Source organism: Heteronotia binoei, chromosome 6 (assembly GCF_032191835.1).
Source record: "Heteronotia binoei isolate CCM8104 ecotype False Entrance Well chromosome 6, APGP_CSIRO_Hbin_v1, whole genome shotgun sequence".
Lineage (NCBI taxonomy): Eukaryota > Metazoa > Chordata > Lepidosauria > Squamata > Gekkonidae > Heteronotia > Heteronotia binoei.
In genome coordinates, this window is record NC_083228.1 from 137,509,976 (window position 1) to 137,654,154 (window position 144,179).

The 144,179-nt window shown below is 47.3% G+C and overlaps 2 protein-coding genes across 2 annotated transcripts in view; both read right to left on the bottom strand.

Annotated features, from left to right (window-relative positions):
* Positions 1-19,665: 19,665 nt before the first annotated feature.
* LOC132574457 (cytochrome P450 2J2-like) lies at positions 19,666-69,138 on the bottom strand. Its single transcript, XM_060242812.1, has 9 exons — positions 68,956-69,138; positions 43,189-43,351; positions 37,602-37,751; positions 37,071-37,231; positions 35,665-35,841; positions 33,379-33,520; positions 26,777-26,964; positions 23,704-23,845; positions 19,666-19,856 (listed from the first exon to the last, which is right to left on the bottom strand). Exons 1-9 carry the CDS (start codon positions 69,136-69,138, stop codon positions 19,666-19,668), a joined length of 1,497 nt encoding a protein of 498 aa, XP_060098795.1.
* Positions 69,139-132,375: 63,237 nt separating this feature from the next.
* LOC132573420 (cytochrome P450 2J4-like) overlaps positions 132,376-144,179 on the bottom strand; it is a 58,443-nt gene continuing 46,639 nt past the window's right edge. Inside the window, exons 7-9 of the mRNA XM_060240921.1 lie at positions 140,791-140,978; positions 136,631-136,772; positions 132,376-132,574 (exon numbers count right to left, since the gene is read on the bottom strand). Coding sequence (XP_060096904.1) covers positions 132,396-132,574; positions 136,631-136,772; positions 140,791-140,978 — 509 coding nt within the window. The 3' untranslated portion in view covers positions 132,376-132,395. The remainder of the gene's footprint in view (positions 132,575-136,630; positions 136,773-140,790; positions 140,979-144,179) is intronic.

Consider the following 144,179-nt stretch of genomic DNA (forward strand, 5'->3'; position numbering starts at 1 on the left):
AACGTTGTGAAAGAGTCAGAAACAACTGGTGCTTGCACAGGGGACCTTTCCTTTTCCTTTCATGATTGATACACAGCGCCAGAGAAGTATGAAAGCTATTGTTTTAACTTTGTAGAGTTTTCTACTTTGCCTCTGAATGTTCTCAGATGTCCGGAGAAAAATATATGCGATCTCTTTTATATTCACCCCCAACTCCTGAAAACATGGAATTATTGGATTCCCCCCACCACCACCATGAAAAAACAATGCGTATTATAACCATGGTCCAGCACATGTTACATTTTTCAGTGCATAAGTGCATGTGTGATGTTTCTTGTCACTCCACAATATCCATTGAACTTGCTGCATCTCTTTAATGGCTGGGCATATATACCACTTGAGATGGAAAGAAAAACTAGTTGGAAAAGAGTTTGACAGTGATGGATGGTACGTTGCCGGTTTCTAAAGCCTGCCTGCTTGGGGCGGATAATGTAGTTGGAAGCCTCCCAGTCCTCCAACTGAGAGCCAGTTTGGTGTAGTGGTTAAGTGTCCGGACTCTTATCTGGGAGAACTGGGTTTGATTCCCCACTCCTCCACTTGCACCTGCTGGCATGCCCTTGGGTCAGCCATAGCTCTGGCAGAGGTTGTCCTTGAAAGGACAGCTGCCGTGAGAGCCCTCTCCAGCCCCACCCACCTCACAGGGTGTCTGTTGTGGGGGAGGAAGATAAAGGAGATTGTGAGATTGGTCTCCCAGAATGCCTGGCTTTCTCCTGGATCCTGAGGAATACCATTTTCAAAAGCATGTAATCAGGGCTTTTTTTTGGGGGGGGGGTAGCAGGAACTCCTTTGCATAGTAGACCACACACCCCGGATGTAGCCAATCCTCCTGGAACTTACAGTAGGTCCTGTACTAAGAGCCCTGTGAGCTCTTGGGGGATTGGCTACATCAGGGAAGTGTGGCTCAATATGCAAAACCTGCTACAAAAAAGCCCTGCATGTAATACTTTTTAAGAACATAAGAACATAAGAGAAGCCATGTTGGATCAGGCCAGTGGCCCATCCAGTCCAACACTCTGTGTCACATAAGAAAAACCATGTTGGGTCAGGCCAGTGACCCATCCAGTCCAACACTCTGGGTGTTTTCGCACTTACCTTTTACTGGCGCGAGTACCCTCCTGACGCCGGCGAATCTGCATGGATTTCGCACCAGAAGCGCCGGTGCACCCAGAAGCGCCGGCAACTTCCGTCGCTAAGCCAGTGCAAACGTTTTCCTGCATCTTTGCGATTTCCGTTTGCGCTGGCTTAGCGACGGAAGTTGCCGGCGCTTCTGGGTGCGCCGGCGCTTCTGGTGCGAAATCCATGCAGATTCGCCGGCGTCAGGAGGGTACTCGCACCAGTAAAAGGTAAGTGCGAAAACACCCTCTGAGTCACATAAGAACATAAGAGAAGCCATGTTGGGTCAGGCCAGTGACCCATCCAGTCCAACACTCTGAGTCACATAAGAACATAAGAGAAGCCATGTTGGATCAGGCCAGTGGCCCATCCAGTACAACACTCTGTGTCACACAGTGGCAAAAATTTATTTATATATATATATATATACACATATACATATACACACACACACACACTGTGGATAATAGCCACTGATGGACCTCTGCTCCATATTTTTATCTAAACCCCTCTTGAAGGTCGCTATGCTTGTGGCCGCCACCACCTCCTGTGGCAGTGAATTCCACATGTTAATCACCCTTTGGGTGAAGAAGTACTTCCTTTTATCCATTTTAACCTGTCTTTTGAATCACCATTGCACACAGTATTCTCAATTTCCACATTTTGTGGATCCGGTCATTGAATTTTGGAACCTGAAGGAGGGAGGGGATATTTTGACTAAGGAGCTGCATTGTTTTCACAATTCATAGGCATCTCTCTGGTTCCAGGTGCACAATCTGAATATCCCTTTCTCTGGTGATGCACGCAATTCCTTCTCTCTGGCGTGGATCGAACTCTTCCTGCTATCTCACTTCAAAAACAGGCTCTAGGGAAGGATCCTTCTGCTTGAAATCCAACCGGTTTATTTATTTTATTGAGCAGATTTATATTCTGCCCTACCGCACAAACGGGCTCAGGGTGGATGACAACAAAATCGAACAGTTGAAATCAGTAAAACATAACATTAAACCGGTTAAACCTATCGTTACTGTCAATTTATTGCTAATTGTAAATTAGAATGGTTTTAAGACTAATGTTGATTTTAAAAAGTTTTGTATAATTACTGTATGGATATGTTGTTAGCCGCCCTGAGCCTGCCTCGGCGGGGAGGGCGGGATATAAATAAAATGTTTATTATTATTGATCGCAGAGCAGGAGACAAGATTGATTGACATCCATCAGTTTTGGGGGAAAATGCATCCAAGGGAAAAAAACCCAAAAGGTTCATTAGCTGCCCTATCAAAACCATGATCTCTGGGAGTCAACCTGAGCTGTCCTCCACAGTATAAGCATTTCAGTCATGCTTTTATTAAGGCCAGCTGATAATCGTTTGTTGCTTTTATCACACTGCAGGAAGAGGCTTATCACACACCCTTCCAAAGCAGCTGTGATGAAACCATTAGTAAAGATGTCAATGGGAAATCCATTTGACCTTGCAAATTGCAATGTGAAATCCATTTGACCTTGCAAACTATATGTAAAGGAGTAATGTCTTCTTCAAAGCTTCTTCTTCTTCCAGTCCACTGCAGTCATCCTTGGAGGCCCTGCTTCAGAAAGATGGCAACCCAAGAAAGAGCCTTCTCAGACATGCTGCCAAAACTTTGAAACTCCCTCCCCACACCTTATGTCCCTCTATTGTTGCCTTCTTCTAGCAGGTAAAGACGTCCTTGTTTTGTTTGGCATAGCCCCCAGTTAGGGATGCCAGACCCCTTGGTGGGGGTGGGGATGTCCTGCTTTAATAATATACCGAGTCTGGTACAAGGTGCTGGTCATTACCTTTAAAGCCCTATATGGTCTGGGACCTGCCTACCTGAGGGACCGTCTCTCCCCACACGTTCCCCAGAGAGTACTGAGGTCTGGGACTCAAAATCTTCTCACCATCCCCCGGCCCAAGGAAGTGCGTCTCAAAACAACTAGAGACAGGGCCTTTTCCACAATGGCCCCTATGTGGTGGAACCAGCTACCGGAAGAGGTGAGGGCCCTGCGGGATCTTACTCAGTTCCGCAGGGCCTGTAAGACGACCCTCTTCCGGTTAGCCTACGCCTGACTGGACAAATGTAGCTTTCTAGATTTTTGTGATTATACTGTATAGCTTCAATGTAAAAATTTTAAGGTTTTTAGGTTTTTAAATGCTTGATTTTAAATGTAATAACTTTGTTCCGATTTTATTGTTTTATTGTTTGTTGTAAGCCGCCCTGAGCCACTTGTGGGAAGGGCGGGATATAAGTTACGGAATAAATAAATAAATAAATTAAGTCCCATCTCTCTGCTAGTGTGGGGAAATTACTCCCCAAAAGGAAGGAATTCCAGATATTAATACAATGTGCTTATGTGACCCAGAAGTGATGTAGGCACATTGGGGAGGGGGGGGGAGGTGATGCTCTGTTTCTTTTTTTTTGGGGGGGGGGGAGGCACAGCTAAGAACATGAGAGAACCTATGTTGGATCAGGCCAATGACCCATCCAGTCCAACACAATGTGTCACATAGTGCTGTGGGTCAGCCAGGGCTCAGTGAGGGCGCCTCAGGAGAAGAGCACTCCTCAGGGAAGAGGAGCCATGTGTAGCCAGCTCTGAGTCAGCAGAAGCCATCAAGCAGGAAGACGAGCAGCAGGCTGGTCAGGATTTACACCTGACCCAACAGCTGATGCAGAGTCACCAACAGTCTCCAGCCCTGAAACTAAATTGAAACTAAATTGATCATTCCCAGCCCTCCAGTATCAACCCTTTGAGTGCCCCAGACAAAGGCTACGACTAGAATTACAAGAGTGACAATAGAGTGCTCGCCTCCTGGCCCAGTGCCAGCTGCTTGAGAACTTGCAGAAGTATTCCAGAGCAGCTGTCTGCAAATTTGACCTAGGCACATGCGTATAAAAACCAGCCAAGGGAGGCTGTTAGGTGTGGAAGCAACTAGTCATTCTACCACTGACTTTGTGGCCACAACCTTGGAATATGCATTGCTCATGTGACCTTCTGGCTCTGCTTGACTCCTGCTCATGTGTAACACTTGGATTGTTAGACTATGCCTCTCATACAACCTCTTGGCAATGGCTGTCTTGGTTCTGAACTCTTGGACTTCCAGGAACCCACACTCAGCTCTGCCTGATCTGTGACACACAGTGGCCTAAACCCAGGTGCCATCAGGAGGTGTTACCAGGGGGGAGCCCTATCACCATTGCCCACCAAGCACCAAGAATACAGAGCATCACTGCCTCATATGTAGTATTCCATCTATATCTTGGGGCTAACAGCCACTGATGAACCTCTGCTACGTATGCTTATCCAAATCCCTTCTTGAAGCTATGTTTGTAGCTGCCATCAACTTCCTGCAGCATTATAAGAACATAAGAGAAGCCATGTTGGATCAGGCCAACAGCCCATCCAGTCCAACACTCTGTGTCACACAGTGGCAAAAAATTTTATATATACACACACACTGTGGCTAATAGCCACTGATGGACCTGTGCTCCATATTTTTATCTAAACCCCTCTTGAAGGTGGCTATACTTGTGGCCGCCACCACCTCCTGTGGCAGTGAATTCCACATGTTAATCACCCTTTGGGTGAAGAAGTACTTCCTTTTATCCGTTTTAACCTGTCTGCTCAGCAATTTCATCGAATGCCCACGAGTTCTTGTATTGTGAGAAAGGGAGAAAAGTACTTCTTTCTCTACTTTCTCCATCCCATGCATTATCTTGTCAACCTCTTATCATGTCACCCCGCAGTCGACGTTTCTCCAAGCTAAAGAGTCCCAAGCGTTTCAACCTTGAATTGAATTCCATGTGTCAATTATTTTTTGGATGAAGAAATACTTCCTTCTCTCTGTTCTAAACCTACTGCTCATTACATTTTATGAAGTGCCCATGAGTTCTTGTATTGTGAGAAAAGTAGAAAAGTACTTCTTTGCCTTCTCCACCCCATGCGTAATGTTGTACACCTCTATCATGTCAGCCCTCAGTCATAGTTTCTCCAAGCTGAAGAGCTCTAATCTCTCTAACCTTTCTTCATGGATAAAGTGTGCCATCCCCTGAATCATTTTAGTGGCCCTTCTCTGCACTTTCTCAATGCTATATCTTTTTTTGATGTGCGGTGACCAGAACGGTACACAGCATTCCAAATTTATTTATTTTATTATTTAGACTTTTAGGCTGCCCTTCCCTGCCTGCAGGACTCAGGGCAGCTTACAACAAGATGCAACGCTCAAAACAGGAAACAGTCTAAACTGGTTATATCAAAGAACAACTAAAATACAGTTGAAATACGAATTCTAATTTCAAATAACTTTTCAGATGGTGAAAAGTTAGGTGTCGCCGCTCCCCAACTTCTGAGGTAGGTAAGGGTGCTGGGGTACCTGACAACAAATTATTTATTGTCCCGACACTGTCCTCAACCGAATGAGGCCACACCATCAATTTATATAGGGGGCATAATTCTACCATAGAGTTTTGCTCATAGAGTGGAAGCTAATTCCACCATAGAATTTTGCTCATAGAGTGGAAGCTAAATCTGCCACAGAGTTTTTCCCAAAAACCAGAGCATTGCCCACAATGTGCCTACATCTCTTCCGAGTCACATAGGCATTTTGCGTTAATTTCCAGTGTTCCTCCCTACTCCCAGTAAGTGTGCCCCCACCCTTGCTGGCTGCTCCATAATACAAGCAGAAAAAACAACAACCTGGGATCACAGTTCATATTTCAGGAAATAGGAAAAAAAACACAAACACTGTGATACACTGGCTAACAACATTTAATAAAACATTTTGAAAAGTCATATAAATCTTGTGTACACATTATAAAGAAGTATAGTTTTACAATGTTACAAAGAAAAGTCCATCCAACGAGCACCCGAATGCAGGCTCATTTTGCCAGAAGTCTTCTGCAGGAATATTCCTGTTTTCTTCAAAATTATCAGCCTCTTGCAAGCTCAGAGTCCAAAGCCATAGTCAAGATTTAGTCCAGAAGGTCAGTTCCCAGAAAGCAGAGTGCAATTCAGAATGTGGTCCAGAAACCATGATCTAGTAGTCCAAAGTTATTCATAATGGCAGAGAAAAAGATAGTCCAAAGTCAGTCAGGAGCCAATCCAAAGGTCACAGGAGGAGAGTAGAATCCAGAGCTGTGGTCACTGAATCAGAAAGGTGGTGACTTGTTGCTTCCATACTGAGCAGTCTCCCTTGACAAGCTTTTATAGGCATCTTCTAGAAGATGAGATGAGATGAAGAAGAAGATTGGATTTATTTCCTTCACTTGAATTCTCAGAAGAATTGGCAGCGAACTCCACCAGGTTGGGGCCAGGGCAGAAAGCACCCTGCCAGCCAGATGTCTCTCAGGCTGGTGGGGACCACTGGTAGGTTCTGATCTGTCAAGCATAATACTCTATAGCAGAAGAGGTAGTCCTAAAGATACATGGGTCCCAGACTGTTAAGGGCCTTAAAAGTTAATACCGGAACCTGACTGCGATCGAAGAGTTATGCCAATTGAGATCAGAGAGTTAACTCAGTATTAAAGGCAATTAAAAGATCTTATTGATCAATAGGTACTTGACTTGATTAAAGGTCATTTGAGTATCTCTGGGATCCCGAAAGTATGTCCTACTTTGGCCTTGGCTAAATCTGTATTTCAAATTTTAATCTTGTTTATGTTTGCCATTCCTGGGGGCCTATGATTTGCTCTACTTAGCTAAATTACAGACTTCCCACATTAAGACACTAGCTTTGCCCTTATCAAGATTACCTTATATTGAAATTATGGCCCTCTGTTCCATGCAAAACTTTAACACCTGGTAAGTAAGTACTTGTGTTCCTCCTGCTGCCAACTACTTCCAGTGTGAATTCATCCTTGTGAATGACACAACGTACCTCTGCAGCTTCATATTACAAGCCCCTTTTCAAAGTCAATTATACCTTTTAACTGTCCAGTTCCTTCTCCCTTTTTAGCATTCAGACAAAAGGCTTCATATCCATCCATCTCAAGTTATCAGTCCAAATTTCCTGGAGGAATAAAATATCATAGTGATGGCGGAAGAATGTAGGAGCTTGGGTAATATTTCAATTCCAACCAGCCAAGTTCCAGGAAACAATTTCCAGATCTTTTGGGGGAGCACTTGTATAGTGGTATGCTGGTCATCATTTTGTTGACATGTCCTGCCAATTCCTGCCTACAATGCCATCAGGGGCCATGGATGATATGTCATCTTGTATTAAATTAAATACTGGATCCTCTGAAGAGATAACAAGATTTGATTTCACATTATCTTTCTTTATAACTTGTTGGAAAAGTCCATTAGATCAGGGGTGGCCAACGATAGCTCTCCAGATGTTTCTTGCCTACAACTCCCATCAGACCCAGCCATCAGCCATGGCTGATGGATGCGTCTGATGGGAGCTGTAGGCAAAAAAACGTCTGAAGAGCTACCGTTGCCCACCTCTGCATTAGATCATCCACTGGTGTATGGGTGCACGAGGAACTCACAGAATGTTGCTGCATGTTTTTAAGAGTACAAACCCTTTGTTCTAATCTAAATATTGCTGAATTCTGCTCTTGATCTGGGAGTTTTACAAAGGAGTCAAGGAGCTTATTCTCAGCCTCTTCGCTGGACCGTTCATCGACCAGTGTCCCTGTGCCCCTCAACTGTTGTTCTAGGGATTGCTTGGAGATGAGTCTTGTCTCCTTGGTCTGAAGAACTACCCATTCTATGGGTCTTGCCTTTTAAAGGTAGCTGGGTTAATTCTTGCACCACTGTATTCTTAAAATGCCTTTGCAACCTAATGCCATATCTGGTAAGAGATGCAACAGAAGAAAATAATACTGACGGGATTCTTTTAGAGTAGAAAAAGAGGAGGAATCATTCGCTACGGATTGGACTGGGCAGTGGGAGAGCCAGAAAGTGCCAATGTGCTTGGGTTTTTATATATTTACAGGATTCTTTTCCCTCTGCGTGGATTTGTTTCTTCGCCTTCATTTTGCCTTGGTGAAGTGCCTGCATCCCTTCTGCCAGGCATCTGGGTGCCTTCAGATGCGGAGGTGCCTCGGAAGCCAGATGGCTCTTTCTTCCTCCCAACAGTTAAGCGTTCGAGCACTCCCAACAGTTTTAAAGGGCGGGGGAGGGGGGAGGTAGAAGCAGCTTGGCGCTTTCACACAGTCAAGTTGGCTTGCATCTACCCTGCCGCTTCCAGATGCTGACGGGGTGACTGACTGTCGGCTCGGAAATTTGCTACCACTTTGCCGGGGGCCAGAGGGCAGAAGAAGAAGAAGATATTGGATTTATATCCTGCCCTGCACTCTGAATCTCAGAGCGATCACAATCTCCTTTACCTCCCTCCCCCACAACAGACACCCTGTGAGGTAGATGAAGATATTGGATTTATATCCCGCCCTCCACTCCGAAGAGTCTCAGAGCGGCTCACAATCTCCTTTACCTTCCTCCCCCACAACAGACACCCTGTGAGGTAGATGAAGATATTGGATTTATATCCTGCCCTCCACTCCGAAGAGTCTCAGAGCGGGTCACAATCTCCTTTAACTTCCTCCCCCACAACAGACACCCTGTGAGGTAGATGAAGATATTGGATTTATATCCCGCCCTCCACTCCAAAGAGTCTCAGAGCGGCTCACAATCTCCTTTACCTTCCTCCCCCACAACAGACACCCTGTGAGGTGGGTGGGGCTGAGATAGCACTCTCAGAAGCTGCCCTTTCAAGGACAACTCCTGCCAGAGCTATGGCTGACCCAAGGCCATTCCAGCAGCTGCAAGTGGAGGAGTGGGGAACCAAACCCGGTTCTCCCAGATAAGAGTCCGCACACTTAACCACTACTCCAAACTGGCTGAGTGAGTGTGGGATGGGGACGGGTGGCAGATGTTTGTGTGTGAAAGGATTTTTTGGGTTGATTTCAGAGCCATCTCTGAGTTAGCCAAAGTACTGGTCTGTAAACACCCCTAGATTCCCGTCCAGATACTAACAGGATTTTTAGGGTATTAGCTTTCAGGTGTCAAAGCTCCCTTCGTCAGAAGCCTGAACACTCACAACCAAGCCTTTGCCTCAAGGGAGGGTTGACCTAATTCAGAACAAATATAGGAGAACACATTTTTACTCAGGAAGAAGGAAAAACTAACCTGTTTCTCTGAAGAAAAAGCGATGTCTCCAAAGACAGGCCCAAACAAGTTTAAGCAGCAGTCCAGAGGACTTGCTAGGTAGGAGAAAAGGTGCCAAAAGGAACAGTAAAACAACCGCTTCAAGAATACCAGGGGATAGCAACTCCAATTACCTCAGGTAATCTGATATGCACCAAAGACTTTATTCTTTATTTTTTTTAAAAAAAATAGTTGTCTTTATTAAGCAAGACATTTTTAAAAATACAGGCATGTGAAAAAGAAAATGAACCCTACAATTGCTTTTTAAAAGTGCTAAAGTTATCAAAGTTTCTAACATTACACAATCACATTATAGTGAATAATATTTTTTAAGCAAATAGGTTTCAGGTTTTCTCTCGCTGCTTTTAGGGATTGTTAATGAATTCAAGTCACTCATACCCAGGAATCTTATTTTTAATTTTTTAAATTTATTTTAATTAACTTATATTCCGCCCTTTCCTGCAAGAGGGCTCAGAGCAGAGAATCTTACGTAATCTTCTTCCAAGGCTTCCATCCAAAGCAATCTGATTTGCTTATCGCACTAGTGCATTTTTCTAGAAAAAATATCAGCCTCATCTTCCTCTAAATCTCTTCTCTTTTAATTATGTGATTACTGAGTAGATAAGTGATTGGTTCCTAATTAAATACGACTGATAGCAATATAAATATAGCCAGTATAAATATAAATGTAATATAAAAATAGCTGGTATATAGAGAACACTTTTTTTTTTTTAATATTCTGCTAGCACTGCTTTCAGCTGGGCAATCTGTTCTGCAGTTCAAGCTGAGGAAATACAGATTTCACATAACTCAGCATCCTTATGGAAGTCTCCTTCTCCAGCCAGTGACCATTCCTCCTCGTTTTCTCTACACAAGATCATTTTCTCTACACGCTTCCACCTTAGACTCATACCAGTCCGGCTTCCGCCCGGGCCACGGGACAGAGACAGTGTTGGTCGCCCTCATGGATGACCTCCGGTGACATCTGAATCGAGGCGGCTTGGCGGTATTGCTGTTTTTAGACCTATCGGCTGTGTTTGATATGGTCAACCATCAGCTGCTGACCCGCCGCCTTGCCGACGCAGGAATTCGGGGCTAGCCTTACAGTGGCTTTCCTCCTTCCTTTAGGGTCTGGGACAAAGGGTGGCGATTGGAGGAGAGCTGTCCCAGAGACACCTACTTAATTGTGGGGTGCCTCAGGGGGCAGTTCTCTCCCCGATGTTGTTTAACATCTACATGCGCCCCCTTGCCCAGATTGCCTGGAGGCACAGGCTGGGTTGCCATCAGTACGCTGATGACACCCAGCTCTATCTATCGATGGGCAGCCGGACTGACAATGTCCCTATAAACCTGGACCGGGCGTTGCAAGCCATGACAGGTTGGCTTAAGCTGAGTGGGCTGAAGCTGAATCTAGCGAAGACAGAGGTCCTTTGCGTAGGTTGCAGCGGGCTGGGAGAGGAGATCTCCCTACCAGCCTTTGACGGTGCGTCACTGATACCAGTGCGCAGGGTCAAGAGCCTGGGAGTGCTACTGGAGCCTTCCTTGACAATGGAGGCACAGATAGCAGCCACTGCTAAATCCGCCTTTTTCCATCTTAGGAGGGCGAGGCAGTTGGCCCCCTTCCTGGAACGTAACGACCTGGCAACAGTGATCCATGCAACAGTCACCTCAAGGTTGGACTACTGTAATGCCCTCTACATGGGGCTGCCCCTGTACCGAACTCGGAAACTGCAGCTAGTGCAAAATGCGGCAGCCAGGCTGTTAGTGGGACTACCTCGGTGGAAACATGTACGGACTAGGTTGCGGGAGCTGCACTGGCTGCCAATTGTGTACCGAGTTCGTTACAAGGTGCTGGTTATTACCTTTAAAGCCCTATATGGCCGAGGACCTGCCTACCTTAGGGACCGCCTCTCTCCATATGTTCCCCAGAGAACACTGAGATCTAGTTCTCAACATCTTCTGAAAATCCCTGGGCCAAGGGAGGCCAAGCTAAAAACAACAAGGGAGCAGGCCTTCTCGATAATGGCTCCCCAGTGGTGGAACCAGCTGCCAGAGGAGGTGCGAGCCCTGCGGGACTTCAATCAGTTCCGCAGGGCTTGTAAAACTGTCCTCTTTGAACTGGCTTTTAAGGTGGAATCCTGAAAATGACATCTAGCCATCTTGATATATATGTATCGTACTGTAGCACCTTCAATTTATATTGGTTTTAATTTATTTATCTAACTGCATTTTATTGTATTAATTGTATTTTATTGTAATCATGGTATGCACCATGTCCTGTGAGCCGCCCGGAGCCTGCCCTGGCGGGGAGGGCGGGATATAAATAAAAGTTGTTTATTATTATTATTATTATTATTATTAGACACTCCACACCATAATATTCCTCACTGCTATGTGTGGGTGTGAGACTTGGAAAACAAAGAAAGGTGACAGGAGGAAAGTAGATTTCTTTGAAGTGTGGTGTTGGAGGAGAGTTTTAAAGATACCCTGGACCAGGGGTGTTGAACTCATTTTTTATGAGGACCGGGTCTGACATAAATGAGACCTTGTCGGGCTGGGCCATGGGAATCGTACAATGGAATCCCAGGTAGCAGAGGTATAAAGTTTAAAAAAGACACAAACACAAATACATATATTATAGAATCACAGAATGATAGAGTTGGAAGGGGCCTCCAGGGTCATCTAGTCCAACTCCATGCACAATGCAGGAAATTCACAAATACCTCCCCCCACACCCATGACTCCTGCTCTTCTATTTTAAACACAAACTTGCTTTAAACATTTAACATTCGTGCAGTATTTTGTTGCTGATGCCCTCATGCTGACTACACTGGGGAATCTACATAACTGAACTGGAGTGTTTGTCTACAAAACCAGAGTCTTCCTCAGAAAAATAACTAGGACCCCTATGAGGCAGTGCATGAATAGAGAGACAACAATGTATAGTGGTCAGACTATTATTTGGGAGGCTTAGATTCAAAATACCCAGTGTATAAAAGGAAATGTGCTGGGTGAACTTGGTTTGGACAGACACTCTCAGCCTAACCCACATCTATGACTTGTTTCACAGAGAGAGAGAGAGTGAGAGAGAGACTCAGTAGCAAGGCTAGGGGGAGGAGGAGGCACTCAGAATTGCAGCATAACAAGCCCAAGAAAGACACAGAGAGGAACAAAACACAGCCCATACCTTAAAAGAAATGTTTTTAGGTGCCAGTGGACTCAAAACTTAGGTGCCAGTGTAATGGACTGAAACACACACAGAGATGCCTGGGAAGGGAAGAGGCAGGCAGAGGTGCGGGGGAGAGGGGAGTAGGAACCAGAGCCAGCTCATACCTGCAAGTAAGCATCTTCTTTAGTGCTGGTGGACTCAAAACTTCCTCTCTCTCTGTATGGGAGCACATACAGTCAGGGCTGTGTGAACTGCACTGGCTGCCAGTTATATACCGGGTTCATTACAAAGTGCTGGTTATTACCTTTAAAGCCCTATATGGCCGAGGACCTGCCTACCTTAGGGACCGTCTTTCCCCATACGAACCCCAGAGAGCGCTGAGGTCAGCTGGGAAGAACTTGCTGACTATCTCCGGGCTGAGAGAGGTAAAGCTTCAGAGTACCCGTGATCGGGCTTTCTCTGTTATGACTCCATGCCTATGGAACCAGCTTCCGGAGGATCTGCGGGCCCTGCGGGAATTTGAACAGTTCCGCAGGGCCTGCAAGACAACCCTGTTCTGATTGGCCTTCACCGATTAAGGGAAACTGCTAGTGAAACCTATACAATAGCACCAGTATATTAATTTTAATGATTTTATTGATTTTAGAGTTTTAGTAGAATTTTAATTAATGTGTTAATTAGTTATGTTCAAATACCTTGTAAAACTAATGTATTGATTATGTTGTTAGCCGCCCTGAGCCTGCTTCGGCGGGGAGGGCGGGATACAAATAAAAATTGATTGATTGATTGATTGATTGATTGATTTCGCACATATACACACACAAACACAAGCCCGGGAGGGAGAGGGGGCAAGGCACAAGAGGAGGAAGCAGAGCCGGCTCATATCTGCAAACAAGCGTCTGCTTTAATGCCGGTGGACTCAAAATTTAGCTTCCCCCTCTCTTTCTTTCACACATACACACACACACAAACACAACCCTGGGAGGGGAAGAGGGCTGGGAACAGGAGGAAGTGGAGCCAGCTCATATTTGTAAGCATCTGCTTTAGTGCCGGTGGACTAAAAAAAAATTAGCTCCTCTCTCTCTTTCTCTCAGACACACACAGAGACGCTGGGGAGGGAAAGAGGTGGGGGAGGAGGGGAGAGGGGAGGAAGTAGCAGAGCCCGTTCATATCTGCAAGTAAACGTCTTCTTTAATGCCGGACTCAAACAGAGAGGTACAGGGCAGGGAAGAGGCAGGCGGGGCGGGAAGGGGGCAAGGAGAGGAAGCAGGGCAAAAAGTTGTTCTCACGGCTGCCCAGAGAGTAAGACAAAACCGTGTCTAGGCAGTTGTTTTCTGGGCCTTGGGCCCCTCCAGTCTTCACTGTCCAGCAGAGCAGCATTAGGCTCTGTGCCCCAGTCCCTCCCTGGAGGGGGGAGTGGGGCGATGGTCTCTCCGCGGGCCGGATTGAGGGCCTCCACGGGCCACTTTTGACCTGCAGGCCGGACGTTTGACACCCCGCAGACAAAGAAGTGGGCTCTAGATCATATTCAAGCCTGAACTCTCCCTAGAAGCTAAAATGACTAAGGCAATCCTACTTTGATCACATAATGAAAAAGCAGGAGTGGCTGGGGAAAATAATAATGCTAGGCAAAGTTGGAAACACCAGACGAAGAAGAAGACTCAACATGAGAAAAGGGTTCTTTTCTCACGTTCAAAGTAAGAGAAAGATTAGAGCGACACTGCTCAGAGCCAAATCGGCTGTCTGAGTAGTATCAATAAAGTAAAAGTGAAGTAAAGAACGAAAAAGAGCAAGGACATTGTGTCAAGCGTCGATATTTCTCAATAAGCAGTCTTTTGTTTTAAATAAAAGCTGTTTTATTGTTAGAAACTCAGAAGCTGTATCAAGGACACAAGCCTTGGGAGTAATGATGTACACAGGGTTACACAGTTGCTATTTAAGATATCTTCAAAGTTTACCATACAGATGCATACGTGAGTCATGGGTTCAAAGGTTACTAAACACTATCTTTTTTATTACTAAGGAATTTAGGCTATTAAAAACATCTCCCATTCTCACACTTCTCTAGCAGAAGATAAGAGTTGTCTGTGTGAACCTGTGGGAGAGGCGACTTGGAAGTGGTACCAGCCAGGCTGTAGCATAAACATCCTTGGGCCAGATGGATTTATTACTTGCCCAATGGTTGTAAATATGGGGGGAGCAGTAGAGAGCTGGTGACCTGCTCTTTTTCTAAGAAACAGTTATGTAACAGAAATAAGAGTGCTTGACACATTGTAGGCCCCTAGCAGGGAAAGTAAAGTAAAATTGTAACAGGTGATGAATAGAGGGCAGAACTGCTTAATTCCTACTTTTTCTCAGTCTTCTCTTGCAAGGGAAATGGTTCTCAACATGGCAAAAGCAGAACAGATGATTAGAGAAGGGAGTTGCAACCAAGGATAGTACATAAACGCTTAATTTCTTTAAATGAAACTAAGTCCTTGGAGCCAGATGAACTGTATCCAAGGGCACTAAAAGAACTTTTGGATGTAATTACAGAGCCGATGTTCAATATTTTTGAGAATTCTTGGAGAACAGGTGAGGTGCTGGAAGATTGAAGGAGGGCAAATAATGCCCCCATCCTCAAAAGGGGGGAAGGAGGAGCCAGGTAACTACTGACCTGTCAGCTTGACGTTTTTACCTGGAAAAGTTTTAGAACAAATCATCAGTCAGTCAGTCAGTCCTGGAGCATTTAGAAAGGTTGGCTGTGATTACTAAGAGCCAGCATGTGTTTCTCAAGAACAAGTCATGTCAGACGAACCTTATCTCCTTTTCTGAAAAAAGTTACTAACTTGCTGTTTTAGGGGAATGCTGTAGACATAGCTTGTCTTGATTTCTTTAAGGCTTTTGACAAGGTTCCATATACTATTCTTTTTGGCAAATTGGTAAAATGTGGCTTGGATCCTATTATTGTTAGGTGGATCTCTAACAGGTTGACAGATCACATTCAAAGAGTGCTTATGAATGGTTCCTCATCCTCTTGGACAGGAGTGACAAGTGGAGTGTCTCAAGGATCTGTCCTGGGGCCTGTTCTGTTCATCATCTTAATAGGTGATTTGGATGAAGGAATAGGGGGAATTCTTATTAAATTTGCAGATGATACTAAATTGGGAAGGGTTGCAAATACAGTAAACAGGGGTAGCCAACATGACTGATGGCTGGGGCTGATGGGAGTTGTATGCAAAAAACATCTGGAGAGCTATTGCTGGCCACTCCTGCAGTAGAAGACAGAGTCAGGATACAGGATGATCTTGACATGCTACAAAACTGGGCAAACACTAATAAAATGAATTTTAATGGGGATAAATATAAAGTTCTGCATTTTGGTAGGAAAAATCCAATGCATCATTATAGGATCGGGGAGACTTGTCTTGGCAGTAGTATGTGCCAAAAGTATCTGAGGGTCTTAGTAGGCCATACATTGAACAAGAGTCAACAGTGTGATGCGGTAGCTAAAAAGGCAAATGCAACTTTGTGCCGTATCAACAGAAGGATAGTGTCCAGATCACGTGAAGTGATGGTATCACTTTACTCTACTCTGGTTAGACCTCACCTACAGTATTGTTTTCAGTTTTGGGCACCACAATTTAAGATGGATATAGACAAGCTGGAACATGTCCAGAAGATGGCAACAAAGATGGTGAGGGATCTGAAGACCTAGTCCTAAGAGGAAAGGTTGAAGGAGCTTGATATGTTTAGCCTGGGGAGGAAATGACTGAGAGGAGAAACGATAATCATCTTCAGGTTCTTGAAGGGCTGTCATACAGAGGATGGTGTGGAGTTGTTTTCTATTACCCTAGAAGATCAGACCTGAACCACTGGGTTTTTGGCTAAACATTAGGAAGAACATCCTGACAGAGCAGTTCCTCAGTGAAACAGGCTTCTTCAGGAGGTGATGGGCTCTGCTACTTTGGAGGTTTTTAAAACAGAGGTTAAATGCTGATTCTGTGAACTTAAAGGTAAACAAAACAAAACCTGTCTGAAACCTTGTACAATATAACTTAATACATCTAAAATTATTGCGTGCTAAATAACTTTTATACAGGGCCTTCTCCATAACAGCCCCATGCTGGTGGAACCAGTTACCGGAAGAGGTCAGGGCCCTGCGGGATATTGGACAATTCCGCAGGGCCTGTAAGACAGTCCTCTTCCGTTTGGCCTATAACTGACCAGCACCAAAACCATCAAAATACTGAAGGAAGTTATAGATAGCACACTGCTGGACTGATGTACTGATTTTATTGTTTTTTAATGTTTTAATTATGTAAATTCCTATTGTATTTAAACTTAGAATTTCATTGTTAGAACCTCTGTGTTGTGAGCCGCCCTGAGCCCGCTTCGGTGGGGTAGGGCGGGATATAAATCAAATAAAATAAATAAATAAATTCATATGCTATTAGACAAGTTACAAAGATGACATAGAAACAATATTGTGGACAAAGGGAAACATCTTTACAGAATTAGTCCAGATAAATTAATCCAAAAGCATTTAAACCACAATCAAATTCAGAAAGTTAATCCATGTATTCCACCGGAATCACAAAAAAGGACAGTCCTAATTTCTTTAGTCCAAATGTCTTCAGTCCATACTGAAGTCAGAATATCATAATAAAATATCAGAATATCATAATAAAAATGACCCAGTGGTTATGATGACAACTGGCACTAGCCTCTTAAGGGTGCGCTAGCTAATAATACCTGTGTTTTGCCAAACTTCTATCAAAGCAAATGACCAAACCATTCTGTGAATAAACAGAGCATTCTAATAACAACACTTTCTAAGATATGAATTGAGACAACACCTGGAGAACTAAACATACCTGGATAACAGATAAGGCAAATATTTTAAATCGCTGTTGCTGCAATTATTTTCACATCTGCAAATGCTATCAATGCTGCCAGGGCAACTCCCAAAGGAATAGCTAAATAATAAGGCTCCATTAGCCAGGTGTTCCCAATGCATAACTCCAAATTCCCTTAACGCAATATATACACTCTATACAATATATAAGCAATATATATATTGCGTATATATAACGCAATTGCGTATATATACGCAATATATATACAATATATATGGTACCTATGTACCATAGAGTTTCCCCTCCCAAATCGCTAGAGCATCCGGAAAAAACATAGTTTTTCCGGAAATGCCTAGAGCGGCTGGCAAGCAATGTCGCCGGCATGATGACATCACTTCCAGGTGTTGTCAAAATGCCGGCAACATTGGGAGAGGTTCCTCCTGCCAGCCCAATGTGGGCTGGCGGGTTGGGAACCTCCAGGGCAGGAGAATCCTTTCCTGGCCTGAGGGCTTGGCAGCCCTAGCAGTGAGGGAGAGGCAGCCATGTTGGCAGCTGTTCCAGCAGTCCACTGTAAAACAAGCCCTTCAGCTTTGCACTCTGGAGAGTTCAGTCTTGACCAGGGCCACCACAGAATGATGTGTGGTGGGCATGACTCGCCAGCTCATGGTCCTCTGTGGCTCATGGTCCTCTGCAGGCTCTGTTCTAACCTGCTCTCAGGGTTTTCTCAATACCTAGAGAGGCCTCTCTCTCTCTTTCTCTCTCTCTCTCTCTCTCTCTCCCTCCCTCTCTCATGTAACAATTGTCACCACCTGACCTTTGTAGGGATTGCTCACTGGAAGGGTCAGGTCTCCCAGCTTCTCTTCCAAGTTCTGAGGTCTTCCCTCCGTGTCTCCCACTGCTAACATCTGGTCACCACTGGGACAATTTACTGCCTTGTGCACCCCTGGAGGAACAGCCACTTGCCAACCGACTGCCTTCCCCCTGGTGTCCCTTTTGCAACGGTGTGTCCAAGATTTACACCGCCGGCACTGTCCCCTGGCATGATGGCTTTTCTTCTGGGTCCCTCTGAAGTGATATCATCGCACCAGGAGGTTGATGCTCTGGCAGCTGCCCAGAACTCTATGGTTTATGGTTGTGCTGGAAGTGACATCATTGTGCCAGGCTGAAGAGTCTTTCGTGAAGTAAAATCTTTACTTAGCTTTCAGACACACAGAACAGGTAACTACATAAGTACAGTGCAGTCTTCACTCTTGGTCTGCAGCAGATACAGCAAGCAAAAAGAAACAATAGAATCATAGAGTTGGAAGGGACCTCCAGGGTCATCGAATCCAACCCCCCTACACAATGCAGAAACTTCATAACTACCTTCCCCCACACACATACATCCCCAGTGACTCCTGCTTCGTGCCCAGAAGTAACAAAGCGGAAACTAGAAGAAATTTCTAGGTCCCAATTAATTACTAAGCAGCACTGGCCACCTCTGGGTATTGCATTGCTTTACAAGTATGTCTGCGTCACGATATTCTTACGTGACCTCGCAACCCACCCTCAGCCAGCTTGCAGGGAGGGCAGGATATAAATTGAAGAAAATATATAAATAAATAAACACTTTCCCACTTCTGTAGTGCATTTTCCATTGCTATTGTTATCAATGTTCCCTCTAAGCTGAGTTAGGGTGAGCTAGCTCACAGGGTTTTTTTTGCCTCTGGCTCGCACATTTTTAACTTCGCTCAGGAAAAAATGGCCCTAGAGCAAACTTAAATTTATGCGGTCGCTCACAACTTTAATGCCAGTAGCTCATGAGGCAGAATTTTTGGCTCACAGAGGGGGTATCGAAGAAGAAGGCTGCAGATTTACACCCCGCCCTTCTCTCTGAATCAGAGTCTCAGAACGGTCACAATCTCCTTTACCTTCCTCCCCCACAACAGACACCCCCTGAGGTGGGTGGGGCTGAGAGAGCTCTCCCGGCAGCTGCCCTTTCAAGGACAACTCTGCGAGAGGTATGGCTGACCCAGGGCCATTCCAGCAGCTACAAGGGGAGGAGTGGGGAATCAAACCCGGTTCTCCAGATAAGAGTCCGCACACTTAACCACTACACCAAACTGGCTCTCCTAATGATTGCTATCCTAATGAATAGTAGAGCCAAGGCCTTCTTTTAATAAAAAAAGGTCCTTTAAAGAGATCACTAGTTTACTAGGACAGCAAAATCTACAGATCCAAACTGTGACATTTCCCAGGCCAGAGGCGGCCTCCTTAGCCACAGCACAGAATCTGTTCAAGAGAAAAAAAGAACGAAGAGAAAAGCAACAAAAAGGAATCGACCAGCCGTATTATTTCATTGACTCATGAAGCACCAGCACGGGGAACGGCACAGAGTTTCTGACGAAGGGGATGAACCGTGAACCCTACAACCGGCTCTAGGCTGAGGTCTTTCACTCCTTCTGGAGCCTTGAAAGTGAATGCTCTCATCAGGCTGGTGAAAAAGACGAAGAGTTCTATCCTGGCCAGCTGCTCCCCCAGACACACCCGAGTCCCTGCAAGTGAGGTAAGTGGAAGAAAAGCAAAGGAACCATTATCTATTGGGCAGTATAAGGCTCTTGATCCTGAACAGGGCAGACCCATGCTGTGGAGGCACCAGGTGATCTTGTCCCCACCCCCACCCCCCACCACTGCCCCAGCATCTTTTCGAGTACCGAAACAGCCATGGGAGGGGGCTGTTTCAGCACTAGAAGGAGTAGAAGTGTCATGATTTGAATTTACATATGTGTGTTCCTTTAATTGTTGGTAAGTTGCAGTAGAGAAAGGGAGGTGAAAGAGGGAGATGCGTGAGCGAGGTGGCTGGTGACGGAGAGAGTGTGGGCAGAGTGAAGAAGTGTGTATGGAGAGAGAGAGAAGTCAGTCAGCAATGATCTCTCAGCAGAGAGTCAGCAGTTAACTGTCAGTCATGGTCAGTCAGCAGTCTGCAGAGTCTGGGAAGCAGTCTTCTGATTAGAACCCCACACAGTGCTGAAGAAGAAGATATTGGATTTATATCCCGCCCTCCACTCCAAAGAGTCTCAGAGCGGCTCACAATCTCCTTTACCTTCCTCCCCCACAACAGACACCCTGTGAGGTGGGTGGGGCTGGAGAGGGCTCTCACAGCAGCTGCCCTTTCAAGGACAACCTTTGCCAGAGCTATGGCTGACCCAAGGCCATGCTAGCAGGTGCAAGTGGAGGAGTGGGGAATCAATCCCGGTTCTCCCAGATAAGAGTCCGCACACTTAACCACTACACCAAACTGGCTCTCCTCTCTCCGCACACTTAACCACTACACCAAACTGGCTCTCCTCTCCCCTCTCTCTGCTGTGAAAGGCATTAAGTTCCACAGAAGTAAAAGCAGAAATACTTAGAGGCCATATTAGGGGCTAGACAGAGAGCCCAAACCTAATCTTGTCAGAATATTATAGGACTGTGAGACACAGAAGCGGACAGATATTTGAGTTAGGTAGAGAAAGGAAGAGTGTATGTGAAGAGAAAGACTGACATCTTCGTCAGAAATTATTATTCACTGAAGAATTAAGCTATAAATGGCTTGAAACCAATACGCTTATTGTACAAATAAAGTTTTGTTTTGTTTTATGTTAACCTGGAGTCCTATGATATTAAATTGTGAGTCTCGCCCTCAGGGCCACATAGTCCAACAATGAACATTAGAACATAAGAGAAGCCATGTTGGATCAGGCCAATGGCCCATTCAGTCCAACACTTTGTTTCACACAGTGGCAAAAAAAACCCCAGGTGCCATCAGGAGGTCTACCAGTGGGCCCAGAAGTTTTAGAGCTTTGGGCACAAATTCAGATGGGAATATTAAATAAAGTGTTTCGAATTAAATTCCTGGTGGCAGCAATACACACAAATTATAAGAGGAGTTGTGATAGGAAAGGAGAGGGAAACAAGGTCGCCTGCTCCTGCTACGTCAAGCGCCCAGCCCTGGTGGCAATTCTTTTAATGGCTAAATTTCCCTCTGAAATGGCATTGGCAATTATGGGTTGGACTAGGCTTCCCAATCCCCAGGTCCCAGAGGGGGATCCCCCGGTTTTACAGGCTTCTCCCCTCCCCCAGCCAGCTGGCCAGTGGGGGAAGCCCCGCCCCCAAAGCCATCATGCACCTCCATGAACGATTCCCATAGAGAATGATGGGGAATTGATCTGCGGGTATCAGGGGCTCTGGGGGGGCTGTTTTTTGAGATAGAGGCACCAAATTTTCAGTATAGCATCTAGTGCCTCTCCCCAAAATACCTCCCAAGTTTCAAAAAGATTGGACCAGGGGATCCAATTCTATGAGTCCCAAAAGAAGGTGCCCCTATCCTTCATTATTTTCTATGGAAGGAAGGCATTTAAAAAGATGTGCAGTCCCTTTAAATGTGATGGCCAGAACTCCCTTGGAGTTCAATTATGCATGTCACACCCTTGCTCTTGGCTCCACCCCAATGTCTCCTGGCTCCACCCCCAAAGTCTCCTGGCTCCACCCCCAAAGTCCCCAGATATTTCTTGAATGGGACTTGGCAACCCTAGGTTGGACTCATGTCTACTCTGCTATGACACATAGTTTGTCTGTCGGCTTTGGGAGCCATGCAAATGGAAAAGCTGGCACAGTAGAAAAATAAGCCACGGTGCTCCCTATGACGACAACCCTCGCAAGTTCAGGTGAAAGCACCTGTGTGGTAATTTAACATTGAGGAGTTTTTAATGTCATGTTGGTTAGAAAGGAGGGAGTGAGACAGAGCTATAAGAATACAGCAAGAGAACACGCATGCGCAAACTGTCTGCAATGTTATTTAGAACCAGGCCTCGTTTTGGGTAGGAGCTCACAGGAGCAGAATTCCGGAAGCTCTAAATTTTATTGTGCTCTTTCATTCTTACCCCCACTCCAATACTTGCATCTGGGCTCCATTGGTCAACGCCCCCCCCCACCCCCAATTTTGCTGAACTCTAAGATTTGACAAACTTTCTAATATTTGTCCCCACAAAAAATGGGAAAATAACTAAAACATGTAAAGCGGACAGATGGAAATCTTCCTCGTGCCACTGTGGCCACATAGGAGAATAAATGGAAAAACTATGATGAGAGTAAGGTTTTCTGATGACAATTCATAGAATCATAGAGTTGGAAGGGACCTCCAGGGTCATCTAGTCCAACCCCCTGCACAATGCAGGAAACTCACAAACACCTCCCCCTAAATTCACAGGGTCTTCATTGCTGTCAGATGGCCATTTAGCCTAGGGTTGCCAAGTCCAATTTAAGAAACATCTGGGGACTTTGGGGGTGGAGCCAGGAGACTTTGGGGGAGGAGCCAGGCGACATTGGGGTGGAGCCAAGATCAAGGCTGTGACAAGCATAACTGAACTCCAAAGGGAGTTCTGGCCATCACATTTAAAGGGACGGCACACCTTTTCAATGCCTTCCTTCTATAGGAAATAATGAAGGATAGGGGCACCTTCTTTTGGGGCTCATAGAATTGGACCCCCTGGTCCAATCATTTTGAAACTTGGGGGATATTTTGGAGAGAGGCACTAGATGCTGTACTGAAAATTTGGTGCCTCTACCTCAAAAAACAGGCCCTCCCCAGAGCCCCAGATACCCACGGATCAATTCTCCATGATTTTCTATGGGAATAAATCTCCATAGGGAATAATAGAGTTCCCAGCAGACATTTCCCTCCCCTCCCCCCGCTTTCTGACTACCCAAACCAGGGGATCCCCTGCTCCCACCTGGGGATTGGCAACCCTAATCTAGCCTCTGTTGAAAAACCTCCAAGGAAGGAGAGCCCACCACCTCCCGAGGAAGCCTGTTCCACTGAGGAATCCCTCTAACGGTCAGGAAGTTCTTCCTAATGTCGAGCTGGAAACTCTTTTGATTTAGTTTCAACCCATTGGTTCTGGTCCTACCTTCTGGGGCCACAGAAAAGAATTCCACCCCATCCTCTAGATGACAGCCCTTCAGGTATTTGAAGATGGTGATCCTATCACCTCTCAGCTGCCTCCTCTCCAGGCTAAACTGTAATTTAAACTCCAGGCTAAATAATAATTCAAGAAGCATTTTAAGGTAGATGCTGAGCTGATGTAATTTAGTACACCTTCCAGTGATGTCAGGGGTGTGTGGCAATGGCAAATGAGTTGTTCTAATGAGCTCCGGCACTTTTTTTTCTACAAAATGACCCCTGTTTAGGACGATTCCCGAGCAATGAAAAAAGGCAAACCTCTTCTCAACTGTTCAAGGGTGCTGCTCACACAACCTGTTGTTCAAACTAAGGAGTTCAGAGCAAATCCCTGGAGTAATTATACCTTGGCCCCTTCTGACATGACTACTGACCATCAGCAAGTCTGGGGCGGCGATGTTTACCTGCACCAAATGGAAGGAATCCTTCTTTCGCCGCAAAATTGCCGTCCTTGTCTAAAAAATGGCTTGGGTTGAACTCATGAGGTTTCTCCCATTGTTTTACATCAAGAAGAACAGCGCGTAGATCAGCAATAATGAACGTCCCCTGCAAAGGGGGAAAAAAACCCTGAATTGAGGCACAGTGCTTGCAGAGCAACACATCACGTTTTATTTATTGACTTTATATTACCAAACCCAACAACTTTTGGTAATACCCGGCCCCAGAGACGTCCATCTGGCCTCAACGAGGGCCAGGGCCTTTTCAGCCCTGGCCCCTGCCTGGTGGAATGAGCTCCCCCTGGAGATCCGGGCCCTGCGGGATCTGCTTCAATTCCGCAGGGCCTGTAAAAACAGAGCTCTTTCGCCAGGCTTTCAGCTGAGGCAGTGGGCGTCACTTGTTATTGGCCTTCCCCTCCTCATTCCATCCCAGCGCTACAAGATCTGCTGGACCTGGTCAATAGGTCACATCTGCGAGGCAGAATCTGCCATCTTAGTCTAATTTTAGATTTTATATATTTTAAACTGGGTTTTTACTGTTTTTACTGTTGACTGTTTTTACGATGTAACCTGTCCCAAGCCTGTTCTACGGGAAGGGCGAACTAAAAATCGAATTCAATAAATAAATCGTTCCTTTCTGTCCAAAGAGAATCCAAAGTGACTTATATCATTCTCTTCTCATCTGTTTTTATCCTCAGAATAACCCTCTGAGGTAGGTGAGGCTGAGAGTGTGTGACTGGCCCAGGCTCCATATATATAATCTGTATTTCCCATGCATGCTAATTGTTCAGGGTATATCGAGGGGCTTATATACAGAACAATGAAAATCCAGAGCATATACATATACACACACTGGATTTGCATTGTTCTGTGCATAAGCCTACACACACACATACAGGGCTTTTTTTGTAGCAGGAACTCCTCTGCATATTAGGCCACACATCCCTGATGTAGCCAATACTCCAAGAGCTTACAGGGCTCTTATGACAGGGCCTACTGTAAACTCCAGGAGGATTGGCTACATCAGGGAGGGCATCGGCTAATATGCAAGGAGTTCCTCAGCCCCACCTACCTCACAGGCTGTCTGTTTTGGAGGGAGGAAGGTAAAGGAGATTGTGAGCTGCTCTGAGACTCTCAGATTCAGAGTATAGGGCAGGATATAAATCCAATATCTTTAGATAGATAGATAGATAGATAGATAGATAGATAGATAGATAGATAGATAGATAGATAGATAGATAGATAGACAAAATGGTGCAATATTGAATCAACCACTAGAGGGAGCAATATATATATTGCTCCCTCTAGTGGTTGATTCAATATTACACCATTTTGTCTAGTCTCCCTGAAGATTTAAACTGTAGGTTTTTATGCTACATCTGTGTATAAGCCTACACACATGCACATACAGAGCTTTTTTTGTATACATACACACACACATACATATACATGTATACACACACACACATACGCATAAATCTCTGTGTGTGTGTGTATTTGGGGTGGGGGAGTGCATTCATGTCTTTTATAAATGAATGCCAAACTGATATAGTCTAAGTAGGAAACCACCAATACACCCTGATAAACCTGATGCAGTTTGCTACAATTTTTCAAAACTCTGCATTCATGGGAAAAGGGCAAATTTCAGGGGAGAAAAGCAAATTTCATTCCTATGAAATGGCAATGGCAATAGAACTTTTCTGGGTTCTTGTTTTCATCACTTGTAAGTTCCTGTTGCTTGGGGTGGGTGTCTGCTCAGCATGTGTTTTGCTCCCTCTAATGGTCAATTTGATATCACACCCCGTTTATGTCTAACATAAAAACCTACAGTTTAAATCTTCAGGGAGACTAGACAAAATGGTGTAATATTGAGTCAACTACTAGAGGCAGCAAAACACATGAGAAACAGAACCCTCCCCCCATGCAACAGGAACTCACATGTGACAATACGTAAATGCAGAAAAACCCAATAAATTATTCTTGGCCACATTCAGCTCCATAGCTATTTTATTGTAAAAGCGACGGTGTGGGGTGGGGTGGGGAAAGTATTTTAGAACACATTACACAAAGTCTTATTTAATTCTGAGCCCGGCATACAATTTTGGGCCATTTTGTGATGCCATAAAGCACTGCCCTTAGTATAAGGGGTTCTTTGTGAAATATAGGCACATCTACTCAGAAGTCTCATTTCATTCAGGAAAGTATTCTTAGCCATCATTCCAACTGTAGTAACAATAATGGAAGGAAAATATAAAATACTTTAATACTTTGGGTTTTCAGATATTACCAGAAGCCACACAATACAAAGGTAAAGAGGTCAGCATATATGGCGCAAACCACCTATGAGGGATATTGGAAGAAGATATTGAATTTATAGCCCAACCTATACTCTGAATCTCAGAGCGGTCACAGTCTCCTTTACCTTCCCCATCTCCCCACAACAGGTGGGGCTGAGAGAGCTCTCCCAGAAGCTGCCCTTTCAAGGACAACTCCTACGAAAGCTATGGCTGACCCAAGGCCATTCCAGCAGCTGCAAGTGGAGGAGTGGGAAATCAAACCCCATTTTCCCAGATAAGAGTCCGCACACTTAACCACTACACCAAAATAGGAAGGAGGGAAGGAAGGAGATATTGGATTTATATCCCGCCCTCCACTCCGAATCTCAGAGTCTCAGAGCAGTCACAATCTCCTTTGCCTCCCTCCCCCACAACAGACACCCTGTGAGGTGGGTGGGACTGAGAGAGCTCTCACAGCAGCTGCCCTTCAAAGGACAACCTCTGCAGAGCTATGGCTAACCCAAGGCCATTCCAGCAGCTGCAAGTGGAGGAGTGGGGAATCAAACCCGGTTCTCCCAGATAAGAGTCTGTACACTTAACTTCTACACCAAACTTGATAACAGACTGGATAACAGACCGGATAACAGACTAACCCCTGTGCAATATGGTACCTTTACGGAAACTGGAACAGGAATTTTACAGGCTTTCACTCCTAAAGGTCCATTATCTGGCGCTCACTTTTGTTAGGTTACAGTCTTCTGTACCTTGGGAACATGAAATCCAAACAGTTCCACATCCTTGTCATTTTGTCTGGGGACCCCAAATAAAAAGACATATTTGAAACGCTGAATCTCATGGATCACGGCATTGGTATAGGGCAGCTTCTTCCGCTCTTGATAGCTGATAGACTGTGAGGAACCAAAAACGTCTTCTAACTCCTTCTGGACTTTTTCTAAGGAAAAGAGTAAAAAAAAAAAATCAATATTTTTTTTTTAAAAAATGCTACATCAGGTGAACAATGCGAGACACTGAATGCCAACCGGATTATTTACATTACAGGGGTGTCAAACATGCAGTTCAGGGCCCAAATCAGGCTCCCGACGAGATCCTATCAGGCCCCTAAGCAGCTGGCTGTCATCTGCTTCCTTCTCCCTGGGGAAGGAAGGAAAGAGCCAGAGCTTCCTTTGCCCAGTTCCCTGGATCCCATGGGAGAAATACAAAGAAAGCATCTTTAAGACCGACGAGTGCTAACATTTTAAGCATGTTATATGTTTTTTGCACCATAAGACTCACTTTTCCCCCCCAAAAAAGTGGAGGGAAAAGTGTGTGCGTCTTAAGGAGTGAATACTGCAAAAAATTCACACAAATGCCTCTAAATTCACACAAACGGCTCTAAAAACTAGGTGCGTCTTATGCTCGGGTGCGTCTTATGGAGCGAAAAATACGGTATATATATATATATTTGTGTTTGTCTGTGTTCTTTATAAAATGTATATCTCTGCTACCTAATCTTAAATAGGTACACACATGACCCAGCCCAACATGGCTCAGCCCAACAAGATCTCATTTATCCAGTTTGGTGTAGTGGTTAAGTGTGTGGACTCTTATCTGGGAGAACCGGGTTTGATTCCCCACTCCTCCACTTGCACCTGCTGGAATGGCCTAGGGTCAGCCATAGCTCTGGCAGAGGTTGTCCTTGAAAGGGCAGCTGCTGGGAGAGCCCTCTCCAGCCCCACCCACCTCACAGGGTGTCTGTTGTGGGGGAGGAAGGGAAAGGAGATTGTGAGCCGCTCTGAGACTCTTCGGCGTGGAGGGTGGGATATAAATCCAATATCTTCATCTACCTCACAGGGTGTCTGTTGTGGGGGAGGAAGGGAAAGGAGATTGTGAGCCGCTCTGAGACTCTTCGGAGTGGAGAGCGGGATAGAAATCCAATATCTTCATCTACCTCACAGGGTGTCTGTTGTGGGGGAGGAAGGGAAAGGAGATTGTGAGCCGCTTTGAGACGCTTCGGAGTGGAGGGCGGGATATAAATCCAATACCTTCATCTACCTCACAGGGTGTCTGTTGTGGGGGAGGGAGGGAAAGGAGATTGTGAGCCGCTCTGAGACTCTTCGGAGTGGAGGGCGGGATATAAATCCAATATCTTCATCTACCTCACAGGGTGTCTGTTGTGGGGGAGGAAGGTAAAGGAGATTGTGAGCTGCTCTGAGACTCTTCGGAGTGGAGGGCGGGATATAAATCCAATATCTTCATCTACCTCACAGGGTGTCTGTTGTGGGGGAGGAAGGGAAAGGAGATTGTGAGCCGCTCTGAGACTCTTCAGAGTGGAGGGCGGGATATAAATCCAATATCTTCATCTACCTCACAGGGTGTCTGTTGTGGGGGAGGAAGGTAAAGGAGATTGTGAGCCGCTCTGAGACTCTTTGGAGTGGAGGGCGGGATATAAATCCAATATCTTCATCTACCTCACAGGGTGTCTGTTGTGGGGGAGGAAGGGAAAGGAGATTGTGAGCCGCTCTGAGACTCTTCAGAGTGGAGGGCGGGATATAAATCCAATATCTTCATCTACCTCACAGGGTGTCTGTTGTGGGGGAGGAAGGGAAAGGAGATTGTGAGCCGCTCTGAGACTCTTCGGAGCGGAGGGGCGGGATAGAAATCCAATATCTTCATCTACCTCACAGGGTGTCTGTTGTGGGGGAGGAAGGGAAAGGAGATTGTGAGCCGCTCTGAGACTCTTCGGAGCGGAGGGCGGGATAGAAATCCAGTATCTTCTTCTTTATGTCAGATCCGGCCCTCATAACAAATGAGTTTGACACCCCTGATTTACAACAACGTTCAGTTAACGAAACATGAACCTTAAACGGTCTCAGAGGGTCGCCATTTTGGTCTGCAGTTGAACAGCAAGTCCAGAAGTACATTAGAGATCCGCAAGATTTTGGGGACTCATTCGATGAAATTATTGTTGGTGCTGCCAGACTCAAAGCTGGATGATCGTTAAATTAGCTGCAAAAAATGGAGGGACCTGTCTTCTTAAGATGAACCACTTTGGTCTAGGTCCATACTTGGCCATACTTTGGTCTAGGTCACACCCTTGTTGTGACATCATGCTTTACAGCCTTATTATGGTGCTGAATCTTATTATTAACACCATCGCTTTTCTTGGGCCAAAAACTGCTGTATCTTGCGAAATGGGCCCTTCCCTCCAATATTTCATTTTATTATTCGATCGTTTTGGTTTTCATTGTATCGCTTTAAATTTAAATTGTAGGTTTTTATCGTTCCATTTCTGTTGTAATCTGCCCTGAGTCTGCTATGGGAAAGGGTGGAATAGAAGCCTACTAAATAAACAAATAAATAACAGGACACTAAAAAGAAGAAATGGAATTTAAAACAAAGGAAAGGAGCAGAAAAGCATTAGCCACCCTGAGTCTGTTCGTGGAGAGAGTGGGATACAAATACGAAGTAATAAACAAATAAACTCAAAAGGGAGACGGCTGCTGCCTAACCTGGCTGTTATATCAGAAACACAATAAAATGCTTCTAGCATCCTATTCATTCTTCCTTTTGTCAGACTTGAGACCAGAGCAGACACGGTAAAGATCATGGATCTCCCATCCATTTTGCACCAAAATTTGTGGCCCTTCTTGGTAGTTCTTCGGTTCATGAACGTCCCTTTACGAACCACTAGCTGGCCAAAATTCGTGACAAACGTTACTTTGTCTGTCGGTTCATGCCCATCCCTACTCATCAGCTCTCTGAAGCTAAGTGGGATGGGAATTTGGAAGGGACACCACCAAGGAAGACCGCAGACGAAGGCAATGGCCGACCACCTCTTCTTCTCCCTTGCCTTGGAAGCCCCTTGCTGGAGTTGCTATACGTTGGCTGTGACTTGATGGCATTTTGCACACACAAGCTTTCAAGAGACAAAGCTCCCTTTGTCCCATGCCAATAAGAATGGAGTATCTGAAGAAGTCAGTATTTGAAGTATTTGAACACACGAAAGCTCATATCAGGGCCGTAGCCAGCAGGGGGCGGTGCCCCTTATAGAGTCTGCAGCACCCCCACACAATCTTACCTTTCACTGAAAGAAAAGAATGGGGACGATTGAGTGGGGGTGCTGCAGATTCTATAGGGGGCACCCCCCAGTGCCCCCTTGCTGGCTACGGCACAGGCTCAAACCCTGCCACAAATTTTGTTATTTGTTATCCCCAGGGGGTCGTTTTGTAGAAAAATAGGTGGTGGAGCTCATCCAAGGATTGTTATGCAGCTGCACCTACTATTCAATGGACAAGGAGGTGGAACTCTCAGAAGGAGGTGGAACTCTCAGGAGGAGGTGGAACTCTCCGAAAGGTTCAGGAGCAGTGCTCCTGTGAGCTCCCACTGAATCTGAGGCCTGGTTATCCCTCAGCGGCTTATCACCACCTTATCAGCACCTTACCATCTAGGTGCGTAAGTTACGTTGGATACGATTTTGCTGATCCTGTGATTCTGTAATTTTACAGACTTTGTAATTATGACATTGTCTAGTCTGGATGTGGTTTGTTTAATGTTCTGTAAGGTTTGCAATGCTGTAAGCTGCCCAGAGCCTGCTTGCGGGGTATGAATAAAAAAATTAAAGTAAATTAAATGTGTCTGTTTGTTTTCTATTTATAGCCCACCCTTCCCTCAATGGGCTCTGAGTGGGTTACAACAGTCAATCAATACAGAGTTAAAATCAAATTCCTATAATAAAACAATATAATAAAACAATATTGTTTTATTATAGCCGCAGAATCACAGGATTAGCAAAATCGTATCCAACGTAACTTAAGCACCTAGGTGGTAAGGTGCTGATAAGGTGGTGATAAGTTGCTGAGTTTGGCTACCCCTGTCTTGGAGGATTGGCTACATCAGAGGTGTGTGGCCTAATATGCAAAGGAGCTCCTGCTAGAATTGCACCCCTGCCTGCAATGGATGCTCAGACGCACAGAAAAGTCCACTGCAGGGTTATAGAGGCCACAGCTTCCCCTCTGGTATTTCCCTTCCGTTTCAGATCATACAAAATGTCTGAGTGTATGGAGAGTCCCTTTCCTGTGTGAACAAACGAGATCAGGAGATGAGACCTTCTTACGTGGCTGTGAACGTAATGATGGAATGTTAATAATAGCGGGTTGGGTTCATAGTTAGCGTAGTGCAGGTTCTCAATATTATTTCTTCCCACCGTTCAGTCGCTTTGGATTCCACTGCAATGCTGAGTTGGCAAGCTTGTCTTGTTTTCGAGAGGTTTTGCTGCCACCTCCTGGAGCATCAACTGCATTGCATCGAATGTTTGACAACTCGTGCACTGGATAATGCAAGTTGCACCTTTTAAGACCAACCCATTTTTATTTAGAACATAAGCTTTCGTGTGCTCTTAAGCACACTTCCTCAGACGAGGAATCCAGCACAGTGAGCAAAGCCATACATAGCTGAGCAGAGCCATACAGAGCTGGTAGGCAGTGGCCCAGAATGCAACATGGTAAGGATTTAAGAACCAACGACAGTGAAGTCAAATTATCTGGCAGGCAGTGGTTTAGAATGTAAAATGGTACCATGACAGATTTACCATTAGATTTACCAGATGTACCATTTTACATTCTAAACCACTGCCTATCAGATAATTTTACTTCACTATCATTGGTTCTTAAATCTCATGGCAATCAGTATTCCCTCTAAGCTGAGTGAGCGTGAGCTGGCTCACAGATTTTTAGCCTTCAGCTCACATATTTTTGTCTTCGCTCAGGAAGGAGGACCCCGGAGCACACTAATTGATGCAGGAGCTCACCACTGCAATGCCAGGAGCTCACAAAGTAGGATTTTTGCTCAGTGTGCGGACTCTTATCCAGGAGAACCGGGTTTGATTCCCCACTCCTCCACTTGCAGCTGCTGGAATGGCCTTGGGTCAGTTTGGTGTAGTGGTTAAGTGCATGGACTCTTATCTGGGAGAACCGGGTTTGATTCCCCGCTCCTCCACTTGCAGCTGCTGGAGTGGCCTTGGGTCAGTTTGGTGTAGTGGTTAAGTGCATGGACTCTTATCCGGGAGAACCGGGTTTGATTCCCCACTCCTCCACTTGCAGCTGCTGGAATGGCCTTGGGTCAGTTTGGTGTAGTGGTTAAGTGCATGGACTCTTATCCGGGAGAACCGGGTTTGATTCCCCACTCCTCCACTTGCAGCTGCTGGAATGGCCTTGGGTCAGTTTGGTGTAGTGGTTAAGTGCATGGACTCTTATCTGGGAGAACCGGGTTTGATTCCCCGCTCCTCCACTTGCAGCTGCTGGAATGGCCTTGGGTCAGTTTGGTGTAGTGGTTAAGTGCATGGACTCTTATCCGGGAGAACCGGGTTTGATTCCCCGCTCCTCCACTTGCAGCTGCTGGAATGGCCTTGGGTCAGTTTGGTGTAGTGGTTAAGTGCATGGACTCTTATCCGGGAGAACCGGGTTTGATTCCCCACTCCTCCACTTGCAGCTGCTGGAATGGCCTTGGGTCAGTTTGGTGTAGTGGTTAAGTGCATGGACTCTTATCTGGGAGAACCGGGTTTGATTCCCCGCTCCTCCACTTGCAGCTGCTGGAATGGTCTTGGGTCAGCCATAGCTCTTGTAGGAGTTGTCCTTGGCAGCTTCTGGGAGAGCTCTCTCAGCCCCACCCACCTCACAGGGTGGCTGTTGTGGGGGAAGAAGATAAAGGAGATTGTAAGCCGCTCTGAGACTCTGATTCAGAGAGAAGGGTGGGGTATAAATCTACGGTCTTCTTCTAATCATCTGAGATCTAATTAGAGCTAGCTTGGGCTACAGTTAAAAAAAAAAAGTAAAGGTAGTCCCCTGTGCGAGCACCAGTCGTTTCCGACTCTGGGGTGACGTCACATCATGATGTTTTCATGACAGACATTTTTACGGGGTAGTTTGCCATTGCCTTCCCCAGTCATCTACGCTTTCCCCCCAGCAAGCTGGGTATTCATTTTATCGACCTCGGAAGGATGTGTGGCTGAGTCAACCTTGAGCCAGCTACCTGAACCCAGCTTCTGCCGGGATCGAACTCAAGTTGTGAGCAGAGGACTCCGACTGCAGTACTGCAGCTTTACCACTCTGCGCCACGGGGCTCCTTTGGGCTAAGGTAGATAACCCTATAGGAAACGTCATGATGCAACGTCGGTCCAGAGTCCGAAACGACTGGTGCTTGCACAGGGGACTACCTTAAGCCTGGGCTACCCAGGTCAGGCATGCTAATTATCTACCTAATGTGAAATCTTAAAATAATTGCAGAAACCGGGAAATAGCAGGGGGAAGGGGGAATCTTTTCTATGAGGATAAAGCGGCGCCTTGCTCAGAACACACAAAACCTCTCTCACCTTGGACAGCTGGGTAAACAGCCATCAGGAGCACTGCCCATTCCAGAGTGGTGGTGGTTGTATCTGTCCCAGCCACAAAGAAGTCAAAAATGCATTGAGCCAAGTTCTCTTCGTTGAATGTAGAATCGGGGTCGTTCTTGCTCTGTCGTTGGCAACGGGAGAAAGGAAATTGAGTTTATGAGAAATTTACTGTTGTTCGTCAAGGCACTTCCTAATGACTCCTGGGAGGAAAATAAAAGAAAGGGATGTTGTGGCATGGATTTGGCAAACTGGACTCACTAACCCTGGATCTGAGATTGTAATAAAACTGTACAGAAGAAACTGGTGGGGAGGGGGGGGGGGGAGGCTGACTTTTGTAGCAGGAACTCCTTTGCATATTAGGCTATACCCCCCTGATGTGGCCAGTCCTCCTGGAGCTGACAGTAGGCCCTGAAAGAAGATCCCTGTAAGCAGGGCTCTTTTTCTAGCAGGAGCTCCTCTGCATATTAGGCCACACCCCTCAGGTAGCCAATCCTCCTGGAGCTTACAGTAGGTCCTGTTCTAAGAGCCCTCTAAGCTCTTGGAGGATTGGCTACCTCAGGGGAGGTGTGGCCTAATATGCAGAGCAGCTCCTGCTAGAAAAAGAAACCCTGAGAAGAAGTATTGGTGGTGAAAAGTCCCATCAAGCTGCAGCCAACTTATGGCGACCCTGTAGGGTTTTCATGGCATGAGATGTTCAGAGGTGGTTTCCCATTGTCTGCCTCTGCCTGGTAACCCTGAACTTCCTTGATAGTCTCCCATCCACGTAGTAAGATTGCCAGCCTGCTTAGCTTCCAAGATCTAATAGGATTGAGCTAGTCTGGGCCATCCTCGTTAGGGCAGAATAAGCATTAAAAGAAGCATTAAGAGCATTTTGGCAATGCAATCAGTAACCTAAGCGGGGGTGTCTTCCTCTCTAGAAGTCTTCAAGAAGAAAGTTGGACAATCATTTGTGAGAATGCTTTATACCAGGGGTGGCCAACAGTAGCTCTCCAGATTTTTTTTTGCCTACAACTCCCATCAGCCCCAGCCATTGGCCATGCTGGCTGGGGTTGATGGGAGTTGTAGGCAAAAAACATCTGGAGAGCTACCATTGGCCACCCCTGCTTTATACTTCTTGCATGGAAGCTGGGATGAGCTTTGATTGTCTATAAAGTCCCTCTCCATTCTAGAGCTCCGTACTCCATTTGTAAATTCCTGTTTCTTCAGGGCAGGGAGCTCTGTTCTGCTTGTGTTTTGCTCCCTCTAGTGGTCGATCCAATAATACACTGGTTTATGTCTGACATATCTCCCTGCAGAATTAACCTGCAGGTTTTTATGGCAGATGTAATATCGAATTGACCACTAGAGGGAGCAAAACATGTGCTGAACAGGGAAAAAAATCAAGAAGCAGGAACTTAAAAGCAAGGAAAATGAGAATGCAGAAAAGTCCCAAGTGGATTGGTTCTATTATATTGTTTACTTTCTATTATATTGTTTACTATTATATTGTTTACTTGAGCATGGAGCAGGGCCTCTTTTTTTTGTAGGAACGTACAGGAATGCAGTTCTGGCTGGCTTGGCATCGGGGGTGTGGCCTAATATGCAAAAGAAAGCCCAGATATGGAGGATATATTGGATGGAAGGGACTGAAATTAAAACATTATGTGTGAGCAGGCCCGTAGCCACAGGGGGCTCCGTGAGGGCATTGCCCCTAACTCCCAGGGGGCCTTCCGGGGCAAAGGGTGTTTTTTCTTTTTTTTTTTGCCATGGCTGAGCCAATGAAGCGTCAGCAGCAGCAGCAGCAGGAACTGGGAGAACTGAGCAAGGCACAGTTCACTGCAGCAGCAAAAGCAGCAGGCGGGGGAGTGGGAAGCGAAGGAAGTCACGTTGAATGGGCAGGGGGAGGGGTGGATGGGGCTGCTGGCTGCAAAGCACTGCGGTGGGGGAGAAAGAGGCGGAAGGAAACCCCTCTGCTTGCACACAAGGTGCAGTCCCTTCTTGACTCCAAAGTTTTAGGGTTGGCTGCCTCAACTTGGCCACATTCAGAGCCTCCAGATTTTGCCCCAACCCCAGAAAGCATCTGAAAAGTGACAAGCCCTGCAGTGGAGGAAAAGGGTGTCTCCCAACTTTTTAAAAAGCCCCCCTCCTCACTTTTACAATCCTGGCTATGGCCCTGTGTATGAGGCTTATATGATCCTGTTAGTGGCCTGCCAGTTGCTACTGTTCCATGAGAAGAGGGGCGTGTAGAAATGGCTCAGAGGAGCAGAATACAAACCCAGCACTTACTCTTTTTATTTGTGATAGATAGTAATCTGTAAAATCCTGTGGCTCGTACAAAGCCTGATTCTCCTTGTGGTTTGCTATCTCCTTCCTGGCAAAATCCAGCACGACTTCTGTGAAGTAAGTTGCTTTCTTTTGAGGCCCTGGGATAATTTTCACGAGCCATGGGAAAATTTCATACAACTGCAGGAAACATGAAAGGAAGACTCCATCACTGGCAATGGACGTCTCAGAATCACAGACCATAAAGCAGGGGTGGGGAACCTTTTTTCTGCCAAGGGTCATTTGAATATTTATAATATCATTCGCGGGCCATACAAAATTATCAGCTTAAAAAACAGTGCTCCGCCAAGGGAGAACAATTCAGGCCGGCAAAATTAATGCAAATAATTGTTTTTCTATTTGAAGTCATGTGCGGAGAGCCTAATTTGGCACACACACACACACCTCGACCCACCGCCCTAGGCAAATGCCTAGGTCCAGGGCTTTTTTTGGTAGAAAAATCCCAGCAGGAACTCATTAGCATATTAGACCACGTCCCCTAATGTTAGCATATTAGGTCACACTATCTGGGATAATCAAGTGCAAATTGAACTGGTGGTAGCTGGGAAATAAAGGAAAATAAAGAAAGGGGGAAAGAAAGGAGAATGAAGGGAAATAAAGAAATGGAGGGAAGAAATGGGAAAAAAGGGAAATAAAGAAATGGGGGGAAGAAATTGAAAGAAAGAGAAATAAAGGGAAGAAGAAAGATTAATAAAGAAATGTGGGGAAGAGAGGGAAATAAAGAAATGGGGGAATAAAATGGAAATAAAGGAAAATAAAGAAAGGTGGGGAAAAAATGGAAAGAAATGGAAATAAAGAAATGGGGGAAGAAAGGGCAATAAGGAAAATAAAGAAGGGGAAGAAAGGGAAATAAAGAATTGGGGGAAACAAAGGGAAATAAAAAAGGGGAAATACGGGAAACAAAGAAATGGGGAGAAGAAATAGAAATAAAGGGAAATAAAGAAATGAGGGGGAAACTTACCTGAACTGTGACAGTGACTTTTCCAGGCCCCGCAGTGATCCTGGCTGGCCAACCAGGCCCCAGGGAGGCCGCTGCACAGTGCGGCTGCATCTCATGATCCTCACTGGCCAGCCGGGTCCCAGGGAGGCTGCCATGTGGCATGGGTGGCCCAGCAATCCCTTAGGGCCAGACCAAGTGATCTCAAGGGCCGTAAACAGCCCTTGGGACAGACATTCCCTATCCCTGCTATAAACCAACATGTTTTCGGCTATTATTTCTTCGACATCATGATATAATGCGATTGATAATGTCTAAAGGTGTCCCCAGGAGAATGCTGAATTAATGAAAGAGCAGGGCTTCTGGAAGACGAAAACATTCCGACTCAGTGCAAAAGAAAAAAACTACTCACAATATTAATTAAACTAGTGCTGTAGTCTAAGATAAACTCAACAGCTTCCTTCAACTTGAGGAATTCTTCATCATCCATGGAAAAGCGGTGTCCAAAAGCCACAGCACAGATCACATTAGCGACAGAATTTCTGATGGGTAATGAAGGGTCCATGGGCTGCCCTGAAAAATAACATTTTTTAAAAAGGGTGTTAACCAGGGGTCATTTTGAAGAAAAAGAGGTGCTGGAGCTCATTAGCACAACTCATCTGTCTATGCCGCACACCCCTGACATCACCAGATGTGCTTACACATCTCAGGTTGAATTCCAAAAGGTATTCAGGAACATTCTCGGGAGCTTCATGGGAACATAGATTTAGCAGTAACCTGTGCCCACTGATTCAGTTCAGGAGGCAGGAGGAATCAAAACGTTTCGCTCTTCCATAAGGACAGGGCCATGTTAATCATTTGAAGCGCTGTGAAAATGCAGGTAGGGACTACCATGAGAGACAGTCCATCTCATATGCCTGCATAATCTCCTGTAAGCACATACCTTTTGCACGTGCAAAAGTCTCAACCAGCTGATAGGCCTCCTCTTCTATTTGGTTCTCCATGCCTCTCTTCCCCAGTCCCAGTTTCCGCATGGTGACCAGCCCAAACTTCCTTTGTTGCTTCCACGTGTGGCCGTTGGACAATATAATACCTAAAGCAATCAAGAATCCGTGTGAAATTATCAAGTACAAACTATCTCCTCCTCTTTTGGCGGGGCATGTTTAATTCATAAATGTAGATGGATGCAAAATACAGATCTCGTTGTCTGAGTAACCCATAATGCATATCTAACACTGATTCACCGAGACACATGGACTACACATAAGGAATATCCTGATCATTAAACCAAGAAGACAAGCCGAGCGTGAATTAGGATTGCCTGCTCACTGAATTGTTATAGCATGAGCCATACAGTTTGATTAACAACACAGAGACGCAGAGAGAATATATTATTAATGTGATCCCATCATCATAACACGGCCCCAGCTATTACATAGCTATTTTGATAAATAAACAAATATTTATAATAATGTTAATTCTGTGAGTGTGTAATGCACTGTCAAGTTGCAGATGACTTAGGGTGATTCTGGCATAGATCTTTCAAGACGAGTGAGAAGCGGAGGTGGTTGGCCATTGCCTTCCTCTGCAGAGCCTTCCTTGGTGGTCATCCATTCCTATACCAACTCTGCTTAGCTTCATGCAGCAAGGGGCTTTCAAAGCAGAGGTGTTCCACTGAGGAACCACTCTGTCAGGAAGCTCTTCCTCACGTTTAGCTGAAAAACCAGGGGATTTTTTGTAGCAGGAATTCCTTTGAATATGCACCCCTGGTGTAGCCAATCTTCCAAACGCTTACAGGTTGGCATTGCCTTCCTCTGCAGAGCCTTCTTTGATGGTCATCCATCCATATACCAACACTGCTTAGCTTCCCTTAGCAAGGGGCTTCCAAGGCAAGGGAGAAGCAGAGGTGGTTGGCCATTGCCTTCTTCTGATGAGCCTTCCTTGGTTGTCTTCCATCCATATACCAACCTTGCTTAGCTTCCTACAGCAAGGAGCTTTCAGGGCAAGTGGGAAGCAGAAGTGGGTTGGCCACTGCCTTCCTCTGCAGGTCTTCCTTGAAGGTCTACATGAAGGTCTACTATCCAAGTACTGACCTTGATTAGCTTGCCCCAGCAAGGGGCTTTCGAGGCAAGTGAGAAGCAGGGGTGGTTGGCCATAGCCTTCCTCTGCAGAGCCTTCCGTGAAGGTCAATCATCCAAGTACTGGCCCTGCTTAGCCTCCCCCAGCAAGGAGCTTTCAAGGCAAATGAGAAGCAAAGATGCTTTCCCATTCCGTTCCTCTGCTTTGGTCTTCTTTGGTGACCTCTCTTCCACGTACCCACCTTGATAAGCTTCCAAAGTCTGATGAGATCAGGCAATACCACATTGCTTTTCCTACCCATGAATTCTGTAAATTCCTCAAAATATAAATACTGAACACATATTGCTTGGAGTAACTCATAGTAAATGTAAGGAGAAATTATTTCTCCAAGTCTGGCCTTATTGTTCCAGAAAATTATTATCACAGCTCAACGCCCCATAAATCTATTTCAAATATCAAGAGTTTCTTAATGATCTTTGATGATAAGATACTTTAATAAGCAATACATTTCCCAAAACAGAATCTTTTGGAGCTGGTGGATGTGTCCCGTCCCCCCTCCACGCATCAAAAAACAAGGATTAATGTAGCACTCTCAAGAAGGATTAAAACAGATTCTAAATCTGACAGAACGACATAACCTTTAATGCAATCCAATGATATAAATTTGGATTATAAGGTAAAACTAATATTTGGCATATTGTTAATGCAATAATGACAAGAGTCCCGTGGCGCAGAGTGTTAAAGCTGCAGTACTGCAGTCCTAAGCTCTGCTAATGACCTGAGTTCGATTCCAGGCAGAAGCTGGGTTTTCAGATAGCCGGCTCAAGGTCGACTCAGCCTCCCATCCTTCCGAGGTCGGTAAAATGAGTACCCAGCTCGCTGGGTGGAAAGCGTAGATGACTGGGGGACAATGGCAAACCACCCCGTAAAAAGTCTGCTGTGAAAACATTGTGAAAGCAACGTCACCCCAGAGTCGGAAGCGACTGGTGCTTGCACAAGGAACCTTTCCTTTCCTAATGCAGTAAATCACAAATTCCCCCAAATTCTGTATTTTGCACACCTCCAAAAGATACTAACAGCAGCACCAAACGATTCATGTCGCCAAAAATGTTCTTGTATTGTATTGTCTACCAAGCTGCATCTTCTATTCAATGCACCTTCATTAGGGTATTTGCTTACCGTGATTAATTCTGTATGCTGCATACTGGAATGTGATGATTAAAAGTTTCTACGATGCAGTTTTAATTGTTAATAAACAGTGTTAACTCTCTCTCAAATCATGGGGTCATTGGCAGTCATTCCTTCCCCCCTTTTACTGAACCAAGTGGGCAGGGCTTCTTTTGTAGCAGGAACTCCTTTGCATATTAGGCCACACCTCCTGATGTAGCCAATCCTTCATTGTCTACAATAAATTGTCTATTTTTATTGTATTGTCTACTTTTATTGGTTTTAATGGCTGTTTTACTGTTTTAAAATGTTGTCATCCACCCTGAGCCCGTCTGGGAAAGGGAGGAATATAAATTATCTAAGATAAATAAATAAATGTTCTTTCTTACACATAATAACCAGCCCATGGCTGCAATCACACACCCTAAATAATGCACTTTCAATCCACTTTGTGCTTTGAATGCGTACAACGTGCAGAGCTTGGGAAAAGGCAGGAATTCCACGGGGATAAGATTCCACAGAGTCTTCCCTCTGAAGCTGCCACTTCCTCCAAGGGGGAATGGATCTTTCTAATCTGGAGATCAGTCATAACCCCAAATGAACATATATGGGAGTGTGAGAGGAAGGAGGCTTGCCAGACCAGCCCAGACACTCCCTGGGAGACTGGGGGTGGATAGCAGGCATGCCAAAATGGCATCAATCCAATGTCACTTCCAGTTGCCTAACTGGACATGTTACCACGTCATTCAGTGCTCTAGGATTTCCCCAAAACTCTATGGTAAAACCCATAGAGATACAGGATATTCCTGAACCTTACGGAGTCTCTAAAAGGTTTACAATACCACATTCCCTTCCTCTCAGCCACAACAGGGCAGAGGGAGTTCTGCGAGAACCGTGACTGGCCCAAGGTCACCCAGCAAGCTTAATGGAAAGGGGTGGAGAATCAGACCAAGTTCTCAAGATGAGAGTTCCACTTCTCTTAACCGCTATACCTCACTGGCTCTTTACCCATTCTATAAGAACCTAGCAAGAAATCCTGTGGTGATACAGAATCTGGTCCTGAATGTATAATCATGGACTTGGAAGGGACATCCAGGGTCACCTAACCCAACTTGCTGCACAATGCAGGGAATTCGCAAACACCTCCCCCACATACACCCAGTGACACCTACTCCAAGAGCTTTCAATAGGCCCTGTATTAGATCTGGTCCAATTCTATGAGCCCCAAAAGAAGGTGCCCCTGTCCTTCGTTATTTCCTATGGAAGGAAGACATTTAAAAAGGTGTGCTGTCCCTTTAAATGTGAGGGCCAGAACTCCCTTGGAGTTCAATGATGCTTGCCACACCCTTGTTCCTGGCTCTGCCCCCAATGTCTCCTGGCTCCACCCCCAAAGTCTTCTGGCTCCACCCCCAAAGTCTCCAGATATTTCTTGAATTGGACTTGGCAATCCTATGTTTAGCCGAAAACCAGGGGATTTTTTGTAGTAGGAACTCCTTTGCATATTAGGCCATGCGCCCCTGATGTAGCCAATCCTCCAAAAGCTTACAGGGCTCTTAATACAGGGCCTATTGAAAGCTCTTGGAGGATTGGCCACATCAGGGGCATGCGGCCTAATGCTCAAAAGGTGTTCTTGTTACACAAAAAGCCCTGCCGAAAACTCTTGATTTAATTTCAACCTGTTGGTTGCATCTCTGATGAGGGCCATCTCTGATAATCTCTGTATTCTTCAAAAACACAAATATCAAGCAAAGCTATCTCTCCCTCCCTCTCACTTTTAATTATTCAAAGATTCGTGTGGGTCCACTGGAGAAAGGTATGTGTTCCCTGTAAATACACAGTGGGTCAGATAGCATATCTCCAACTTTCAGGTTGAGAAAACAGCATAGTGCTTGGGATAAATAGCATAATGGGATTTTAGGATTAGTTGTAGATTTTCCGGGCTGTATGGCCGTGGTCTTGACATTGTGAGACCTGATGTTTCGCTTACAGGGCTCTTATTACAGGGCCTACTGTAAGCTCCGGGAGGATTGGCTACATCAGGGGTGTGTGGACTACTATGCAAAGGAGTTCCTGCTGCAAAAAAAGCCCTGACCACATCAACAGGGAATGGGCTTCCCAACCCTCCCGCCCTGGCGGGGGACCCCAGAATTTCCAGCCTCTTCCCCCGCTCCCCAAAAAATGGAAGCGGGGGGAGGGGGGAAACGGCGCCAAGGAGCATGGCGAGCTGCCCCATCTCGAAGCAGGCGACGCCGCTGCGCGGCTGCCGCCTCTTCTCCACTTCACCGTGGCTGCTCCTCCGAGATGGGCTCAGGCTGGGCCCATCTCGAAGGAGAAGCTGGGATGGGGCAGGGAGGGGGCGGCAGTGGCGCGGCGGCATCGCCCGCTCCACCTCTGAGGTGGAGTCGGGGGGGGGCGGGCCAGGAGCATGGTGGGCCACGAGTCTGGGTCCTTCTAGGACCCGGACTCGTGGCTCGCCACGCTCCTGGCCTGCCTCCACCCTCCCCTCCCCTTCTCTGGTTCGCCTCGGCTGCTCCGTGGCTGCTCCTCCGAGATGGGCTCAGGCTGGGCCCATCTCGGAGGAGCGGCTGCGGTGGGGCGGGGAAGAGGCGGCAGCTGCGCGGCGGCGTCGCCGGCTCCGCTCTGCCTCTGGGGTGGAATCGGAGAAGGGGAGTGTGGAGGGAAGGAGTTCAATTGTGCTTGTCACACCCTTGCTCCTAGCTCCACCCCAGTGTCTCCTGGCTCCACCCCCAAAGTCCCCAGATATTTCTGGAATTGGACTTGGCAACCCTAACAGGGAAGGAGTATGCAATGCTTTTTTGTATACAACATAATGGTGCTTCAGATGGGCAGTAGAGCTAGAAAGTATAGACAGATCAGTTCAGGCCCATAGCCAGGGGTGGAATTCTAGCAGAATCTCCTTTGCATTTTAAGCCACACACCCCTGATGTAGCCAATCCTCCAAGAGCTTACAAAAAAGAGCCTTGTAAACTCTCGGAGGATTGGCTATATCAGGGGTGTGTGGCCTAATATGCAAAGGAGCTGCTGCTAGAATTCCACCTCTGCAAACGATTATTGCACCACATTCTCTCATTACCTGTTTGGTAAATGCAGCGCAGTTTCCATTTCCACATTTCCCCAGCTGGAAGAAAAATCCTTCAGGCGACTGAAACATTTTTAGAAAAACAATTTCTTTTCACTGGGAACGTTTATTTTCTTCTGTGGTGCTTGATGTGCCTCCAGCGAGGAGACAAGCAAAATCTTTTTTCCGTTTCAAAGCAACCTACCTTTTTCTTTTAATACGGCTTTCGTTGCACTGGACACCGGTCGGTCGGAGAAATCTTCCGCGTGGTTTATCAGCCCTTCTTTCACTGCTTCATATCCAGAAAGCACCACAGCCGCTTGGGAACCCAGCCACAGAATATAAATTTTTCCATAGATCTTAGCCAACTGCCATTGGGTCAAAAGAGCGAAGAGAAGTGTTAAAGCCAGACAATCTAGGCTGCTTCATATTCACCAGTAGGCTTGCCAAGTCCAATTCAAGAAATATCTGGGGACTTTGGGGGTGGAGCCAGGAGACTTTGGGGTTGGAGCCAGGAGACATCGGGGCGGAGTTGCCAAGTCCAATTCAAGAAATATCTGGGGACTTTGGGGGTGGGGCCAGGAGACATTGGGGGCGGAGCCAGGAACAAGGGTGTGACAAGCATAATAGAACTCCAAGGGAGTTCTGGCCATCACATTTAAAGGGACAGCACATCTTTTTAAATGTCTTCCTTCCATAGGAAATAATGAAGGATAGGGGCACCTTCTTTTGGGGCTCATAGAATTGGGCCCCCTGGTCCAATCATTTTGAAACTTGGGGGGTGCTTTGGGGCATGGCACTAGATACTATACTGAAAATTTGGTGCCTCTATCTCAAAAAACAGTTCCTCCAGAGCCTCAAAAACCTCGAGATCAATTCCCCATTATACCCTATGAGAATCGATTTCCAAATAGGGAATAATGAAGTGCTCAGCAGACATTTCCCTCCCCTTTCCCTCCCCCCCCACCCCATTTCTGGCAACTCTGAAGTGAGGGATTGGCCTCTCTACTCATGAGTTGCAGACAACTTCTTCCAAGTAACACAGACACCCCATCCCAAGAGGAAGCCTTTCCAATCGGAGACTGGAGCCTCTGGAGGGGAAAAGTCACATGGTGGCTTTGGGGGCAGGGCTTCCCCACACCAGCCAGCTGACTGGGGGCAGGAAGGAGCCTGGGAAAGCGGAAGAACCCGCTGGGACCTGAGGATTGGCAAGCCTATTTACCAGTAGGGTTCTTGGTCATGGGCAGAGAGAACTGCCAGGGAACATTTTTGGAGCCGGACTTAATATAAACAAGGAAATTCAGATGGAACAATGGGAATATTTGTGGAAGGACTCTATGAAAATATCGACATGTAATAACATAAAAGAAAATTGTTACGAAATGTTGTATAGATGGTATATGACACCAAAAAAACCTGTCGAAAACAAAAAATCAGATGTCTGATCGATGTTGGAAATGTAAAAAAACATGAAGGGTCCTTCTACCATATGTGGTGGACTTGTGAAAGGGCTGTACAATATTGGCAAATGATCCAGCAAGAAATGTCAAAGATTTTGGGATACAAAGCGAAGAAGGCACCAGAAATCTTTTTGTTGGGATTACAAATAGAAAATTTTCCGAAGCAAGACAGAACATTACTTTGGTACATGCTTTCAGCTGCATGGACATTGTATGCGCAGTTGTGGAAGCAAAATAAAGTTCCAGAAAAATGGGTTTGGTTTATGAAAACTATGCACTGGAATGAAATGGACAAATTAACAAGAACACTAAAGGAACTTGATATGGAAAAATTTAATAATGAATGGCGAAAGTTTCAGAACTATGTGGACGAACATTGGAGAGTGAAAGGACACTTGGTGATATTTGATAATGGATAACTTGTTTATTAGCTATTTTTAATTTACTGAGACAAGAATGATAGTTAAAATGAGAGTATGAGAAAATATTTTGTTCTTTCTTAAAAGATTATACTAAGATAGATAATATGACTTAATTTAGTAATATATTGGATCATTAATCAAATGAGGTAATAACCATAAAGAAATATGTTCCTTTTTTTCTTTTTAAACAGTTTTTTTTTAAATGTTAAATTACCTTTATTTCTTTTATATTGTAAGTAACACTGGGGAAGCCTTGAAAGGGAGGAGGGGAGGTGGTAAATGTGATGCAACATATTGACTTTTATTTGAGAGAAGTAAATGAAATAGTGATATAATATGTTGTAGAATAATAAAAATTGTTTTTACAAAAAAAAAGAAGTGAAGAAAGGGTAGCATGGGCTTCTCCAGGGGTTAATGAGGGCTGCTGGGGGCATTGCAAAGTCCCTGGTGGCTGGCTGGCTGCCCGCTCTCCTAATCCAGGGGTTGTTATGCAGCTGCACCTCCTATTCAATGGACAAGGTAGGTGGGGAGGAAGAGGGGGAACCCTCAGAAAGGTTCAGAACTGTACTCCTGTGAGCTCCTGCTGAATTAGGGTTGCCAAGTCCAATTTAAGAAATATCTGGGGACTTTGGGGGTGGAGCCAGGAGACTTTGGGGGTGGAGCCAGGAGACATTAGGGGTGGGGCCAAGATCAAGACTGTGACAAGCATAATTGAACTCCAAAGGGAGTTCTGGCCATCACATTTAAAGGGACGGCACACCTTTTCAATGCCTTCCTTCTATACGAAATCATGAAGGATAGGGGCACCTTTTTGGGGGGCTCATAGGGACCCCATGGTCCAATCGTTTTGAAACTTGGAGGGTATTTTGGGGAGAGGCACTAGATGCTATACTGAAAATTTGGTGCCTCTGCCTCAAAAAACACCCCCCCCCAGAGCCCCATATACCCACGGATCAATTCTCCATTATTTTCGATGGGAATAAATCTCTATAGGGAATAATAGAGTTCCCAGGAGACATTTCCCTCCCCTCCCCCCACTTTCTGATGACCCTAAAGCGGGGGGGGGGCTCCAAACAGGGGGATCCCCTGCCCCCACCTGGGGATTGGCAACCCTATGCTGAATCCAAGGCCTGAGGATGAGACGTTGTAAAAGTATGACAACCTCAGGCTCCATGCCATGGCATCATCTGGACTACAGCCACAAGTTCCAGGTAACAATTAGCAGCCAGATAGGCAACATGACGTTTACCATCTTGCTCCATAGATAAGTTGCAGGTTCGTGTAGCCCCAGTTTACCTTGTGGTAGTCCAGGAAAGGAAAGGGAGGTGGAGCTCTACTCGGATCTAGCAATCAAAGCCTGCTTTGTTTTGGCTTTGTTTTTTGGTGTGTGCCAAGTTTGCTACACATCTCTTACAAAAGATGCTTCATTAGCCATCTCGATGCCTTGGCACTGCTGATTTGGCCCCTCCTCAGAGCTCTCAGCAGGGGTGTGGAGCTCAGCGATGCCTGCTGAATCACCAAATTGGGGATTGGAGTGCAAGTAGAGACTGGCACGATCCAGCTTGGGCAGATGGTGTGTTGCAAAGTCAAGTTCATGGATAGTGCCAGCTGAAGTGATAAAGATAACGGCTAAAACAGCCAAAGAAAAATGGCTATCATACAATCAGCTACTAAAAATACAAAGTGGAAAAATAGAACTGAAAACTGCAGAAGAACTGAGTTACAAATATGATTGGTTTCAAATGCAACAAATAAAAAGTTTGGTGGAGAATGATATCAAAACTGAAGGAATAAGGAAAGAGCAAACAGAAATGGAAAGAGTTCTGCTTGGAGATAATGAGAAATTAATTTCAAAAGTATACAAATTACTTTTACAATGGTCTACAGAAGATGAAGTAGTGAAATCTCAAATGATAAAATGGGCAATTAATGTAAATAAAGAAATAAAGATGGAATCTTGGGAATATTTGTGGAAGAATTCTATGAAACTCGCAACATGTCAAAGTATTAAAGAAAACTGTTTTAAGATGATGTATAGATGGTATATGACTCCAAAAAAATTAGCAAAGATGAACAACAAGATGCCAGATAGGTGTTGGAAATGTAAATAGCACGAAGGTTCTTTCTACCATATGTGGTGGACTTGTGAAAGGGCTAAAATGTTTTGGCAAATGATTCAGCAAGAGATTTCTAAGATTTTGGGATATGAATTCAATAAAGTGGCAGAGACTTTTCTGCTGGGATTACAAATGGAAAAATTTCCAAAAGAAGACAGACCTTTAATATGGTACTTGCTCTCAGCTGCTAGGACATTGTATGCGCAGCTGTGGAAGCAAGAAAAAATACCAGAGAAATGGGATTGGATTATAAAAGTTATGTCATGGAGTGAAATGGACAAACTAACAAGAAAATTAAGAGACTATGATTTGGAACTCTTTAAGTTGGAGTGGAAGAAGTTCAGAAGATACGTAGAAAAAGAGTGGAAAATAAAAGGATATTGGACAATCTTTGATAATGATTAAGTTTTTTTTAAATAAGAATATAACTTTTGGGGGTTTTTTAACAGTTAAGGGTACCTTTAATATTTGTTTCCTTTAAGTAAATAACACTGGCGGGGGTCAAGTAGGGGGGAGGGGTGGGGGAAAAGTAAGACATGGGGTAGAAAATTGTTTTCTTTTTTCTTTAAGTCTTTATAAGTTGTAGATATAGTTTTGCTACCATAAGTTACTAATAAAAATTGTTTATTTTAAAAAAAAAATTCATGGTCGGTCAACTGCAACCAGCTTCCCACAAACTTTCAAGCCGTTTGTGGAGGTCTGAGCCAGTTTGTGAGGGGAGATATTTCTAGGCAGACAGCTTCTGCGCAATCAAAATGTTCATATAATTTCAAAGCAAAAGCTTGGAGGAGGAGTGAGGAGTTAAGTTTATTCACAGCCTAAGCCCCTTAGACTGCAACGGTCTCTTGGACTGCAAGAAGATCAAATCCGTCAGTCCTAAGGGAAATCAACACAGACTGTTCCCTGGAAAGTCAGATGCTGAAGCTGAAGTTCAAATACTTTGGCCACCAAATGAGAAGAGAGCACTCCCTGGAGAAGAATCTTGAGAGTCCCTTGGACCGCAAAAAAATCCAGTCAGTCAGTCCTAAGGGAAATCAACCCAGACTGTTCCCTAGAAGGTCAGATGCTGAAGCTCAGATCCTTTAGCCACCAAATGAGAAGGGAACCCTCATTGGAGAAGACTCGAGAGTCCCTTGGACTGCAAGAAGATCCAGTCAGTCAGTCCTAAGGGAAATCAACCCTGACTGTTCCCTGGAAGGTCAGATGCTGAAGCTGAAACTCAAATACTTTGGCCACCCAATGAGAAGGGAGCACTCACTGGAGAAGACCCTGATGCTGGGAAAGACACAAGGCAAAAGAAGAGGGGGACGGCAAAAAATGAGATGGCTGGACAGCATTACTGATGTAACAAACATGAATTTGTGCAGACTTTGGAGGATGGTGGCAGACAGGAGGGCCTGGCGTGACTTTGTCCATGGGGTCGCAAAGAGTCGGACTCGACTGTGCGACTGAACAACAACAAAGCCAGCATTTAAAACAGTAAAGTCATACAAAATTAAAGCATAAAAGACATAAAATACTGTCGTAAAACTACAAATATGACAGGACATGGCAATTACAGCAAACAGATTGGCAAAGGTGTTTAGCCATTTCCTGACTAATTATTAGAGTTTTCCTTATTCTTGTGGCAAGCCAGCCAAAGTTTGCTAATTTGTATGTAACCTCAGGGTTTTTAACGTCAAGAAGATTCATAAGGAGTTGCAGTTTTTGACTCCTGGCAAAAGGTATGGCCCTGGAAATGAAAGTGCTTTGCGATGATCATTATAAGCCTCACAGTCAAATATGACATGGACTAAAGATCTGATACCATCATTGCAACAGGGACATAATCGTTCTTGGAATGGCACCTTTTTGTATCTCTCTCCACCACCGCAGAAGGGAGAACATCCCATCTCATAAGAGTAAGAAAAGGAAAGGTCCCGTGCAAGCACCAGTCGTTTCCGACTCTGGGGTGACGTCGCTTTCACAACGTTTTCACAGCAGACTTTTTACAGGGTGGTTTGCCATTGCCTTCCCCAGTCTTTTACACTCCTCCCCCCTCCCCAGCAAGCTGAGAACTCCTTTTACCGACCTTGGAAGGATGGAAGGCTGAGTCGACCTTGGGCCGGCTACCTGAATCCAGCTTCCGCCGGAATCGAACTCAGGTTGTGAGCAGAGAGTTCAGATCACAGTACTGCAGTACTGCTGCTTTACCACTCTGTGCCACAGGGCCGCTCATTAGAGTAAACGTTCTCCTATATCCATTATTTGTTAAGCGGTATAGGTAGGGCATCGGGGTCACCCTGTTGATTGGTTCTCAGAGCTCTCCATTTGGTTGTGCCATTGAGGTCGTTTTGTCTGACAACGTCCAATATTCTCTGTTTCACTGTCTCCCTTGCATTATCATAAGTAAGAGAACTGAGATATTGTTTTGAACGGCCGTAATAATGAATTCTGTCCTCTATGGCCCTAATCCATCTTGGGACCAAGGTATCTTGCGGAATTAAACTGATCAAGCCTTTAGGAAAAGCTTGGAGGAAATGTAGAGGCACATCCGGGGAAAGCCCCCTTTGACTACGATGTTTCTAGCTTGCGCAGGGTCTCTTCTATGCAGTCCTGAACGTCTTGAACAGCAGGCGGTCATTTTGGGCTGGCTCATTTTGAACCGCAGGCTCAGGCTCAGGAGCGTATGGAACAAACCTTACGCAAGCTAGAGGCACCCTGGTTATGTATAGATTGGATCAGGCCTCAGATCCAGCAGGAGCTCACAGGAGCACAGCTCCTGATGGTTCCTCCTCTTCCTCCCCACCTACCTTGTCCATTGAATAGCAGGTGCAGCTGTATAACAATCCCTGGATTAGGAGAGCGGGCAGCCAGCCAGCCACCAGGGGCTTTGCCACTAGGCTTGCCAATCCCCAGGTCCCAGCGGGGGCTCTTCTGTTTTCCCAGGCTCCTTCCCGCCCCCAGAGGACCATGTGACTTTCGCCCTCCGGAGGCTCCAGTCTCCGATTGAAAGGCTTCCTCTTGGGATGGTGTGTCTGTGTTACTTTGAGGAAGTGGGCAGCAACTCGTGAGTAGAGAGGCCAATCCCTCGCTTCAGAGTGGCCAGAAACGGGGGTGGGGGGGAGGGAAACGTCTGCTGAGCACTTCATTATTCCCTAGGTGGAGATCGATTCTCAAAGGGTATAATGGGCAATTGAACTGGAGGTTTCAGGGGCTTGGGAGAAGCTGTTTTTTGAGGCAGAGGCACCAAATTTTCAGTATAGTATCTAGTGCCTCTCCCCAAAGTACCCCCCAGGTTTCAAAGCGATTGGGCAAGGGGGTCCAATTCTATGAGCCCCAAAAGAAGGTGCCCCTATCCATTATTTTCTTTGAAAGAAAGACATTTTTAAAAGTGTGCTGTCCCTTTAAATGTGATGGCCAGAACTCCCTTGGAGTTCAATTATGCTTGTCACACCCTTGTTCCTGGCTCCACCCCCAATGTCTCCTGGCTCCACCCCCAAAGTCCCCAGATATTTCTTGAATTGGACTTGGCAACCCTATTTGCCACACCCCCAGCAGCCCTCGTTAACCCCTGGAGAAGCCCGCACCACCCTTTCTTCACTTCTTATGTGATTTTGGGTGGCGGGCGGCTTGCTGGCCTTTTGACTGAGGGGGGGGGGTGGCCCAGGAGAGCCCCAAGTGAGTGAAGCCTGCTTGGGCTGACTGGATTTCTCTAGCCAGCCCAACCAGGCCTTGCTCACCTGGGAGGTCCCAATTCAGTGTTCAAGAGGTGTTTTACTATAAACTCAACTGCTGGGAAAAGCTGAAGGCGATAGAAAAAGAGAAAGAACCAAGCTAGGGTTGCCAAGTCCAATTCAAGAAATATCTGGGGACTTTGGGGGTGGAGCCAGGAGACATTGGGGGTGGAGCCAGGAACAAGGGTGTGACAAGCATAATAGAACTCCAAGGGAGTTCTGGCCATCACATTTAAAGGGACAGCACACCTTTTTAAATGTCTTCCTTCCATAGGAAATAATGACGGATAGGGGCACCTTCTTTTGGGGCTCATAGAATTGGACCCCCTGGTCCAATCATTTTGAAACTTGGGGGGTACTTTGGGGAGAGGCACTAGATACTATATTGAAAATTTGGTGCCTCTACCTCAAAAAACAGCTCCCCCAGAGCCCCCGAAACCTCCAGAACAATTCCCCATTATACCCTATGAGAATCGATCACATAGGGAATAATGAAGACGTTTCCCTTTCTCCCCCAACCCTTTCTGGCGAGTCTGAAGCAGCGGATCGGCCTCTCTACTCACCATTTGCTGCCAGCTTCTTCACAGAAACACAGACACACCATCTTAAATTGAAGCCTTTCAAGTCAAACCTCCGGAGGTGCAAAGGCACATGGTCCTTTGCAGGCGGGGCTCCCTCTCCCCTCCCTCCCGCCAGCCAGCTGATTGGGGGTGGGAAGCAGCCTGGGAAAACTGAAGAAAGGCTGCTGAGATCGGGGCTGGGTGGGAAGGGAAGGGCAAGGAAAAGCTGCTGGGATCGGGGTAGTGGGAAGGGCCACCATTCCCCCCCGCTTTCTGGATTTTTGGCGAGCGGGGGGAGAAGGCTCCAAATCGGGGGTCCCCCGGCTAGGCGGGGGATTTGGGAATCCTAAACCAAACTGAGATGGGTTGACTTACTAAAGGAAGCCACAAGGGCCTTCAGTTTGCAAGACTTGAACAATGCTTTTAACAATAGGTTGTTTGAGAGATCATGAATTCATAGCGTCTCTACAAATCAGAATGACTAGATGGCATTTAACACAGAGAGAAACTTTTAGGTCATTTTGCTCTGTCTCCCCCCCCCCCGACCCCCCCCCCCCCAAAAAAAAGATTAAAACATGTATTAAAAAGAAAGAAAAGTTCACAAGCAGAGTTAAGCACCACACTAGACCAGCACATGGAAGGACAAAATAAACTTGGTTATAAATCAGGGGTGGCCAAACTGTGACTCAGAAGCCACATGTGGTACTTTCACATGGATTGCATCTCTTTAAATCACTTATCCAAGTCAAGCCAGCCAGCAGCTCAAAGAATGCATTTAAAGTTGATTTCTTTCCACCTCTTTCTCCCCACTCCTCCACATGCACCCACTGGAATGGCCTTGGGTCAGCCATAGCTCTTGCAGAGCTGTCCTTGAAAAGGCAGCTTCTGGGAGAGCTCTCTCAGCCCCATGTACCTCACAGGGTGTTTGTTGTGGGGGAGGAAGATAAAGGAGATTGTGAGCCGCTCTGAGACTCTGAGATTCAGAGTGAAATGTGGGATATAAATCCAATATCATCTTCTTCTTCTTCATTTGTATTTAACATGAAACCATAGTTAAGACTAAAAAAGGTAAAGGTAGTCCCCTGTGCAAGCACCAGTCGTTTTCGACTCTGGGGTGATGTTGCTTTCCCAACGTTTTCAAGGCAGACTTTTTACGTGGTGGTTTGCCATTGCCTTCCCCAGTCATCTCCACTTTCCCCCCAGCAAGCTGGGTACTCATTTTACCGACCTTGGAAGGTTGGAAGGCTGAGTCAACCTGGAGCCAGCTATCTGAACCAGCTTCCACCGGGATAGAATTCAGGTCGTGAGCAGAGGGCTCCGACTGCAGTACTGTAGCTTTAACACTCTGCGCCACAGGGCTGTTAGTTAAGACTAACCGTGGTTAATAAACCAGTTTCCGATTCTGCCTTCAAGTACCAGAACTGACTCTAATTAGTACAGTGGATGGATCTAGTTAATAAATAAACTCATGCCTGAACTGAGAGCATGGGTCTCACTACATAAGAACATAAGAGAAGCCCTGTTGGATCAGGCCAATGGCCCATCCAGTCCAACACTCTGTGTCACATAAGAACATAAGAGAAACCCTGTTCAATCAGGCCAATGGCCCATCCAGTCCAACACTGTGTGTCACATAAGAACATAAGTGAAGCCATGCTGGATCAGGCCAATGACCCATCCAGTCCAACACTCTGACACTGTGTCACACAGTGACCAAAAAAAAAAGGAGGTTCACAAGTGGGGCTAAAAGCCCTTCCACTTTGCCCCCCTCCCAAGCACAAAGAATACAGAGCATCACTGCCCCAGACAGTTCCAATAATATGCTGTGGCTAATAGCTGCTGATGGACCTCTGCTCCATATTTTTTATCTAACCCCCTCTTGAAGCTGGCTATGCTTGTAGCCGCCGCCACCTCCTGTGGCAGTGAATTCCACATGTTGATCACCCTTTGGGTGAAGAAGTACTTCCTTTTATCCGTTCTAACCTGACTACTCAGCAATTTCATTGAATGCCCACGAGTTCTTGTATTGTGAGAAAGGGAAAAAAGGACTTCTTTCTCTACTTTCTCCATCCCATGCATAATCTTGTAAACCTCTATCATGTCACCCCACAGTAGACATTTCTCCAAGCGAAAGAACCCCAAGCGTTTTAACCTTTCTTCATAGGGAAAGTGTTCCAAACCTTGAATAATTCTAGTTGCCCTTTTCTGCAATTTTTCCAATGCTATAATATCCTTTTTGAGGTGCGGTGACCAGAATTGTACACAGTATTCCAAATGAGACCCCACCATCGATTTATACAGGGGCATTATGATACTGGCTGGTTTGTTTTCAATTCCCTTCCTAATAATTCCCAGCATGGCGTTGACATTTTCAGTGAGTTATCTACAATGACTCCAAGATCTCTCTCTTGGTCAGTCTCTGCCAGTTCACACCCCCATCAACTTGTATTTGTAGCTGGAATTTTTGGCCCCAATGTGCATTACTTTGCACTTGTCCACATTGAACCTCATCTGCCATATTGATGCCCACTCACCCAGCCTCAACAGATCCCTTTGGAGTGCCTCACAATCCTCTCTGGTTCTTACCACCCTAAACAATGTAGTGTCATCTGAAGATTTAGCCACTTCACTGCTTACTCTCAACTCCAAATCATTAATGAACAAGTTAAAGAGCATGGGACCCAGTACTGAGCCCCGTGGCACCTCACTGCTTACCGTCTTCCACTGCGAAGATTGCCCATTTGTACTCACTCTCTGTTTCCTATTAATTAGCCAGTTTTTGATCCATAAGAGTACTTGTCTTTTTACTCCATGATTCTCAAGCTTACTAAGGAGCCTTTGATGAGGAACTTTTATCAGTTTTCAAAAGTTTTTATTAGTTTCAGAAACAGTTTGAAAATAGGGAACAGAAAAGAAAAGGGGATAAAAGCACAATACATTCTGCTCTTGTTTTAGTAAAATACCTTCCAAAATCCTAGGATAGTTCTACCATATTTTCTTAACATATGTTATCTCTTATTGTTATTTTAATCTAAACATTTTTAAAATTAGATAAATATTTAGTTATATTCTAGTAATCTATTTTATCAAACTACGTTTGAAAATTTAGTTCAAAATAAATGTTATAATGTAAGCACAGGAAAAAAGAAAAAGAAATCAGATCACACCAAAGAATCTTAAGAATCTTGAATGTCCAACCAAACATAGAATTTCATCCAATTTTTCCTCGCTTCTTCTTTAGGTTTCCCGGCCATCAATTGAGATAAAAAGTCAAGCTCTGCAGTCTCCAAAACTTTTCCCACCAAATCCATTTTCAAGGGAATTTCCTGAGATTTCCATCTCTGTGCCAAAAGAATTCTAGCTGTGGTGTTAAGATGTGCCAACATGTGTCTCATTTCTTTGGAATAGTCCTCTGGAAATATGTTCAATAAAAAAAGTTCTGGTTTAAAATGTATCTGAGTTTGCATAATCTTCTGTAACATTTCATGTACCATTTTCCAATAGTCTTTCGCCCTCTCACACGTCCACCACATATGATAAAAAGTACCAATTTGTTTGTTGCACTTCCAACACTTATTTGACATGTTAGAGTAGATCTTACTCAGTTTCTGTGGAGTCAAGTACCATCTATAGAACATTTTATAAAGATTTTCTTTAAAAGTCACTGACCTTGTTAGTTTGACATTGAATTTTCACAATCTTTCCCACTGTTCTAATGTAGTATTATAGCCAAAATTTTTCGCCCATTGGACCACACAGTCCTTTACAACTTCATCTTGTGTTTTCATTTGAAGTAAATATGCATATACGGTAATCTGGAAATTAACTTTTTTGTGGTCTCAAAAGAAGTTTATCAAATAGATATTGTTCACTGTCTTTAGTATATCTGGATTCACCTTGCATTCTCATCCACCAATTCATTTTAATGTCCATATTTTCTAGTTCTTCTTTGGTTTTCAATTGATTATCTTTTCCCAACAAATTCTCGTACCTATAATTCTGGTTTGCTTTTAAAAGATTTGGGTGAGTAAATGCTTCTACTGGTGAAACCCATCTAGGAACTTTTGAATAGATTTTTGGCGTTAACCATGACCATGTATGATATAAAGATGTCCAAAACCAATGATTCTTAAAATAAGAGTGGCCTTCAAGTCTTTGATACCACAAGTAAGCATGCCATCCCGTATTCAAATCATTACCTTCTAGGAGCAATTGTCTCTTATCTTTCAACAACATCCAATCTCTTATCCACAAAAGTAGAGATGCTTTTCCCCCACATTCCATACTTTTCAACTGCTGTAACATAAACTGCCAATGAAGATTGTCAAATGCCTTCTCAGCATCCAAGCAAATTAAAGCCAATTGTTTCTCTGAATGGCTTTCATAACATTTTAGGATATCACAAACTGTTCTAACATTATTTTTCAAGTAACTTTTAGGCAGAAATCCTGCTTAATCATGATGTATTGTAGATTGCAAAACTTTCTTCAAATGTTGTGCCAATATTGCAGCAAAAAATTTATAATCCACGTTTAAGATAGAGATGGGACGATAATTCTTAATAGCCTTCAAATCATTGCCCTCCTTCGGAATCAAGGATATTGTTGCTTCTTGCCATAAATTTGGAATTTGGCCTTCTTCCTGTATCTTTTCTACGAGGTGTTTAAATGGTAGTAGTAAAACTTCTTCATAGGCTTTGTAGAACTCTGCCGGCAACCCATCTGGTCCTGGTGATTTGTCATTCTTTTGGGCAGTTAATGCCTCTCAAAGCACCCTCGTCGTTATAGGTTCATTCAAAATTTTTTGTTGTTCTTCTGTAAATTTGTTGAGACTATTTTGTTTAACATATTCTCTAAATTTGTTTTATCAACTTGTTTATCTTCATATAATTTTTTATAAAATTGTTCTACAATTTGTCATATTTCTTGTTTTTTAGATTTCTCTTTATTATTCTCATCTCTCAATGTTGCAATTATTCTTTTAGTGATGAGGAACTTTATCAAAAGCTTTCTGGAAGTCAAGGTAAGCAACATCTATTGGGTCCCCTTTGTCCACATGTTTGTTCACCCTCCTCAAAGAACTGTAACAGGTTAGTGAGGCAAGATCTTTCCTTACAGAACCTATGCTGAGTCTTTCTCAGTAACTTGTCTTCATCAGTGTGCCTACTCATTCTGTCCTTGATAATGGTTTCTACCAACTTTCCCGGTATTGAAGTCAGACTGACTGGCCTGTAATTTCCTGGATCTCCTCTGGAACCCTTTTTAAAGATGGGGGTGACATTTGCTACCTTCCAGTCCTCAGGAACGGAGGCAGATTTCAATTAAAGATTACATATTTTTGTCAGGAGATCCACAAGTTCACCTTTGAGTTCTTTCTGAACTCTTGGATGTATGCCATCTGGACCTGGTGACTTATTAGTTTTTAATTCATCTATCAGTTGTAGGACCTCCTCTCTTGTCACCTCAATCTGACTCGGGTCTTTCAACACCCCTTCCAAAATTAGCAGTTCTGGAGAGGGCAAACGTTTCTCATTCTCCACAGTGAAGACGGAGGCAAAAAATGCATTCAGCTTCTCAGCCATTTCCCTATCCTCCTTCAGTAATCCTTTTACCCCATGGTCATCCAAGGGCCCCACTGCTTCCCTGGCTGGTTTCCTACTTCTAATATATTTGAAGAAATTTTATTGTTGGTTTGTTTGTTTTTGCAATATGCTCCTCATGGTCCCTTTTTGCCTGCCTGATCACAGTCTTGCATTTGATTTGCCACAGCCTGTGTTCCCTTTTACTAATCTCCCTTGGACTAGCTTTCCACTGCTTAAAGGAATTCTTCTTACCTTTTACAGCTTCCGTAACTTTGTTAACCATGCAGGTCTTTTCTTATACCTGTTTGTGCCTTTCCTAACTTGTGGTATATATTTTATCTGAGCTTCTAGGATTGTAGTTTTAAATAGCCTCCAAGCTTCCCCATGGGTTTTGACTGTATTTACCTTTCCTTTCAGTTTCCTCTTCACATGCCTCCTCATCTCAGAGAATTTATCCCTTTTAAAGTTAAAAGTGTTTGTGCTGGTCTTCTGGGGCAACTCCCTATTTTTACAAATGGTGAAATCAATAACGTTATGGTCACTGCTCCCAAGTGGTGTGATCACTTTTACATCTCTCACCAGGTCTTGGGCATTACTTAGGACCAAATCCAGGATCGCCCCACCCCTGGTAGGTTCTGAGACCATCTGCTCCATAGCACAGACATTGAGAGCATCTAGAAACTCAATCTCTTTCTCTCAACCAGCACACATATTGACCCAATCTGCGGGTAGTTAAAATAACCTATTATGACACAGTTTTTATGTTTAGCCGCTATCTTTAATCCTTCCATCATATTATAACCATTCTCTATCTTTTGATTTGGTGGGCGATAACAAACTCCCATTGTTAAATTTCCTTTTGGGCTCTCTATTTCTACCCAAAGCATTTCTAGAAGGGAATCTAATTCTCTGACCTCAGTCTTACTGGACTGTATACCCTCTCTGACATACAGAGCCACCTCACCTCCAACCCTTCCCTCCCTATCCTTCCAATATAACTTATATCCAGTAATCACCATGTCCCACTGATTCTCCTCATTCCACCAAGTTTCTGAAATTCCCACAATGTCTATGTTTTCCCTCAACACTAAACATTCCAACTCCCCAATTTTACTTTGTACACTTCTAGCATTTGTATACAAACATCTATAATTTCCCAGGCAAGTTAGGCCCACAACCTTCCTCCTGCTGCCTCTAGACTTTTTGTCACCATCTCAGTGGACAACTCTGATCCATTACCCGGTAGAAAAGTAACAGCTAACCTTTCATCTCTTTGAAATGAGTCCTCTCGAACCAGAGACTTTTCATCTCCTGTCGGCTTTCCCCCAAGATTTAGTTAAAAACTGCTCTGCCACCTTTTTGATTTTAAGTGCCAGCAGCCTGGTTCCTTCTGGGGACAAGTGGAGACCGTCTCTTTTGTACAGCTCCCGCTTGTTCCAGAAATCATCCCAGTGCCTAACAAACTTAAACCCTTTCTGCCTACATCATCGTCTCATCCACACACTGAGACTTCTAATTTGTGCCTGTCTCTCAAGCCCTGCACGTGGAACAGGTAGCACTTCTGAGAAGGATACCTTGAAGGTCCTGGCCTTAAGTTTCCTGCCTAGCAGCCTAAATTTTTCCTCCAGGACCTCACAACTGCATTTCCCCACATCATCGGTGCCAGCATGCACCACGACCACTGGCTCCTCCCCAGCACTATCAGCCTATCTACAACACATGTAATGTCTGCTACCTTTGCACCAGGCAGGCAAGTCACCATACGGTCAGTACGCGGTTTTGACACCCAGCTGTCTACTTGCCTAAGGATTGAATCACCAACTACCAAGACCCCCCCCTCCCTCCCTGCCCAGGGATGGTTCCTTGGCACAAAAGGATACCCGCTCACCAACTGAAGAAGAGGTCCCTTCTGAGGGCACATTCCCCTTATCCTCATCATGGTGCCCTGTTACCTCTTGACCATCATGCTCCCTGGCAGCAACAGGGCTGCCATGTTCAGAGTGGGGCTCATCTGACAAGTCCCCGAGTGTCTAACTGATTGTCTCTGCTTCCCCAGGTCTGCCACCTCGGCCTCAAGGATACGAATTTGTTCCCTGAGGAAGGTGCAGCTTAATAATGCAAAGAGGGTGGGGCCTCAGTCTGCCCCAGGAACATAGCCACTCCCAGTCAATCAGCAACAATCACCTACAGCCCCCTCAAAACAAACAAACAGCAGTTCCCCAGCAACCACACAAATTCAGAAATTCTCAGCAAGCACACAATCACACAACTCAGACTTCTCTGCAATTTCCCCAGCTGTTTAGAAAGCCAATCCTCACCCTTATAGCACTGCTTATCCGCCACATTCAAAATATGAGTTCATGCTGGGAAGCCAGCCAAAGCTTTAGGTTCATCTGTGAAGAAGCATGGAACTGAAAGCAAACCACATGTATATTGCCATTTCTTCCAGCTGAAAACAAGTATTTTACTCCTGCAGAGGTTCAGGACAAAAGATCCAGATCTAAACTTTGGAATGTCCTCTTCTCCATTATAAGCTATTAGCTGTCTTTAATGACATGCTTTAATTAGATGCTCTTTGGATGAAATAATGTAGATCCAGAAAGGCGATGAAATGCCCAATAGATGACTTCCTAGATCCAGTGTAATGATATTTCGTTAAGTGAGGTGACACAGCACACGAAGGGTAGATAACCAACAGAAGGAAAGCGGTAGATTCATGCCTTGTTATGATTGGAAATACCAATGCTAATATAATGGAATTCAGATTAGCATGGTAATGAACACTTTTCTCAGAAACAAATGCCATCCTTTCAACATTCCAATACTGAGAGTAAACAAAATCACATCCAGGCCTGGGTCCAGAAGAGCACAAGGAGAGTCAGTTTGGTGTAGTGGTTAAGTGTGCGGAGAAGCAGGTTTGATTCCCCACTCCTCCACTTGCAGCTGCTGGAATGGCCTTGGGTCAGTCATAGCTCTTGTAGGAGTTGTCTTTGAAAGGGCAGCTTCTGGGAGAACTCTCTCAGCCCCACCTACCTCACAGGGTGTCTGTTGTGCGGGGGGGGGGGAGGTAAGAAGATGAAGAAGATATTGGATTTATATCCCACTCTCCACTCCGAATCTCAGAGCGGCTCACAATCTCCTTTACCTTCCTCCCCCACAACAAACACCCTGTGAGGTAGATGAAGATATTGGATTTATATCCCGCCCTCCACTCCGAAGAGTCTCATAGCGGCTCACAATCTCCTTTCCCTTCCTCCCCCACAACAGACAACCTATGAGGTAAATAAAGATATTGGATTTATATCCCACCCTCCACTCCGAAGAGTCTCAGAGCGGCTCACAATCTCCTTTCCCTTCCTCCCCCACAACAGACACCCTGTGAGGTAGATGAAGATATTGGATTTATATCCCGCTCTCCACTCCGAAGAGTCTCAGAGTGGCTCACAATCTCCTTTACCTTCCTCCCCCACAACAGACACCCTGTGAGGTAGATGAAGATATTGGATTTATATCCCGCCCTCCACTCCGAAGAGTCTCAGAGCGGCTCACAATCTCCTTTATCTTCCTCCCCCACAACAGACACCCTGAAAGGTGGGTGGGGCTGAGAGGACTCTCACAGCCGCTCACCTTTGGAGCCAGGATTTGTAAGGAATTTGGATACCACACAGGACTGAACAAGGAGGGAGAAGGACTGGGCATTTTCTGGACACTGAAACATTGTGGAGCCTTTCCCTTTTGTGAAACATTTCGATATACTGTGAATTTGGTATTACTGGAAACAAACATAGACAATAAGAATTACTTTGTATATATATTTTAGGGTGGGCTTTGTACACAGTTGTCGTTGTTTTCTACCAGTCAAAGGCCAGCAGGCAAGGCTGGGGAGGGCAAAGAACTTGGGAGCGCTACTCACCCCAAACACGCTTGCTGGGGGGAGCAAGTCCCGTTGACCACCGCGGGACTGACTTTAGAGGAAATATGCTTTGACTCGTACTGCTCGGGCTGCAATTTCCAGCACAGCTACGAGTAAACAAGTCTTGCTGCCCAAACCAAGGGTTCCTCCTAGGGTTGCCAATCCTCAGGTGGGGGCAGGGGATCCCCTGGTTTGGAGCCCCCCCCCCCCCACTTCAGGGTCATCAGAAAGCGGGTGTGGGGGGAAGGGAAATATCTGCTGGGCACTCCATTGTTCCCTACAAAGTCTGATTCCCATAAGGAATCATGGAAAATTGCTTGGTGGGTATTTGGGGCTCAGGGGGACTGCGTTTTGAGGTTGAGGCACCAAATTTGCAGCATAGCATCCAATGCCTCTCCTCAAAATACCCTCCAAGTTTCAAAATGTTTGGACCAGGGAGTCCAATTCTATGAGCCCCCCAAGAAAGTGCCCCTATCCTTCATTATTTCCAAGGAAGGAAGGCATTTAAAAGGTGTGCGGTCCCTTTAAAATGTGGTGACCAGAGCTCCCTTTGGAGGTCAATTATGCTTGTCACAACCTTGCTCCTGACTCTACCTCCAGTGTCTCCTGGCTCCACCCCAAAGTCTCCTGGCTAGGGTTGCCAAGTCCAATTCAAGAAATAGCTGGAGACTTTGGGGGTGGAGCCAGGAGACATTGGGGTGGAGCCAAGTTCAAGGCTGTGACAAGCATAATTGAACTCCAAAGGGAGTTCTGGCCATCACATTTAAAGGGACGGCACCTTTTCAATGCCTTCCTTCCATAGGAAATAATGGATAGGGGCACCTTCTTTTGGAGCTCATAGAATTGGACCCCCTGGTCCAATCGTTTTGAAACTTGGGGGATATTTTGGGTAGAGGCACTAGATGCTGTACTGAAAATTTGGTGCCTCTACCTCAAAAAACAGCCCCCCCCCCCAGAGCCCCAGATACCTGCGGATCAATTCTCCATGATTTTCTATGAGAATAAATCTCCATAGGGAATAACAGAGTTCCCAGCAGACATTTCCCTCCCCCTTCCCCGCTTTCTGATGACCCTGAAGCGGAGGGAGGGCTTCCAAACCGGGGGATCCCCTGCCCTTACCTGGGGATTGGCAACCCTACTCCTGGCTCCACCCCAAAGTCCCCAGATATTTCTTGAATTGGACTTGGCAACCCTACTTCCTCCCCAGCTCTTCAACCCCACCCCAGCAAAAGAGGGATTGTTTGGAGTTCCAACAGAAGCAAATCCAGGTGGGACAAAAGCAGGGAGTGGGGACCATCAGCGGATTGGGAGGCCAATGGGGTGGGATGGTGGGCCTCGCCTAGGACACCAAAAAGCCCTGCACCGGCCCTGCACAAAAGAACATAAAAGAGGCCATGTTGGATCAGGCCAGTGGCCTATCCAGTCCGACACTGTCACAGAATGGCCAAAAAGTCAGGAGCCATCAGGAGGTCCACCAGTGGGCCGTGATCTGTAGGAAGTGAGCAAGGTGGAATCTGTCTGGGGGTCATTCAAGGTCATTCAAGGCCACTCAAGGTCATTCAAGGAAGTGAGCAAGGTAGAATCTCTCTGGAGTTCGGGGGTCATTCAAGGTCTAAGGGGCTGAAAGAGAAACAACATACACGGGGGGAGCAGAGGACCTCTGTATAGTTGAGGTTGCTAAAGGAGGGATAGTCAAGGGTTGGAGCATGGCAGGATATAAAAGTGAAGAGGATAGAGCAAGTTTGGATTTATGGAGAGCAAGTTTGGTGTAGTGGGGAGAGGAAGTTTGGTGTAGTGGTTAAGTGTGCGGACTCTTATCTGGGAGAACCGAGTTTGATTCCCCACTCCTCCACTTGCAGCTGCTGGAATGGCCTTGGGTCAGCCATAGCTCTGGCAGAGGTTGTCCTTGAAAGGGCAGCTGCTGTGAGAGCCCTCTCCAGCCCCACCCACCTCACAGGGTATTTGTTGTGGGGGAGGAAGGTAAAGGAGATTGTGAGCCGCTCTGAGACTCTTCGGAGTGGAGGGCGGGATATAAATCCAATATCTTCTTCTTCTAGAGATCAAAGCCATGAAGGTCTTTGAAAGATAAGGGATGGTGGGAGGGACGGTGGCTCAGTGGTAGAGCATCTGCTTGGTAAGCAGAAGGTCCCAGGTTCAATCCCCGGCATCTCCAAAAAAGGGTCCAGGCAAATAGGTGTGAAAAACCTCAGCCTGAAACCCTGGAGAGCTGCTGCCAGTCTGAGAAGACAATACTGACTTTGATGGACCAAGGGTCTGATTCAGTATAAGGCAGCTTCATATGTTCATGTGTTGATAGATAGATGATAGATAGATAGATGATAGATAGATGATAGATAGATAGATAGATAGATAGATAGATAGATAGATAGATAGATAGATAGATAGATAGATAGATAGAGAGAAGGGACGGTGGCTCAGTGGTAGAGCATCTGCTTGGTAAGCATAAGGTCCCAGGTTCAATCCCTGGCATCTCCAAAAAAGGGTCCAGGCAAATAGGTGTGAAAAACCTCAGCTTGAGACCCTGGAGAGCTGCTGCCAGTCTGAGAAGACAATACTGACTTTGATGGACTGAGGGTCTGATTCAGTATAAGGCAGCTTCATATGTTCATAAGAATGAGGAGTGTGTGGCAGATCTGGGAGCAGATCAGGAAGGCATTGTAGCTTTAACAAGGAATGCCACATGACCAGAATAATGAGAGAGGGGAAGGATTTTGGCAGCAATATCGGTGGGGATGACCAGGTGCGGGAACTGAAGACCAGAAAAGAAGAGGTTGCAGTCAAAAAGGTAAGAAGAAGAGGCCGGATTGATACCCCACCCTTCACTACCCAAAGGAGTTTCAGAGCGGTTTGCAATCTCCTTTCCCTTCCCCACCTCACAACAGGCACCCTGTGAGGGATCCAAGTAGGCAGCCGTGTTGGTCTGAAGTAGTAGAACAAAATAGGAGTCGATTGCACCTTTAAGACCAACTTAGTTTTATTCAGAATGTAACCTTTTGTGTGTTCTCTAAGCACACTTCTTCAGACGAGGAATCAGCTGAGGGAACTCTGACAGAAACTGCTCTTGAGAGGAACAGCTCCATGAAAACTTGTCACTGACTCAAGGTTACATCAGCAGACACATGCGAAAGAGTGGGGAATCAAACCCAGTTCTCCCAGATAAGAGTCTGCCCACTTAACCGTTACACCAAGCTGGCTCTTGAAAGGACCTGACGGTTAAGCAGAGCTGCTAGGCGGAGTTTAGTCAAGGAGGTGGTACAAAAGTGCAACGCGGGGAAGGAGAAATGACATCACACAGTGACAGACTGACAAAGCAGAACAAGAGAAGAATCAAAGCTAAAAAATTAAGCTTTGTTCCTGTTTTCCCGGTGACAGAAGCAGACCCACCCCCGCTGACACTCCCCCATCCCCCCACCAGTGCTCAGTGGAGCAGAGGAAGGGGGGGAAAGTGGGGGAAATAACATCATGCAATGTCGTTGCATCACTTCCAGTTAGGAAGCCAGAAGTGGTCTTGCCACACGGCGATTGGCAAAGCTCCAGGAATTTCTCCAATCTCCAGGAATTTCTCCAGTCTCTGTGAGACCTGTTCCTGTTGGCAGTAGAGAGGACTCGCAATCGTGGGTTTAAATGAAGAGCAGGAAGGTACCGGCTGGTTATGAGGAAAAACTATTTTTTACAGTTAGGGTTGCCAAGTCCAATTTAAGAAATATCTGGGGACTTTGGGGGTGGAGCCAGGAGACATTAGGGGTGGAGCCAAGATCAAGGCTGTGACAAGCATAATCGAACTCCAAAGGGAGTTCTGGCCATCACATTTAAAGGGACAGCACACCTTTTCAATGCCTTCCTTCCATAGGAAATAATGGATAGGGGCACCTTCTTTTGGGGCTCATAGAATTGGACCCCCTTGTCCAATCTTTTTGAAACTTGGGGGGTATTTTGGGGAGAGGCACTAGAAGCTATACTGAAAATTTGGTGCCTCTATCCCAAAAAAACAGCCCCCGCCCCCCCGAGCCCCAGATACCTGCAGATCAATTCTCTATTATTTTCTTTGGGAATAAATCTCTATAGGGAATAAAAGAGTTCCCAGCAGACATTTCCTTCCCCTCCCTCCGCTTTCTGATGACCCTGAAGCGGGGGGAGGGCCTCCAAACCGGGGGATCCCCTGCTCCCACCTGGGGATTGGCAACCCTATTTACAGTAGGAGTTTTCAGCAGTAAAGAGCCCCGTGGTGCAGAGCGTTAAAGCTGCAGTACAGCAGTCAGAGCCCTCTGCTCACAACTGAATTCGATCCCAGCAGAAGCCAGTTCAGGTAGCCGGCTCCAGGTTGACTCAGCCTTCCATCCTTCTGAGGTCGGTCAAATGAGTCCCCAGCTTGCTGGGGGGAAAGTGTAAAAGACTGGGGAAGGCAATGGCAAACCACCCCGTAAAAAAATCTGCCGTGAAAACGTTGTGAAAGCAACGTCACCCCAGAGTCGGAAACGACTGGTGCTTGCACAGGGGACTACTTTTTTTACCTGTTCAGCGGTGGAATCAGCTACTGAGGGAAGTGAGCTTCTCCCTCACTGGCAGTTTTAAAGCAGCGGCTGGACAAATACTTGTCAGGGATGCTCTAGGCCAGGGGTGGCCAAACTGCGGCTGGGGAGCCACATATGGCTCTTTCACTCATATTGCGCGGCTCTCAAAGCCCCCACTGCCCTGTTAGCCGGCTTGAAGAAGGCACTTGTCTCTTTAAAATCACTTCTCCACACCAAGCCATCTGGAGGCTTGGAGAATGAATTTAAAGTTACAGTTGCTTTCTTTCTACCGCTACCTCCCCCAATCTATTTGCCTTCCTTCCTTGTCTCTTGGCTCTCAAGCATCTGACATTCAGAAGAAGAAGAAGAGGACTGCAGATTTATACCCCACCCTTCTCTCTGAATCGTAGACTCAGAGCGGCCTACAATCTCTTAAATCTTCTTCCCCCCCAACAGACACCCTGTGAGGTGGGTGGGGCTGGAGAGGGCTCTCCCAGCAGCTGCCCTTTCAAGGACAACCTCTGCCAGAGCTATGGCTGACCCAAGGCCATTCTAGCAACTGCAAGTGGAGGAGTGGGGAATCAAACCCAGTTCTCCCAGATAGGAGTTTGAACACTTAACCACTACACCACACTGCCTCTCAGACATCTGGCATTTAATCTGCGTGGCTCTTACATTAAGCAAGTTTGGCCACCCCTGCTCTAGGCTGATCCCGCCTTGAGCAGAAGATTGGGCTAGATGGCCTGTATGGTCCCAACTCTGTGATTCTAGGATTTACTTCCTACTACAGACCTCCTTTATGTCACTCCTGAGGCCCCCAGTCCTCCAGGAATAGTATGAAGTAGAGATCAGTGATAGAGATCAGTGGGAAGGAAGGTCCAAAAATTTCTATTCCACTGTTTAGTCCAGATGCAACCCACTGAATGGGAAGTGGAGATGAGACATCTGGAGGTATCAGATAGGTAATGGGAGCTGCAGGATTGGGTGGGAGATAGGTTTCATTAAAGAGCTAGCTGTTCCCAGTGCATTGGTGCTACAGTCTAGCTCGGGGGTGTCAAACATGAGGCCCAGGGGCTGAATCAGCCCCCTGGAGGGCTCCTATCAGACTCCCAAGCAACTGGCTGCCATCTGCTTCCTTCTCCCTCTCTCTTGCTTCCTTCTGCATCACAGCTTGCTTTGCCAGGCTTGCTCAATCCCACAGGAGCTACAGAGCAAAACCTCTATTTTCTCCATTGGCTGAGGCTCCTCTCTTGGGAAGAAAGGGGAGAGGCAGATCTTGCTTTGCCAGTCTCTCTCAATTGCACAGCAGAGCTACTGAGCCAAGCCTCTCTTCCTCCTATTGGCTGAGGCGGTTCCCTCTCCTGGTCGCCTGAGGAAGGAAGGAAAGAGCCAGAGCTTCCTTTGCCCAGTTCCCTGAAGATATACAAAGAAAGCACCTCTAAGACTAACAAGTGCCAATGTTTTAAGCATGTTTTAGGGTTTTTTTTTAAAAAATTCTTTAATTGTGTTTGTCTTTGTCCTTGATGAAGTTTATATCTCCGCTAAAGGTAAAGGTAAAGGTAGTCCCCTGTGCAAGCACCAGTTATTTCCAACTCTGGGGTGACGTTGCTTTCCCAATGTTTTCACGGCAGACTTTTTAAGGGGTGGTTTGCCCCTTCCTTCCCCAGTCATCTACACTTCTCCCCCGGCAAGCTGGGGACTCATTTTACCGACCTCAGAAGGATGGAAGGCTGAGTCAACCTGGAACTGACTACCTGAACCAGCTTCCGCTGGGATCGAACTCAGGTCGTGAGCAGAGGGCCCCGACTGCAGTCCTGCAGCTTTACCACTCTGCGCCACGGGACTCTGCTACCTAATCTTACCTCAGCTCAGCCTGACAACATTGTCTGGGCCAACAAAGTCTCATTTATGTGAGATCTGGCCCTCGTAACAAATGAAATCGACACCCTTGGTCTAGCTAGTTGATTCTGATCCTGCCTTCCCTTCATTCCCCATCTTATCATGACAATCCTGGCCTGAAGTCACCCAATGAGATCTGACCTCAGGGCTTCCAGAGGCACTGAGCTGCATGACAACACCAATGAAAAGGCAAACGGTGCACTGGGAAACTGAGGTAAATGAGTTCCGCAGAGGGTGGGATTGAAGGCAGAAACAGCAAAGTGAGAAGTGACAGGAGAGAGAAGAGGAGACAAAGGTTCAAAGAAAGATATAGAGCCAACCGTGACATTGGGCGTTTTCCCACAGAGCTTACCTCGGAGCGACGTCCCTCTTCACCGCACAGCATCTGCGCGGATCTCCCGCCAACTGCTCCGCATAACCAGGAAGAGCCGCGGCTTTTGCGTCGCTAACGTAAACTGGTTTTTAGCGGTTTACATCTGCGACGCAAAAGGTCCAGCACTTCCTGGTTATGCAGAGCAGTTGGTGGGAAATCCGCGCAGACGCTGCGCGGTGAAGAGGGACGTCGCTCCGAGGTAAGCTCTGTGGGAAAACGCCCATTGATTTAGCAACCAGAAACTAAGGAAGCTCTGAAAGATATGACCTAAATGAGTGGTCAAAGGGCAGAATCAGGAGATGCTAGCAGAGAAACCAACTCTGCCGTGCCTTTTTATCATAGAGGGTGAAGGTACCTCCAGGGTCATCTAGTCTAACCCCCTGCACAATACAGGAAATTCATAAATACCTTCCTCTGCCCTCCTTCTCATGATCTGCCTAATTCACAGAATCAGCATTGCTGTCAGATGGCCATCTAGCCTCTGCTTAAAAACTTCCAAAGAGGGAAAGCCCACCATCTCCTGAGGAAGCCTGTTCCACAGAGGAACTGCTCCGTCAGGAAGTTCTTCCTAATGTTTAGCCAGAAACTCTTTTGATTGAATTTCAACCCATTGGTTCTGGTCTGACTTTTTGGGGCAACAGAAAACAACTCTGCACCATCCTCTATATGACAGCCCTTCAAGTACTTGATGGTGATCATATCACCTCTCAGTCGTCTCCTCTTCAGGTTAAACAAACCCACCTCCTTCAACCTTTCTTCACAGGACTTGGTCTCCAGACCCTTCACCATCCATGTTGCCCTCTCTAGACACATTCCCAGCTTGTCTATATCCTCCTTAAATCATGGTGCCCAAAACTGAACACAGTCCTCTAGGTGAGGTCTAACCAGGCTCCTCCATCTTTGTTTCTTTCTGAATCAATAGATAAACTAGTGGATAAACCAATGTAAAGTTATTTGAAGCTGACGAATACTCACATGTACACAGAACCCTACCAGGGGCAGGATCCATGCGCCACAATCTCCTTAAGTCATTTTTGGCAGCCACACAGCTGATTCTAGATCTTATATACAGGGCCAGAATCCTAATGGGTGACTCCACATGAAGACTATCCATTGCAGAGAAGCACCCTGGGTTGACCATTGTGAGGACACAACCGACTCATGGCAACCCCATGAAGTTCCACCTTGTGAGGTTTTCAAGGCAAGATGGTTGGCCATGGTCTTCCTCCACACAGCAGCCCTCGTCTTTCTTGGTGGTCTCCCATCCAAGTACCGACCCTGCTTAGCTTCCGAGCTCTGATGAGATCAGGCTAGTCTGGGCCATTAAGCCAGCTGGGTTGACCACAGGATGGGAATAATTCAGAATTCTCTTCATCCATCCCTTTTGAGCAAGACGTACCTTGATGAAAGTCTCGGGGGAGAGTTTGAACCCAATCCGCCACAGGCTTCCGATGAAAGGAAGCCGAAGAGGCCCGGGAGGGTAGGGTTTGCGGTTCCAGACCCGTTTCCGAAGGAGCAAAATCAGGAGGCACACCACTGTAGAAATCAAAACGACCCGTATTCCCCATTCTACCCCTGACATTGTTCTGCCTTCTCCTATACCGTCTCTGTTTCGTGCAAGTACAGCCAGGTAAGTTGGCTGCCCTCTCTTCAGTGGCTTTTGGTTTCCTCGCCGGACGCTAACCCTCCTTCATTTCCCCACTGACATCCTTTTATACATTCCGCCGTAAACACCAACAAACAAGACTTCCAGTCTCGTGAACCGGCGGCTCGTGAATATTCTCCCGTAGGCAAGTGTTACAGGAGCATGTGCAACCAATGTGGTTAAGTCTGATGTGTCACGGCAGCCTGATGTGTCACCGCAGTAATAGAGCAGAAGAGAGTTTAATACAGGTCATAATGCAGGTGGCTCTTGATCTATGCAAAGGTGATTTTCTCTGAAGACTAACCCGGCTGCACCTCAATAATAAACACAGATGTGAAATTTGATAGCATCCCCAATAAAAGCTGAGCAATTGCCATCTGATTGTGAAATACGCATGGCATTAAGGAAATGTGAAGCCTTTGTTTCTACTCTCTGTTCTCCTTTGGGTTTCTGTGCAGTTCCTCGTGTTGCGTAACGAAAGTTCGTTGAATGTCCCAGACAACTTTGCTTTTTTCCCCCGAAAGCCTGTGTATTTATATCAGGCGTGTATTGAAGAAGAAGATATTGGATTTGTATCCTGCCCTATACACTGAATCTCAGAGTCTCAGAGCGGCTCACAATCTCTTTTACCTCCCCCCCCCACACACACAACAGACACCCTGTGAGGTGGGTGGGGCTGAGAGAACTCTCTCATCAGCTGCTCTTTCAAGGACAACTCTTGCCAGAGCTATGGCTGACCCAAGACCATTCCAGCAGCTGCAAGCGGAGAAGTGGGGAATCGAACCCTGGGAGATAGGTGGGGCTGAGACAGCTCTCCCAGAAGCTGCCCTTTCAAGGACAACTCCTGCCAGAGCTAATGGCTGACCCAAGACCATTCCAGCAGCTGCAAGTGGAGGAGTGGGGGATCAAACTCTGTGAGATAGGTGGGGCTGAGACAGCTCTCCCAGAAGCTGCCCTTTCAAGGACAACTCCTGCCAGAGCTAATGGCTGATCCAAGGACATTCCAGCAGCTGCAAGTGGCGGAGTGGGGAATCAAACCCTGTGAGATAGGTGGGGCTGAGACAGCTCTCCCAGAAGCTGCCCTTTCAAGGACAACTCCTGCCAGAGCTATGGCTGACCCAAGACCATTCCAGCAGCTGCAAGCGGAGGAGTGGGGGATCAAACCCTGTGAGATAGGTGGGGCTGAGACGGCTCTCCCAGAAGCTGCCCTTTCAAGGACAACTCCTGCCAGAGCTATGGCTGACCCAAGGCCATGCCAGCAGCTGCAAGCGGAGGAGTGGGGAATCGAACCCTGGGAGATAGGTGGGGCTGAGACAGCTCTCCCAGAAGCTGCCCTTTCAAGGACAACTCCTGCCAGAGCTAATGCCTGACCCAAGACCATTCCAGCAGCTGCAAGTGGAGGAGTGGGGGATCAAACTCTGTGAGATAGGTGGGGCTGAGACAGCTCTCCCAGAAGCTGCCCTTTCAAGGACAACTCCTGCCAGAGCTAATGGCTGATCCAAGGCCATTCCAGCAGCTGCAAGTGGCGGAGTGGGGAATCAAACCCTGTGAGATAGGTGGGGCTGAGAGGACTCTCCCAGAAGCTGCCCTTTCAAGGACAACTCCTGCCAGAGCTATGGCTGACCCAAGGCCATTTCAGCAGCTGCAAGCGGAGGAGTGGGGGATCAAACCCGGTTCTCCCAGATAAGAGTCCGCACACTTAACCATGACACCAAACTGGCTCTCTACACCAAACGGGCAAGTATGAATAGCTTGTCTATTCCCTTAAAAAAAAATTAAGCGTGCAAAGTGATGCACAGGATTGTAGCTTTGACTTTTAAACTTCACGGGCTACCAATTGAGTACCAGATCTGTTTCAAGGTTTTAGTTTTAACTTTCGAAGCCTTACACAGCCTGGGACCGGCATATCTATGTGACTGCCTCTCCCCATATATGCCCCAGAGAACACTACGATCTGGCACTCAGCTTCTGCTGACTGTCCCTGGCCCAAAGGATGTCCATCTAGCCTCGACCAGGGTCAGGGCCTTTTCGGTCTTGGCCCCAGCCCGGTGGAAGCAGCTCCCCTCAGAGATCCGGGCCCTTACTGAATTGTTATCTTTTCATAGGGCCTGTAAGACGGAGCTATTCCACCAGGCATTCGGTTGAGGCAGGAGGCGTCCTATCCCATTGGCTGGCCCTATGCTGTGGGGGAGGGACGGTGGCTCAGTGGTAGAGCATCTGCTTGGGAAGCAGAAGGTCCCAGGTTCAATCCCCGGCATCTCCAAAAAAGGGTCCAGGCAAATAGGTGTGAAAAACCTCAGCTTGAGACCCTGGAGAGCTGCTGCCAGTCTGAGAAGACAATACTGACTTTGATGGACCGAGGGTCTGATTCAGTAGAAGGCAGCTTCATATGTTCATATATGTTCACCTCTGCTAAAATACTGATTTTATATCAGCTGATGTTCAGTATATTATGATGTGCCCAGCTGAGCTGCCAAATTGCATTGTCTACTTTTATTTGTTTTAATTGCTGCTTTACTGTTTTTAAATGTTGTTATCTGCCCTGAGCCCGTCTGGGAAAGGGCAGAATATAAATAATCTAAAATAATAAATAAATAAAATGTGGCACTTTGGGGGGTTTTTTGGGTTTTTTTTAATGTCCCTGTGTCGCTGGCATTGTAGAAACAACCGAACATGTCTTCTTCTCTTGTCAGTTTTACCAGGAAATGTGTGCTCAGTTGATCGTCCCTCTGGCCAGGTAGTTCCCAGACTGTTTTGACACTGAGCTTTTAGGGGAGTTTCACATGGGTCTTAACGAGCAGACGACACCTTCTTGCGCAAGGTTTCTCGCTGCTGCCCGTAAAGTGCGTAAGGACATGTTATGTAACGTTTTTAGTTCCTTAAAATTACTCATTTGACTGGTAACTGTCTCTTTTAATTTGTTTCTATCATCCCATTTAGCCGATGGGCCACTTGTAAAGGGACGCCACAACTCTGAGCGATGCACATAATGAGCCGTGCTGGCCGTAGACTGTAAGAAAGAAATTGAAATTGGGCGATAAATGGCCTTTTAAGTATGCCGCGGTTTTTACTTGTAAGCTTCCTCAAGCAGCATATGAACATATGAAGCTGCCTTCTGCTGAATCAGACCCTCAAAGGTCCATCAAAGTCAGTACTGTCTACTCAGACTGGCAGCGGCTCTCCAGGGTCTCAAGTTGAGATTTTTCACACCAATTTGCCTGGACCCTGGAGATGCCAGGGATTGAACCTAGGACCTTCTGCTTACCAAGCAGATGCTCTACCACTGAGCTACCGTCCCTCCCCACTCTGAAGAGCCGGCGTAGAAATATTTCAAATGAACAAATGGCTCTTGAAATGTTCGCGCTGGAGGTGCCAATCTCCAGGTGGGGCCTGAGCAGGGCTTTTTTTGTAGCAGGAACTCCTTTCTCATATTAGGCCACGCCTTCCCTGATGTAGCCAATCCTCCTGGAGCTTACAGTAGACCCCGTACTAAGAGCCCTCTAATCTCTTGGAGGATTGGCTACATCAGGGGTGTGTGGCTTAATATGCAAAGGAGTTCCTGCTACAAAAAAACCCCTGGCCCTGGGGATTCCCTGGAATTACAGCTCGTCCCCAGAGTACTGAGATCAGCTCCAGCGTTCCCTCTAAGCTGAGTTAGGGTGAGCTAGCTCACAGGTTTTTAGCCGCCAGCTCACCCTTTTTTGTCTCAGCTCAGGAAGTATGACCCCAGAGCACAGCAATTTATGCAGGAGCTCACAGCTTTAATGCCAGTAACAAGGGATCGTTTTGTAGAAAAACAGGTGGTCGAGTTCATCCAGGGATTGTTATGCAGCGGCACCTACTATTCAATTAGGGTTGCCAAGTCCAATTCAAGAAATATCTGGGGACTTTGGGGATGGAGCCAGGAGACTTTAGGGGTGGAGCCAGGAGCAAGGGTGTGACAAGCAGAATTGAACTCCAAAGGGCGTTCTGGCCCTCACATCTAAAGGGACTGCACACCTTTTAAATGCCTTCCTTCCATAGGAAATAATGGATAAGGGCACCTTCTTTGGGGGCTCAAAGAATTGGACCCCCTGGTTGAATCCTTTTGAAACGTGGGGGGGGGTATTTTGGGGGGAGGCACTGGATGCTATGCTGAAAATTTAGTTCCTCTACCTCAAAAGGCAGCCCCTCCAGAGCCCCAGATACCCGAGAATCAATTCTCCACTATCTCCTATGGGAATGTCTCCGTGGGGAATAACAGAGTTCCCAGCAGACATTTCCTTCCCCTCCCCCTGCTTTCTGATGACCCTGAAGTGGGGGGAGGGCTTCCAATCCAGGGGATTCCCTGCTCCCACCTGGGAATTGGCAACCCTATATTCAGTGGACAAAGTAGAATTTTTGCTCACAAGACAATGGATGCTTTTGAGGGTGGACTCTGGCACTGTCCTTCTTGGGCTCCCTTTCCAAATCTCCAGTTTCCCAACCTGGATCTGGCAACAATAACCCCCCAACCTACACTGGTGACCATGGGGGAGCCAGAAAACCCTACTTCTTGCTCGATATTGCTGGTGGTTGCTCCTCAAATTCCATTCCATTTTGATGTCTTGCCTTAAAGGGGAGATCTAAAAAGCCCCCTTGACCCCAGCGATCTCAGTAGATTTTCCCCTTGGATCTTCATCCACCGCCGACCCAAGCAGGCCGGCTGCTAGGGGTTCTGCCGCCCCAGGCAGAAGCCCACGCACCCCCTCGTTGCTAACCACACATGCGAAGCGTGCGCGGCATGGTGACGTCAAAAGTGACGCCATCGCTTGGCCGACCCCTCGCCCAGCCCTCTGCCTCTTCAGACAGAACTGGCTGGGCAGCAGCTGCCTGCGTTTTTTTTCCTGTGTTCTGAATCGGAATGCAGAAAGAAGCGTGTGTGGGCGGCCGTTGCCCAGCCAGCTCCCTCTGAAGAGAGCTCCCTCAGTGTGAGTGGGGACAGGGAGAGGGCCTACCTCGCCAACTCCTACGCTCCGGCCCTGGACCCAAGACAGCATTTTGCTATCAGGAGAGGCAGACTAAGACCTAACTTCTCTGTTCTCCTTCCCCAAGCTTTCCTTCCACGTGCTTCTTTCCTTCCTTTCCTGCTCCTCGGCTCCTCGGCTCCAACCCTCCCTGCCTCTTTGTTACTCCCAGCTGACAGGTTCTTCCCCCCCCCCAGCATCTCAATACCTTCCCCCCCCCCCTTACCTCTCACTCCCAACTGGGGCCCCATTCCCATCTTCTACCCTCCCTCACTCTTAGGGTTGCCAGGTCTGACTCAAGAAATATCTGGGGACTTTTGGGGGGTGGAGCCAGGAGACTTTGGGATCTAGGGTTGTCAGGTCAGATTCAGGAAATATCTGGGGAATTTGGGGGTGGAGCCAGGAGACTTTGGGGTCTAGGGTTGTCAGGTCAGATTCAGGAAATTTCCAGGGACTTTGGGGGTGGAGCCAGGAGACTTTGGGGTCTAGGGTTGCCAGGTCAGATTCAGGAAATTTCTGGGGACTTTGGGGGTGGAGCCAGGAGACTTTGGGGTCTAGAGTTGCCAGGTCAGATTCAGGAAATATCTGGGGAATTTGGGGGTGGAGCCAGGAGACTTTGGGGAGTAGGGTTGTCAGGTCAGATTCAGGAAATATCTGGGGACTTTGGAGGTGGAGCTAGGAGACTTTGGGGTCTAGGGTTGTCAGTAAGGTTGCCAATCCCCAGGTGGGGGCAGGGAATCCCCCGGTTTGGAGGCCCTCCCCCCCGCTTCAGGGGCGTCAGGAAGCGGGGGAGGGGAGGGAAATGTCTGCTGGGAACTCTTGGGAGATTTATTCCCATAGAAAATCATGGAGAATTGATCTGCTGGTATCTGGGGCTCTAGGGGGCTGTTTTTTGGGGTAGAGTCACCAAATTTTCAGTATAGCATCCACTGCCTCTCCCCAAAATACCCCCCCCAAGTTTCAAAAAGATTGGACCAGGGGGTCCAATTCTATGAGCCCCAAAAGAAGGTGCCCCTATCGTTCATTATTTCCTATGGAAGGAAGGAATTGAAAAGGTGTGCTGTCCCTTTAAATACGATGGCCAGAACTCGCTTTGGAGTTCAATGATGCTTGTCACAGCCTTGATCTTGGCTCCACCCCTAATGTCTCCTGGCTCCACCCCCAAAGTCCCCAGATATTTCTTGAATTGGACTTGGCAACCCTAGTTGTCAGGTCAGATTCAGGAAATATCTGGGGACTTTGGGGGTGAAGCCAGAAACAAGGTTGTGACAAGCTTGGTTGAACTCCAAAGGGAGTTCTGGCCATCACATTTAAAGGGACTGTATACCTTTTAAATGCCTTCCCTCCTTGGAGATAATGAAGGATAGGGGCATCTCCCAAACCGCTGTGGCTGCAACTGGACTGCAGCCTCCGTCCACTTCCAGAGTGATTTCCTCCCCAGGCAGCTCGCCAAGGGATACAGTTTCAATTTGGCACTGCTCTGTCTATCTCCAAAGGATCAAGCACGGCTCCACATCTCCGCCCTTCCTTGGCTTCTCGCAAAAGGGCTGGCTGGGAATATGTCTAGAGAGGGTGTGTAGTTTGGGGACTGCAATCACACGCGCATTGGACTTCAGGAAGTCCTACAAACCAAGAAACAGCATTGTATGTTGTAAAATGGACTGTAAAATAATTTTAAATTAATATGTGAAAAACACTGTGGTTTAAAGTTTTGATTTCAATATACGTTTTCGTTAAAGCTCTCGCGGCGTGTTCTAAGTCATAGGCCCGACTGGGGATTGGCAACCTTACCCTTCCCTGTCTCAGAAGTTGAGGAGTGATAATGTCTAACTTTTACCATCTGGATTATTTTAAAATTAGAAAACTGTATTTTAACAGCTTATACGTTATGCTTGATTTAGATTATATGGTGTTCTGAGCGTTTTTATCATGTTGTAAGCCACCCTGGAAAGCAGGGAAAGGCAGCCTAAAAGTTCAAAGTACAGAGAAAAAGAAATAAATAATAGAAGAAGAAGAAGAAGAAGAAGAAGAAGAAGAAGAAGAAGAAGAAGAAGAAGAAGAAGAAGAAGAAGAAGAAGAAGATGATGATGATATTGGATTTATATCCCGCCCTCCCCTTCGAAGAGTCTCAGAGCGGCTCACAGTCTCCTTTCCCTTCCTCCCCCACAACAGACACCCTGTGAGGTAAATGAAGATATTGGATTTATATCCCACCCTCCACTCCGAAGAGTCTCAGAGCGGCTCACAATCTCCTTTCCCTTCCTCCCCCACAACAGACACCCTGTGAGGTAAATGAAGATATTGGATTTATATCCCGCCCCTCCCCTTCGAAGAGTCTCAGAGCGGCTCACAGTCTCCTTTCCCTTCCTCCCCCACAACAGACACCCTGTGAGGTAAATGAAGATATTGGATTTATATCCCACCCTCCACTCCGAAGAGTCTCAGAGCGGCTCACAATCTCCTTTCCCTTCCTCCCCCACAACAGACACCCTGTGAGGTAAATGAAGATATTGGATTTATATCCCGCCCTCCATTCCGAAGAGTCTCAGAGCGGCTCACAATCTCCTTTACCTTCCCCCCCTCAACAGACACCCTGTGAGGTAGATGAAGATATTGGATTTATATCCCGCCCTCCACTCCGAAGAGTCTCAGAGTGGCTCACAATCTCCTTTCCCTCCCTCCCCCACAACAGACACCCTGTGAGGTGGGTGGGGCTGGAGAGGGCTCTCACAGCAACTGCCCTTTCAGAACAACTCCTGCCAGAGCTATGGCTGACCCGAGGCCATTCCAGCAGATGCAAAATCAAACCCGGTTCTCCCAGATAAGAGTCCGCACACTTAACCACTACACCAAACTGGCTCTACACACACAGGCTCAATGTTGCAAGCATCAGACAAAATAATAATTAATATAGGACCAAGTGAAAATTATATTGCCACAATTAATAGTGGCTCAAGGCCCAGGTACACATTAGAGGCTTCATATGATATCATCTTACGTCTTAATCAAGTGTGTATACCTTAGATGGTCCTGTAATAAGATGCCTTCCTAGTTTGGTCCAAAAGATACAATTTCAAACACGGTCTGGAGCTTGTGTGTCATAATATATGAATTCATATTGTGGATAGATTTGGGCAGAGCTCTTCCATTTAGCTTTTCATTAGTTGCGTCTGTTTATGTGGGCTGCATTTTAGTTTCATTCAGGGGTCATTTTGCAGAAAAAGATGTGCCGGAGCTCATTAGCACAATTCATATGCGTTACACCACACACCCCTGACATACACCAGAAGGTGCACTAAATTATATCAGCTCAGCATCTCCCTTAAAATGCTTCTTGAATTAGAACAGTCATCATCAAACCTTACTCCCATCATACTTTTTACATTACTTTCTCCTATGTGGCCACATTGGCATGAGGCAGATGCCCATCTGTCTGCTTTATATGTTTTGGTTGTTTTCCCTTTTGTGTGTGTGTGTGAGGGGGGGGAATATTAGGGAATTTGCCAAATCTTAAGAGTTCAACAAATTCTCACAGGGAGTTTGAACAATGGAGCCCAGAAGCAAGTATTTGTGTGTGTGTGGAGGGGGTGTTTAAGAAAGAAAGAGCGCAATAAAATTTAGAGGTTCCGGAGCTCCACTCCTGTGAGCTCCTGCCCAAAATGAGGCCTGGTTTTATTTGTATTATTTTGAATTGATGTCTATTAATATTTTAGCTGTTGTTAGCATCCTCAGGACCACTTGGCAGTGAAAGGTGGCATAAATTTCTTCTTCTTCTTCGAGCTCTCTCAGCCCCACCTACCTCACAGGGTGTCTGCTGAGGGGAGGGGAAGAGAAAGGAGATTGTAAACTGCTTTGAGACTCCTTTGAGTAGTGAAGGGCAGGGTATAAATCCAAATTCTCTTCTCTCCTCCTCCTCCTCTTCCTTCTCCTCCTCTTCTTTTTTGTAGTCATTGTGGTCATCATCATCGTTGCCGCATCTTAGGCCTGAAATAGATGGTACTTTTAACAGTCTACCATCCGCTGTAAGTTCCCTGTGGAACTTAATCCCAAAAAATGTCAAGGGCCTGATGCATATCGGAACTGCAGCTGTGGGTAGTGTTGCCAAGTGCAATTCAAGAAATATCTGGGGACTTTGGGGGTGGAGCCAGGAGACTTTGGGGGTGGAGCCAGGAGACATTGGGGGCAGAGCCAGGAACAAGGGTGTGACAAGCATAATTGAACTCCAAGGGAGTTCTGGCCATCACATTTAAAGGAACCGCACACCTTTTTAAATGTCTTCCTTCCATAGGAAATAATGAAGGATAGGGGCACCTTCTTTTGGGGCTCATAGAATGGGACCCCCTGGTCCAATCGTTTTGAAACTTGGGAGATACTTTGGGGAGAGTCATTAGATACTATACTGAAAATTTGGTGCCTCTACCTCAAAAAACAGCTCCCCCAGAGCCCCTGAAACCTCCAGGTCAATTCCCCATTATACCCTATGAGAATCAATCTCCACATAGAGAATAATGTTCAGCAGACGTGTCCCCCCCCCTCCCCCCCATTTCTGGCGATTCTGAAAGGGATGGGCCTTTCTACTCATGAGTTGCTGCCAACTTCTTCAAAGTAACACAGACACACCATCCCAAGAGGAAGCCTTTCAATCAGAGACTGAAGCCTCCGGAGGTAGAAACGCACATGGTCCAGACTCCCAGAGGAGACGCCACCCGGCAACCGGAGAGGATGCAAGGACTACAAGTCCCAGCTTGCACCTCGCTAAGGGAGGCCGGACTGGAGCGAATAGCAGGCCGGCGTTGGGCGGGTCTTTGTGACTCAGAGGAAGGGAGAAGCCTGAAGCCAGGCAGGGAAAGAGACACTGTGCTGTTCCACCCACCCCCCAAATCAGATTTTTAGAGAGCAGGGGATTAGGCTGCTAATCCAGGAGTCCCCCGGCAGGGCGGGGGGGTTGGGAAGCCTAGCTGTGGGAAAGAGGGTCATGAGCCTCCCTCCCAGTGCCATTTTACCAACCCAAAATGTTGTTACAGACATGGCTTGATGGCCCCATTAGGGGGACTGCGCATGCAGTCACCACATGTAGTTTTTTTCTTTCCTGCTGCCTCAATGATAGAGAAGGTAGAGGAAGAAGTACTTTTCTGCCTTTCTCACAATACGAGAACTCGTGGACGTTCAATGAAATTGCTGAGCAGTCAGGTTAGAACGGATAGAAGGAAAGGGTGATTAACACGTGGGTGATTAACACGTGGAATTCGCTGCCCCGGGAGGTGGCGGCGGCTACAAGCAGAGTTTCAAGAGGGGATTGGATAAGCATATGGAGCAGAGGTCCAGCAGTGGCTATTAGCCACAGCTTATTGTTGGAACTCTCTGCCTGTGACATCTATGCCCTGAAGGACCTAGTACAATTCTGCAAGGCATGTAAGAGGGTTGCCAGGTCCAATTCAAGAAATATCTGGGGGCTTTGGGGGTGGAGCCAGGAGACTTTGGGGTGGAGCCAGGAGATATTGGGGGTGGAGCCAGAAGCAAGGTTGTGACTAGCATAATGGAACTCCAAAGAGAGTTCTGTCCATATCATTTAAAGGGACCGCACACCTGTTAAATGCCTTACCTCCATTGGAAATAATGAAGGATAGGGGCACATTCTTTTGGGGCTCATAGAATTGGGGCCCCGGTCCAATCCTTTTGAAACTTGGAAGGTATTTTGGAGAGAGGTATTGGATGCTATGCTGCAACTTTGGTGCCTCTACCTAAAAATACACACACACAGAACCCCAGATACCATGGATCAATTCTCCATTATACCCTATGTTAATTGGTCTCCATAAGGAATAATGGAGTGCCCAGCAGACATTTCTCTCCCCCCGCCCTCACTTACTGATGACCCTGAAGTGGGTGGAGGGACTCCAAAGTGGGGGATCCCCTGTCCCCACCTAAGGATTGGCAACCCTGGCGTGTAAAGACAGACATGCACAGACCTGGGAAGCCAAGAGCAGGGTGATACGTTGGCATGTTGTCTCCTCCCAGCCTGCCTTCCCGGGTGGGGCCCAGAGCACCAGGAACTCTGGTTCTGGCCGTGGCTATATCTCTGCCTGGATGTCAGCAGGTCTCAGAAGCTAAGTAGAGCAAGCACTGGTCAGAATTTGGATGGAAGACCTTCAAGAAATACCAGAATTGTAAGATGGAGGCAGACAATGGCGAACCACCTCTGTTTGCCTCTTGCCTTGAAAACCCTATAGTGTTGCAAAAGAATCATAGAGTTGGAAGGGATCTCCAGGGTCATCTAGTCCAACCCCTTGCACAATGCAGGAAACTCACAAACACCTCCCCCTAAATTTGCAGGTTCTTCATTGCTATCAGAAGGCCATCTAGCCTCTGTTTAAAAACCTCCAAAGAAGAGCCCACCACTTCCTGAGGAAGCCTGTTCCATTGAGGAACCGCTCTAATGGTCAGGAAGTTCTTCCAAATATTGAGCCGGAAACTTTAATTTCAACCCATTGGTTCTGGTCTTACCTTCTAGGGCCACAGAAAACACACTCCTCTATATGACAACCCTTCAAGGATTTGAAGATGATGATCATGTCACCTCTCAGCTGCCGCCTCTCCAGGCTAGACATGCCCAGCTCCTTCAGCCTTTCTTCATAGCACTTGGTCTTCAGACCCCTCACCATCTTCGTCACCCTCCTCTGGACCTGTTCCAGCTTGTCTAAATCCAGGCCTCAGATTCAGTGGGAGCTCACATGACACAGCTCCTGAACATTTCTGAGAGTTCCACCTCCTTGTCCATTGAATATTATGTGCAGGCTGCATAACAATCCCTGGATGAGCTCCACCACCTAGTTTTCTACAAAATGACCCCTGTCTATATCCTTCTTAAAATGTGTGCCCAAAACTGAACACAATACTCCAGGTAAGGTCTTACCAGAGCAGAGTAAAGCGATACCATCACTCAAGAACATAAGAGAAGCCATGTTGGATCAGGCCAATGGCCCATCTAGTCCAACACTCTGTGTCACACAGTGGCCAAAAAATTTTTATATATATTGCTTGTGGCCGCCACCACCTCCTGTGGCAGTGAATTCCACATGTTAATCACTCTTTGGGTGAAGAAGTACTTCCTTTTATCCATTTTAACCTGTCTGCTCAGCAATTTCATCGAATGCCCACGAGTTCTTGTATTGTGAGAAAGGGAGAAAGGTACCTCTTTCTCTACCTTCTCCATCCCATGTATTATCTTGTAAACCTCTATCATGTCACCCCGCAGTTGACGTTTCTCCAAGCTAAAGAGTCCCAAGCGTTTCAACCTTTCTTCATTGGGAAAGTGTTCCAGCCCTTTAATCATTCTAATTGCCCTTTTCTGGACTTTCTCCAATGCTATAATATCCTTTTTGAGGTGCGGCAACCAGAACTGCACACAGTACTCCAAATGAGACCGCACCATCGATTTATACAGGGGCATTATGATACTGGCTGATTTGTTTTCAATTCCCTTCCTAATAATTCCCAGCATGGCGTTGGCCTTTTTTATTGCAAACGCACACTGTCTTGACATTTTCAGTGAGTTATCTACCATGACCCCAGGATCTTTCTCTTGGTCAGTCTCTGCCAGTTCACACCCCATCAACTTGTATTTGTAGCTGGGATTCTTGGCCCCAATGTGCATTACTTTGCACTTGGCCACACTGAACGGCATCTGCCACGTTGACGCCCACTCACCCAGCCTCAACAGGTCCCTTTGGAGTTCCTCACAATCCTCTCTGGTTCTCACCACCCTGAACAATTTAGTGTCATCCGCAAACATGGCCACTTCACTGCTCACTCCCAACTCTAAATCATTTATGAACAAGTTAAAGAGCATGGGACCCAGTACCGAGCCCTGCTTACCGTCCTCCACTGCTAAGACTGCCCATTTATACTCACTCTCTGCTTCCTATTACTCAGCCAGTTTTTGATCCAGAAGAGGACCTGTCCTTTTACTCCATGACTCTCAAGTTTTCTAAGGAGCCTTTGATGAGGAACTTTATCAAAAGCTTTCTGGAAGTCAAGGTAAAAAACATCTATCGGGTCTCCTTTGTCTACATGTTTGTTCACCCCCTCAAAGAAATGTAACAGGTTAGTGAGGCAAGATCTTCCCTTACAGAACCCATGCTGAGTCTTCCTCAATAACCTGTGTTCATCAATGGGCCTACTCATTCTGTCCTTGATAATGCTTTCTACCAACTTTCCCGGTATTGAAGTCAGACTGACTGGCCTGTAATTTCCCGGATCTCCTCTGGAACCCTTTTTAAAGATGGGGGTGACATTTGCTACCTTCCAGTCCTCAGGAACGGAGGCAGATTTCAATGAAAGATTACAGATTTTTGTCAGAAGATCCACAAGTTCAACTTTGAGTTCTTTCAGAACTCTCAGATGTATGCCATCCGGAGCCGGTGACTTATTAGTTTTTAATTTGTCTATCAGTTGTAGGACCTCCTCTTTTGTCACCTCAATCTGACTCAGGTCTTTCAACACCCCTTCCAAAATTAGTGGTTCTGGGGCGGGCAAAAAGTTCTCATCTTCCACAGTGAAGACGGAGGCAAAAAAATGCATTCAGCTTCTCAGCCATTTCCCTATCCTCCTTCAGTAATCCTTTTACCCCATGGTCATCCAAAGGCCCCACTGCCTCCCTGGCTGGTTTCCTACTTCTAATATATTTGAAGAAATTTTTATTGTTGGTCTTTATGTTTTTTGCAATATGCTCCTCATAGTCCCTTTTTGCCTGCCTGATCACAGTCTTGCATTTGATTTGCCACAGCCTGTGTTCCCTTTTACTAATCTCACTTGGACTGGTTTTCCACCGCTTAAAGGAGTCCTTCTTACCTTTTTCAGCTTCCATTACTTTGTTTGTTAACCATGCAGGCCTTTTCTTATGCCTGTTTGTGCCTTTCCTAACTTGTGGTATATATTTTATCTGAGCTTCTAGGATTATAGTTTTAAATAGTCTCCAAGCTTCCCCAAGGGTTTTGACCGTATTTACCTTTCCTTTCAGTTTCCTCCTCACATGCCTCCTCATCTCAGAGAATGTATCCCTTTTAAAGTTAAACGTGGTTGTGGCAGTCTTTTTGGGCAACTCCCTATTTATACAAACGGTGAAATCAATAACATTATGGTCACTACTCCCAAGCGGCGCAATCACTTTTACATCTCTCACCAAGTCTTGGGCATTACTTAGGACCAAATCCAGGATCGCCCCACCCCTGGTAGGTTCTGAGACCATCTGCTCCATAGCACAGTCATTGAGAGCATCAAGAAACTCAATCGCTTTCTCTCAACCAGAACACTTCACGTGATCTGGACACTAGACTTCTGTTGATGCAGCCCAAAACTGCATTCGCCTTTTTAGCCACCCCATCACACAATCGGCTACAACTTGCTGGCACATCCACCACCACCACAGCATCCCATCTTTGTCATAGATTAGCCTCCATATTTTTTTTTTTTGAGATGCTGGCTAAACAGATAGTTCAAACATGAACTGGAAAAGGAGCTGCATAATCTCACACAAAGTAAAAACAGGTGTTTTAAAACTAGCAGAAGGCTGAGGAAAAGGAGATTTGACGGGTCTTTTAGAAGGATTTTCCCCCCCTTTTTGGTAATGTTCATTTGGATAATGCTTGTTCAGTTGGCATACGTGTAGGCTGAGAGCCTCCAGGCATGACCTGAAGCGCTCCTGGAATTACAGCTGGTCTCTAGACTGTGGAGATCGGTTCTTCTACACAAAATGGCCGCTTTGTTTGGCGGATTCTCTGGCATTATACCCTGCGGAGATCCTTCCCCTATAATTAACCCAGATACCAATTCTACTTCCATATCTACTCAGGAAGCACCATTACACCACCCAACCTCTCATTAATAATACCACACATACCATCGCAGGTTCATTCACCTGCTCATCCTATCTATCTATCTGTTGATCAATCTGTCACATTTTTACCCACCCTTCGTTCAAGGAAATCAACACAGCGTACCTATTTATCCTCTCCACCCTTCAATCATAACAACGCTGTGAAATGGCTTACGCTGAGACTTGTCAGGCACTGTCTGGCAAATGGTGGGAGGCTTGGAGGGGGCACAGTGTTGTGAGAGAATTTTTAAAGTGCAGTCTTATGTATGTCCCGGAAGTTCGTATTAGAAGTAAAAAAAAAAAAAGGATAGCTCTAGGAATTACTAGCAGCTCCATGGTAAAACCACAGACTTCCGGGCAATTCCTAGAGCTACCCTTTTGCCGCTTCCAGTAAAATAATCTGGTAAGTACAGCAGGCTGCTCTTTAAAAAAAAAAATTCTCCAGCAGCTGCTTGGAACAGGCAAGCAGAGCTAGGGTGGGAAATTGTTAAGCAGGGCTTTTGGGGAAGAAAAACCCCAGCAGAGACTCATTTGCATATTAGGCCACACACCCCGATATCACCATGGTTTCACATAGTTTCTACAAAAAAACCCAACAGGAATTCATTTGCATTTTAGGCCATACCCACAATGCCTAGCCAGCAGGAACTGCGTTCCTGAGCATTCCTGCTAAAAAGGGGGGAGGGGCTAGGGATTAGATAGATTCATGGAGGATAAATCTGTCAATAGCTACTAGCCTTGGTGACTGAGGGGAACCTCCAAAGGCACTCTCTAAATCCCAGAGTCAGGAGGCAAAATCAGTGGAAGGCCTCAGCCTCCATGCCCTGTTGTTGGCCCTCCATAGGATCTGGTTGGCCTCTGTGTGACACAGGACACTGGATTAGATGGATCACTGGTCTGATCAGCAGGGCTCTTCTGATGTTCTTATGAAGACTTCGGTCTCTATACCCTGTTGTTGCCCCTTCAGAAGATCCGGCTGGCCAATGTGTGAGAAAGGACACTGGACTAGATGGACCAGTGGTCTGATCCAGCAGGGCTCTTCTGATGTTCTTATGAAGACCTCGGTCTCTAATTACCTTTAAAGCTCCATATGGCCGAGGTCCTGTCTACCTTAGGGGCCGTCTCTCCCCACATATTCCCCAGAGGGTACTGAGATCTGGATCACAAAACCTATTAGAAATCCCCAGGCCGAGGGAGGCAAGATTGAAGGTTACCAGAGAACGAGCCTTCTCTATTGCTGCCCCCCACTGGTGGAACCAACTCCCTGATGATGTTAGAGCCTTGCGGGACCTTGCCCAATTCCGCAAGGCTTGTCAAATAACACTTTTTCGAATGGCCTTCAACTAAAGTACAGAGCTGCTTAGCATCATGGTATGGAAATGAGCACCAAAACTGTTTTTAAAATCTGTTCAATATTTAAAGTGTAATTTTAATTGATCTTACTGTAATTGTTTTTATTGCTTTATAGTTTTATTGTTTTATTGTGGATATTTAATGATGTTGTTAGCCGCCTTGAGCCTGCTTCGGCGGGGAGGGCGGGATATAAATGCAAAAAATAAGTAAATAAAGACTCCGTGATGACATTTGTGATGTCATCAATGATATTACAATATCATTGCACAGGAGCAGCTATAGTAACTGTCTGAGGAAGCTAACTTCTAGGAAAGCGTTCTTATGATTGCATCCATGCAGTGCAATCCTAAAATACAGGGCTTGAATTCAGCAGGAGCTCACAGGAGCACAGCTCCTGAACCTTTCTGAGGGTTCCCCCTCCTCCTCCTACCTCCCTTGTCTGTTGAATAGTAGGTGCAGCTGCATAACAATCCCTAGATGAGCTCCACCGCCTATTTTTCTACAAAACGACCCCTGCTAAAATGTACAGTCTTCTAAGCAGGCATCGTTGGCCATGCAAATAACCCCAGCAAGCTGTCCAAAGCTATATTTTTTGTTCTTTCTGGAGGTAGAGAGCCCTGGTCTGGTCTTGAAAGTAGATCCTCACTGGAAATTTTCAATGTGTCTCCTAAGACGATGTTCCCTTTGGAGGCTATCTGTAGTCCCTGTTCCGGAGCCTGAGAAAGGTAGATTATGTGAAATGAATGATCCAGCTAGCGGTACCACACTTCATAAATTTCCATTTTTGGACACTTGTGAAGAGACTTTTTTTTAAACATTTGATTGGTCTCTATCTGAATGTCTAAGTGGTCTTCGTGAGCTGTTCATCCCCTTTACGTAAGGGGTTGTTTCAGGTCAAGACATTGATTATTATGTCACATTATGTGGTGTTTATGAGAGTCACTTTGAGGTGGGTGGGGCTGAGAGAGCTCTCCCAGAAGCTGCCCTTTCCAGGACAGCTCTGAGATAGCTAGGGCTGACCCAAGGCCATCTCAGCAGCTGCAAGTGGAGGAGTGGGGAATCAAACCCGGTTCTCCCAGATAAGAGTCCACGCACTTAACCACTAAACCTGCCTAAAATCTACTAGGGACAGGGGCTTCTCTGTTATGGCCCCTACATGGTGGAATCAGCTGCTGGAAGAGGTGAGGGCCCTGCGGGACCTTGTTCAGTTCTGCAGGGCCTGTAAGACAACCCTCTTCCGGCTAGCCTACACCTAACTGATATGAGAAACTAAATGTAGCTTTACTAGACTCCTGTTATACATACTGTTGTAATGTTTAATGTTTCTAAGGTTTTAAATGTTTTAAATGCTTATATATTTAAATGTTAGTTTAATTTTATGTTTGACTTTCTGTTGTGAGCTGCCCTGAGCCACTTTGTGGGAAGGGCGGGATATAAATCATAAATAAATAAATAAATAAAATTAAAAAACCCAACTGGCTCTGCGGTAGAGGTCCCAACTTAACATGCTCTAATCTTTTAAATCTGTTTATTCTCGTGGCCATCGCCGTATCCTCAGGCAGTGAATTCCACATTTTAATCACTCTCAGCGTAAAATAATCTTTCCTTTTGCCCATCCTGAACCTACTTGCCCATCAGCGTCATTGAATGCCCTCCGGTTTTAGTATTTGGGGAGAGGGAGAGAAATTCCTTTTTTGCCAACCTTCTCCACCCCCTAATAATGAGTTTTGTGAATAGTGATGAATCATGGGTAGTATGCAGTTAATTACTGAGAATTATACTTATATAAGTCTTCCCCACTGGCCGATGTCCAGCTATCTTTAGATCTCATGCTGGTGATCTGGTGAGAAACTTCTCCTTATCTGATCTGTCCCTGCCTTCTCTCAGAACACATAGAACCACAGCTGCTTCCCTCAGCAGCAATGTTTGGTATATGAGAGAGCCAGTTTGGTGTAGTGATTAAGTGCAGGACTCTTATGTGGGAGAACCGGGTTTGATTCCCCACTCCTCCATGATGCGGGATTTTCTACATATATATTTTATAAACACTTTCTGTACCCACAATTCCCCAAACAACCTGAAATTCTCAGGAACCTAAGACATGAGATCCGGTAGCTTTTCAAAACAACAGGTAAGCTTTATTTTACTCCAGTCTTCTCTCAGGACAGTGCGCTTAAAATATATATAGAAAGGCAAAACAGTTAGATAGTACATTCACATAACGCTCACAGTTAAAATCAAATACATTCTTATACAATTAGAATCCAGTTAAACACTTTCAAGTTTCAGTAGTTAGGCTTACTCTGTTTCTTAATTAATCTATTGCTCTTAATCTGATACCTGCGAAAGCTTAAATTTTCTAAGAGTCTAATTCCCAGTTTTTCCTCTTCTCTTTCTAAATTCTATCAGCCCAAATCTTTGTTAGAGATCTCTAAGCAAATTACCAGCTCACCCGACTTTCTAGGGGGCCAGCAGCTCTGTGGGAACTTTCTGGACCTTATATAGATCTTGCCTGGGATAGATCTCCTATCGTTGATACTATCTCTTCCCCAGGTCCATCGCATCAGCTGTATCTGCAGATGGTCTCTCACCCCTGCCAATGTCCAACTGTCTTTAGATCTCATGCTGGGATCAGCTAGGATCTGGTGAGAACCTTCTCCTTATCTGATCTGTTCCCACCAGCTAACTTCAACATCTTTTCTACCAGAATCATTTTTTTCTAAGTCTAAGATTGTCCTCAGATAACTCTCTGTTACTGACCCACTTTTCTTCTAGGAGCTAGCTTTACAGACTTTGGCTTCCAGCAATGTCTAGGTGCTTCAAACAGTAAAAATTTACATAGGTTGTTGAGATAAGGGGACCAATTTTAGTTTTCCCCACAACGCTCCACATGCAGCTGCTGGAATGGCCTTGGGTCAGTCATGACTATCTCAGAGCTGTCCTTGAAAGGGCAGCTTCTGGGAGAGCTCTCTCAGCCCCACCTACCTCACAGGGTGTTTGTTGTGGGGGAGGAAGATAAAGGAGATGGTGAGTCGCTCTGAGACTCTGATATTCAGAGAGAAGAAGAAGAAGAAGAAGAAGAAGAAGAAGAAGAAGAAGAAGAAGAAGAAGAAGAAGAAGAAGAAGAAGAAGAAGAAGATATTGGATTTATATCCCGCCCTCCACTTCAAAGAGTCTCAGAGCGGCTCACAATCTCCTTTACCTTCCTCCCCCACAACAGACACCCTGTGAGGTGGGTGGGGCTGGAGAGGGCTCTCACAGCAGCTGCCCTTTCAAGGACAACTTCTGCCAGAGCTATGGCTGACCCAAGGCCATGCTAGCAGGTGCAAGTGGAGGAGTGGGGAATCAAACCCTGTGAGGTGGGTGGGGCTGAGAGGGCTCTCACAGCAGCTGCCCTTTCAAGGACAACCTCTGCCAGAGCTATGGCTGACCCAAGGCCATGCTAGCAGGTGCAAGTGGAAGAGTGTGGAATCAAACCCTGTGAGGTGGGTGGGGCTGAGAAAGCTCTCACAGCAGCTGCCCTTTCAAGGACAACCTCTGCCAGAGCTATGGCTGACCTAAGGCCATGCTAGCAGGTGCAAGTGGAGGAGTGGGGAATCAAACCCGGTTCTCCCAGATAAGAGTCCGCACACTTAACCACTACACCAAACTGGCTCTTTAGAATGTCTGCTTTAGAATGTCTGGGAGGGGGAGGTGCTGCCCTCAATGTGATGAGAGGGCGGGATGCAAGTCCAATATCATCATCATCATCATCATCAATGCCTTTTTGTTTTGTTGTTGAACCTCGGATTCTGCTATCCCAGACTTCGCAATGCAACAGAAAGTGATAGCATACCCATGTAGGCTCCTGAATGGGCTTTTCACTTCTTCATATGGAGGAGTCTGGGCTATGAAAAGGCCAGAAGAAGCAATGCCTGTCTTGTAGACCCCATGATGGTAGAAAGCGCCGTCCAATCCCAGTTGACTTACCGAGACCCTGTAGAGTTTTCAAGGCGAAGGATGAGCAGAGGCGGTTTGCCATTGCTTGCCTCTGCCTAGCAACCCTGGACCTCATAGGTAGTCTCCCAGCCAAGGATTCATCAGGGCCAAGATCTGCCCATCTAGCTCCATTTTTGAAATATTTGTTTCCTTCCTTATGTTTCCTCCTGTAATTAGACCCGAGCACATGGCGACCGTGTAAACCAAGCCTGTTATTCCAGTTTGATCCTTGCCTCTGTGAAACACCCTTTGTTGCTTCGGTCTATATGTATGGACCGGCAACGTCCATTTCAATGTATCTGAAGAAGTGTGCGTACCCACGAAAGCTTATACCTCGACTACTTGGTTGGTCTTGAAGGTGCCCCTCGACTCGAATTTGTTCTGCTGCTTCAGACCAACACGACTGGATCTATTTTTGTGGAATGTTCAAGGCTCACAAGCTGTACGTGTGGTAAATATGCAGGTTGCCCCCGTTCACACCACACTGGAGACTCTATAGGTTGGAGATGGTGGATCAATGAAATCTTAAAGTCTGCCGAGAATGGGAAAAGGTGAAGGAAGATGTAAAGCGTGCGCCCACAAAAATTACAAACTTTGTCTATATTTGTACATACAAATTGTCTATCACATGCACAATCCCCCCACCCCCCCACCCCCGATCTGGCATTTGTCAAGGCTTTTTCCCCATAGCATAAGCCCAGCAGGAACTCATTTGCATACTAGGCCACACTCCCTGTCACCAAGCTAGCTGGAACTGCCTTCCTATGCATTCCTGCTCAAAAAAAGCCCTGGAGATGCTCCTCCCCTTTTATAACCAAACCCACAGGAAAGAAAGGAAAGGTCCCCAGTGCAAGCACCAGTCGTTTCCGACTCTGGGGTGACGCTGCTTTCACAATGTTTTCACGGCAGACCTTTTTTTACAGGGTGGTTTGCCATTGCCTTCCCCGGTCATTACACTTTCCCCCCAGCAAGCTGGGGACTCATTTTACCGACCTCGGCAGGATGGAAGGCTGAGTCAACCTCAAGCCGGCTACCTGAACCAGCTTCCGCTGGGATCGAACTCAGGTCGTGAGCAGAGGGCTCCGACTGCAGTACTGCAGCTTTACCACTCTGCACCACAGAGCACCACAAAAGAAACAACAAGAAATGCCAAATGGCCCGTGATCGCAATTGCTACAAAACTGAAAAAGGAATTTTAGCAAAAAATTGTTGTATATTTTTTATATAATATCAAAGTGACTCTCATAAACACTGCTCACAATGTGACATAGGAACATCTTGACCCAAAACAAACCCCTACGTAGAGGGGATGAACATCTCACGAAGACCACTTAGACATTCAGATAGAGACCAATCAAATGTTCAAAAAAAAAAGTCTCTTCACCAGTGTCCAAAAATGCAAATTCATGAAGTATCTTACATGTTCCGGCCACACCACTCCAGCGACGGTGCAGTTAGCTGGATCAGCTGTTTCACTGAATCTAGCCCCCTCAGGCTCTGGAACAGGGATACACATGTAGTTTCCCAGTGTTTCTGAACAACCACAGGTGGGTCAAGCAAAGCTGAGCTTTCAGGAGGAGGAGGAGGAGAAGATGATGGTGGTGGTGGTGATGATATTGGATTTATATCCTGCCCTATACTCTGAATCCCAGGAGGAGAAGGAGGAGGAGATGGTGATGGTGGTGATGATGATGATGATGATGATGATGATGATGATGATGATGATGATGATGATGATGATGATGATATTGGATTTATATCCTGCCCTATGCTTTGAATCTCAGGAGGAGGAGGAGATGGTGATGATGATAATGATGATGATGATGATGATGATGATGATGATGATGATATTGAATTTATATCCCGCCCTATACTCTGAATCTCAGAGTCTCAATAGAAAGAGGAGAAGAAGGCATTAGAAAGAGAAGACGAAGAAGAAGATAAGAAGATATTGGATTTATATCCCGCCCTCCACTCCGAAGAGTCTCAGAGCGGCTCACAATCTCCTTTACCTTCCTCCCCCACAACAGACACCCTGTGAGGTGGGTGGGGCTGGAGAGGGCTCTCACAGCAGCTGCCCTTTCAAGGACAACCTTTGCCAGAGCTATGGCTGACCCAAGGCCATTCCAGCAGGTGCAAGTGGAGGAGTGGGGAATCAAACCCAGTTCTCCCAGATAAGAGTCCGCACACTTAACCACGACACCAAGCTGGCTCTGCCAGAGCTATGGCTGACCCAAGGCCATTCCAGCTGCTGCAAATGGAGGAGTGGGGAATCAAACCCGGTTCTCCCAGATAAGAGTCCGCACCCTTAACCACTACACCAAACTGGCTTTGTATCCTGGACACTGGATTTGTATCCTGCCCTCCACTCCAAATCTCAGAGTCTCAGAGCAGCTCACAATCTCCTTTCCCTTTCTCCCCGACAACAGACACCCTGTGAGGTAGGTGGGGCTGAGAGAGCTCCGACAGAAACTGCCCTTTCAAGGACAGCTCTGCAAGAGCTACGGCTGACCCAAGGCCATTCCAGAGGCTGCAAGCCAGCATTGTTTCTCCCCTTTTATAAACAAAAGACCCCTTCGATAGACTATAATGTGCTAACCTGGAGAGCCCAGACTAGCTGTCGCTGATCAAATGGAAGCTAAGCCCATTGGCGGGGAGGGCAGGATATAAATTTAATAAAATAAGCAAGGTCAGCCCTGATCAGTATGTGGGAGACTGCCGAGGTCCAGGGTTGCTACGCAGAGGCAGGCAATGGCCAACCACCTCTGAACATCTCTTGCCCGAAAACCCCACAGCATTGCCAGAAGTCATCTGTGACTTCACAGTAAAAAAAAAGACTGTACAACTGAGCATTTATTTTACATTTTAAGTTGCTAATGAACATATGAAGCTGCCTTATACTGAATCAGACCCTCTGTCCATCAAAATCAGTATTGTCTACTCAGACTGGCAGCGGCTGTCCAGGGTCTCAAGCTGAGGTTTTTCATGCCTATTTGCCTGGACCCTTTTTAGTTGGGGATTGAACCTGGGATCCTTCTACTTACCAAGCAGATGCTCTACCACTGAGCCACCCTCCCTCCCCTAAATCCATATGAACATATAAAGCTGCCTTCTACTGAATCAGACCCTCAAAGGTCCATCAGAATCAGTCTTGTCCACTCAGACTGGCAGGGGCTCTCCAGGGTCTCAAGCTGAGGTTTTTCATGCCTATTTGCCTGGACCCTTTTTAGTTGGGGATTGAACATGGGATCCTTCTGCTTACCAAGCAGATGCTCTACCACTGAGCCACCGTCCCTCCCCAAATAATGCCATTTATTTGTATAAGTGATTGACTGAATATGTAACACACACACACACCCCTGGGGGGGGAAAAACCCAGCTTTAATGCTGTGGGAATACCTCCAGGCGCAAATGTGTCATGCACCTTTGCTCCAGTGAATGAAAACAAACGGCTTTCAATCATATAAACAGCTCAGACGCAACGCTGGATTCCTAAGATATTCTATCTCCGGAGCCAGCAACACCCCTTGCTAATTAAAGCGCCCAACCACATCAAAATCCCATTCGAAGAGCCAATGTCAGAAGGCCTCTTTGCATAACTGAAAACATTCAACGTAACATTCCTGACAACTGACAGGCTGAGCCGTAAAATGCACCCAGCCCAAACACTCGCTGTTGTAATTTTTTTTATTAGAAGGCGGAACGCATCAGGCCTTCCTTGCGTTTTCTGAGCCGCGATTTCTGCTTATAATAATAATAATAATAATAATACCTTTTATTTATATCCCGCCCTCCCCGCCGAAGCAGGCTCAGGGCGGCTAACAACAAAGTTCAAATATACACAATACAAAACAACATTTTAAACCATAATTAATTAGAACTCTTAAAATTCTAAAACAGTAAAATTGAATTGTGCTATTGTCTAGATGGCGACCTTAATTAGCAGTTCTAGTCCGCGAAGGCCATTCGAAACAAACTGGTCTTACAGGCCCTGCGGAATTGCTCAAGGTCCCGCAGGGCTCATGTTTCTTCTGGAAGTTGGTTCCATAGCTGTGGGGCCATAACAGAAAAAGCCCGGTTACGGGTACTTTGAAGTTTTACTTCTTTTGGCCCGGGGATAGTCAGCAGGTTCTTCCCTGCTGACCTCAGTGCTCTCTGGGGTTCATGTGGGGAGAGACGGTCCCTAAGGTAGGCAGGTCCTCGGCCATATAGGGCTTTAAAGGTAATGACCAGCACTTTGTAACGAATCCGGTAAGTAACTGGCAGCCAGTGCAGTTCACGCAATCCTGGCCATATGTGCTCCCACTTTGGGAGCCCCAGCAGTAACCTAGCGGCCGCGTTCTGCACTAGCTGCAGCTTCCGGGTTCGGCACAGAGGCAGCCCCTTGTAGAGGGCATTACAGTAATCTAATCTCGAGGTGACCTTTGCATGGATCACTGTTGCCAGGTCCCGACGCTCTAGGAAGGGGGCCAACTGCCTCGCCCACCTCAGATGAAAAAAGGCTGACTTGGCTGTGGCTGCTATCTGGGCCTCCATTGATAATGAAGGCTCCAGTAGAATTCCCAGGCTCTTGACCTGGTGCGCCGCCGTCAGCGGTGCCCCATCAAAAACCGGGAGAGATATTTCTCCTGCCAGAGCGCCCCGACCCAAGCAAAGGACCTCTGTCTTCGCTGGATTCAGTTTCAGCCTGCTCAGTCTTAACCAAGTTGCCACGGCCTGCAGTGCCAGGTCCAAATTCCCTGGGACGCATCCAGGCCAGCCGTCCATTAGCAAATAGAGCTGGGTGTCATCTGCATATTGGTGACACCCAAGCCCATACCTCCTGGCAATCTGGGCAAGGGGGCGCATATAGATATTAAATAGCATCGGCGATAGAACTGCTCCCTGAGGCACCCCACAATGTAGTGTGCGTCTCTGGGAAAGCTCTCCCCCGATTGCCACCCTTTGTCCCCGATCTTCGAGGAAGGAGGAAAGCCATTGTAAGGCCAACCCCCGAACCCCGACATTGGCGAGGCGGCGGGTCAGTAACCGGTGGTCGACCATGTCGAACGCAGCCGACAGGTCTAACAATATATCCCCCAGAGAGCACTGCGATCAGGGACAAAAAATCTGCTGTCTGCCCCTGGCCCAAAAGAAGCCAAGCTATGCACAACAAGATCCAGGGCTTTCTCGGTGGCAGCACCAGAACTTTGGAACACCCTCCCAGAAGCTATAAGGGCCCTGCGGGATTTGTCGGCGTTCCGCAGGGCCTGTAAGACCAAACTATTTAAACAGGCTTTTCTGGTTGACTGAAAATGGGCTGCCACCGGACATCCTACAGAAGCTGGCGATCATAGTCAGAAGCCAATACCGCCAGACTGGACTGAGACAGCGCAAATAGTTTTTAAATTGATAAGTAAATTATGGTTTTATATGTTTTACTGAATTGATTGTTTTTATGATGTTGTAAGCCGCCCTGAGTCCGCTTGCGGAGAGGGCGGGATATAAATGTAAAGTAATAAATAAATAACAACATCAGCACCGCCACACCGCCTCGATCCAGATGCCGCTGGAGGTCATCCGCCAAGGCGACCAGCACTGTTTCCGTCCCATGACCTGGACGAAAGCCGGACTGGCAAGGGTCCAGGACGGAAGCTTCATCCAGAAAACCCTGCAACTGCAACGCCACTGCCCTCTCTATGATTTTACCTAAAAACGGTAAATTCGAGACCGGCCGGTATTTCGCCAATTCGGCCGGGCCTGCTGTAGTCTTTTTCAGGAGGGGACGGACCAGGGCCTCTTTTAGAGGCGTTGGAAAGCGCCCCTCCAAGAGGGATCTGTTTATGATGTCCCGTAAAGGACATCCAAGCTCCCTCAGGCAAGATTTAATCAGCCAAGAGGGGCACGGGTCCAAATCACAAGTTGCTTCAGCTAAGCCTCTCTGTAGACCAAAGTGTAGCCGTTTTAGAATCTTTTCGGCCTCTCTGTCTTTCTAAGAAGCACATTGTCTCTTTCAGGAACAGGTTTTGTCTTCTTCAGTACCAGAGCTACATGTTTTTTGAGGGGGGGGGATTAAAAAATGACGCCCCCTTATGGGCCATTCTATCGTATGTTCCCCTAGAATACAATGGATTCCATACCCAATTTGGCACTTCCCCTTCGTTGGCACTCAGGGCAAGCACCCCCTCAGCCCACCCCTAGTTCCGACCCTGGTCTTCTTTCGCCAGCTACAGAGAGCCAGGAGACAGTGGCTTATGGCCCTCAAAGATCACTTGTTTGTTACAGTGTATGAAGACCCCTCCCCAAAAAGACACACCCTATGAGAACATGTAATTAACAGAGCTTTTTCTTAAGTAGAAGAGGCCCAGCAGGGACTCATTTGCACACCTCCTGACATCGTTAGAGCCCCGTGGCGCAGAGTGTTAAAGCCGCAGTACTGCAGTCGGAGCCCTCTGCTCACGACCTGAGTTCGGTCCCAGCGCAAGCTGGTTCAGGTAGCCGGCTCAAGGTTGACTCAGCCTTCCATCCTTCTGAGGTTGGTAAAATGAGTACCCAGCTTGCTGGGGGGGGGGGAGGGGAGCGTAGATGACTGGGGAAGGCAAGTGCAAACCACCCCATCAAAAGTCTGTCATGAAAATGTTGTGAAAGCAACGTCACCCCAGAGTCGGAAATTACTGGTGCTTGCACAGGGGACCTTTCCTTTCTTTTTTCCTGACATCATTGTTTCACACAGGGCTTGTTTGCAGAAAAAGCCCAGCAGGGGGACTCATTTGCATATTAGGTCACACCCCCTGACACCAAGCCAGCCGGAACCGCGTTCCTGCTTTTAAAAAGCCCTGACAGTTATTATCCATGAACGCATTATTATCCATGAGCACATGAAACTCGCCTTATACAGAATCAAACTTTTGGTCCATCAAGGTCAGTAGTGTCTACTCAGACTGGCAGCGTCTCTCCAGGGCCTCAAAGTTCCCGCCAGCTACTACCTAGTCCTTTCAACTGGAGATGCTGAGGATTGAACCTGGGACCTTCTGCATTCCTAGCAGATGCTCCACCTACCTTACAGGGTGTCTGTTGTGGGGAGGGGAAGGGAAAGGAGATTGTAAGTCACTCTGAGACGCCTTCAGGTAGTGAAGGACGGGGTATACATGATGATGATTATATTGGATTTATATCCCGCCCTCCACTCCGAATCTCAGAGTGGCTCACAATCTCCTTTATCTCCTCCCCCCACAACAGACACCCTGTGAGGTGGGTGGGGCTGAGAGGACTCTCGCAGCAGCTGCCCTTTCAAGGACAACTCCTGCGAGAGCTATGGCTAACCCAAGGCCATTCCAGCAGCTGCAAGTGGAGGAGTGGGGAATCAAACCCGGTTCTCCCACATAAGAGTCCACACACTTAACCACTACACCAAAAGGGCTCTTGCCTCTTCTTCTTCCTGCAGGTCATCCGTGTGAGGCAGGATACCGCCAAGGAATTTTTATGCTTAACATTCTGCATTTAAAAAAAATGGGGGGAGAGGAGAAAATCTCTGCATGATTTCTGTGCCTAGATTCCTGGAAAGTGCTCACTGCCATCCTTTCTTTTTCCATACTTTCAAGAAGCCATTTACTTTCATAAAGAGCTATTCCTGTCATTCCCTTCACATACCGGTTATTCTATTTATTTATTTATTACTTTAATATTCTATCCCGCCCTTTCCGCAAGCGGACTCAGGGCGGCTACACTGCCACTCACCCTTCCAGGATAGCTTAATCCGAAGATGCCACTCTCTTTTTAAAAGACCGACTCCACGCTAAGTCATGTTTGCTTCCAAAGCCATAGTTTGCACATTCCTGTTCTAATGACTCACAAACACTCTATTACTAGTAAAACCAGCACATCCAACGGAACAGCAAATTCAGCATGAATGGATTCAAAGTGAGACATTGCTATAGACTCATGCAAATATCGAAAACAGATTAATTACCCAAGTCCAAGAACTGAACGTAAGGCTAAACTGACAGCCTAAACCCAAATTCTTGCCTATGACAGCCAGTTTGGTGTAATGGTTAAGTGTGTGGACTCTTGCCTGGGAGAACCGAGTTTGATTCCCCACTCCTCCACTTGCACCTGCTGGAATGGCCTTGGGTCAGCCATAGCTCTGGCAGAGGTTGTCCTGGAAAGGGCAGCTGCTGGGAGAGCCCTCTCCAGCCCCACCCACCTCACAGGGTGTCTGTTGTGGGGGAGGAAGGGAAAGGAGATTGTGAGGCGCTCTGAGACTCTTCAGAGTGGAGGGCGGGATATAAATCCAATATCTTCATCTACCTCACAGGGTGTCTGTTGTGGGGGAGGAAGGGAAAGGAGATTGTGAGCCTCTCTGAGACTCTGCGGAGTGGAGGGCGGGATATAAATCCAAAATCTTCTTCTACCTCACAGGGTGTCTGTTGTGGGGGAGGAAGGGAAAGGAGATTGTGAGCCTCTCTGAGACTCTGCGGAGTGGAGTGCGGGATATAAATCCAAAATCTTCTTCTACCTCACAGGGTATCTGTTGTAAGGGAGGAAGGTAAAGGAGATTGTGGCCACTCTGAGATTTAGAGTATAAGGTGAGATATAAATCCAATATCTTCTTCTTCTATAGGGTCACCAGGTACAGACTTCTGTTTTGGGGAAAAATCGGTATCCTTGTTGCAGTGATCTCACTTCTGGCACAAACCAGAAGTGGCATTTTCTTGCCGGGGGATGTTCTAGAATTTGCCATAAAACTCTATGGTTTATCCTTTGACTTGGAGTGAATTTGTGCCTCTGCTTTCTGCTCCCACCCTGAGAATGCGAGACTCTTATTTCGTTAGGGTTGCCAAGTCCAATTCAAGAAATATCTGGGGACTTTGCGGGCGGAGCCAGGAGACTTTGGGGGTGGAGCCAGGAGACATTAGGGGTGGTGCCAGGAACAAGGTTGTGACAAGCATAATTGAACTCCAAAGAGAGTTCTGGCCATCACATTTAAAGGGACAGCACACCTTTTCAATGCCTTCCTTCCATAGGAAATAATGAAGGATAGGGGCACCTTCTTTTGGGGCTCATAGAATTGGACCCCCTGGTCCAATCTTTTTGAAACTTGGGGGATATATTGGGGAGAGGCACTAGATTCTATACTGAAAATTTGGTGCCTCTACCCCAAAAAACAGGGCCCCCCAGAGCCCCAGATACACACGGATCAATTCTCCATGATTTTCTATGGGAATAAATCTCCATAGGGAATAATAGAGTTCCCAGCAGACATTTCTCTCCCCTCCCCCCGCTTTCTGACGACCCTGAAGCGGGGGGGAGGGTCTCCAAACCGGGGGATCCCCTGCCCCCACCTGGGGATTGGCAACCCTATATTCCGTACACCTTCCCATTCTTGTATACTGAATGTATTTTTCCACATTCATTTTGTCTCAATAAACGAGCATCGGACACTCTACTAACATTATCCAGGTGAGCAAAATGTATTGTGCCTATAAATACTATATAAATTGCTCGTAAGAAAGTATTCCTCAGCAGACAGTCAAGAAACACTAATATTGGGGGGGGGGGGGGTTTGGCAGCCACAACCATTGCCAAAGGGGTTATCTGGTCCCTAAGGCCCACTGCTCCCTTTAATGAGCTAAGATTTTGCCTTTCCTGGGGAGATGCCAATCGATGAGTGTGTGTAGGATTCTTACGAAACACAACTGTGTTCTTTGTGTGGGTTGTGTTGTTTCTTGTGTGGGTTGTGTTAAATAGGTACCATCCACCCAATGATGACCACCGCACAAAAAGTGTATTCAGAACATAAGAAGAGCCCATCTGAATCAGGCCAGTGATCCATCTAGTCCAGCATCCTGTCTCACCCAGCGGCCAAAAAGTTCCTCTGGATGACCAACAACAAGGGCATAGAGACCAAGGCCTTTATAAGAACATCAGAAGAAACCCTGCTGGATCCTACCAGTGGTCCATCTAGTCCAGCATCCTGTCTCACACAGTGGCCAACTAGTTCCTCTGGACATCCAACAACAGGGACCTTCATAAGAACTTAACAAGACCCTTGCTGGATCCTACCAGTGGTCCATCTAGGCCACCATCCTGTCTCACACAGTGGCCAACTAGTTCCTCTGGACATCCAACAACAGGGGCCTTCATAAGAACGTAACAAGACCCCTGCTGGATCCTACCAGTGGTCCATCTAGTCCAGCATCCTGTCTCACCCAGTGGCCAAAAAGTTCCTCTGGATGACCAACAACAAGGGCATAGAGACCAAGGCCTTTATAAGTACATCAGAAGAGCCCTGCTGGATCCTACCAGTGGTCCATCTAGTCCAGCATCCTGTCTCACACAGTGGCCAACTAGTTCCTCTGGACATCCAACAACAGGGACCTTCATAAAAACTTAACAAGACCCCTGCTGGATCCTACCAGTGGTCCATCTAGGCCACCATCCTGTCTCACACAGTGGCCAATTAGTTCCTCTGGATGGCCAACAACAGGGCCTTCCCCTGATGTTGCCTCCTGCCTCTGGGATTCAGAGGTTTAGTGCCTTTGAATGTGGAGGTTCCCCTCAGTCACCATGGCTAGTTGCCACTGATAGACCTCCATGATTCTATCGAATCCCCTTTTCAAGCTGCTTATTCCTGTGGCCATCAGTGTTCCCCCTAAGCTGAGTTAATGTGAACTAGCTCACAGGGTTTTTTAAGCCTCTGGCTCACACATTTTTGTCTTCGCTCAGGAAAAATGCCCTGAACATACTAATTCATGCCGTAGCTCATGAAGTAGAGTTTTTTGCTCACCAGACTCCACATTGAGAGCTTAGAGGAAGTATTGGCCGTCACTACATCCTCCGGCAATGAATTCCTCATTTTATTCACTCTCTGAATGAAGCAGTATTTCCTTTTGGCTGTTCTGAACCTTCTGTCCAGCAGCTTCACTGGATGCCCTCAAGTTCTAGTATCTGGAGAGAGAGAGAGAGAAATAGTTTTCTTTGTCAATTCTCTCTGGATGACCAACAACAAGGACATAGAGACCAAGGCCTTTATAAGAACATCAGAAGAACCCTGCTGGATCTTATCAGTGGTCCATCTAGTCCAGCATCCTTTCTCACACATGGACAACAAGTTCCTCTGGACATCCAACAACAGGGGCCTTCATAAGAACATAACAAGACCCCTGCTGGATCCTACCAGTGGTCCATCTAGGCCACCATCCTGTCTCACCCAGTGGCCAAAAAGTTCCTCTGGATGACCAACAACAAGGGCATAGAGACCAAGGCCTTTATAAGAACATCAGAAGAACCCTGCTGGATCCTACCAGTGGTCCATCTAGTCCAGCATCCTGTCTCACACAGTGGCCAACTAGTTCCTAGAACTTAACACCGTGGCAATGATATAAATGGCTTTAATCATGGGAGTTGCTGACTGTAACAATTTGCTTTATTTCAAATGACTTCTTCAGACTAACACAGAAAAAATGAAAGCAAGTGAGCAGTGTAGGGGGGGGTGAAACACTAGAAATAGTTTTCTTTGTCAATTCTCTCCTCCCTGGTCATAATTTTATAAGCCTCTATTATGTTTCCCCATTCTTGGCGATGGCATTTTTGGCAAGAGTGAGGTTACAATGCTGCAGAGAAGTAAACAGAGGTTAGGCTGATATCTGTTTTCCATCATTGGATGATTAACGATCAGTGGATGATTAATGAATCATATCCTATGTCCATATGAGCCAGTTTGGTGTAGTGGTGAAGTGTACGGACTCTTATCCGGGAGAACCGGGTTTGATTCCCCACTCCTCCACTTGCAGCTGCTGGAATGTCCTTGGGTTAGCCGCAGAGCTCTCGCAGGAGTTGTCCTTGAAAGGGCAGCTGCTGGGAGAGCCCTCTCAGCCCCACCCACCCCACAGGGTGTCATTTGTGGGGGGAGAAGATACCGGAGGCTGTAAGTCGCTCGGAGTCTCTGATTCAGAGAGAAGGGTAGGTCTACATAACCCACCAATTCGTAATGATTATTGGCGTAGCAAAAATACATTTCTATTCATTAAAGATCAGTCACAAGCTTTAAATCAAACCCACTCATTCACCCAAATTGCTTTATCAATATCTAGACCAGAGGCGTCAAACATGTGGCCCAGGGGCCGAATCAGGCCCCCGGAGGGCTCCTATCAGGCCCCCGAGCAACTGGTGTTTTCAATCCGGGGAAGGAAGGAAAGAGCCAGAGCTTCCTTTGCCCAGTTCCCTAAGTCCCATGGGAGAAATACAAAGAAAGTACCTTTAAGACCAATGAGTGCTAATGTTTTAAACGTGTTTTAAGGGTCTTTTTAAACTTTAATTGTGTTTGCCTTTATAAAGTTTATATCTCTGCTACCTAATCTTAAATAAGAACACATACAGCCCAGCCTGACTATGGCCCGGCCCAACAAAGTCTCATTTATGTCAGATCCAGCCCTCATAACAAATGAGTTTGACACCCCTGAATTCTAGACATTTCCTAGACAAATTATCATCTTCTAGACATTTCATAGACTCTAACAGTGACTCATGCTTCAACCGCAAAAGAGAATCTTCCAGCGTGCAGATCCAACTGAGCTCCGTTCTTAATGGCTCAGGATGACTCCCAACCTGCTCTCCGTGACTTCCAGCAATATTGGAAGGAGGCCAGAATGCCACACACATGAGCACTGCAGGGTTTAATTGCTGCCTGCCTGTCTTTCAAAAGTTCCTGACCCTCTTTTCCAAAGGCGCTTCACTTCCAATGCCAAGGTCTCATTCCAGCCACACCTGTGGCACATCTGCCAAAGATTTGTAAACACAGATAGCTGACATCGACCAGAATCCCACAGTAAGAATTCCTCCTTCCAGTTTCCTTGGCTTGCAACATTCTGGAGCAACGCGTTCTAGATTCTCTCTGCCAGGGCTGCTTCCGCGTTTGTGCGGGCCCAGGGCAAAAGGGCATAACTGGCCACTTTTCTCCTTTAGTATGGCCCCTTTCTTCTCTGACAGCACCCCTTGAACGCATGAACACATTAAGCTGCAATACTGCAGTCCTAAGCTCTGCTCACAACCTGAGTTCGATCCCCGGCGGAAGCTGGGTTTTCAGGTAGCCGGCTTGAGGTTGACTCAGCCTTCCATCCTTCTGAGGTCGGTAAAATGAGCACCCAGCTTGCTGGGGGGGGGGGGAGTGTAGATGACTGGGGAAGGCAATGGCAAACCGCCCCATAAAAAGTCTGCCGTGAAAAAGTCGTGAAAGCAACGTCACCCCAGAGTCGGAAACGACTGGTGCTTGCACAGGGGACTACTTTTACCTTTTTCTAGGGCGGGATATAAATCCAATATCCTCAAGGAGAGCCCCAGGTGATCTCTAGTCAGCCCAAGCAGGCTTCACTAGCCTGGGGCTCTCCTCTCCTGCCTCGGGTTGCTTTTGTCTGGGGGGAGGCATATGAAGAAGAAGATGAAGATATTGGATTTATATCCCACCCTCCACTCCGAAGAGTCTCAGAGCAGCTCACAATCTCCTTTACCTTCCTCCCCCACAACAAACACCCTGTGAGGTGGGTGGGGCTGAGAGGGCTCTCACAGCAGCTGCCCTTTCAAGGACAACCTCTGCCACAGCTATGGCTGACCCAAGGCCATTCCAGCAGGTGCAAGTGGAGGAGTGGGGAATCAAACCCGGTTCTCCCAGATAAGAGTCCGCACACTTAACCACTACACCAAACTGGCTCATATGCTAATGAGTTATACTAATGCAACGTCACCCCAGAGTCGGAAACAACTGGTGCTTGCACAGGGGACCTTTCCTTTCCTTTTCTGGATCAGAGCCTTGGTTCGAGTTGCCAACAGTGGCGGACCGGGTCTAAAAATATTGGTTGCCAGGAGACAAAGGGGGCCCAACCCACAACTATAAGGCTATCATTCAATTTTTGTAAGAAATAAATAAAAACATTAAAAAAAAACATAAGTGTAAAAAAAGGTACAATGAAAACTTTTGTGAAATAAATGTGTATTTTTAGTAACATACAGTGTTCAGTGTACATATATGCAGTGGACATAGATATTTTTCGTAATTAAAGTATACCGTGCCAGCTGGAGATTAGTTGTAAAAGCGGGAGATCCCCAGGACCCACCTGGAGGCTGGCAACCCTAAATACAATGCAAATTTTAGTTGCATTACAGTAATAATACTGGAAGTTCTAATATATTTTCAAGCTACTAAAGTGGTCATTAACATTTTTTAACATTGCCTCATGTTTAAGGGGGCCAGCTTCAATAGGGGCCCAAAGGCCCACTTGCCATCGGGCAAGCTGACACCCTGGCCAGTCCACCACTGGTTGCCAATCCCCAGATGGGCAACAAAACAAGAAACAACAGTGTAAGGTTGAGCAACCACAGAAATAAGCACTGTGTACAACTCACTTATATCGGTGTGTTCTGTTATTATTTTCACAATACATGTGCAACAATAGTCTATCCATACATAGAATTTAGCACTCCCCGTTAGTTTCATAAGACAGTTTGGTGTAGTAGTTAAGTGTGTGGATTCTTATCTGGCAGAACCGGGTTTGATTCCCCACTCCTCCACTTGCACCTGCTGGCATGGCCTTGGGTCAGCCATAGCTCTGGCAGAGGTTGTCCTTGAAAGGGCAGCTGCTGTGAGAGCCCTCTCAGCACCACCCACCTCACAGGGTGTCTGTCGTGGGGGAGGAAGGGAAAGGAGATTGTGAGCCGCTCTGAGACTCTTTGGAGTGGCGGGCGGGATAGAAATCCAATATCTTCATCTACCTCACAGGGTGTCTGTTGTGGGGGGGTGGGGAAGGTAAAGGAGATTGTGAGCCGCTCTGAGACTCTTCGGAGTGGAGGGTGGGATATAAATCCAATATCTTCATCTACCTCACAGGGTGTCTGTTGTGGGGGGATGGGGAAGGTAAAGGAGATTGTGAGCCGCTCTGAGACTCTTCGGAGTGGAGGGTGGGATATAAATCCAATATCTTCATCTACCTCACAGGGTGTCTGTTGTGGGGGAGGAAGGGAAAGGAGATTGTGAGCCCCTCTGAGACTCTTCGGAGTGGAGGGCGGGATATAAACCCAATATCTTCATCTACCTCACAGGGTGTCTGTTGTGGGGGGGGTGGGGAAGGTAAAGGAGATTGTGAGCCGCTCTGAGACTCTTCGGAGTGGAGGGTGGGATATAAATCCAATATCTTCATCTACCTCACAGGGTGTCTGTTGTGGGGGAGGAAGGTAAAGGAGATTGTGAGCCGCTCTGAGACTCTTCGGAGTGGAGGGTAGGATATAAATCCAATATCTTCATCTACCTCACAGGGTGTCTGTTGTGGGGGGGGGTGGGGAAGGTAAAGGAGATTGTGAGCCGCTCTGAGACTCTTCGGAGTGGAGGGTGGGATATAAATCCAATATCTTCATCTACCTCACAGGGTGTCTGTTGTGGGGGAGGAAGGTAAAGGAGATTGTGAGCCGCTCTGAGACTCTTCGGAGTGGAGGGTAGGATATAAATCCAATATCTTCATTTACCTCACACGGGGTCTGTTGTGGGGGAGGAAGGGAAAGGAGATTGTGAGCCGCTCTGAGACTCTTCGGAGTGGAGGGCGGGATATAAATCCAATATCTTCATCTACCTCACAGGGGGTCTGTTGTGGGGGAGGAAGGGAAAGGAGATTGTGAGCCCCTCTGAGACTCTTCGGAGTGGAGGGCGGGATATAAACCCAATATCTTCATCTACCTCACAGGGTGTCTGTTGTGGGGGGGTGGGGAAGGTAAAGGAGATTGTGAGCCGCTCTGAGACTCTTCGGAGTGGAGGGTGGGATATAAATCCAATATCCATCTACCTCACAGGGTGTCTGTTGTGGGGGAGGAAGGTAAAGGAGATTGTGAGCCGCTCTGAGACTCTTCGGAGTGGAGGGTAGGATATAAATCCAATATCTTCATTTACCTCACAGGGGGTCTGTTGTGGGGGAGGAAGGGAAAGGAGATTGTGAGCCGCTCTGAGACTCTTCGGAGTGGAGGGTGGGATATAAATCCAATATCCATCTACCTCACAGGGGGTCTGTTGTGGGGGAGGAAGGGAAAGGAGATTGTGAGCCGCTCTGAGACTCTTCGGAGTGGAGGGTAGGATATAAATCCAATATCTTCATTTACCTCACAGGGGGTCTGTTGTGGGGGAGGAAGGGAAAGGAGATTGTGAGCCCCTCTGAGACTCTTCGGAGTGGAGGGCGGGATATAAACCCAATATCTTCATCTACCTCACAGGGGGTCTGTTGTGGGGGAGGAAGGGAAAGGAGATTGTGAGCCCCTCTGAGACTCTTCGGAGTGGAGGGCGGGATATAAACCCAATATCTTCATCTACCTCACAGGGGGTCTGTTGTGGGGGAGGAAGGGAAAGGAGATTGTGAGCTGCTCTGAGACTCTTCGGAGTGGAGGGTAGGATATTAATCCAATATCTTCATCTACCTCACAGGGTGTCTGTTGTGGGGGAGGAAGGGAAAGGAGATTGTGAGCCGCTCTGAGACTCTTCGGAGTGGAGGGTAGGATATAAATCCAATATCTTCATTTACCTCACAGGGGGTCTGTTGTGGGGGAGGAAGGGAAAGGAGATTGTGAGCCCCTCTGAGACTCTTCGGAGTGGAGGGCGGGATATAAACCCAATATCTTCATCTACCTCACAGGGGGTCTGTTGTGGGGGAGGAAGGGAAAGGAGATTGTGAGCCCCTCTGAGACTCTTCGGAGTGGAGGGCGGGATATAAACCCAATATCTTCATCTACCTCACAGGGGGTCTGTTGTGGGGGAGGAAGGGAAAGGAGATTGTGAGCCACTCTGAGACTCTTCGGAGTGGAGGGTAGGATATTAATCCAATATCTTCATCTACCTCACAGGGTGTCTGTTGTGGGGGAGGAAGGGAAAGGAGATTGTGAGCCGCTCTGAGACTCTTCGGAGTGGAGGGTAGGATATAAATCCAATATCTTCATTTACCTCACAGGGGGTCTGTTGTGGGGGAGGAAGGGAAAGGAGATTGTGAGCCGCTCTGAGACTCTTCGGAGTGGAGGGTGGGATATAAATCCAATATCTTCTTCTTCATCTTCTTTCGAAATTGTATCTAACAAAAAAAGTCCATCGCAGGCTCTGGTTAATTTCACAGATGTGTTTCCAGTGCTGCTTGATAAATGGTGATGATAGCAGACATGCCTTTCCCAGGCTTTTTTCTAAAACAGCATGTTTCAAGAGGCTCTTTCTTTTTCAAATTACCCACGTCGAATCGAAACCACTGCTCAAATTTTTAATTGCACAACTCCACAAAAGTCAATCTGGCCATTAAAAATTTGAGCAGTGTTTCCGACTCAACGTGGGTGATTTGAAAAAGAGAGAGCCTCTTGAAACACGCTTCAGACATAAAGCCCGGGAAATCACCAAAATAAACAATACTTTAAATGATAAACCAATTATCTTAATTGGATTTATATGAACGCCTTCTCACTCTATCAGTAAACACCAAGTACAGCTTTTAAAAATCCCGTCACAAATAGCTTCCGTAGTCCTGTGGTATACTGAAACAAACTGTCTCTTTAAACTGAAAAGTTTTTAGACGATGCCATGCACATAATAAGCGGAAAGAGAACTTGCCAAATCTAGACCTTTGTGGCAGTTTCGCAACCTTCGTCTACTCTCTCTCTCTCTCTCTCTCTCATGTACACACTACACAGTTCCTTTCACGGAGCTATATAAATAAATACAAAGGCAAATACAGCACAAAGAAACAATCTTTATCTAAATCCTTTCTTTGGGATTGTATTTGGCTTTGTATTCAGTTTATTTGTGACTGTATTTGGCTTTGTTATATCCTTAATCTCTGAACTGGGAAAATTCATTACAACGTCACCGGAAGTCATTTTTTTTATTTATTTTTTTTTATTTTATTTTATTCTATTTATATCCCGCCCTCCCCACCGAGGCGGGCTCAGGGCGGCTTACAACAAAAAAAAAGCTAACAAAGATCAATTTAAATACGTTAATAATTATACAATAAAATACATAAAAACCTTAAAATACATAAAACTCACATCGATGTACACTATGCTACGTTTCCTTAAATCAGTTTTTCAAATTTTCCAGTATTCAATAATCTGATGTTCGAGATTTAATATTCAGGCATTCCGATCACAATTAATTATATGCCAACCGGAAGAGGGTTGTTTTACAGGCCCTGCGGAACTGTCCGCAGGGCCCTCACCTCCTCCGGGAGCTGATTCCACCAACAGGGAGCTGCAATTGAGAAGGCCCTGTCCCTGGTCGCTTTCAGATGGGCCTCCTTTGGCCCAGGGATTGTAAGGAGGTTCTGAGACCCCGACCTCAGCACTCTCTGGGGAACATGTGGGGAGAGACGGTCCCTAAGGTAGGCAGGTCCCAGACCATAAAGGGCTTTAAAGGTCATGACCAGCACCTTGTACCGAACCCGGTATGTTATCGGCAGCCAGTGCAGTCCCCGAAGCCCCGGCTGAATGTGCTCCCATCTAGGGAGCCCTAACAACAGCCGGGCAGCGGCATTCTGCACTAGCTGCAACTTCCAGGTTCGGCACAGGGGCAGCCCCATGTAGAGGGCATTGCAGTAGTCCAGCCTTGAGGTGACCGTTGCATGGATCACTGTTGCCAGGTCGCTGTCCTCCAGGAAAGGGGCCAACTGCCTTGCCCGCCTGAGATGAAAAAATGCGGACTTGGCAGTGGCTGCTATCTGGGCCTCCATAGTTAGAGTAGGCTCCATTAGCACCCCCAGGCTCCTAACCCTGTGCGCCGCTGACAGAGGCACACCATCGAGGGCCGGTAAGGGAATCTCCCTCCCCGGACCACGGCAACCCAGGCAAAGGACCTCTGTCTTCGTTGGATTTAGCTTCAGCCCACTCAGCCTGAGCCATCTAGACACGGCCTGCAATGCCAGGTTCAGGTTTTCTGGGACACAGGCAGGCCGGCCGTCCATAAGTAGATAGAGCTGGGTGTCATCAGCGTACTGGTGGTAACCCAGCCCATACCTCCGGGCAATCTGGGTAAGAGGGCGCATATTCATTCAGCTATGAAGCAACTAAAAAGGGTGGAATTCACTGGAATTCAAAGGGTGATTAACATGTGGAATTCACTGCCACAGGAGGTGGTGACGGCTACAAGCATAGACAGCTTCAAGAGGGGGTTAGATAAAAATATGGAGCAGAGGACCATCAGTGGCTATTATATATATAATATAATATTTTTTTTGGCCACTGTGTGACACAGAGTGTTGGACTGGATGGGCCATTGGCCTGATCCAACATGGCTTCTCTTATGTTCTTAGGGTGTAATATCTAGAGATAGACCTTTATGCTACACCAACAAGAAGAAAAAGATTTACTCCCCTTCCCTCTTTAAAAATAAAATAAGAATAAGAATGTGCTCCAAGTAAACAATCTTCAGATCTTCGTGACTCTTTTCCCCTATAAAGGACAATGGATAAGTTAATGGGAAAGTGAAACATTAAAAGGCACTTACCTTATTTGTTGAATATACCAGTTTCTTCAATTAATTTAAAATCTACTAGAAAGTTACAAGGGCCAGATCAAGGGGAGAGAGAGATTTTAACTTTTTACTCACCCCAAATTCCGGTAACGATTCTCATTAAGGCCACATTTTAAAAGGCGCAGAATTCAACTATCCATCAAATCCACATCGTTTCTGTAAAAGCAGTAAAAAAATATAGTTCTACAGAAATCTCAGTCTCGAGGTGTGTGCAAAAGATTCTCCAATCTCATCACAGAAAGGAAGGAGGCCAATCCACATCCGTCCAAAATGCTTAAACAACTGAGCAATGACAACATTCTGAAAATGTTGATTTGGAACCATGAGGAAGAAAGAGAGGAACTTAATTTTCTCTCTCAGTACTGGCTCAAGGATCAGAGGAGCCACAATTTAACGAACACAAGAAACAATAAAAATTATTTTTGATACTGAGAAATGCATCAGTCGTCGTTTAAAGTCAGGGATTACATCTTTAGTGCAGTTTATTTAATCCGCCAACAAATATCATGACCTGAATCTTGGCGTTGGTTTTATACAAATGTACTGTGTGGGGTTTTCTTTAATTATTTGTCTTATCTTTTTATCAACTGTTCGCTGCCTTGACTTGAAGGCCCTAATTGGGTACCAAGATGGACATGTATACTTTTGCCCGTGCGTATGCATCTTTATCAAGCTCTAGCTCACAAAATCTGCTGACAATCCCTGGGCCGAAGGAGGCCAAATTGAAAGTGGCAAGGGAGCGGGCCTTCTCAGTTATAGCACACCACTGGTGGAACCAGCTACCAGAAGAGGTGTGGGCCTTGCGGAGCCTGAATCAGTTCCTCCAGGCCTGCAGGACGATCCTCTTCCAGCTAGGGTTGCCAATCCCCAGGTGGGGGCAGGGGATCCCCCGGTTTGGAGGCCCTCCCCCCGCCTCAGGGTCATCAGAAAGCGGGGGGAGGGGAGGGAAATATCTGCTGGGAACTCTTAGTCCCTATGGAGATGTATTCCCATAGGAAATAATGGAGAATGGATCCGCGGGTATCTGGGGCTCCTGGAGGACTGTTTTTTGAGGTAGAGGCCCCAAATTTGCAGCGTAGCATCTGGTGCCTCTCCCCAAAATACCCCCCAAGTTTCAAAAAGATTGGACCAGAGGGTCCAATTCTATGTGCCCCAAATGATGGTGCCCCTATCCTGCATTATTTCCTATGGAAGCAAGGCATTTAAAAGGTGTGCCGTCCCTTTAAATGTGATGGCCAGAACTCCCTTTGAAGTTCAATTATGCTTGTCACAACCTTGCTCCTTGCTCCACCCCTAAAGTCTGTGTCACACAGACTCCACCCCTAAAGTCTGTGTCTCCTCTGGAACCTTTTTTAAAGATGGGGGTGACATTTGCTACCTTCCAGTCCTCAGGAACGGAGGCAGATTTCAATGAAATATATATATTAGAAGCAGGAAACCAGCCAGGGAGGCAGTGGGGCCCTTGGATGACCAAGGGGTCAAAGGATTACTGAAGGAGGATAGGGAAATGGCTGAGAAGCTGAATGCATTTTTTGCCTCCGTCTTCACTGTGGAAGACGAGAAGTGCTTGCTTGCTCCAGAACCACTTATATTGGAAGGGGTGTTGAAAGACCTGAGTCAGATTGAGGAGACAAGAGAAGAGGCCCTACAACTGATTGACGGGTTAAAAACTAATAAGTCACCAGGTCCGGATGGCATACATCCAAGAGTTCTGAAAGAACTCAAAGTTGAACTTGTGGATCTCCTGACAAGAATATGTAATCTTTCATTGAAATCTGCCTCCGTTCCTGAGGACTGGAAGGTAGCAAATGTCACCCTTATCTTTAAAAAGGGTTCCAGAGGAGATCCGGGAAATTACAGGCCAGTCAGTCAGATTTCAATACTGGGAAAGTTGGTAGAAACCATTATCAAAGACAGAATGAGTAAGCACATTGATGAACACAAGTTATTGGAGAAGACTCAGCATGGGTTCTGTAAGGGAAGATCTTGCCTCCCTAACCTGTTACAGTTCTTTGAGGGGATGAACAAACATGTGGACAAAGGAGACCCAATAGATGTTGTTTACCTTGACTTCCAGAAAGCTTTTGATAAAGTTCCTCACCAGAGGCTCCTTAGTAAGCTTGAGAGTCATGGAGTAAAAGGACAGGTCCTCTTGTTTATCAAAAACTGACTAATTAATAGGAAGCAGAGAGTGAGTATAAATGGGCAGTCTTCGCAGTGGAGGACGGTAAGCAGTGAGGTGCCGCAGGTTTCAGTACTGGGTCCCATGCTCTTCAACTTGTTCATCAATGATTTGGAGTTGGGAGAAAGCAGTGAAGTGACCAAGTTTGCAGATGACACTAAATTGTTCAGGGTGGTGAGAACCAGAGAGGATTGTGAGGCACTCCAAAGGGATCTGTTGAGGCTGGGTGAGTGGGCGTCAACGTTCAATGTGGCCAAGTGCAAAGTAATGCACATTGGGGCCAAGAATCCCAGCTACAAATACAAGTTGATGGGTTGTGAACTGTCAGAGAGAGATCTTGGGGTCGTGGTAGATAACGCACTGAAAAAAGGCCAACGCCATGCTGGGAATTATTAGGAAGGGAACTGAAAACAAATCAACCAGTATCATAATGCCCTGTATAAATCGATGGTGCGGTCTCATTTGGAATACTGTGTGCAATTCTGGTCACCGCACCTCAAAAAGGATATTATAGCACTGGAAAAAGTGCAGAAAAGGGCAACTAGAATGATTCAAGGTTTGGAATACTTTCCCTATGAAGAAAGGTTAAAGTGCTTGGGGCTCTTTAGCTTGGAGAAACGTCGACTGCGGGGTGACATGATAGAGGTTTACAAGATTATGCATGGGATGGAGAAAGGAGAGAAAGAAGTCCTTTTCTCCCTTTCTCACAATACAAGAGCTCATGGGCATTCAATGAAATTGCTGAGCAGTCGGGTTAGAACGGATAAAAGGAAGTCCTTCTTCACCCAAAGGGTGATTAACATGTGGAATTCACTGCCACAGGAGGTGGCGGCAGCTACAAGCATAACCAGCTTCAAGAAGGGATTGGATAAAAATATGGAGCAGAGGTCCATCAGTGGCTATTAGCCACAGTGTGTGTGTATATATATATATTGGCCACTGTGTTACACAGAGTGTTGGACTGGATGGGCCATTGGCCTGATCCAGCATGGCTTCTCTTATGTTCTTAAATTCAAGTAGGAAGGATGAGTGGCAGCATACAACATCAACAGGAGCCAATTTTTAGAAAATGTAATTGGCTCTTCTTCAGTTTTTACAATGGGTTAATTGATCCTTGCCAGGCTTCTAGGAGTGCAGTGTGGAGATGCTGTTTGCTTTTGCGTCTCCCAGGCCTGTAACAGACCCAGAGAATGCAAAACCAGCCAGGCTCTGTCTGCACTGCATGAAGCCTGCTTTCCAACGCCATGCTGGGAATTATTAGGAAGGGAATGGAAAACAAATCAGCCAGTATCATAATGCCCCTGTATAAATCGATGGTGCGGTCTCATTTGGAGTACTGTGTGCAGTTCTGGTCGCCGCACCTCAAAAAGGATATTATAGCATTGGAGAAAGTGCAGAGAAGGGCAACTAGAATGATTAAAGGGCTGGAGCACTTTCCCTATGAAGAAAGGTTGAAACGCTTGGGACTCTTTAGCTTGGAGAAAAGTCGACTGCGGGGTGACATGATAGAGGTTTACAAGATAATGCATGGGATGGAGAAAGTAGAGAAAGAAGTACTTTTCTCCCTTTCTCACAATACAAGAACTCGTGGGCATTCGATGAAATTGCTGAGCAGACAGGTTAAAACGGTTAAAAGGAAGTACTTCTTCACCCAAAGGGTGATTAACATGTGGAATTCACTGCCACAGGAGGTGGTGGCGGCCACAAGTATAGCCACCTTCAAGAAGGGTTTAGATAAAAATATGGAGCACAGGTCCATCAGTGGCTATTAGCCACAGTGTATGTGTGTATATAAAAATTTTTGCCACTGTGTGACACAGAGTGTTGGACTTGATGGGCCATTGGCCTGATCCAACATGGCTTCTCTTATGTTCTTATGTTCCACAGGTGAAGGCAGGCTCCGAGTAGCACACACACTGTGCATGGGGAAAGGGGCGCTCTAGGTGGTTGCCTACTCTGCCTACTCCCACGCACCAGCTGTGGCCCCCCCCCCTCCTTCTTCACAACAAACCTGATTTCCTTCAGAAGAAAACTGATGTTCGCTGTTTGCACCACAAACTAGGGTTGCCAATCCCCAGGTGAGAAATTGGTGCAACATTTCACAATAAGTCTCTTTTCTCGAGAAACCATCTCTTTTCTTGAGAAACCATCGGGGGATGGTTTCTCAAGAAAAGTGATGGTTTCTCAAGAAAAGAGACTCATCTGCCCTTAGCACCTTTTGCGCTAAGCACTCTGATATGCATCAGAGTTGTGACATCATCGGCAAATATCCCGATCAAGCCTGCAAAATGCAGCTTAGGTTCTGCGGTGTCAAATACCACTATTCAGCTGTTCGTCTTCTGTGGGAAGCAACCACACAAGACACATGTCCTGGGAGAACTGCCCAGCTTGCAAGCCAGCAGTCTTTATTTTTATAGGATTTTGGTCTTAGATTTTGTCATCACAATCACAAGACTCGCACAAGGGACATGCAAAACATTTACCGAAATCTACCATGACAATTATCCGGAAATAACTTGTCTCTTGGTGACAGACGTAAGAACATCTCTGTTTCCCCACATTTGAGAAAATCCCTGCTGACCTTTGTCTGGGTAGCTAGACTCGTGATCTTCCCACCCATCTAGTGGTTGCCGGGTCAAAAAGTCATGTAACTGCTCTCTGTAACTGGGGCAAAGTATCAAGTCTCTACTGCATGATGGGGAAGTGCAATGTGTTACTGGTTTGAGGGTCCCTGTTCATGAAGGATGGTACCCTTCAATTCTCTACCTAAGACTAGCAAGTCAAAACCCTATGCCGAAGGATAAGCAGATGCAAATCTGACACTGAGAATCACAAAACTGAGAAACTTATAGAACTTTTCAACCTCCCAGGGCACTCAAAAGTAGCTGTTTTATTGCAAAGGAATTTCAAAAACAGACTGGGACAGGAGATTGCTGAATGTTATTACAACCCTCAGGACAATGGAAACCCCCAGGGCGTAACAGAGATATCAGCTTCTTAACTCACTACATATGCTAAGTTATTTAGTTATACCCAGGGGTGGAATTCTGGCAGGAGCTCCTTTGCATATTAGGCCACACCCCCTGATGTAGCCAATCCTCCAAGAGTTTAAAGACTCTTTTTTGTAAGCTCTTGGAGGATTGGCTACATCAGGGATGTGTTGCAAAGGAGTTCCTGCTAGAATTCCACCTCTGGTTATACCCAGAAATTAAACTTCGTTAGTCTTAAAGGGGCCACTGGATTCATGCTTGGTTCTCACATCTGTTGTTTACTATCCGGATGCCAAGCTGCTGCCATTTACATGTCCCACTACTGTATTGTTATTCAAAGCTTAGCTGTATTTATTGTTCAGTTACTAATGCATCGTAACGCTAATTAGCTCTTCCAGACAACTAACCTACCTGCATGTAATATTTGAGGACATCTGTTTCAATGTACATGAAGAAGTCTGCACATGCTGAGTCTCTGTTCTTGAGAGCCAGTTTGGTGTAGTAGTTAAGTGTGTGGACTGTTATCTGGGAGAACCGGGTTTGATTCCCCACTCCTCCTCTTGCAGCTGCTGGAATGGCCTTGGGTCAGCCATAGCTCTGGCAGAGGTTGTCCTTGAAAGGGCAGATGCTGTGAGAGTCCTCTCAGCCCCACCCACCTCACAGGGTGTCTGTTGCGGGGGAAGGAGATAAAGGAGATTGTGAGCCACTCTGAGACTCTGAGATTTGGAGTAAGAGCAAGATATAAATCCAATATATTCTTTATTGAAAGTCAGTATGGTGTAGTGGTGAAGTGTGGGGACTCTTATCGCGGAGAACCGGGTTTGATTCCCCACTTGCAGCTGCTGGAATGGCCTTGGGTCAGCCATAGCTCTGGCAGAGGTTGTCCTTTTTTATTTATTTATTTATTTATTTATTTGGGATTTATATCCCGCCCTTCCCACGGATGGCTCAGGGCGGCTTCCAACAATTAATCAAACTTAAAAATAAACAATTTCAAATGTAAAACAATTAAATAATTTAAACAGTTAAAACATTAAAACAGAGTAATGCAGTTTCCTATGAACAGATGGCTGGCCAGTTTCCTCAGGTTGTTATCCTAGCTAAATGTAGGCTAGGTATAGGCTAGCCGGAAGAGGGTCGTCTTACAGGCCCTGCGGAACTGCGCTAAGTCCCGCAGGGCCCTCACCTCTTCCGGCAGCTGATTCCACCATACGGGGGCCATAACGGAGAAAGCCCTTTCCCTGGTGGCTTTCAGGCGGGCTTCTTTTGGCCCGGGGATAGTGAGGAGATTTTGTGTTCCTGACCTCAGTGCTCTCTGGGGAACATGTGGGGAGAGACGGTCCTTCAGGTAGGCAGGTCCCAGGCCATATAGGGCTTTAAAGGTAATAACCAGCACCTTGTACCGGACTCGGTATATCACTGGAAGCCAGTGCAGGGTCCGAAGACCCGGCTGAATGTGTTCCCACTTTGGGAGACCCAATAACAGCCGGGCCGCGGCATTCTGCACCAGCTGCAGTTTCCGGGTCCGAGACAAGGGCAGCCCCATGTAGAGGGCGTTGCAGTAGTCCAACCTTGAGGTGACCGTAGCATGGATCACTGTTGCTAGGTCGTCGCGCTCCAGAAAGGGGGCCAGCTGCCTTGCCCGTCTAAGATGAAAAAATGCGGACTTGGCAGCGGCTGCTATCTGAGCCTCCATCTTTAAAGAAGGCTCCAATAGCACCCCCAAGCTCCTGACCCTGTCCGCCGCCATAAGCGGTGCACCATCAAAAGCCGGCAGGGGGATCCCCCTCCCCGGGCCGCGGCGGCCCAAGCAAAGGACCTCTGTCTTCGTAGGATTTAGCTTCAGCCCACTCAGTCTGAGCCACTCAGCCACGGCCCGTAGTGCCTGGTCAAGGTTTTCCGGGGCGCAGACAGGCTGGCCATCCATCAGCAGATAGAGCTGGGTGTCATCAGCATACTGGTGACACCCCAACCCATACCTTCGGGCAATCTGGGCAAGGGGCCGCATGTAGATGTTAAATAACATCGGGGAGAGAACCGCCCCTTGGGGCACACCACAATCAAGTGGGCGCCTCCGAGACAGCTCCCCCCCAATTGCGACCCTTTGTCCCCGACCTTCCAGGAAAGAGGAAAGCCACTGTAAGGCCAACCCCTGAATCCCTGCGTCGGCGAGGCGGCACGTCAGTAGCCGATGGTCGACCGTGTCGAACGCCGCCGACAGGTCTAACAACATCAGCACCGCCGAGCCACCCCGATCCAGATGCCGTTGAAGGTCATCCACTAAGGCAACCAACACTGTCTCCGTCCCGTGTCCCGGGCAAAAGCCGGACTGAAATGGGTCGAGGACGGAAGTGTCATCCAGGAAGGTCTGTAACTGCTTCGCCACTGCCCTCTCAATAAGTTTACCCAGAAAGGGCAAATTTGAAACCGGCCGATAGTGTGTCAATTGGGCCGGATCTAGAGATGGCTTTTTTAAGAGGGGTCGGACCACAGCCTCTTTAAGTGGCGTTGGAAAGTGCCCTTCCGTTAGGGATCTATTTATGATATCCCGCACGGGATATCTAAGGTCCCCCTTGCAAGATTTAATAAGCCAGGAAGGGCATGGGTCTAATTTACAAGTTGTTGGGCGAGCAGATACAAGAATCCTGTCAACTTCCTCCAGACTGAGGGGGTCAAAGCCATCCAGTATATAATCCGAGGACAGGCTCGGGGCCTCAGGTTCGCTAACTGTCTCCAAACTGACAGGGGAGTCGGGGCGGAGTGATGCGACTTTATCCGCAAAAAATTTCGCAAAAGCCTCACAGCCTATTTCCAATTCAGTAGAATTTAACCTGCCTTGCGGCAGCGTAGTAAGTCCTCTAATTACGTCAAATAATTGTGCCGGGCGCGAAGTTGCGGATGCAATCTTAGCCGCAAAGAATGCCCTCTTTGCGGATTTGATTGCCATCTCATAGGCCTTCAAACTCTCTCTATAAGACGCTCGGGTCACTTCGTCTCGAGTACGCCGCCATTGCCTCTCTAGTCGTCTGAGCCCCCGCTTTTGTTGCCGCAGCTCCCGGTTAAACCAGGGCGACGGTTTCGGGCGGGGGCGCAGAGGGCGCCTGGGTGCGATCTCCTCGATGGCCCTGGAGAGCCCATTGTTCCAGGACTCTACCAGACCATCCAGGGAATCACCAGTGGGCCAGGTATCCCGTAGAGCCGTTAGGAACCGTTCCGGGTCCATCAGGCTCCGCGGGTGAGCTAAAATACGCTCTCTGCCTAAACGGGTTTTGGGTGATACCTCCATACGGGCCTTGAGGGCAAAGTGATCTGACCATGGCACTGCTTCCATAGCAATATCAGTCACTGATATTCCGGCCGCAAAGACCAGGTCTAACATGTGTCCCGCCTGATGGGTGGGTGTTGTAACAACTTGGGAGAGTCCTAGTGTCGCCATGGATGACACCAGGTCCATCGCCTGGCTGGATGCCGCGTCATCGGCATGGACATTGAAGTCACCCAAGACCAAAAGCCTTGGGTGCTCCAACGCCCAGCCCGCCGCGGCCTCCACCAGGGATGGTAAGGCGCCGGCCGGTGCGTTAGGCGGTCGGTACACCAGCCAGATCGCCAACCCCTCCCCAACATCCCACATCAGGCCAACACATTCAACACCCGGAATCTCTGGAGCCGGAAGAGCCCTAAAGGAGTAAGCCTCTCATATGAAGAGTGCCACCCCGCCCCCCCGCCCGCTAGTCCGTGACTGGTGAAAGACCGAGTATCCCGGGGGAACGGTCTGGGAGAGAGCTACCGTCTCCCCTTCGCGCACCCAGGTCTCGGTCACGCAAGCCAGGTCCATATCCTGTTCAATCAGGAACTCCTGCAGGACAGAGGTCTTATTATTAATGGACCTGGCGTTGCATAACACCAGTGACGGAGGTGAGTAATTCAACCTGGCCCCACTACCTGTCACCGTCGAGATGGGACGAAGGCTGGAAGGGGGTCGAGCACTGTTGTGTCTCGATCTCTTTCCTTTATAATGCTGCCTCGTCCCACCGTCATATCTTCCCCTCCCCAGGAGCACTGGAATCCCCAGGCCGTTCATCTCCAATTAATGTCCCCTTAAATTGATGGAACCGTCCAGCTACCCTCTCTTCCGCCCCCTCCTCCCAGCTGATCTATCTATTTTAACTAATCTGCCATTTACTAATCAGCTATTTTAACTAAATCCCCTCTAAACTTCTCAACAATTATTAGCTAAATTTAAATTAATTTAATCTACAGGCTTATTAATTATAAAACCCTCCCCAATAATTATCTTCCCTAATCAATTTGCCACAGATCAATTTTTAATTTCAGAAGCTCCTTAATCATAAAAACCCTCCCAATAAATTCTTCCTTAATTAATTCGCTATAATCAACTCTCACTTTAGCCAATAAATAATTTCCAATTTAAATAGCCTATAACCACAACTAATAATAAATAATATCTCTCAATTGGCAGTTCAGATCTGATGGGACAAGGGTTGGGGGGACAGAGGGATGTAAACAGTTGAGTAACAAGCAATGATTTTAAAGTGCTAATGCCTTTAAGCAATGGTTTTAAAGTGCTAATGCCTATGAGTGCAGTTCTTATTTTTGCCGTGTTCTTATCCTTTTCCTTCTGGCGTACTGGTATCCATATGGAGCCTGCTTCTTGTCGAGCGGTAGGGGGGGGGGGTTGCCGAAAAAAAAGCGCAGCTGCTGTGAGAGTCCTCTCAGCCCCACCCACCTCACACGGTGTCTGTTGTGGGGGAAGGAGATAGATTGTGAGCCACTCTGAGACTCTGAGATCCAGAGTGGAGGGCAGGATATAAATCCAATATCTTCTTCTTCTTGTATGTGCCTGGGGTGGAGCCTAGTTTGTCCTGGGGGTGCTCCTGAACTCTAGATTAATTCTCACATTTCTTTGTTAGCTAGCTTCATTCTCACGAAACTATATGCGAGATATCTGGCCAATAAACTCAGTTTATGGATTCATTCTCACATCTCTTAGTTAGCCAGTTTGGTGTAGTGATTAAATGCACGGACTCTTATCTGGGAGAACCGGGTTGGATTCCCCACACCTCCACTAGCAGCTGCTGATAAGAACATAAGAGAAGCCATGTTAGATCAGGTCAATGGTCCATCCAGTCCAACATTCTGTGTCACACAGCGGCCAATATATACACACACACACACACACACACACACACTGTGGCTAACAGCCACTGATGGACCTCTGCTCCATATTTTTATCTAACCCCTTCTTGAAGGTGGCTATGCTTGTGGACGCCACCACCTCCTGTGGCAATGAATTCCACATGTTAATCACCCTTTGGGTGAAGAAGTACTTCCTTTTATCCGTTTTAACCTGTCTGCTCAGCAATTTCATCGAATGCCCACGAGTTCTTGTATTGTGAAAGGGCAGCTGCTGTGAGAGCCCTCTCCAGCCCCACCCACCTCACAGGGTGTCTATCTCCTGAGAGACAGTTTGGTGTAGTGGCTAAGTGCGCGGACTCTTATCTGGGAGAACCGGGTTTGATTCCCCACACCTCCACATACATCTGCTGATAAGAACATAAGAGAAGCCATGTTAGATCAGGTCAATGGCCCATCCAGTCCAACATTCTGTGTCACACAGCGGCCAATATATATATATATATATATATATATATATATATATATATATATATATACACACACACACACACACACACACACACACACTGTGGCTAATAGCCACTGATGGACCTCTGCTCCATATTTTTATCTAACCCCCTCTTGAAGGTGGCTATGCTTGTGGCCGCCACCACCTCCTGTGGCAGTGAATTCCTGTGGCAGTGATGTGCCTTTGAATTCCTGTGGCAATGATGTGCCTTTGGGTCAGCCACAAGTTCTTTCAAGTTGCTGTGTTCAAGAGTAGTTCGGGGAGGGTGGAGCTGAGAGGGCTCGCATGGCAGCTGCCCTTTCAAGGACAACCTCTGCCAGAGCTATGGCTGACCCAAGGCCCCACCTACCCCACAGGCAGTGTTCCCTCTAAGCTAAGTTCGGTTGAGCTAGCTCACAGTTTTTGAGCCTTCAGCGCACACATTTTTGTCTTCGCTCAGGGGAAAGGGCCTCAGAGCAAACTAATTTATGTAGCAGCTCTAGTGTTGCCAATCCCCAGGTGGGAGCAGGGGATCCCCCGGTTTGGAGACCCTCCCCCCACTTCAGGGTCATCAGAAAGCGGGAGGGGGGGAGGGAAATGCCTGCTGGGCACTCCATTGTTCCCTATGGAGACCGATTCCCTTAGGGTGTAATGGAGAATTGAACTGTGGGTGTCTGGGGCTCTGGGGGGACTGTTTTCTGAGGTAGAGGCACCAAATTTACAGCATAGCATCCGGTGCCTCTCCCCAAAGTACCCTTCAAGTTTCAAAAAGATTGGACCCTGGGATCTAGTTCTATGAGCCCCCAAAGAAGGTGCCCCTATCCATTATTTTCAATGGAAGAAAGGCATTGAAAAGGTGTACAGTCCCTTTAAATGTGATGTCCAGAATTCCCTTTGGAGTTCAATTATGTTCGTCCCAACGTCTCCTGGCTCCACCCCCAAAGTCCCCAGATATTTCCTGAATTGGACTTGGCAACCCTAAGCAGCTCATAACTTTAATGCCAGTAACTCCTGAAGTAGAATTTAGGCTCACGAGACTCCACAGTTTAGAGGGAGTATTGCCCGCATGGGGTCTGTTGTGGGGAGGGGAAGAAAAAGGAGATTGGCAAGCCGCTCTGAGACTCCTTTAGCTAGCAACGGGTGGGGTATAAATCCAATCTCTTCGCCTCTTCTTTTTCTCTCATATTTACCTGCTCATTATAATATAGCGGGTTCCGCGCAATGAAGAGGCGAAGTGGTAGTGAGCGCAGCTCTTTTATTTGTACAGCATAACATAGGGCTGCACCCAAAGGCTGCCGACTGGGCCAAAAGGGCCGACTGTATATACACACAAGGTTCTCGTGCTAGCATGCTATTGGACCGTTCAACCGGCAGGGGGCTCATGATTGGAGCAGGGCAGCAGGGATTTGAATCCTACTGCCTATTGTTCCCGAGTCCCCAAACTTGGTCCTTCGGGCTCCAAAGAGCCAGACAAGAACTCCATATATTGAACACAATTCCTATCACGTATATAACACTCATTTGCTGCCATTCATGGATCTTCCTGTCCATTTGATCCTATTGCAGCTCTGCTTATGCATCTTGGCTCTGAGCGGCCCTCCCTAACGGCCAGGGTCGGCTCACTCGCTAGGCAAACTAAGAGGTTCCCTAGGGTGACGAGAGGCCGGGGGCGGGAAATTGGGCTCTCTCCCCCCCTCCGGTGCCCCAGGCAAGCGCTTAGTTTGCCTCCCTCCCCCCTCCCTTCCGCGGCTGCCGCTAGCCCCCTCCGGACCACCACCCCGGCACTCCGCTTGCCTGCCCGCCGCTGCTGTAGTGGCAGCAGCAATCCGTTCGCTCCTTTCCCCCTGCTCGCCGCAGCTAAAAGTAAGCTCTTCTGGCTGTGCGTTTTGTCTCTTACTTTTAGCAGCGGCGAGCAGGGGGAAGAAAGTGAGCAGAGCACCGCAGCAGTGGCAGGCAGGACAGTGTCGCGCTGGGGGAGGGTAGGGGGGCCACCTGCCTAGGGCACTATTCGCCCTAGAGCCGCCCCTGCTAACGGCTGCCCCCCATCCTCCTTTTCCAGCAAGTAGGACTTGAGGAGATGTTATTTCATCGCTTGCACGTGAAAGCTTATACTTTGAATAAAACTTCAAGGTGCCACTTGCCTCCAACTTTGTTCAAATGCCACTAGCATTATATTTGCTAGAAATTCTCACTGATGTCTTTGGTTTTTAAACTCCCAGATTTTATGACTGGTTTTACCGTTCCTCTGTTTTAATAGTTGGCTGTTTCGTTTTGGTCCTTCGCTTTTGGGTTTTTGCTCTTGATATTCTGCGTAGTTCGGTGCCATGGTTAAGTGCGCAGACTTATCTGCGAGAATCGGGTTTGATTCCCCGCTCCTCCATTTGCAGCTGCTGGAATGGCCTTGGGTCAGCCATAGCTCTTGCAGAGTTGTCCTTGAAAGGGCAGCGGCTGGGAGAGCTCTCTCAGCCCCACCCACCTCACAGGGTGTCTGTTGTAGAAGGAAGAAGATAAAGAAGATTGTGAGCTGCTCTGAGACTCTGATTCAGAGAGAAGGGCAGGGTATAAATCTGCAGTTGTTGTCTTCTTCTTTCTCACATTGGCCAACCAGTTCCTCTGGAGGGTCAACCGCAGGGCAGAGAGGCTGAGGCCTTCATAAGTGTTGATGGCTCTCTGGAAAGCCAGTTTGGTGTAGTGGTTAAGTGTGCAGATGCTTATCTGGGAGAACCGGGTTTGATTCCCCACTCCTCCACTTGCACCTGCTGGAATGGCCTTGGGTCAGCCATAGCTCTGGCAGAGGTTGACCTTGAAAGGGCAGCTGCTGTGAGAGCCCTCTCCAGCCCCATCCACCTCCCAGGGTGTCTGTTGTGGGGGAGGAAGGTAAAGGAGATTGTGAGCCGCGCTGAGACTCTCTGGAGTGGAGGGCAGGATATAAATTCAATATCTTCTTCTTCTTGCATCGTCTAGCCTCATAAACCTGTGTTTGTCTCTTGATGAGTCATTTCCTTTTTCAGACAATAGGTGGCAGCAGAGTGTCAGACCCCAAAGTCAAGGAACACACAGCGGGTTGATTCAGGCTTTTATTCCAAGCATCTTAATGCAATACAAGCAGTTCCTGAAACTGAGGAGCCAGTCCAGAGGCACCATCTATATACCCTCTGTGGACTTTTATAATTTCAAGCAAAGCACGGGTACTTTTGGCGGGCATTCTACGTCCCCCTTTCCCTCTTCTACCATCCAGGTGCACTATCTAATACTCTTCCAGTCTCTTCCAGCACAACCTTGGTTACCATGTTAACAAGCTGCAAAGATAGCTTTTGGGGATGCACCGGCTAGCAAAAGCAATGCAAGCCAAGCAACAATTTATATGTTTCATATTAAGGCACAGACTACATCACTTAACAGTTATAGATATTCATGGTCATTCCCACAACAGTAATAAGGTGTTATGTGGCAAGAGGATACAGGAGTGGGGTAGACTCTTGACACAGAGGTCTTTCCCACCTGTGTTTTGCTATTTCTGTTGCCTCTTACACTTAAGAACATAAGAGAAGCCATGTTGGATCAGGCCAATGGCCCATCCAGTCCAACTCTCTGTGTCGCATAAGAACATAAGAGAAGCCATGTTGGATCAGGCCAATGGCCCATCCAGTCCAACACTCTGTGTCACATCAGAACATAAGAGAAGCCATGTTGGATCAGGCCAATGGCCCCTCCAGTCCAACACTCTGTGTCACACAGTGACCTACACACACACACACACACTGTGGCTAATAGCCACTGATGGACCTCTGCTCCATATTTTTATCCAATCCCCTCTTGAAGCTGGCTGTGCTTGTAGCCACCGCCACCTCCTGCGGCAATGAATTCCACAGGTTAATCACCCTTTGGGTGAAGAAGGACTTCCTTTTATCCGTTTTAACCTGACTGCTCAGCAATTTCATTGAATGCTCACGAGCTCTTGTATTGTGAGAAAGGGAGAAAAAGACTTCTCTCTCTACCCTCTCCATCCCATGCATAATCTTGTAAACCTCGATCATGTCACCCCGCAGTCGACGTTTCTCCAAGCTAAAGAGTCCCAAGCGTTTCAACCTTTCTTCATAGGGAAAGTGTTCCAAACCTCGAATCATTCTTGTTGCCCTTTTCTGCACTTTTTCCAGTGCTATAATATCCTTTTTGAGGTGCGGTGACCAGAATTGCACACAGTATTCCAAATGAGACCGTACCATCGATTTATACAGGGGCATTATGATACTGGCTGATTTGTTTTCAGTTCCCTTCCTAATAATTCCCAGCATGGCGTTGGCCTTTTTTATTGCAATCGCACCCTGTCTTGACATTTTCAGTGAGTTCTGTACCACGACCCCAACATCTCTCTCTTGGTCAGTCTCTGCCAGTTCACACCCCATCAACTTGTATTTGTAGCCCCAATGTGCATTGCTTTGCACTTGGCCATATTGAACCTCATCTGCCACGTTGACGCCCACTCACCCATCACTTTGTGTAGCAGTTGGGAGCCCTTTCCTTGGGGTCACACTGGGGAAAAAAGAGTTTGCCAGAATGGCACATCCACCCCATCAATAGATCTATCAAGGAATCGGTCAGGCCCCTTTTCAAAGCTTCCAGCACTCCTTGGCAGACATGAATTCCAAACATCGTTTTTGTGCTGCATAAAGTACCGCATTGTGTCTGTCCCAAATGTCCTGTTCATTAACTTCTCTGGGTGGCTCTCCAAGTGGCATAACACAAGGGGTAGCAAAAGTTACTTTGTGGGTTTCCCAGAATTCTGGTTGAGCAATGTAGAAACAGGATGACAGACTAGACAGGTCTTTGGACCATTTTCACATATAAGAACACCGGAAGAGCTCTGCTGGATCAAACCAGTGGTCTATCTGGTCTCGCATACCGCTCACACAGTGGCAACCAGTTCCTCTGGAGGGCCAACAACAGGGCAGAGAGGCTGAGGCCTTCATAAGAACATCAGAAGAGCCCTGCTGGAGCAGACCAGTGGTCCATCTAGTCCAGCATCCTGTCTCACACAGTAGCCAACCAGTTCCTCTGGAAGGTCAATAACAGGGCATAGAGGCAGAGGCTGCCTTAAGAACATCAGAAGAGTCCTGCTAGATCAAATCAGTGGTCCATCTAGCCCAGCATCCTGTCTCACACAGTGACCAATTAGTTCCTCTGTAGGGCCAACAACAGGGCACAGAGGCCGAGGCCTTCATAAGAACATCAGAAGAGCCCTGCTGGATGAAATCAGTGGTCCATCTAGTCCAGCATCCTGTCTCAGTACCAACCAGTTCCTCTGGAGGGCCAACAACAGGGCACAGAGGCCGAGGCCTTCATAAGAACATCAGAAGAGCCCTGCTGGACCAGACCAGTGGTCCATCTAGTCCAGCATCCTGTCTCATACAGTGACCAACCAGTTCCTCTGGAGGGCCAACAACAAGGCACAGAGGCCGAGGCCTTCATAAGAACATCAGAAGAGCCCTGCTGGATGAAATCAGTGGTCCATCTAGTCCAGCATCCTGTCTCAGTGGCCAACCAGTTCCTCTGCAGGGCCAACAACAGGGCACAGAGGCCGAGGCCTTCATAAGAACATCAGAAAAGCCCTGCTGGACCAGACCAGTGGTCCATCTAGTCCAGCATCCTGTCTCACACAGTGACCAACCAGTTCCTCTGGACAGCCAACAACAAGGCACAGAGCCCCAAGACCTTCCCCTGATGTTGCCTCCCAGCTCTGGGATTCAGAAGCTTAGCACCTCTGAATGTGGAGGTTCCCTGCAGTCACATGGCATAGTCTGCTCTCTCTTTGCTCTTGAACTGGGGTGCGATTTTCATAACTGCCACAAGATGGCACCCTCATTCTGTCTCTTTCCGTGGTTTCCCCAGCTTTGGGTGGATGTTTCTGAAACCTGTTTTGCTCCAATCTTTCAGGAAAGACCAGAGTTCCCAGGGAGCTCACAGTATGGGCTTCTGTGCTTCCCCACCCACATCTGCCCCATCTCCCCTCTCTGTCCCTGTGTGACCATCTGCAACTGTCAGGGAACATTCAGCCAGCTCTTTTTTTCAAGAAAATTGGTAGCTGCTGCAGCAGTAGTCCTCCCTGTTTGCAGATTTAAACTCTACACTGCTGCTAATAAGGTCTTCATAGCTCAGCTACAATCCAACCACTCCCAGCTTTAAGATTGTCGAACCGTAATCTGTACATTACCTACCTTTTAAGAAGAAGAAGAAGATAAGAAGATATTGGATTTATATCCCGCCCTCCACTCCAAAGAGTCTCAGAGCGGCTCACAATCTCCTTCACCTTCCTCCCCCACAACAGACACCCTGGGAGGTAGATGAAGATATTGGATTTATATCCCGCCCTCCACTCCGAAGAGTCTCAGAGCGGCTCACAATCTCCTTTCCCTTCCTCCCCCACAACAGACACCCTGTGAGGTAGATGAAGATATTGGATTTATATCCCACCTTCCACTCCAAAGAGTCTCAGAGTGGCTCACAATCTCCTTTCCCTTCCTTCCCCCACAACAGACACCCTGTGAGGTAGATGAAGATATTGGATTTATATCCCGCCCTCCACTCCAAAGAGTCTCAGAGCGGCTCACAATCTCCTTTACCTTCCTCCCCCACAACAGGCACCCTGTGAGGTAGATGAAGATATTGGATTTATATCCCACCTTCCCCTCCAAAGAGTCTCAGAGCTGCTCACAATCTCCTTTACCTTCCTCCCCCACAACAGACACCCTGTGAGGTAGATGAAGATATTGGATTTATATCCCACCTTCCACTCCAAAGAGTCTCAGAGCGGCTCACAATCTCCTTTCCCTTCCTTCCCCCACAACAGACACCCTGTGAGGTAGATGAAGATATTGGATTTATATCCCGCCCTCCACTCCGGAGAGTCTCAGAGCGGCTCACAATCTCCTTTACCTTCCTCCCCCACAACAGACACCCTGTGAGGTAGACGAAGATATTGGATTTATATCCCGCCCTCCACTCCGGAGAGTCTCAGAGCGGCTCACAATCTCCTTTCCCTTTCTCCCCCACAACAGACACCCTGTGAGGTGGGTGGGGCTGGAGAGAGCTCTCACAGCAGCTGCCCTTTCAAGGACAACCTCTGCCAGAGCTATGGCTGACCCAAGGCCATTCCAGCAGCTGCAAATGGAGGAGTGGGGAATCAAACCCGGTTCTCCCAGATAAGAGTCCGCACACTTAACCACTACACCAAACTGTTTTAACCATTTTAATTATCTTGATATTGATTTCATAGAATCATAGAGTTATAAGGGTCTTCCAGGGTCATCTAGTCCAACCCCCTGCACAATGCAGGAAACGCACAAATTTGTTGTTGTTCAGTCGCACAGTTGAGTTCAACTCTTTGCGACCCCATGGACAAAGTCACACCAGGCCCGCCTGTCTTTTACCATCCTCCGAAGTCTGCTCAGATTCGTGTTTGTTACATCAGTAACGCTGTCCAGCCATCTCCTCGTTTGCCATCCCCTGCTTCTTTTGCCTTCTGTCTTTCTCAGCATCAGGGTCTTCTCCAGTGAGTGCTCCCTTCTCATTGGGTGGCCAAAGTATGTGAGCTTCAGCTTCAGCATCTGACCTTCCAGGAAACAGTCTGGGTTCATTTCCCTTAGGACTGACTGATTGGATCTTCTTGCAGTCCAAGGGACTCTCAAGATTCTTCTCCAGCACCACAGCTCAAAAGCATCTATTCTTCTGCACTCGGCCTCACAAACACCTCCCCCTAAATTCACAGGATCTTCATTGCTGTCAGATGGCCATCTAGCCTCTGTTGAAAAACCTCCAAGGAAGGAGAGCCCACCATCTCCCGAGGAAGCCTGTTCCACTGAGGAACTGCTCTAAGAGTCAGGAAGTTCTTTCTAATGTTGAGCCGGAAACTCGTTTGATTTAATTCCAACCCGTTGGTTCTGGTCCTACCTTCTGGGGCCACAGAAAACAATTCCACACTCTCCTCTATATGACGGCCCTTCAAGGACTTGTAGATGGTGATCATATCACCTCTCAGCCGCCTCCTCTCCAGGCGAAACATCCCCAGCAATTTCTAATTGTTTTAGCTTTTGTAACTTATTGTTGCACCCCTCCCTGAGCCCGTTTGCAGGAACGGCGGGATGTAAATGAAAGGAAATAAATATCTATCTATACCATTGCAACACGACAGCAGTAAAACAACTACCATTTCTTAAAAGCCAGCAAAAAGCCGCCCCGTGACATTCTTGTTTGTCCATTAGAATACTAACATCTCACCTTTCTTTGTGGTTCAAGGCAGCTTCCTATAGTAGTTAAAAGCATTTTCCATAAATAAAATCAGGGCCTTTTTTTTTTTTAGTAGGAATGCACAGCAACGCAGTTCCAACTGGCTTAGCATGGGGGTGTGGCCTAATATGCAAATGAGTCCCTGCTGGGCTTTTGCTACAAAGTCCTGTGTGAAACAATGGGGATGTCAGGGAGGTGTGGCCTGATATGCAAATGAGTTCCGGCTGGGCTTTTGCTAAAAAGCCCTGTGTGAAACAATGGGGATGTCAGGGAGGTGTGGCCTAATATGCTAATGAGTCCCTGCTGGGCTTTTGCTACAAATAAAGCCCTGGATAAAATAAACCAGCAATCCCCAGATTTCTTCCCCCTGACCCCGCCCCTCCCCGGTGTCTGCCAATTCAACCTCCCTTCCCTGCCGCCTGCCCAGAAAAAGAGCCCTGGCAAACAGGCAGGCTTTGCAGCACCTCCTGCAGGTAGGCGTCATGTGTGAAAACTACCCCCCATTCGTCATGCAGAAGCACATCTGACAGCATCTTTTAAAAAAAAATGGTAGCTGCCAAATCACTATAGCATTGTGACGTTAGAGCAATTAAACCAGTGGTCACCAACCTTTTTGGCATCCGGGACTGATATTGTGGAAGACAATTTTCCCCGGACAGGGGTGGGGTGGGGGGGTTGATGGTTTCGGGATGATACAATTGTGCACTTTATTTTGGTGTGGTGGTGAAGTGCGCAGACTCTTATCTGAGAGAATCAAGTTTGATTCCCCACTCCTCCACTTGCACCTGTTGGAATGGCCTTGGGTCAGCCATAACTCTCACAGAGTTGTCCTTGAAAGGGCAGCTTCTGGGGAGAGCCCTCTCCAGCCCCACCCACCTCACAGGGTGTCTGCTGTGGGGGAGGAAGGTGAAGAAGATTGTGAGCTGCTCTGAGACTCTTCAGAGTGGAGGGCGGGATATAAATCCAATATCTTCATCTACCTCACAGGGTGTCTGTTGTGGGGGAGGAAGGTAAAGGAGATTGTGAGCCGCTCTGAGACTCTTCGGCGTGGAGGGCGGGATATAAAGCCAGTATCTTCAACTACCTCACAGGGTGTCTGTTGTGGGGGGTGGGGAAGGGAAAGGAGATTGTGAGCCACTCTGAGACTCTTCAGAGTGGTGGGCGGGATATAAATCCAATATCTTCATCTACCTCACAGGGTGTCTGTTGTGGGGAGGAAGAGAAAGGAGATTGTGAGCCGCTCTGAGACTCTTCGGAGTGGAGGGCGGGATATAAATCCAATATCTTCATTTACCTCACAGGGTGTCTGTTGTGGGGGATGAAGGTGAAGGAGATTGTGAGCTGCTCTGAGACTCTTCGGAGTGGAGGGTGGGATATAAATCCAATATCTTCACCTACCTCACAGGGTGTCTGTTGTGGGGGAGGGAGGGAAAGGAGATTGTGAGCCGCTCTGAGATTCAGAGTGGAGGGCAGGATATAAATCCAATGCATTATTAATACTACTACTAATACTACTACTGCACTGTAATATATAATGAGATAATTATATAACTCATGGCCCAGTTGCTAACAGGCTGCTGACCAGGACTGGTCCACAGACCGGGGGTTGGGGCCCTTGACTTAAACAACTACCATTTTTAAAAACCAGCAAAAAGTCCTCCTCTGGCATTTAACGGACCTGTTGGCCTTTGAGGATAGGGAACTTGGTGATTTGGATGAGAAGCTTTTAATCTGGAAGGCTTGGTGGCTCAAACTGGTGGAGAGCCAGTTTGGGGTAGTGGTGAAGTGTGCGGACTCTTATCTGGGAGAACCGGGTTTCATTCCCCACTCGCACTTGCTAGCATGGCCCTGGGTCAGCCATAGCTCTGGCAGAGGTTGTCCTTGAAATGGCAGCTGCTGTGAGAGCCCTCTCAGCCCCACCCACCTCACAGGGTGTCTGTTGTGGGGGAGGAAGGTAAAGGAGATTGTGAGCCGCTCTGAGACTCTTCGGAGTGGAGGGTGGGATATAGATCCAATATCTTCATCTACCTCACAGGGTGTCTGTTGTGGGGGAGGAAGGTAAAGGAGATTGTGAGCCGCTCTGAGATTCTTCGGAGTGGAGGGCAGGATATAAATCCAATATCTTCTTCTTCTTCTTTAAGTTTGGGATTAACTTCTCCTATTTAAATTTGAGGCAATGGCTAGGGAAAAGAGTTGAAATCTAGGCACTCGTCAGTCAGAATGTCCGTTGAGTTTTGATGCTGTTTGCTTTTGGGAACTGTCCAGATGTTCTGTGTGAAGCTGATTTGGTCGACATGGCGGTTTCTTCCATTTTCTATCCATGTGGTTTTATTTTGTGACAAATTCTGTTTATACGTCAATGAATTTTGCCATTCTTCTGACTGGGGCTAATTTTATGATGTTGTATCTTATACCGAGTTAAGCGTCCTAACTATAATAGTGCCTTTGTTAATGTTCATGCGACTGAAATGTATCTTATGCCAAGAAAGGTGACTGAACTGAACTGAAAAAGTTTGATGTAATTAATGGAGTGAGTTATTGAATAAGAGTCAGGAAACACTGTGTTAGATATATTTCATTCATTTATTTTTCAGCCAATATTCACAGTGGTTTGGTTTTGTTCTTGCCCATCGATGATGGGCCTGTCTCCAAGAAACTCCACTCAAATGCCTCTCGGTGGGAACATTTGCCGTTAGGCACAGTCACACCCATTCAGTTATACTGAATGAAACTGTCAGGTCATCAAGGGCAGTATTGTCTACTACTCAGACTGTCAGCACCTCTCCAGGTTCTCCACTAGAGGTCCTTGGGGTCAGGAAGCAATTCCCTTCCCTTTTCGTCCCTTTGGGATTCAGGAAGCAATGTTCTCCAAACCACTTTGGCCAGGGATCCTGGAGGGTTGTGTCCCCCTCCACCCCAATCTTCCGGGCATGGAGTAGGGGTCACAGAGGGTGTGAGGCGTAGGTACTTGTGAATTTCCTGCGTTGTGCCGGGGTTCGGACTATTAGCCACAGTGTGTATATGTATATATAATTTTTTTAGCCACTGTGTGACACAGAGTGTTGGACTGGATGGGCCATTGGCCTGATCCAACATAGCTTCTCTTATCTTCTTATGTGACACAGAGTGTTGGACTGGATGGGCCATTGGCCTGATCCAACATGGCTTCTCTTATGTTCTTACGTGACACAGAGTGTTGGACTGGATGGGCCATTGGCCTGATCCAACATGGCTTCTCTTATGTTCTTATGTGACACAGAGTGTTGGCCTGGATGGGCTACTGGCCTGATCCAACAGGGCTTCTCTTATGTTCTTACGTGACACAGAGTGCTGGACTGGAGGGGCCACTGGCCTGATCCAACATGGCTTCTCTTATGTTCTTATGTGACACAGAGTGCTGGACTGGAGGGGCCACTGGCCTGATCCAACATGGCTTCTCTTATGTTCTTATGTGACACAGAGTGTTGGCCTGGATGGGCTACTGGCCTGATCCAACAGGGCTTCTCTTATGTTCTTACGTGACACAGAGTGTTGGACTGGATGGGCCATTGGCCTGATCCAACATGGCTTCTCTTATGTTCTTATGTGGTTAAGTGTGTGAACTCTTATCTGAGAGAACCAGGTTTGATTCCCCGCTCCTCCACATACAGCTGATGGAGTGGCCTTGGGTCAGGCATAACTCTGTCAGAGGCTGTTCTGGAAAGAGCAGTTTCTGTCAGAGCTCTCAGCCCCATCTACCTCACAGGGTGTCTGTTGTGGGGAGGGGAACGGGAAGGAGAGTGTAAGTTGCTCTGAGACTTCTTTGGGTAATGAAGGGCAGGTTATAAATCCAATCTCTTCTTCTCTTCTTCTTCTCACCTACCACCACTGGATCTTTTAAGCTGGAGAAGCCGGGGATTGAACCTGGGACTTTCTGCATGTCAAGAAGACACTCTGTTGCTGAGCCAGGGCACACCCCCTAACAATCCTTTGACATTGTCCTTTGTGACAGCCAATTCAACGCTCCGAAGAGCACACCGAATCTGAAATCAGTCAGTAAATGTTACCAAATATTTTATCAAAAAAATAGGCTCTCCGTTTCTCTCGGAAAGGAACACAGATACAATGGGCACGTTCCAGTCAGACGCATCGCCAGATTTCCTTCCTGAGCGTGTGTGCAGAAACGGAAAACCAGGAGGAACTATACGCGTTGGGGGGACAGTTGTAGATTTCGCTGCCGACAACATTGCCGAACTACCGGCCGTCCCCCTCTAAGCAGGGCACTGGCAAAGTTCTCATGGAGGGGAGAAGCTCCAGGAGGCAATGAATTAATCAAGGCACAGCTGAAATGGGAAAGGAGGGAGGAGAAAAGGTCGGCCTGAGCAAACCAGGCGCCTTAGTAGCCTACGATGTGCTCTAGCGTGGAACGGCACAGATCTTAAATGGACGAGGAAGAGTGGTCAGCCCTATGATCGGCCTCCGGTCAATTTCCTTCACTCCTTCCGGCAGCTTGAAGGTGAACGCTCGTATCAGGCTGGTGAAGAAGACAAAAAGCTCGATCCGTGCCAGCTGTTCTCCAACACATGCTCGGGCACCTGCGAAGGAAACAACAGAAAGCATCGAAAGGACTCCCTCTAAGCTGTGGAGTCTGGTAAGCAAACATTCGACTTGGTGAGCTACTGGCTTTAAAGTTGTGAGCCATAGCCAGTTTGGTGTAGTGGTTAAGTGTGTGGACTCTTATCTGGGAGAACCGGGTTTGATTCCCCACTCCTCCACTTGCACCTGCTGGAATGGCCTTGGGTCAGCCATAGCTCTGGCAGAAGTTGTCCTTGAAAGGGCAGCTCCTGTGAGAGCCCTCTCCAGCCCCACCCACCTCACAGGGTGTTTGTTGTGGGGGAGGAAGGTAAAGGAGATTGTGAGCCGCTCTGAGACTCTTCGGAGTGGAGGGCAGGATATAAATCCAATATCTTCTTCTTCTTCTTCAATTAGTTTGCTCTGGGGCCATTTTTCCTGAGCGATGACAAAAATATGTGAGCTGGAGGCTAAAAAAAACCTGTGAGCTACCTCACACTAACTCAGCTTAGAGGGAACGTGGAATACCACACAGGGGCAATTAGCTACATGCCGTCTGGGGCAGCTGCCTGAGATCCCATAGTGGGGGGCTTTACTGAGAGCCCCCACTGACCTACAACCAGCTGCCTTGAAGCCCACCACATTCCACTATCACTGCCGATTCCACACCCCCCCCATCGTGCTGCCAGAGGAGAGGGGGAGGAGGAGGGTGGTTCAAAACCCACCCTTCACTACCCAAAGGGGTCAGCCGTAGCGTACAATCACCTTCCCTTCCACTCCCCACAACAGACAGCCTGTGAGCGGGGCTGGCGCGTGGGAGTTGGCGAAGGAGGAGGCTGCCTCAGGTGCCACCGCCACGAGGGCGGGGGTCAGCGCCCCCTCCCCATCCCTGCCAACCTGATCAGAGTGCTGCTGACCTGACCAGAGGCGTTCCCCATCCCCGCCGACCCAACCCAGAGGCACCCCGTCCCCGCCGACCTGACCAGAGTGCCGCCAACCTGACCAGAGGTACTCCCCATCCCTGCTGACCCGACCAGAACCACCCTTCCCGTCGACCAGAGTGCTCACGCGAAGTGCGCATGGCCCGAGGACATCTTGACATCCCAAGATCGCTCCGCTCGGCCCTCCCCCGCTTCAAAGGGAGCCGGCAAGAGACCATGGCCTCTTGCCGGCTCCCTTTAAAGCTGGAGAGGGACGTGCGCGCTTCGTGCGATCGCTCGGCCCAGTCCTTCCCTGCTTCAAAGGGAGCTGGCAAGAGACTTGCCGGCTCCCTTTGAAGCAGGGGAGGGTCAGACCGAGTGCTCGTGCACGCGGCCCGATGACGTCACTTCCGGTGACGTCATCGGGCCACACACGCTTTGCACGCGAGAGAAGACACCAGGGGGGGGCGGGGGATCAGGGCTCGACCGAGGGGCACCAGAACACCTTGCGCTGGACCTGCCTGTGAGGTAGGTGGGGCTGAGAGAGCTGAGAATGACAACACTCTCTCAGCCCCTCATACCTCAGAGGCTTCCTATTGTGGGGAGAGGAAGGGAAGGGGATTGGAAGCCACTCTGAGGTTCTGAGTGAAGTAGAAATCCAATCTCCTTCACCCCCTTCCTCCCCCTCCTCCTCTTCTTCTTCTTCATCTTCATCATCGTCTCTAAGATGCTACTGGACTCCAAGCTGTAGTTACTTGATTTTTCTAAAGATCTAGAAAACAGGTGGACTATGCATCCGACAACAACAAAAATGAATACAATAGTTAATACATCAACAAATATACAATATAGAGATATTTCAGGCTCGTAAAGGCAGTTCCGGGAGCCATCCTAAAGAAGCCTCCTCAGAAGTCCCATTTGATTCAGCCGAACCTATTCTCAGGAAAACGTTTCCCGGCACTCTGCCCTCTGATTGTCATTATGTAAAGCTTCCTACTGCTCTGACCTGGATGGCGCAGATTAGCTCAACCTCCTCAGATCTCAGAAGATAAACAGGATCGGTCTTGTTTTGTACTTGGATGAGGGACCTCCAAGGAGGTCCAGGGTTGCTACACAGAGGCAAGCAAGGACAAACCACCTCTGTTCATCTCTTTCCTCGAAAACTCGAATGCAGGGGTGTCATATGGGCCGCCCGAGGGCCGGATCAGGCCCCCAGAGTGCTCCTGTCAGCCCCGCAAGCAGGTCTGCCTCCTCCTCCCTCTCTCTTGCTTCCTTCTGCATCACAGCTTGCTTTGCCAGGATTTCTCAATCACACAGGAGCTACAGAGCAAAGCCTCTATTTTCCCCATTGGCTGAGGCTCCTCTCTTGGGGAGGAAGTGGGGTGGGGACAGCTTGCTTTGATACTGACCCCAATTAGGCTTCCCAACCCTCCCGCCCTGGCGGGGGACCCCAGGATTTCCAGCCTCTTCTCCCGCTCCCCAAAAAAACGGAAGCAGGGGGAGGGGGGAAACGGTGCCAAGGAGCGTGGCGAGCCGCCCCATCTCGGAGCGGGCGACGCCGCTGCGCAGCTGCCGCCTCTTCTACCCTTCACCGTAGCTGCTCCTCCGAGATGGGCTCAGGCTGAGCCCATCTTGGAGGAGCAGCTAAGATGACGCGGAGAAGAGGCAGCAGCAGCGCAGCGGCATCACCCGCTCCGCTCCGCCTCTGAGGTAAAATCAGAGAAGGGGAGGGTGGAGGCAGGCCAGGAACATGGCGAGCCGCGAATCTGTGTCCTTCTAGGACCCGGACTCGCGGCTCGCCACGCTCCTGGCCTGCCTCCACCCTGCCCTTCTCTGATTTCACCTCAGAGGCGGAGCGGAGCAGGCGACGCCGCTGCGCTGCCGCCTTTTCTCCGCTTCACCGTAGCTGCTCCTCCGAGATGGGCTCAGCCTGAGCCCATCTCAGAGGAGCAGCTACGGTGAAGCGGAGAAGAGGCGGCAGCAGCACAGCAGCGTCGCCCGCTCCGCTCCGCCTCTGAGGTGAAATCGGAGAAGGGCAGGGTGGAGGGAAGGAAGGCATTTAAAAAGTTGTGAGGTCCCTTTAATTGTGATGGACAGGACTCCCTTTGGAGTTCAATTGTGCTTGTCACACCCTTGCTCCAAGCTCCACCCCAGTGTCTCCTGGCTCCACCCCCAAAGTCTCCTGGCTCCACCCCCAAAGTCCCCAGATATTTCTGGAATTGGACTTGGCAACCCTAACCCCAATATTGCAAGAGTGCTCATACTTTAAGCATGCTTTAAGTTTTGTTTTGTTTTTGTTTTTAAAAATCGATGGTGTTTGGCTGTGTCCTTTATATCGCCGTTATCTGGCGTTTCATTTCTTGACGCACACGGCCCGGCCTGACAAGGTCTCATTTAGGTCAGATCCAGTCCCCATAACAAATGAATTTGACACCCCTGCTGCATCCCCGGCATCTCCAAAAAAGGGTCCAGGCAAATAGGTGTGAAAATCCTCAGCTTGAGACCCTGGAGAGCCGCTGCCAGTCTGAGAAGACAATACTGACTTTGATGGACCCAGGGTCTGATTCAGTATAAGGCAGCTTTATATGTTCATATGTTCATATAAGTCCACTGTAACTTGACAGCACGTCCCTTCACCCAAGAAGCACGGATGTCTTTTATTTCAATATCCGTCAGCCCGGCTCACTTCACTTTCAATCAGAAGCCAGGTCAAGCCGGGTAGCCGTGTTCAGGCCTGGCACTAGGGGTGCCTGTGCCCTTAGGCCGAATCCTGACCATCTGCCCCCCCATCTCTATTCTCACATGGCCCAATGTCACTGCCATCACTGCCGCGCTCACCCCAGACTTTGCCAAGGCCTCCCAAGGCTCGGGAGACCTCAGAAGAGTCCAGGAAGGGCTGGCTCGCTCAGAGTTGGCACTCAGAGCCAGACTTTACAGCGGCCGTGAGGAGAGAGGGTGCCTCGTGGTGCCCCTAGGCCAAGTGGTGCCCAACGAGGCCACCTACTTGGCCTATTCCCACACGCCGGCCCTGGTCGTGTTAGTCCGTCTGTAGCAGCGGAAAAGAGTTCGAGTCCAGGAGTCTGGACTCACGGAATTTGTGGTCACTTTCGTGAGTCACTGCCCGCTTCTCCAGAAGCTAACCAAGACTTCTCGGTTTACCTGCACCAAAAGGCAGAAACTCCTCTCTGGCCACAAAATTGCCATCTTTGTCCAAGAAATGGTTGGGGTTGAAATCCTCAGGTGTCTCCCAGCGCTCAGGATCCAGAAGAACGGAGCGTAGGTCTGGAACAACAATGGCCCCCTGCCAAGAAGAAAATGGTGACTCAGGGTGCATCGAGATCAGACCATTTCATGCTTGTTCCTCTCCGTCCCCAAACTAATCTCTGCATGACTCTCAACAGAGGGACCGTCTCTCTCCATATGTGCCCCGGAGGTCACTTTGTTCAGCCTCCCAAGACCTTCTGACCATCCGCGGCCCAAGAGATGCCCACCTTGCCTCTACCAGGGCCGGGACCTTTTCGGTTCTGGCCCCAACCTGGTGGAATCAGCTCCCTATGGAGATCTGGGCCCTACCTGGCTTGTTAGCCTTTCGCAGGGCCTGTAAAATGGAGCTGTTCCGTCAGGCTTTTGGATGAGGCGGCGGGCATCTACTTGTTAGATCAGTTGGCCTTCCCACCGCGCCACGACATCACTCTGTTGGACCATCTTGCTGTACTACTAACTCGCTATTGTAACCGATTTTATTGTGATTTTATTGTAATTTATTGTGATCCATTGATGTACTCCGCCCTGAGCCCCCATGATGGATTGGGCGGAATATAAATATAATAATAATAATAAATAGGGGTTTTTCTGTAGCAGGAACTCCTTTGCATATTAGGCCACACACCCCTGATGTAGCCAATCCTTCAAGAGCTTACGGTAGGCCCTGTACCAAGAACCCTGTAAGCTCTTGGAGGATTGGCTATGTCGGTGGGTGTGGCCTAATATGCAAAGGAGTCCTGCTACAAAAAAGGCCCTGACTCTCAGGCATATTTCATCCTCCTGGGACTCGGTTCACATATTTTCATGGAATCATAAGAGAAGACAGGTTGTGTCAGCCTGTGGCCCATCCAGTCCAACACTCTGGGCGTTTCGCACTCACCTTCAGCCGGCGCGACCCCCCTCTTCACCGCGCAGGATCTGCGCGGATTTCGCACGTAAAGCCGCGGAGCAGCCGAAAGAGCCGGAAACTCCCGGCGCAAAAGCCGCGCAAACGGAAACTGCTTTTTGGCGGTTTACGTTTGCGCCGCAAAAGCGCCGGGAGTTTCCGGCTCTTCCGGCTGCTCCGCGGCTTTACGTGCGAAATCCGCGCAGATCCTGCGCGGTGAAGAGGGGGGTCGCGCCGGCTGAAGGTGAGTGTGAAAACGCCCTCTGTGTCACACAGTGGCCAAAACTCAGATGCCATCAGGAGGTCCACCTGCAGGGCCAGAACTCCAGAAGCTCTCCCACTCTTGCCCCCAAGTACCAATAAGTACCAAGTCTGAGGCAGCAGCACCAAGTACCAATAAGTACCAAGTCTGAGGCAAGTCTGAGGCAGCAGCACTGCCTCAGACAGAGTGTTCTGTCTATACCTTGTGGCTAATAGCCACTGGTGGGCCTCTGCTCCAGATGTTTATCCAGTCCCCTCATGAAGCTGTCTATGCTTGTAGAGGCTACCACTTCCTGTGGCAGTGAATTCTACGTGTGAATGACTATTTGAGGGTGAAGAAGGACTTCCTTTCATCTATTTTAGAAATTGATTTCATAGAATCAGAGAGTTGGAAGGGATCATAGAGGCCACCGAGTCCAACCCCCCTGCTCAATGCAGAATCAGCCTAGATCAGGTTTTCCCAAACTCCACACACACACACACACACCGTGGCCCGGTTCTTTCCCTGTGGTCCGGACAGAGGATGATCAGGGAGCGCTACAGAGACTGTGTGCTGGCCAGGAGCTTTCCCCATCCTTCTCTGTTGTTTCTGGATATCAGAGAGGGATGGGAGAGTGCTTCTGGCCAGTGTGCAGTGTCTGTAGTGCTCTCTGAGTGCTACAGGCTGGTGGCGGCGTGGTGGGCAGGGCTGGAGCGCTGTGAGGCATGCAGTGCTAAAGATAAATAGAGAGGGGAGGGGGCTGTTGGGCCGCCCCTGGCAACCCCGTATTGAGGCTTCCGTGGCCCTGGTACCAGGTCGCGACCCTTCAAATGGGAAACGGTGGCCTAGATCAGGGGTGGCCAACGGTAGCTCTCCAGATGTTTTTTGCCTACAACTCACACATCAGCCCCCAGCCATCAGCCGTGCTGGCTGGGGCTGATGGGAGTTGTAGGCAAAAAAACATCTGGAGAGCGACCGTACGACCACCCTCGCCTAGATTGTTAGACAGTGTTACCGATGCAACGAACATGAATTTGAGCGAACTTAGGAGGGCAGTGGGAGGTAGAAGGGCTTGGCGTGATGCAGCCCATGGAGTCGCAAAGAGTCGGACTCAACCGTACGACTGAAGAAAAAAAAATCCCTGGCCAGTGTCCGTCCAGCTGCTGCTCAAAGACTGCCAGTGAGGGGGAGCTCACCATCCCCTAGGCAGCTGACTCCACCACTGAACTACTCTGGCTGTCAAGAGAAATTTCCTAATAACCAACTCACGCCTTCCCACCTGTAATTAAGCCCATTATTGTGATTCCGTTGTTTTTTTTTGTCTTCATCTTCATTTTCCTTTTTTAAAAAGAAACGTTGCATTTCCACACTCCCGAAGAAATCTGATGCAACTCGCAGAGGGGTCGGGAAATGTGTGTTTTGCGGGGGGGAGGGCAGAAGAATTTGTACACCCTTCATAAATGCCCCGTGATGCGGAGTAGTAAAGCAGCAGTACTGTGGTCTGAATTCTCTGCTCACGACCCGAGTTCGATTCCGGCGGAAACTGGATTCAAGTAGCCGGCCAAGGTTGACTCGGCCTTCCATCCTTCCGAGGTTCGGTCAGCTTGCGGGGGGGGGGGAGTGTAAAAGACTGGGGAAGGCAGTGGCAAACCACCCCGTAAAAAGTCTGCTATGAAAACGTTCTGAAAGCAACGTCACCCCACAGTCGGAAATGACTGGTGCTTGCACAGGGGACCTTTCCTTTCCTTCTCTACCTTTAAGGAGCCCTGCGGAGCAGAGTGGTAACACTGCAGTACTGCAGTCCAAGCTCTCTGCTCACGACCTGAGTTCATCCCGGCGGAAGCTGGTTTGAGTAGCTGGCTCAAGGTTGACTCAGCCTTCCATCCTTCTGAGGTCGGTAAAATGAGGACCCAGCTTGTTGGAGGGAAAGTGTAGATGAAAGGGGAAGGCAATGGCAAACCACCCCGTAAAAAGGTCTGCCGTGAAAACGTTCTGAAAGCAACGTCACCCCAGAGTCAGAAATTACTGGTGCTTGCAAAGGGACCTTTCCTTTTCTTTCCATAAATGACATTATTTTTGCCTACAGAGACTTAAAGGTAAAGGTAGTCCCCTGTGGAAGCACCAGTCGTTTCCGACTCTGGGGTGATGTGGCATCATGATGTTTTCACAACAGACTTTTTTAGGGGGTGGTTTGCCATTGAACATAAGAACAAAAGAGAAGCCATGTTGGATCAGGTCAATGGCCAGCCAGTGCAACACTCTGTGTCACACAATGGCCAAAAAAACCAGGTGCCATCAGGAGGTCCACCAGTGGGGCCAAGACTACTAGAAGCCCTTCCATTGTGCCTCCCAAGCATCTATACAAAGCATCACTGTCTCAGACAGAGTTCAAGAATACGCTGTGGCTAATAGCCACTGATGGACCTCTGCCCCATATGCTTATCCAATCCCCTCTTGAAGCTGTCTATGCTTGTAGCCGCCGCCACCCTCCTGTGGCAGTGAATTCCATGTGTTAATCACCCTTTGGGTGAAGAAGTTGCCTTCCCAGTCATCTACACTTCCCCCCGCAGCAAGCTGGGGACTCATTTTACCGACCTCGAAAGGATGGAGGCTGAGTCAACCTCGAGCCGCGACCTGAACTCAGCTTCCGCTGGGATCGAACTCAGGTCGTGAGCAGAGAGCTCGGACTGCAGTACCGCAGCTTCACCGCTCTGGACCACGGGGCTGTTTTCTACAGAGGCTTACTACCTCTCAATACGAAGATTCCATCTTCTGTCCAAAGAAATTTTCTATACTGGTGGGGTAGGACTTCTCGCTTACAGTACGCAGTCCACATTCTACAGTCGGTTCCTGCACAGACACCTCTCTTTAATGGCCGCGATTGGGTGGCTGTTGATACAGAAGCGCAGCTGTAACAATGACGTCTACCTTTGGGATGAAAAAGCCAAGAACGTGCACGTCCTTCACGCACTGCCGAGGGACTCCAAACAGCAGCATAAATTCAGCACGCTGGGTTTCGTGAATCACGGCGTTGGTGTAGGGCAGCTTCTTCCGCTCTTGGTAGCTGATGGAGTGAGCCGAACCGAAAGCCTCGTCTATCTCCTTGTAGACTTTCTCTGGAGACAATGGTGGGAAACAGAAGACACTGTTGCTAAAAAGAGGACGACTTCAGATTTATATCCCGCCCTTCTTTCTGAATCAGAGACTCCGAAGGGCTTACAATCTCCTTTATCTTCTTCGAGAGCCGGTTTGGTGTAGTGGTTAAGTGTGCGGACTCTTATCTGGGAGAACCGGGTTTGATTCCCCACTCCTCCCCATGCACCTGCTGGAATGGGCTTGGGTCAGCCATAGCTCTGGCAGAGGTTGTCCTTGAAAGGGCAGCTGCTGGGAGAGCCCTCTCAGCCCCACCCACCTCACAGGGTGTCTGTTGCGGGGGGGAGAAGATATAGGAGATTGTGAGCCTCTCTGAGTCTCTGATTCAGAGAGAAGGGCGGGGTATAAATCTGCAATTCTTCTGCTTCCTGCAACAGACACCCTGTGAAGCAGATGGGGCTGAGAGAGCTCTGACAGAAGTTGCCCTTTCGAGGAGAAGAAGAAGATAAGAAGAAGAAGAAGATATTGGATTTATATCCCGCCCTCCACTCCGAAGAGTCTCAGAGTGGCTCACAATCTCCTTTACCTTCCTCCCCCACAACAGACACCCTGTGAGGTGGGTGGGGCTGAGAGGGCTCTCACAGCAGCTGCCCTTTCAAGGACAACTTCTGCCAGAGCTAAGGCTGACCCAAGGCCATTCCAGCAGGTGCAAGTGGAGGAGTGGGGAATCAAACCCGGTTCTCCCAGATAAGAGTCCGCACACTTAACCACTACACCAGACACAGCTCTGTGAGAGCTATGGCTGACCCAAGGCCATTCCAGCAGCTGCAAGTGGAGGAGTGGGGAATCAAACCTGGTTCTCCCTGATAAGAGGCAGCACACTTAACCACTACACCAAACTGGTTCTCTACAAAAAAGAGAAGAAGCGCAAGAACTCTTAACTGAGATAAGATCGCTGGCATAGAAAATTTCCTCTTGGGCATTACAGAGAGTATACCAAGCATACGCCTAAGCTGTATGTAGGCTGCTCTAGAATGTGTAAAGGAAGTAATGAAGAATGTCTCCAAGCAAGGGACCTGGTTTCACAGCCAAGCTACAGAATGTGCGGGAGAACACCCAGTGAAGTTCAGGATCACTATGCAGATCCTGAATGGCAAACTACCATCATCAGATCTCAGACATTAAGCAGGGCTGGCCCCTGTTAGTACTTGGATGAGACACCTCCGAGGAAGTTCAGGGTTGCTATGCAGAGGCAGGAAACGGCAAACTGACCTCTTGGGAACTGTACTAGATGGCCACAAGTCAGCTGCGACTCGATAGAGCTTCCCTCCAGCTGCCCTGTCCTGGATGACCAGGCTGGCTGGATCGCATCCATGCTTGGAAGCTTAGCAGAGTCAGCTGTGATTCTTATCGGGAGGGGAGACCACCAACCAAGTCCAAGGTCTCTATGAAGAGTGTTGCCGAATTAGGGCTGGGAAGAAGAAGATGATGATGATGATCATGATGAAGAAGAAGAAGATGATGATAAAGAAGAAGATGATGATGAAGAAGATGAAGATGATGAAGAAGAAGAAGATGATGGTGGTGGTGATGCTGACGATGATGATATTGGATTTATATCCCACCCTCCTCTCCGAATCTCAGAGTCTCAGAGTGGCTCACAATCTCCTTTACCTTCCTCCTCCACAACAGGCACCTTGTGAGGTGGGTGGGGCTTAGAGAGCTCTCACAGCAGCTGCCCTTTCAAAGACAATTCCTGCCAGAGCTGCGGCTGACCCAAGGCCACTCTAGCAGCTGCAAGTGGAGGAGTGGGGAATCAAGCCCAGTTCTCCCAGATAAGAGTCCGCACACTTAACCGCTACACCAAACTGGCTCCCTGCTGGGTCTCAGTCCTCTGCTAAAACTAGGGTTGCCCGGTCCAATTCAAGAAATATCTGGGGACTTTGGGGGTGGAGCCAAGGGACTTTGGGGGTAGAGCCAGGAGGAAGGTCGTAACAAGCATAATTGAACTCCAACGGGAGTTCTGGCCATCACATTTAAAGTTCTGGCACATCTTTTAAATGCCTTCCCTCCATTGGAAATAATGAAGGATAGGGGCACCTTCTTTTGGGGCGCGTAGAATTGGACCCCCTCGTTCAATCCTTTTGAAACTTGAAAGGTGTTTTGAAGCGAAGCACCGGATGCTATGCTGCAAATTTGGTGCCTCTATCTCAAAACACAGCCCCCACAGAGTCCCAGTTACCCACAGATCAATTCTCCATTATACCCTATGGGAATCGGACTCCCTAGGGAATAATGGAGTGCCCAGCAGACATTTCTTTTCCCCCACCCTCGCTTTCTGATGACCCTAACATGGGGGGAGGTCCTCCAAACTGGGGGATCCCCTGCCCCCACCTGGGGATTGAGCAACCAACAAAGAGCAAAAAAAAAAACCAACAAAGAGAAAAAAAGCCCAGCGGGAACTCATTTAAATCAATTTGAAATTAAATCAAAAGAATTTTCGGCTCATCATTAGGAAGAACTTCCTGACTGTTAGAGCGGTTCCTCAGTGGAATAAGGTTCCTCGGGAGGTGGTGGGCTCTCCTACCTTGGAGGTTTTTAAGCAGAGGTTAGATGGCCATCTGACAACAATGAAGATCCTGTGAATTTGGGGGGAGGCGTTTGTGAGTTTCTTGCATTGTGCAGGGGGTTGGACTAGATGACCCTGGAGGTCCCTTCCAACTCTATGATTCTAGGGGTCATTAGGTGTGTGTGTGGGGGGGGGGTATTTGTGATTTTCCTGCATTGCTCAGGGGGTTGGACTAGATGACCCCTATTCCTTGGATTTATATCCCGCCCTCCCCGCCGAAGCAGGTTCAGGGCGGCTCCATGATTCTATGATTTGCGTATTAGGTCACACACTCTGACACCAAGCCAGCCAGAACCGCGTTCCTATGCATTCCTGCTAAAAAAAAAAAAAGCCCTGGTTTTAAATAATATACATTTGGGTTTGAAGTTAAATAAATAAGATTTTTTTGTAGAACAACCGTCTCTTTCTTGATGCACTTGGGAAGCTGGTGGGAATGGGAGTCCATGAGCAGGTTCCTGCAATCCTCATTTCTCCTACACAGGGGCAACATCTCTGCTCTCCTCTTGCCTTGAAAACCCTACAGAATCATCCTAAATTTGACTGCACTTTCACCATATGCGTGTGTGTGTGTGTGTGTGTGTAAATCGGCTATCCA

What these genes read in the sequence shown, in the direction of transcription:
- LOC132574457 (XM_060242812.1), bottom strand. Translation starts at nt 69,138, where the DNA reads ATGTCAGGGGTAGAATGGGGAATACGGGTCGTTTTGATTTCTACAGTG. An exon ending in CCCCCGAGACTTTCATCAAG is followed by an intron (nt 43,352 to 68,955) that starts GTACGTCTTGCT and finishes ACCCAATGGCAG; the next exon opens with TTGGCTAAGATCTATGGAAA. An exon ending in TTGGATTTCATGTTCCCAAG is followed by an intron (nt 23,846 to 26,776) that starts GTACAGAAGACT and finishes CCCCCTTTGCAG; the next exon opens with GGGACGTTCATTATTGCTGA.